Consider the following 144,179-nt stretch of genomic DNA (forward strand, 5'->3'; position numbering starts at 1 on the left):
AGCAATGGCGGCAAATAGCGCCAAATTCACACAGTTCACAATCACAGTCTATGGCACACAAGACCCGGGGATACCGGGCTCCGTAATCTTGTTCGTGACGCCAAATTGGGTCGCCCTCCCAGGGCTGTGGGGTCCTCGGTACCGGGCCGGTGTCAGGGGGATGTGTCACAGCAGCGGTGACCCGGTCATGGCCCTGGGCGCCCAAGCAATGGGGAGATGTAGTTAATGGTAGAATAGTTTGTGACGCCACCTGTGGTGTTTGGCAAGGGAGATGTTAAGCCGACGCTGCAGACAGATCCGCTGGGGCTGATGGTGTGGTGCAGCCAAGATGTAATAGCTCCCCACAGGTGAAGCTGTAGTCCCAGGGCAGTGTAGATGTAGTTGGCACGGGGATGTAGCAGTGCCGAAAGCGTAGGGAACAGACAAGACACAGTGGTTGTAGTTTCTGTACCTTTACTGAGTATATGCAGTCCAGAGTCCTGATTACAGATGGTATTGGGGCAGGTTAGCCTGGAAGCAGATCAGGATTCTCTCTCAGCAGAAAGGCTGTGCAGTCTCCTTCCTAGCACTTTGTAGTGTGAAGCACTCCAGTACTAAGTTACTCTGGAATGCCTCTCTTCAGATGTTCCTAGAACTTTACTTGTATGACAGACAGCTGTAGCCTCTCTCGGGGACTCCTCTCTTGTGTCCTGGCTCTCTAGTCAATTGCTGTTGTGCCTCCAAGTCTCTGATGGGAGCAGGGCATTTACAGCCTCCTACTCCTCTGGTATCTGTGGCAGGACCATCAGTATCCGTACCACCGTGGAGACCAGGCTCCAGTTCTGTGCGCTCTCAAGCTGAGGGAGCTCTCCTCCCAGAGCTCAACCTCCACCCCGCTCCACACGTGGACCTCCTCACACAATCTCCCCACTCCTTCCTGCTGACCCTCAGAGAGTACTCTGCTCCTCAATCCTGGTTCAGAGCTCCCCCCTGCTGGCTTGGAGTGGAACTGTGTTGCATGCATTAGGTTAACTGCTGGAGAGACCCATCACTGCTTCCAAGCCTGGCATTACCCTCCCCTGGAGGAAGGCAAAGCCAGTGTGGCAACCATATTCCTGGGGGCGCGAGACACGCCGGAGACAGAGAGACACGCAGGAGAGGGCAGGAGACAGAGAGACACGCAGGAGAGGGCAGGAGACAGAGAGACATGTGTGACAGACTCAGCTTCTGCTGAGCCCATCTTCCTTTTTAGAGTGGACCCTCTGGGCCGTGGCACCCACCCACCTAGGGCGAGCTGACCTAGTGAGAACCCACCCCCTGTACAGGGAGTGTCAGGGGCAAGACCAAGGGGGTGAGCCACCACGACTGCTGGGACCAGATGGCCGGCTCAGTGGACACTAGATGAGTGTCTGGCAACAGGACGAGCAAGAAGCAAGACAAGACGTAGGTGCAAGGTATCTTCATTAGGATAACTTTAGAATCACATTCAGTGTAAAAACGTGAGAACAAGCAAAACGTGCAAAGTGCGTGCGTGGGCACACCAAGGTCCATAGCATGGTACGTGCCAGGTGGCACACCTGGGTACAGGTAAAGGCACAATGGCATCGGACTCCGGACCGTTGGCAACGATCGACAGGATCAAGGCATCAGGCTGCGGACATCAGCTCCGGACATCAGGCCGCAGTCATCCAGCTTACGATCTCTGGCAGCGATCGGCAGGTTCCGGGCATCCGGCGGCAAACCTGGTTTCAGGCAAGGAGGCACGTCAGATATCCAGGCATGGTGCATGTTAGGGAACACGCCAAGGTCCAAGGCTAGGTGCAAGGCTAGGTGCGTGTGTAGGGGACACGCCAGGGTTCAAGACTAAGTGCATGTGTAGGGGACACACCAGGGTTCCCAAAACGAGACAGGGTGCGTGTGTAGAGACACGCCAAAGCACAAGGTAAGACAGAGTGCGTGTGTAGAGACACGCCAAGGCACAAGTTATCAAAGCAGAGTCCTGCACGTGCAAAGAGGCACGCCAGGGTCAGGCGAGGCAGAGTCCTGCGTGTGCAGACAAGCACGCCAGGGTCAGGTGAGGCAGAGTCCTGCACGTGCAGACAGGCACGCCAGGGTCAGGTGAGGCAGAGTCCTGCGCGTGCAGAGAGGCACACCAGGGTCAGGCGAGGCAGAGTCCTGCGCGTGCAGAGAGGCACGCCAGGGATAGGCGAGGCAGAGTCCTGCGCGTGCAGAGAGGCACGCCAGGGACATGCGAGGCAGAGTCCTGCGCGTGCAGAGAGGCACGCCAGGGACAGGCGAGGTAGAGTCCTGCGCGTGCAGAGAGGCACGCCAGGGACAGGCGAGGCAGAGTCCTGCGCGTCCAGAGAGGCACGCCAGGGACAGGCGAGGCAGAGTCCTGCGCGTCCAGAGAGGCACGCCAGGGACAGGCGAGGCAGAGTCCTGCGCGTGCAGAGCACGCCAGGGACAGGGTTCCAGGACAGGGTTAGGGCCTGTGCGTGCAAGAGGGCACGACAAGGGACATGGCAAAGCCTGCGCGTACTTTTACAGAAGCACGGGGAGGTATGCCATGGGCAGGCGAGGGCCTGCGCGTGCTTTAGAGAGCACGCAGAGCACAGTGCGGAAACAGCGTGAAGTGCAAGGGAGCACAGAGGGCACGGCTGGGGCACTGGCTAGCTGATCGGGCTGCGGCACTGACAGACGGGCAAGACTCCAGCGAACCCGGCTGAGGCATGGCAGGCGACACAGCTGTCACTGACCGACGAGCATGGCTGAGGCACAAGCAGGCGGGCACGGCTAGGGCGGGCACGGCTGAGGCACAAACAGGAGGCTAGGAAGGCCAGGCGCATGCAAAGGGCACACGAAGAAACAGAGCAAGGGAAGACAAGATGAGAAACAAGACAGAGCTTAGGCAGTGTACGGAACCAGGGATGGAAGCATAGGCAGAAACACGTAACAAGAACAGAGCAAGAACAGAGCTAGCAGCGGAGCGTAGGCCGAAGCCCAGAGCCGGGCCAAGGCAGAGCCTTGAGACTAGACATAGAAAAGAGCACGAAAGGAAAGAAAGGAGGGATGGTGCGTGTGCCCGGGAGCACTACAGAGCACCATAGGAGAGAGCGAGGCAGAGCAAGCAAAGACTGAGACCATAGGGAGGAACAAGGCAGAGCAAGGCAAGGTACAAAACAAGGCATAGCGAAAACAGGCAAGGAAGAGAATAACAGAAGGACTACAAGTCCAAGCAGGACAAGGACCAAAATGGCACAACGGACAAACATAAGACAAGGCACAGGACAAGAGATGGAATACGAGCACGGAGCGTGTGCAGGGATGCACGACAGAGCAGAGTGCAAGGGCACAGAATAGAGGGAGCGCCCCACAGACCAAGCAGCCATGCAGGGACACCACACAATACTCAGGCCCTGAGCATAGGAAGGGGCGGTCTAATATAGAGCACAGCAACTCCTCTTCCAGGTCAAGACCAGGGGAGAACTTCCTAGTTCAGATGCTCCAGGATCACAGAGCGCAGTCACATGATCAGGGTTTCAGACATGACGAGATGATCACCGAACCAGACAGTGCAGGATCCTAGGAAACATCACATGATCAAGGTTTCAGACATGACGAGATGATTGCAGAACCAGACAGTGCAGGATCTTAGAAAACGTCACATGATCAAGGTTTCAGACATGACGAGATGATTGCAGAACCAGACAGTGCAGGATCCTAGGAAAGACACATGATCAGGGGTTCTAGACATGACGACAAGATCACAGAAGGCAAAGCAGAAACGCAGGCATCTTGCAGCTCAGCAGACATGAGGTGAGTGTGCACACTGCTCTAGGGAACAAGCAGGATAGCAGACATGAGATGCGCGTGCACACCGCTCCAGGGTCATGAGGCAAAACAGACATGGCGGACATAACAGACATGGCGAGCATGACAACATGCAGGAGAGGACAGGAAATAGAGAGACATGCAGGAGAGAGCAGGAGAAAGAGAGACATGCAGGAGATAGAGAGACACGCGAGAGAGAGCAGGAGATAGAGAGATATGCAGGAGAGGGAAGGAGATAGAGAGTCATGCAGGAGAGAGCAGGAGATAGAGAGACATGCAGGAGAGAGCAGGAGATAGAGAGACACGCAGGAGAGAGCAGGAGATAGAGAGACACGCAGCAGAGAGCAGGAGATAGAGAGACGTGCAGGAGAGAGCAGGATATAGAGAGACGTGCAGGAGAGAGCAGGATATAGAGAGACACACAGGAGAGAGCAGGAGACAGAGAGACATGCAAGATAGAGCAGGAGATAGAGAGACACGCGAGAGAGAGCAGGAGATAGAGAGACATGCAGGAGAGGGCAGGAGATAGACATGCAGGAGATAGAGAGACATACAGGAGAGGGCAGGAGATAGAGAGACATGCAGGAGAGAGCAGGATATAGAGAGACACGCAGGAGACAGAGAGACATGCAAGAGAGAGCAGGTGATGTGGTTAACTTAATAGGAGCAACGGTAATTACCTTGGACGGGTCAATGATATGAGAAGGCTCTTCTTCAGTATCAGGTGACTGGAAAGATCTTGATAACGCATACGCTCTAACGTTTTTATCCCCGGGCCGAAAATGTAGTTCAAAGTCAAAGCAGGCGAAGAACAAAGACCACCTGGCTGGCCGAGGGCTGAGCCTCTGTGCGGACTGGATGTACGCCAGGTTCTTATGGTCTGTGAAGATTTTGAACGGATGTATGGCACCTTCCAATAAGTATCTCCATTCCTCCAAGGCCAATTTAATGGCCAATAGCTCTTTGTCGCCAATGGCGTAGTTCTGCTCAGTTGGGGAGAATACTTTAGAAAAGAAGCCACAGGTGACAAAGCATCCAGAAGAGATCTTCTGCAGAAGAACTGCACCGACCCTGGTAGAGGATGCGTCCACCTCGTTTACTAACCTCAGGACGATGAAGCACTGGAGCAGAGGCGAAGGATTGTTTCAAGGACTGGAAGGCATCTTCAGCCTCAGGGGGCCAAGCATTTGGATTAGCTCCTTTGCGGATAAGGGATGAGATAGGGCGAACCAACGAGGAAAAATGGGGAACGAACTGTCGGTAGTAGTTCGCAAAACCAAGGAAGCGTTGGATTGCCTTCACCCCATGGGGCCGTGGCCAGTCGAGAACAGCGGACACCTTCACCAGATCCATGCGTAGACCGGAGTCCAAGATAATGTACCCATGTACCCCAAGAATGGCAAGGACGTCTGCTTGAAGACACATTCTTCGAGCTTGGCGTAAAGGCGATTCTACATCAGGCGCTAGAGGACTTGGCGCATGTTCTTTCTGTGAACAGAGATCTGGAGAAAAAACGAGGATGTCGTCCAAATAGACTACCATACAGGAGTACAGCATATCTCGGAAGACGTCATTAACGAACTCCTGGAATAACGCTGGGGCATTGCAGAGGCCGGAGGGCATGACCAAGTACTCGTAGTGACTGTCTTGGGTGTTAAAGGCGGTCTTCCACTCATCACCGGAACAAATACGGATCAAGCTGTATGCTCCACAAAGATCCAGCTTGGTGAAAATTCGAGCTCCTCTAAGCCGGTCAAAGAGCTCCGGGATCAGTAGCAACAGGTACTTGTTCTTCACCATGATATCGTTCAGCCCTCGGTAATCTATGCAGGGACAGAGGGACCCCGTCCTTCTTTTTGACAAAGAAAAATCCCGCTCCTGCGGGTGAGGAGGACTTACGGATGAAACCTCTGGCAAGGTTCTCCTGGATATACTCAGACATCGCTTGGGTTTCAGCAGGAGATAGTGGGTATATTCTAACCCTGGGAGGAGTAGAACCAGGAACGAGGTCAATCGGACAATCTTATGGCCGATGGAGAGGCAGTCTCGGCCTCCTTTTTGTCGAAGACATCTGCAAAGGACCAGTAGGCCGACAGCAGACCTGTAGGTGCTGAGGACGGACAGGCAGAATTCATCGGATGGACGGGCAACAGGCACTTCGTCTGGCAGGACTGTCCCCAGCGGAATATATCGCCCGACCGCCAGTCCAGGGTTGGCTCATGAGTCCATAGCCAAGGGAGACCAAGAAGAAGCATGTGAGACATAGCCGACAAGACATAGCCGACAAGCTCCAATCTGCATCTCAATCTCTTCGGTGACCTGGGTAATGGTTACTTGCAAGGGTTTACCGTTGACCAAAACTATCAGCCGCGGAGTCTCCAGGGATCTGACAGGAATCCGGTATTTTTTAACCGCCTTGAGTCTGATAAAATTCCCAGCCGCGCCTGAATCTAAACCGGCCTCCTCAAAATAACGCTTGGTACCAAGATTCAGCAAAACAGACACGACCAGGGGAGGAGAGGTGTCACGTATACCTAAGGGGGCCTCTCCTACCAATCCTAGGTGGAGAAGTTTCCCGGCTTGTTGGGACAAGAGCGAAGGAAATGAGAGGGACTTCCACAGAAAAAGCAGAGACCTAGTGTAAGCCTCTCCTCGCGACGTCATTCAGCCATCTTGAAACGATCCACCTCCTTAGGCTCTGATACGGGGACCGCAGAAGAAGGCACGGGGAGCGATTTGAGAGGTCTGTGGGTGGTCGGAGGCGGACGGGGAGACCTTCTCTCTCTGGCTGCTTCACGGGTACGCTTTTGTAAGCGCAGATCAATGGATGTAGCCAGAGAGATCAGATCCTCTAAAGAGATGGGGTATCCCGACCTGCCAGTTCATCTTTGATCCGACTGGACAGGCCACGCCAAAAGGCCCCTACGAGGGCCTCATTGTTCCAACCGAGTTCGGAGGACAAGGTGCAAAAACGAATGGCATATTGTCCTACCGATAGAGTACCCTGATGGAGGTTAAAGAGTGACTCGGTGGTGGAAGCCAGACGACCCGGCTTGTCGAACACCTTGTGGAAGCTGTCCAAAAAGGTGGAGAGCTGAGAGACGAGTGGATCATTACGCTCCCAGAGGGGATTCACCCAAGCTAACGCCTCATCCTCTAAGTGGGAAACTATAAAGGCTATTTTAGCGCGATCGGTGGGGTAGTGCTGCGGCAAGAGCTCAAAATGTAACCGGCATTGGTTAAAAAATCCCCGACAAAATTTAGGGTCACCACTATATCGGGGTAGTTTGCATAAATGGGGCAACGGGTGCGGGGCCGAGGTTTGGGCAGAAGCGGAGGCAACAGATTGAAGGGAAAGATGGTTATCTACCGACGCCATATAGTTGAGAATATGGGCCTGGGTGTCGCGTTGCTGCGTGAGTTCTTGCTGGAGGCTAGCCAGCTGGGAAGCATTCCCAGGGTCAGAAGACTGTAAGGCTGATAAACAGGACTCCATGGACTTCAGAAACGACATGATCCTAGTCTGGTTTTCCCGAAGGAACAGCAGCTCCTTTTGGGCGGGAGCCGTGGTACCAGCGGGGTCCATGGCCTGATTATACTGTGACGACTCCTGGAGTGGACCCTCTGGGTGGTGGCACCAACCCTCCCAGGGCGAGCTGACCTAGTGAGGGCCACCCCCTCTACAGGGAGTGTCAGGGGCAAGCCCAAGGGGGTAAGGTACCACGACTGCTGGAACCAGGTGGCCAGCTCACAGGAGACACCAGTGTCTCTGCAGGAACGTGTAAAGCGTGGACACAGGGACACACAGGGTACAGGACGAGTTCACGGAAGTGCACTAGATACAGGATAGTGCGAGGCGGATACACGAGGGCACGTATGGCGTGTACATACTAGCATGCCCGGGATCGAGCAAAGCAGGGCGCGTGCAAAGAAGCACGCCTGAGTACAGTTAGACCGAGCATGCGCAGAGGAGCATGCCTGAGTGCAGGGCTAGGCAGAAGGTGTGCCAGGAGGCACAACAGAGCATAGAGCAGAGCGTGTGCCAAGGGGCACGACAGAACACAGTACAGGAACAGAGCGTGTGCCAGGAGGCACAATGGAGCACAAGGCAGAGTACAGAAACAGAGCGTGTACCAGGAGGCACAACGGAGCACAAGGCAGAGCACCTGAATACAGCGCACAGCCAGGCAAGGGCAAGGCAGACCAAGCCAGGAAGCACAACAATAATCAGGCACCTCCCATAGGAAGAGGTAGCCTGATATAGCACATGAGCTCAAGGACTTCCGGGTCAGGTCCTCCAATACCATAGAGAGGACATGACCAGAGGCAGAGAAGAGCGTGCGTGTGCACAAAGAACCTTGTGCAGGTGTAGGGTCTGAGCAGGTTCTCAGGACGCAGTGACGAGACACGAGACAGGGTATGGATGGTATAATCAACTTTTATAACTTGTAGCCGCTGGTGGCCATGCTGAACCAGTAAACAGAGGTAACAACAATTTGTCCTCGCAGGGACTCAAAACAATAAAACAATATCTTTATATTAACTGGGAGCAACCCTGCTAGTCCGGGTGTCGAACGACGGAGTATGACAAACTAGGGGACTTATTACTATAGGTCACTTATCCTTCCATGCGTCGCTCGAAGTCGCAGATGTGGCCGCTTAGAGGTCGCTGATGCCGTCGCCTCGACACCTTGGAGTCCCGGGAAGGTTTGGGCACAACAGGCCCTGGGGAACCTATGCCGGTGAGGCGCAACAGGCCCTGAAGAAACTGTGCCGGTGGGGCACAACAGGCCCTAAAGAAACGGTGCCAGTGGGGCACAACAGGCCCTGAAGAAACGGTGCCGTTGGGGCACAACAGGCCCTGAAGAAACTGTGCCGGTGGGGCACAACAGGCCCTGAAGAAACTGTGCCGATGGGGCGCAACAGGCCCTGAAGAAACGGTGCTGTTGGGCCGCAACAGGCCCTGAAGAAATTGTGCCGGTAGGGGCGCAACAGGCCCTGAAGAAACGGTGCTGATGGGGCGCAACAGGCGTCTCCTTGCGGCTCTCGTCTCACCGCGGAGTTATGACGCAGTCTCTAACTATAACCGTTCACCAACCTCTGCTCAGGGTCCCTTAGCAAACGGGACGGGGCCTCTACTGCCGCCGGTAGCGAGGTGGCGCCCCCTGGGCCGGTGATGACAGGGCCGCAGCTGTGGGAGAAGGCGGGGGGGCAGTGTCCTTACTGCGGTAAAGGAATGGCCTGTCGTCGCAGCCGTCACTGGTGGTTGCGGACTTGTCACAACAGGGCGGGAAACAGCGGGGGCGGCTGTATGCGACCGTATGAGGGGAGCGGCCGCCGGTGAAAGGCTCTCACGTGTCACTTGTCGGTGAGTGCGCAGCTTCCCTTCCACAGGCCCCTGTCGGTCTCTCCAAAACACACTGTCCGCTCCCTCGGTCCTCTCTCTCTCACACCGCTTCCTGTCTGACGTCCGACTCTCTTTCAACTGCCACTTCAGCGCGCCCCCTGCTCCCTTTAAGCTTGCCCCGCCCCGTTTCCCTGACAACTTCAGTCAAGTCTTTCCTTTTACTGTGGTCCCAGTATCGGTCCCTCAGGAACCCTGAAGGCGGTCCCCTGGGTACCTGCCCATTCCCTGTCTGGGAGTCCTCCCCACACTCCCCCACCCTGTAAGCTCGCCAGTCCTCGGGCGAGGGCCTTAGTCTATTGAGCTCGGTCTGTAGGGGTTTCAATGTTCGTTGCCATATGAATTGATCTTGCTTGTATCGTTCGGGGGGTTTGCCGGCTGTTGACCGCTCGGAGCGTCTAAGTTCAACTGGGGTAGAGTTGTCTGGGGTGGTGTACACCGGTGGGCTGGTTGGTGCGGGCGGGCTAATTGTGTCAGATTATTCATTACTGCGTGGAGGACCTCCGGGTTCTTGGAAACACTCCTCGTCGTCGTCCAGGTCCCAACATACGGAAGGCAGTTCGGATGTCGACGGGGTAGGCTCCGGTTGCTTCGGGTCGGAGGAAGTACATGGGCGTAACATATTACGATGCACAACACGAGTGGGCAGTGTTTCATCCTCCTCAGGTTATATTTCGTACACAGGTCCTTCCGGATGGATACGGCGTAGTACCCGATAAGGACTCTCTTCCCAACGCGACTCCAGTTTGTTCTGGGGGCGTTGATCCAGTACAAGCACCCAGTCCCCGCTTTGGAGCTGAGGAGGTGGAGTTGTATTCTTCCCTGGGTGCTCCCAGTTTTGGAGTTTGGTATGTACGATTCAGTGGAGAGTTTGCAGCCTGTGGCGATGATTTCGGACCCAGGATGACACTCCGGTCCAGGGCTGAGGCTCATCGGGGTCCAACTCCACCTCCATGATCCCTTTACCCTCTCATCCAAACAGCAGGGAATAAGGGGTATAGCCAGTAACTCGATGTACCCAGTTATTATAGACCCATACCAGTTCAGAAACCTATTCGGGCCAACGAGCCTTCTTGTCACTCTCCAGAGTACGCAGCATTTGAATCAATGTCCGATTAAATCGTTCACAAGCCCCATTTCCTTGCGGGTGATACGGTGTGGTCCGGGATTTGTCAATCCCATAGAGATGATGTAGTTCCTCCATAACTTTTCCCAAAAAACATGCTTCCTGGTCGGAATGTATATGTTGAGGACAGCCGTACACTTGTATAAAGTTTCTGCAAATTGCGGAGGCGGCCGACTCCGCGGTCTGGTCTCGAGTAGTGGTGACCACAGCGAACTTGGTGAAATGATCCACCATGACAAGGCAGTGTTTGTATCCCTGGAATGAGGGACCAATGGTCAGGTAATCAACCGTCAGGAGTTCAAGGGGTGCTGAAGTCACAATTGTCTGTGTTGCGGCGTGTTGAGCGGGCGGTTTGGCCAATTTACATAAGCGGCAAGTCCGGCAAACTTCGTCCACAACAGCCAGCAAGCGTGGGTGATAAGCTTTCTGTTGCAACTATTGCAAAGTCTTTTTAACTCCAAAGTGGGCCCCTTTTTCGTGAGCCTCTCGAGCCAGTTCGTGTAGTTGAGCTCCAGGCGTAACCACCTGCCAAACCGTCATTAAGGTTGTTTGTGATGTTATTTTACAGTACAATAGTCCCTTTCGGATAACCAACCTCTCCCATTGTCGCAGCATCAGCGACAGGTCCTGGGTCAAAGTTTGTCGTTGAGTATCAGTGGGCAATTGGCCAGCGGCGACCCACGTCCGGAGAAGTCCCACGTCCGGAGAAGTCCCACTTCGTCTTCTTGTTGTTGTATCCACTTATCCCGAGATTGTTCCAGTATGCCTCTGGGGGTCTCTGGGGTAGATACTTTTGGATTGACATTTGTGAGCACGGCAGCGGTGAAGGCGAACAGTATTTCTTCTCCTTCTAGTTCTTCGTCTCGATTCTGCCCCGGAGTTGTATGTCGAATCCTGGAGAGTACGTCAGCATGAACATTCTCAGCCCCTCTTTTGTAGATGATTTTATAATTGAACTTCGCTATCCGGGCCACCCATCGCTGTTCCAAAGCCCCCAATTTGGAATTTTCCAAATGAGCCAGCGGGTTGTTGTCCGTTCGCAGCACCACCTCGAAGCCCGCTAGGTACTCTGCAAATATCTCCGTTATGGCCCACACCACTGCGAGGAGCTCGAGCTTGAAGGAGCTGTAATTGTCAGAGTTAAGCTCGGAGTTATGGAGTGAGCGGCTTCCATATGAGATCACCCTCTCCTGGCCGTCTTGCACTTGTGACAACACAGCCCTCAGCCCGTGAAGACTCCCGTCAGTGTGTAGGATGAACGGTTGTGAGAAGTCCGCATAAGCTAACACTGGGGCATCCGAGAGCGCAGCCTTGAGGTCTAGGAAGGCCTCTTCCTGAGGGTGTTGCCACTGGATTCTTCGTCCATTGGCACCAGCGGGAGCCCCCTTTAGCAGGTCGAGCCGGGCTCGAGCTCGACGTGCAAAATTCTTTACAAAACGACGGTAATATCCGGCTAACCCCAGAAAAGCCCACACATCTTTTACCGTCTTGGGGGTAGGCCATTCCTGGATAGCAGCAACTTTCTCCCAGGATGACCTCACACCCTCTGCCGAAACGACATGACCCAGATACTCAATCTGGGAGCGAAATAGGTGGCATTTCTGGGGCTTAACCTACAACCCGTACTTTTGCAGCCGGCTAAGTACTTGCCCCAACCGCTTTAGTTGGTCCTCGAATGTGGCGGCATAGACGATATCGTCCAGGTAGATCAACGTGGCCTCAAAATTGAGATCTCCTAGACACCGCTCCATCAACCACTGAAAGGTCCAGGGGGCATTGGCCAGTCCAAACGGCATCCGATTAAACTCAAATAATCCCATGGGCAATATGAACGCCGTCTTGGCTCTATCTTCTTCTGACTTGGGCACCTGCCAGTACCCACTGGCTAAGACCTTGGTGGCGCTGGCTTCTCTTCTCTTTTTTTGTGCATTGGTATGTGGCTGACCACCACTGTTGCCGTGCGCGCTGGGTTGTGTTCGCCATTTTTTCTGTGTTCACTGTGATGGATCTAGGCTGCTGTGCACACATACACAGCAGCCCCACCCTGCCCCAAGCTTTATTTAATTGTGCACCTGTATCTGAACCTGCATTGCCCTTCATCTATGCTTGCTGGTCAGGCAATGTGTGGAGGCTAAACCTGACACATCTGCATTCAGACCTGGTTGGCCTTCATTCGCACTTGCCTTTTCTGGCATCATGGGAGCAATCCAGAAATGCTCAGGTACGGATTGCATTTAAAGTGGTCTTGCTTTTAATGTATCTAGGAGGCCGTAATGGCACAGTATTTATTAAAAACGTAGAGTAGGACCCCCCACATGAGATTGCCTTGGCGCGGCGGGGTGGCTCAATTGAATTGATCAATTTTTTTGCTAAATATCTCATTTTGAATACAGTTAGATGTTATGTGCAAATGCACTTTATGTTATGCGTTCTGACCTTGGCGGCGCTGGCTTCTCTTCTCTTTTTTTGTGCATTGGTATGTGGCTGACCACCACTGTTGCCGTGCGCGCTGGGTTGTGTTCGCCATTTTTTCTGTGTTCACTGTGATGGATCTAGGCTGCTGTGCACACATACACAGCAGCCCCACCCTGCCCCAAGCTTTATTTAATTGTGCACCTGTATCTGAACCTGCATTGCCCTTCATCTATGCTTGCTGGTCAGGCAATGTGTGGAGGCTAAACCTGACACGTCTGCATTCAGACCTGGTTGGCCTTCATCCGCACTTGCCTTTTCTGGCATCATGGGAGCGATCCAGAAATGCTCAGGTACGGATTGCATTTAAAGTGGTCTTGCTTTTAATGTATCTAGGAGGCCGTAATGGCACAGTATTTATTAAAAACGTAGAGTAGGACCCCCCACATGAGATTGCCTTGGCGCGGCGGGGTGGCTCAATTGAATTGATCAATTTTTTTGCTAAATATCTCATTTTGAATACAGTTAGATGTTATGTGCAAATGCACTTTATGTTATGCGTTCTGACCTTGGCGGCGCTGGCTTCTCTTCTCTTTTTTTACTGGCTAAGACCAGGGTCGAAAAGTATGTTGCCTTTTCCAAGGTGGACAAGGATTCTTCTATGCGGGGCAGTGGATATGAGTCTTTAATAGTGCAAGCATTCAGTTTCCGATAGTCCACACAGAACCGTAGTGTGCCATCTTTCTTCCGGACCAACACGATTGGAGCCACCCAGGGGCTTTGACTTTCTCATATCACCCCTTTTCGCAGCATCTGGGCCAGCAAAGTTTTTACTTCTTGATAGAGTTGTGGAGGAATCTGTCGATATCGTTCCCGGATAGGGCCGCTCCTGCTGTGGGAATTTCATGAGTAATGGCGGTGGTACACCCTAAATCTTCTTCATGACTAGCAAATACTTTGTGGTACTGTCCAAGCAATGTTTTTACCTGTGAGAGTTGGGTTGCAGTTAACCCAGAAAGCTCGGCCCGCATCTGCTCCAGAATATTTTGACCCTTCTCCTGAGCCGAGACTTCAGTGACCTGTAGGGTTCAAATCGTGACTTCCCATGGATCTTTGTGGTGTATTTGCAATTGAACCGCCGGGGCTGGCAGCACTTCCTCTAAGGGCCTTACTAGTTTGGCCAGTTCAGTCCGTGCTTTTAAAACGGTGTCTCGGTCTTCAAGGTTAATGCAGCGTACCAGGACGGTTCCTTTTTGCACGGTAGCCAGGGAACTGGCCACCAGTATGCCAGGAGGCAAGCGCTCCGAGTGACATGGCTCCACCTGCACCTCCACGCCCTCCAAAGGTATCGAGGCTCGAATTGGTAGGGCCACCACAGTCTGCCCAGGAGGTAATACAAGCAGGGGAGCCGCTGACGCGATGACCTTGCCTAGAGCCTTGCCTTCCCGGCAGTCCTGATGCACCTGCGCACCTCGCACCAGCTGTTGGAATACCTGTCCTTGAGCTGTGCGAGAACCCCACTGCTTCAGTATCTTTCGTGTGGGATCATTAAGCAACAGGTTGCCAAACTCTCGTAAAATATTCATGCCTAGGGTGACGGGGTGTCGTGGATCAGCTTCTCCTTGAGTCAGCACCACCCCTCTGCGACCAAGGTGTTTACCGCACGTCACCTGCACCCACACTACCCCAGCAACCAGGACCGACAGTTGGTTGGCGGCTATTAATCTGATCATGGGCCCCCAGAGGCCTTGCTGCCTCCGGAAAGTTTTGTTGAAAGTACGTTGTGGGCATAGTGGTTACTTGTGACCCCGTGTCCACCAGACACCGGACGGCCTGGCCCTCCACTTCTGCCCAAATCACCAGACACACTGCTACCAAATCTTCGGAACTTCCACCACCCCTAGTTGTGGTTTTCGTCTCCGAGCGGCGTCCCCCCAGCCCGGAGCCCTTTAGTTTAATGGCCGCCGGGGTGGGTATCTCCCATGCCGCGACACTCTCAGGCAAAGTGACCTGGTTCTCCACACTCATAACACCGGGCCGGCATAGACTGACCACCCCGCGGGGAGCGTGACCCCCAGGGGCCTGGAATAAAGCTAGGTCGTCCAGTCCCAGTTTCGGTTCTTCTCTATACTTCGGCCAACTCGCCCTTAATATTTTTCAATTCTCGCTTCATCTCCTCCACCCACTGAGGTTCCTCCACTGCGTTCGAGGAGGCCTCCACACCTCGGACCTTCCCCACGGGGACCGCCATCCCCTGTTCTTGCTCTCGAACCCGTGCCTGACTTCCCACTTCTGAAAAGTCTATTTGGGGGTTCATTCTGACCTGCTCCCGTAATGCCTGCTTTATTAGTGGCTCTCGCAGTCCAGTCACCAGTAGGTCACGTAGGGTAATGTCAACAGGTCCTACCCCTACCCCGTCTTTTCTTTCAAAAGTTGTATGCAATTCTTGGAGGACATTCATGTACTGAGTGATCGTCTCCCCTTCTGCCTGCATCCAACTAAACAGACGGGTACTCAACTCTCCCACATTAGTGGGATCCCCGTGGGTCTGTTCCACTATCTGTAACTTTTTCAAAAGTGTTGCGGCGCCCCGGTGGTTTCAACATCACTGACCTACGCACCTCCCCGTCTAGGGCCATGAGTGCCACTTCGGCTTCCAAGTCAGGGGTCATTGGGTGCATTCGAAAGAGCCCCCGCATCCGCTCTGTCCAGCTCCATAACATAGTATTAGAGCCGGAAAATCTAGGCAGATTGTTCAGCATGGCCCTCAATGAAATGCTGGTACGGGGACTATTGTGAGTTCATTCTCCCCTTCACCTTTGATGTCTGATGAACTCCCTCTGCTGGTGAAGAGAGGTAGTGAAATTGATTGGGATGGGAAGAATCTATCATCTGGACAGGCGGAGTGTGATTGGGCATCTGGAATTTCTGAGTGGATATAAGGCAGCCGACGCCCTGCAGGGCTGCTGGTGATCCTTTCTGCTCTGAGAGCTTGCATCCAGTTTAGTTCCTGTCTACTAAAAGCTAAGTTTTTGCCCTGCTATTATTCCATGAGATTTTGTCTGGTTTCCTTAGTGTTTGTATTCAGCCAGTCCTGGTTGGGACTGGCTGAATTCCATTTTTGTCTTTGATCAGTTGATCTCTTTGCTCTGTTTTCAGAATATACCTGAGTGCTGATATAGTGATTTTGAAGTCTAGCGACTTCAGGGCCTTTTTCCCTATCAGACGGTTGGGACATTTTTGGTAGGGTTTTTTGCGGATTGCAGCCAGCATCTTTTCTGTCCTGTCCTATCTGGTTAGTTGCGCCCCATCGTTTGCTCAGCCTGTCTTTGTGTTTTCATCTGTTTTCCACCGGCGGTACATGTTGGGGGATATTGCTTTGGGGTCTGCTCTGGGGCAGTTTAGATTTCCCCTTTCCTTCTTTAGGCTTATGTAGTTCTCCGGCTGTGATGAGGGGTCTAGGGCACCATAGGAACCCCCCACGGCTACTGTTAGTTGTGGTGTATAGGATCAGGGGTCTGCAATCAGATAGCTACCAACCTCTCCGGTTTTCTGGACTTAGCTTGTATTTTTGTTTTCTCCTCCTCCGGTGACTCATTCATAACAGGGGACCCTCATTAGTTGTAGAGTTTACAGCTCCGCCCTGATCTGGGCCACCACTGTCCGTGCTCGTAGACTGCATCCTGCCGACTACGCCAAGTGTAGGGTCTGAGCATGTTCTCAGGATGCATTGACGAGACACGAGACAGGGTATGGGTTGTATAATCAACTTTTATAACTTGGAGCCGCTAGTGGCCATGCTGAACCAGTAAACAGAGGTAACAATTTGTCCTCGCAGGGACTCAAAACAATATCTTTATATTAACTGGGAGCAACCCGGCTAGTCCGGGTGTCGAAAGATGGAGTATGACAATCTAGGGGACTTATTACTATAGGTCACTTATCCTTCCATGCGTCGCTCGAAGTCGCAGATGTGGCCGCTGATGCTGTCACCTCGACACCTCGGAGTCCCGGGAAGGTTTGGGCACAACAGGCCCTGGGGAACCTATGCCGGTGAGGTGCAAAAGACCCTGAAGAAATTGTGACGGTGGGGCGCAACAGGCCCTGAAGAAACTGTGACGGTGGGGCGCAACAGGCCCTGAAGAAACTGTACCGCTTCCTGTCTGACGTGCGGCTCTCTTTCAACTGCCACTTCAGCGCGCCCCCTGCTCTTTAAGCTGGCCCCGCCCCATTTCCCTGACAACTTCAGTCAAGTCTTTCCTTTCACTGGCCTCCCAGTATCGTTCCCTCAGTAATCCTGATGGCGGTCCCCTGACATGGAGCTAAGTACGAGAAGTGCGCGTGCGCACCCGACGGGACCCCTGGAGCTGCCGCGGCATCGGAAGATGTAACGTTGGGCCCAAGGCCACGCCTCCAGGTGAGAGCGACGTGACAGGCGGTGACAGTTACCTTCCAGGAGCTCCGCTCCACACGCTGTCAGTCCTGGCTTCCAGGGATCACTGTCCTGTGACTTGCTGTGCAACGTCCCACCCGACAGTTCAGACTCTTAGGAGGACGGTAGCTTCCCCAACACAGTAGTCGTCACAGGCTCTGCAGGTACACGGTCTCACCACGTGCTATTCATTAAGTCTGTCCACTTGCAGGACCTTCCAACACAGACCATGTGACCACACCACAGTCTCATTATATCGCCCATAACCACACCCACAGGTGAGGTACCGATCACATGGGCTGATCACGTAATAGTGACATCACTGCAGGTCCTCAACCTTAGGGAAAATTCAGGCCAAATATTAACCTGCTGGGAGAAATATATCTTCCAGACCTGTCATCACCTTTGCTCACCTGTAACCCCTCTGACCAGACCTGTCATCACCTCTGCTCACCTGTAGCCCCTTTGACCAGACCTGTCATCACCTGCTTCCCTGTAACCCCCTGACCAGACCTGTCATCTTTGCTCACCTGTAACCCGTCTGACCAGACCTGTCATCACCTCTGCTCACCTGTAACCCTCTGACCAGACCTGTCATCACCACTGCTCACCTGTAACCCCTCTGACAAGACCTATCACCTCTGCTCACCTGTAACCCCTCTGACCAGACCTGTCATCACCTCTGCTCAGACCTGTCATCACCACTGCTCACCTGTAACCTGACTAGACCTGTCATCACCACTGCTCACCTGTAACCCCTCTGACCAGACCTGCCATCACCTCTGCTCACCTGTAACCCTCTGACCAGACCTGTCATCACGACTGCTCAACTGCAACCTCTCCCCATGACCTGTCATCACCTCTGCTCACCTGTATCCCCTCTGACCAGACCTGTCATCACCTCTGCTCACCTGTAACCCTCTGACCAGACCTGTCATCACCACTGCTCACCTGTAACCCTCTGACCAGACCGGTCATCACCACTGCTCACCTGTAACCCATGACCAGACCTGTCATCACCTCTGCTCACCTGTAACCCCTCTGACCAGATCTGTCATCACCTCTGCTCACCTGTAACCCTCTGACCAGACCTGTCATCACCACTGCTCACCTGTAACCCTCTGACCAGACCTATCACCACTGCTCACCTGTAACCCGTGTGACCAGACCTGTCATCACCACTGCTCACCTGTAACCCGTGTAACCAGACCTGTCATCACCACTGCTCACCTGTAACCCGTGTGACCAGACCTGTCATCACCTCTGCTCACCTGTAACCCCTCTGACCAGACCTGTCATCACCTCTGCTCACCTGTAACCCTCTGACCAGACCTGTCATCACCACTGCTCACCTGTAACCCCTCTGACCAGACCTGTCATCACCTCTGCTCACCTGTAACCCCTCTGACCAGACCTGTCACCCTCTGACCAGACCTGTCATCACCACTGCTCACCTGTAACCCGTGTGACCAGACCTGTCATCACCACGGCTCACCTGTAACCCCTCTGACCAGACCTGTCATCACCTCTGCTCACCTGTAACCCTCTGACCAGACCTGTCATCACGACTGCTCACCTGTAACCCCTCTGACCAGACCTGTCATCACCTCTGCTCACCTGTAACCCTCTGACCAGACCTGTCATCACGACTGCTCACCTGTAACCCTCTGACCAGACCTGTCATCACCACTGCTCACCTGTAACCCGTGTGACCAGACCTGTCATCACCACGGCTCACCTGTAACCCCTCTGACCAGACCTGTCATCACCTCTGCTCACCTGTAACCCTGACCAGACCTGTCATCACCACTGCTCACCTGTAACCCGTGTGACCAGACCTGTCATCACCACTGCTCACCTGTAACCCGTGTGACCAGACCTGTCATCACCACTGCTCACCTGTAACCCGTGTGACCAGACCTGTCATCACCTCTGCTCACCTGTTACCCCTCTGACCAGACCTGTCATCACCTCTGCTCACCTGTAACCCTCTGACCAGACCTGTCATCACGACTGCTCACCTGTAACCCCTCTGACCAGACCTGTCATCACCTCTGCTCACCTGTAACCCCTCTGACCAGACCTGTCATCACCTCTGCTCACCTGTAACCCTCTGACCAGACCTGTCATCACCACTGCTCACCTGTAACCCGTGTGACCAGACCTGTCATCACCACGGCTCACCTGTAACCCCTCTGACCAGACCTGTCATCACCTCTGCTCACCTGTAACCCTCTGACCAGACCTGTCATCACGACTGCTCACCTGTAACCCTCTGACCAGACCTGTCATCACCACTGCTCACCTGTAACCCGTGTGACCAGACCTGTCATCACCACGGCTCACCTGTAACCCCTCTGACCAGACCTGTCATCACCTCTGCTCACCTGTAACCCTCTGACCAGACCTGTCATCACGACTGCTCACCTGTAACCCTCTGACCAGACCTGTCATCACCACTGCTCACCTGTAACCCCTCTGACCAGACCTGTCATCACGACTGCTCACCTGTAACCCTCTGACCAGACCTGTCATCACCACTGCTCACCTGTAACCTCTGACAAGACCTGTCATCACCTCTGCTCACCTGTAACCCCTCTGACCAGACCTGTCATCACCACTGCTCACCTGTAACCTGACTAGACCTGTCATCACCACTGCTCACCTGTAACCCTCTGACCAGACCTGTCATCACCACTGCTCAACTGCAACCTCTCCCCATGACCTGTCATCACCTCTGCTCACCTGTATCCCCTCTGACCAGACCTGTCATCACCTCTGCTCACCTGTAACCCTCTGACCAGACCTGTCATCACCACTGCTCACCTGTAACCCTCTGACCAGACCTGTCATCACCACTGCTCACCTGTAACCTGTGTGACCAGACCTGTCATCACCACTGCTCACCTGTAACCCCTCTGACCAGACCTGTCATCACCTCTGCTCACCTGTAACCCCTCTGACCAGACCTGTCATCACCTCTGCTCACCTGTAACCCTCTGACCAGACCTGTCATCACCACTGCTCACCTGTAACCCTCTGACCAGACCTGTCACCACTGCTCACCTGTAACCCGTGTGACCAGACCTGTCATCACCACTGCTCACCTGTAACCCCTCTGACCAGACCTGTCATCACCTCTGCTCACCTGTAACCCCTCTGACCAGACCTGTCATCACCTCTGCTCACCTGTAACCCTCTGACCAGACCTGTCATCACCACTGCTCACCTGTAACCCGTGTGACCAGACCTGTCATCACCACTGCTCACCTGTAACCCCTCTGACCAGACCTGTCATCACCTCTGCTCACCTGTAACCCTCTGACCAGACCTGTCATCATGACTGCTCACCTGTAACCCCTCTGACCAGACCTGTCATCACCTCTGCTCACCTGTAACCCCTCTGAACAGACCTGTCACCACTGCTCACCTGTAACCCCTCTGACCAGACCTGTCATCACCTCTGCTCACCTGTAACCCTCTGACCAGACCTGTCATCACCACTGCTCACCTGTAACCTCTCTGACCAGACCTGTCATCACCTCTGCTCACCTGTAACCCTCTGACCAGACCTGTCATCACCACTGCTCACCTGTAACCTGTGTGACCAGACCTGTCATCATCCTTGGGCTCAGTGTCTAGACATTATATTTCATGGAGACACAATGACGCCTGGGACCTCTCTGCTTTTTATGGCGGATAAAAGTGCGGTAAGGATAGGCAGCATTCAGGTGATATTAGGTGATAACCTTCTAGCTGGACCCACCTAGGACCCCGACCTCAGATAGAAGTGTCACAGGCCACATCTGGACCTCACTTTTCTCATCCACACTTGGTCCCGGACCTCGAACCACAGTGCTGTCTACAACGCGACATGGAATGAAGAGTAGTCCCCACATAGGACAGAACTAATAACCAGACACATTTATAAAGACTGTTTAATTGTAGACACTGTAAATGGAGCAAGAAAATAAATCCTCTGCCATGAAAAGTAAAATGTCTGCTCTGCAGGGCACCTCCCTGATATTGCTTCACACCTGAGAGAATGGCCTCATCTGCGCGGAGCCGCGGCGCTCAGCTCCCGTCCTCCTCGGAGACCTGCTCAGCGGGAATCAGCCACAGGTTGGCGCTCGGCTCCCGTACTCCTCGGAGTCCTGCTCAGCGGGAATCAGCTCCCGTCCTCCTCCTCCTCCTCGGAGACCTGCTCAGCGGGAATCAGCCGAAGGTGGTTGGCTCTCACGCTGGTGAGGGTGGGACAGACGCTCATGAGGTCGGACACCCCCTGCAGGGTGACCCCCGAACCGTCCACACTCAGCTGTACGATGGCCGCATGTCTCAGGAAGCGCAGACCTAGATAAGAGACAAGAACGGGAAGTCAGAGTCTATATGCAGGGAGCTAAACTGGAAGACAGCCATGAAGAAATTGAGTACACCCTCTGGAATGCTATAGCTTTATGTATCCGGACATATAACGGTGTAAGGTGCAAATTACACAGTGTCAGAAACTAGACCGAAATGGGGAAGCAGTGTAAAAGAATAAGTAAGGTGCAGTAAGTGAGGCGCAGTAAGTGAGGTGCAGTGAGGCACAGTAAGTGAGGCGCAGTGAGGCACAGTAAGTGAAGCGCAATAAGAGAGGCGCAGTAAGTGAGGCGCAGTAAGTGAAGCGCAATAAGAGGCGCAATAAGTTAGGCGCAGTAAGTGAGGTGCAGTAAGTGAGGCGCAGTGAGTGAGGTGCAGTAAGTGAGGCGCAGTAAGTGAAGCGCAATAAGTGAGGCGCAGTAAGTGAAGCGCAATAAGAGAGGCGCAATAAGTGAGGCGCAGTAAGTGAAGCGCAATAAGAGAGGCGCAGTGAGGCACAGTGAGGCGCAATAAGTGAGGCGCAGTAAGTGAGGCACATTGGTGTCCGTCGTCTGTGCACTCCAGAACTGGACTGAATGACGGCACTGCCGGTGACGCAGGAGGGTTGTGCTCCAATGTGATCTTATGACAGCTTCTGCTTGACCATGGCGGGATTAGTGGGCAGCGGTCCCATGACTGGTGGCACACATGCGGTGCCCCGTCCTAGAGATGTGCGCTCATTGTAGGGACAGCTCTTGTACACCTGGTCCCCTGATGGACCCTAATTATGGTTCCTTGGGGAGATCGCATCGGGCTTCTTTAACCCTTTATGCTTTTCGGTCTGCTGCGCTGTGACCTGGTGTCATTGATCCCGACGGCCCGCTCCTCCATGGCTTACACCTGTGTGACCTCGGATTATTTCTGTGGTGACATTTTCCAATCCTATACCGCTCTGGCAGAAATTAAGAGACCTCGTCCAAATGTTCCAGCAGAGTTGTGTCCGGCGACCACAGGAGATGGGATTCTGAAAACCGGACCTTTATTCAGCCATTATATTATAAAGGCCGAGATGTCTGGAAGAAGAAATCATCGCGCTCAGAGAAGACGTAACAACCCCGACACGTCTCCACACCCGGCGTCCCACCATGACTGACACACCCAACTCACCAGCCGATACAGGGAGCTCTGAACGAGGCTCGGCACAGAGCGGGTCTGATCGTCCCAGTGTGGGGTTTCTGGCGGTTCCATCTATCACACACTGCCCAAAATACACAAGACTCGCTTCCCCCCATTCAGACCTCTCACCTCTGGTACCGAACAATTAGGGGCCTGACTGGACCATTCCTTGCAGCCGCTAGTTCAGCAATTACCTGGACGTGTGAGGGACACGTTCATTTCTGATCTGTGACATATGTATTTTCGATATGAGTGTAATCTGGCAAAACATTGGATCACACTGTTGTTCTATAGGGGGCTGTGCACATGTCCAGGTGGGATCACACTGTTGTTCTATAGGGGGCTGTGCACATGTCCAGGTGGGATCACACTGTTGTTCTATAGGGGGCTGTGTACATGTCCAGGTGGGATCACACTGTTGTTCTATAGGGGGCTGTGCACATGTCCAGGTGGGATCACACTGTTGTTCTATAGGTGGCTGTGTACATGTCCAGGTGGGATCACACTGTTGTTCTATAGGGGGTTGTGCACATGTCCAGGTGGGATCACACTATTGTTCTATAGGAGGCTGTGCACATGTCCAGGTGGGATCACACTGTTGTTCTATAGGGGGCTGTGCACATGTCCAGGTGTGTGGGGTCCTTTTTTTTTTTCTCTCAAATCGAGTCTGTCCAAGGAAAACATCTCAGCATGCCCATTTTGAATCTGTGAATCAAATCACACTTGTCCATTCAAGTCAATGGGTCCTTAAAAAAAAAAAAAAAAAAAAAAAAAATCGCACTTCGATGACTGACTGGAAGGAGAAGATGAAGAAATAAAAAAACAATCGTCTCCACATTCGAGAAAATGGTATCAGATGAGAGCGAATCGGTCACTAGCCTTAGTTTGCCACTGGAGGAATCCCTGGAGCCAGGAAACAAAAGTGCAAAGTTTCATCATGTGGCTCAGTATTTTGATTTCCTAATACGGCCTATGATAACCCTTATCGCTTGGCCCCCAGAGTGGTCTAACTGGCATCTTGCTATCAGGGTCCCCCTAAATATCGTCCACACTTATGTATCATATGACAGAGAAGAAATAGATCAATAATGTTCTATAAGTGTGGGATCAGTAAGGAACATGTACAATGTATTTCTTTGGATGGTACAAGGTGAATTACGCACTTGTATCTTGTAAGTTCTGACTCCTCACCCGTATTAATGAGTTTAATGCCAGTTCGGGCTCGTGCAGATGACTGTATTTTCGATATGAGTGTAATCTGGCAAAACATTGGATCACACTGTTGTTCTATAGGGGGCTGTGCACATGTCCAGGTGGGATCACACTGTTGTTCTATAGGGGGCTGTGCACATGTCCAGGTGGGATCACAATGTTGTTCTATAGGGGGCTGTGCACATGTCCAGGTGTGTGGGGTCCTCACGTACAGAGGACGAATGGTGTTACCCATATAGAAAGACGGCGACACATAACCGCATAAACCACATGGGTCGTTTTGCAGGTGATAGAATCCTTAACAGCGTGGGACACTCCTCCAATACAGGGGTTACCCTAGCGACATTTTGAATGCGGCTAAAGGATAGGGTTAACCAGGTAGAAGATTACAATCGTGGTTCTGCCCATAAACCTGACAAAAGATTTGTTTTTTGTTTTAAATTTGGCCCTATGGACGGCATCGTACGATCTGCCATTCGTAGGAACGCGACAAGGATATTGTGGAGGTGGCAGCAAGAGGCCCCATTATTTCCAACAGGCGCAGTACCACTCTGGGTGACATAATAGTAAAAAAAAACGGATGGTGAAGCAACAAACTGATTGGCTAAGAAGGGTGTCCCGCGTGGCCATTATAAGTGTGGACATTGCCCTTTCTGCAATCACCATGATGTACGGTAAGTCCAGCGCGTCCTGTACTGGAGGAGTGTCCCACGCGGTCAAGGATTTTATCACCTGCAAAATGACCCATGTGGTTATGTGTCGCCGTCTTTCTATATGGGTACGACCATTCGTCCTCTGTACGTGAGGCTCAGAGAGCACGATAACTCGATCGGGCCAGGTAAGGGGTCCCACGTCTGATTAAACATGTCAGGGAAGGTCATGGAGGAAAGCCAGAGGTGCTTTCTTTTGCTGGCCTGGTGTCTCTTCCAGCGCAGGGAGGATATCTGCATAAGCTTCTGTTAAGAAGCGAGGCCATATGGATTATGCGCACCCGGGCGCAGGAATCCACCGGTTTCAATGAAACATTGGACATGGCTTTATTTTTGTAATAAGCCGCTTTTATTGTATTTGTTTTTTTGCATTTGTTTTTCAAAAGCATTTTAATGGTTCAGGGTAATTGCTGCCCGTGTGTTTAGGCACCGGGGGTGGGGTTTGGGTGAGTCCAGTCCCACTCTCCTGTGTGACCAGTAGAAGCGCTACTGCAGCGCCAAGCGGCGGTCGTCATCTCCACTCCTGCCCCCACCTTCCCTAGGCCGTTGTTTTAAAGTATCTGAATAAAGAATACTTTAACCGGTGAGTGCCGTCCGTTTTCCTTTCTGGTACAGCCGCTGTTAATACAGATGAGATTGATAGAGTCTGTCCTTAAGCCCCCGTCACACACAGCGATGTCACCAGCGAGATCGCTGTGACACTGACCAGCGACCGGCCCCCCTGCCGATTATCACTGATCGTCCTGGAATGGCCAGGAATATTTTTGATCGCTGGTCTCCCGCTGGCCAGCATGCATCGCTGCGTGTGACAGGCGGGAGACCAGCGATCAGCGAGCTGGTAACCAAGGTAAACATCAGGTTTCTAAGTGCCGCGCGCTGCTTAGAAACCCGATGTCTACCTTGGTTACCAGCTCCCTGCACCAGCGTGCTGGTATCTAAGGTACACAGCGTCGTCACTGGTGCTGATGGCTGGTGAGATCTGCCTGTGTGGCAGCTCACCAGCGATCACGTAGCGACTCACCAGCGATCCTGACAAGGTCATATCGTTGTCGGGATCGCCGGTGAGTCGCTATGTGTAACGGGGCCCTTACGTATCCATAACATCCGACCTGCTCACCGTCCTCTGCTTACTGTCAGTGAATGGAAACATTGATTCCTGAGGACGAACTGACGAGCAAGAAAATCACTATTAAAACACAACAATATGGAAGCACCCGATGCTCCGTGCTGAAGTCTGTGCCTCTCAGAGCTGTGGACTCCGCTCTACGTCCGTCCTATGGTCTTTAGTAAGCGGCCATCTCCTCACATGTAGTAATTAGCCAACCCTAAGAATCATTGCAGTGCTTTCAGATTTCGCGGTTGTACCCCATCAATTTTCGCCTGCACCTTCCCAGGGTCCATCTTAAACCCTTCAGATGACACAACGAACCCCAAGAACGATATTTCCTGAACATTTCTCCAATTTGGCAAACAGAATTTTCGCTGAGTTTTTGTAAAACAAATCGAAACGTGCTCGTAGTGAGAATCCAGATCAGGCGAAAAAATCAGACCGTCATCCAGATCTACCACAAGAAACCTCCAATAATATCCGAGAAAATGTCATTCATAAAGTTCTGAAAGACATCAGGTGCATTGGATAACCCAAAAGGCAAGACGAAGTTCTCAAATAAACCTTCCAACGTTAAAAACGCCTTTTTCCACTCATCCCCCTCCCGGACACGTATCAGATTATATGCCCTTCTAAGGTCAAGCTTAGAATACCATTTTGCCCCCGTAAGCTGATTATATAGGTGGGGAATAAGTGGAAGCGGGTAAGGACGGAGGCCACCATCTTTAGGGGAGGAGGATGCACGGATATGACCCTTCTGTAAACTATCACTTACATATTCTTTCATGGCGGTCAGCTCCGGTCCCCACAAATTATACAGGTGAGCTTTAGGTATTAGGAAAAAGATTTATAGCACAATCATAAGGACGATGGGCGGTGATATCTCAGCCTCTTTCTCTGAGAACAGACCTCCGAAGTCTTTCAGGTAAGCCGGCAGACTCTCCAGACTAGGCTGTAAACCACGGAGGAATGACTGAGAAGCTGCCTGCACAGGATTTATCATGAAAATAACCTGGTGTTTAACAGGGGAGTGCAGACTTTTTATATCCTCGGTATACCCACCACACGGAGAAAATGTGATCCTTATCTTGCAAGTGCTGATATCTGGAAAGCGTATACCATACATAAAGCTGAAGCTTTGTCTATACTCAGGAGCCCAGAACCAGCACAGGGCCCCTGCCCCGACACCACAGGGCCCCTGCCCCGACAGCACAGGGCCCCAGCCCCGACAGCACAGGGCCCCAGCCCCGACACCACAGGGCCCCAGCCCCGACAGCACAGGGCCCCTGCCCCGACAGCACAGGGCCCCTGCCCCGACAGCACAGGGCCCCTGCCCCGACAGCACAGGGCCCCTGCCCCGACAGCACAGAGCCCCTGCCCCGACAGCACAGGGCCCTTGCCCCGACAGCACAGGGCCCCTGCCCCGACAGCACAGGGCCCCTGCCCCGACAGCACAGGGCCCCTGCCCCGACAGCACAGGGCCCCTGCCCCGACAGCACAGGGCCCCTGCCCCGACAGTGCCACCTCCTCTCACACTCACCCTTGTTGGTGATGCGAGTGCGGCTCAGATTCACTTTCAAGAGATTTTTGCACTTCTGGACTCCGAGCTTCAAGACACTGTCACCAACCATGGTCTCCGATAATCCCAGGACCTATGAGGAAGAACACCGCAGATCAGTGAGGAAACATGACCAGCTGCGGCCCGTGTGCAGCACAACACCATCCGATCCCATTCCCCAATGTACTGGAGAGGTGCAGACTGCATCCCCAACTACAACCCCCATCATGCTGCACATCAGACTACTCTCTACTGTACAATGGAGGCGATCGCTTCATGGAGACCACCAAAATGAACCTGGAGGTGCAGGAGATGGGGGATGCACCCAGACACCCCTCTGCTGGTCACTTTAGTCCGATCCAGACTCAGCTGCTCCAAAAGCTTCAGCCCCCGCAGGTGAAGGAGTCCGGAGTCCGACACAGACGTGTTACACAGAAAGAGGACACGCAACCTGGAAAAGCAACAAAAGTGTACGTGAGAGTCCGTCACCGCTAACCACACCCACCACTGATAACACATGTATACGTGAGAGAGTCCGTCACCGCTAACCACACCCACCACTGATAACACATGTATACGTGAGAGAGTCCATCACCGCTAACCACACCCACCACTGATAACACATGTATACGTGAGAGAGTCCGTCACCGCTAACCACACCCACCACTGATAACACATGTATACGTGAGAGAGTCCATCACCGCTAACCACACCCAACACTGATAACACATATATACGTGAGAGTCCGTCACCGCTAACCACACCCAACACTGATAACACATGTATACGTGAGAGTCCGTCACCGCTAACCACACCCACCACTGATAACACATGTATACGTGAGAGAGTCCATCACCGCTAACCACACCCAACACTGATAACACATATATACGTGAGAGAGTCCGTCACCGCTAACCACACCCAACACTGATAACACATGTATACGTGAGAGTCCGTCACCGCTAACCACACCCACCACTGATAACACATGTATACGTGAGAGTCCGTCACCGCTAACCACACCCACCACTGATAACACATGTATACGTGAGAGGGTCCGTCATCGCTAACCACACCCAACACTGATAACACATGTATACGTGAGAGGGTCCGTCACCGCTAACCACACCCACCACTGATAACACATGTATACGTGAGAGGGTCCGTCACCGCTAACCACACCCACCACTGATAACACATGTATACGTGAGAGGGTAAGTCACCGCTAACCACACCCATCACTGATAACACGTGTACGTGAGAAAGTCCGTCACCGCTAGCCACACCCATCACTGATAACACATGTATACGTGAGAGGGTCCGTCATCGCTAACCACACCCATCACTGATAACATGTATACGTGAGAGTCCGTTACCGCTAACCACACCCACCACTGATAACATATGTATACGTGAGAGTCCGTCACTGCTAACCACACCCATCACTGATAACACAAGTGTATGTGAGAGAGTCCGTCACCGCTAACCACACCCACCACTGATAACACATGTATGCGTGAGAGTCCGTCACCGCTAACCACACCCACCACTGATAACACAAGTGTATGTGAGAGTCCGTCACCGCTAACCACAACCACCACTAACAAAGGTATGCGTGAGTCCATCACCGCTAACCACACCCACCACATGTTAGCGTGAGAGTCCGTCACCGCTAACCACACCCACCACTGATAACACATGTGTAAGTGAGAGGGTCTGTTCCCCCCTCACTTCTCACCCCTAGCAGCTTCTCCTTCCAGTCTCTCACCCTTCTGCTGGGGACCTGTGATGACAGAGTGCTCTCACCTCGTGAGCTGTGCGATATGCTGCACGCCTCGATCTGTGATCTGGGTGTGATCTGTGAGGTCTAATTCTAAGAGACCGCTGTGATGAGACAGATGTGATAGTCCGGCGTCTGACAGGCTGTGTCTCCCGGGAAGCAGTAGACGCAAGAGAGACAGACCTGTGACAGGACAGAAGCCCACTCAGGACACCAGGGAGAACAGTGCACACACGACCAAGAGAGAGATTACCCTGAGCCAGAGACCTCACCGAACCTCACTAACCAAAGAGTGATATTCACTGACTCACCCGACAGGAGCTCCAACACCCGGCTGGAGCTAAGAGACTGCACCCCCGATAGTGTGAGTGTGGAGAGCGCCGGAAGAGAAGAGACGGTCTGCAGCGACTGCTCAGTCACACGAGTGCTGTCTAAATGGAGTGTAGTCAATTGCTTCAGACCAGACAATGAGGAGATGTCTGACACCTAAGAGACAAAGTAAAGAGACAGATGAGTGTGCAACTCAGAGAACACACATAGAAAAAGGGGTCAGTGTACCCCACAAATGTGAGTGGACCATTGTAGGCCACCCTCACGGCCCCACCTGGGTGTGCTTCAAGCTCAGCACCCTAAGATCTGGGCAGCGCTCCACTAACACGATGAGGGTGCGCTCAGTGATCGCCGTCTGATTGACGCTCAGATGGGTGAGGGAGCAGCTCGTGTTCAGCAGGAAATCACATATCCCGCCATCGCTGACTTTAGTTTGATCCAGCACAAGATGAGACAAATGATTCAGACCTGCAGAGACACAGAAGCAAAAACCAGAAGTGATCAAAACACGGAGTAAGGAATGGGGGGAGGCAGACAAAGCCGAGCGATGGCAGAGAGAAATCAGACAAAGCCAAGAGATAGAGAGAAATCAGACAAAGTGGAGTGATGGCAGAGAGAAATCAGACAAAGCCAAGAGATGGCAGAGAGAAATCAGACAAAGTGGAGTGATGGCAGAGAGAAATCAGACAAAGCCAAGAGATGGCAGAGAGAAAGCAGACAAAGTGGAGTGATGGCAGAGAGAAATCAGACAAAGCCAAGAGATGGCAGAGAGAAAGCAGACAAAGTGGAGTGATGGCAGAGAGAAATCAGACAAAGCCAAGAGATGGCAGAGAGAAAGCAGACAAAGCCAAGAGATGGCAGAGAGAAAGCAGACAAAGCCAAGAGATGGCAGAGAGAAATCAGACAAAGTGGAGTGATGGCAGAGAGAAATCAGACAAAGCCGAGCGATGGCAGAGAGAAATCAGACAAAGCCGAGCGATGGCAGAGAGAAATCAGACAAAAGCCAAGAGATGGCTGAGAGAAATCAGACAAAGTGAAGCGATGGCAGAGAGAAATCAGACAAAGCCGAGCGATTAGAGAGAGAAATCAGACAAAAACCAAGAGATGGCAGAGAGAAATCATACAAAGTCGAGTGATGGCAGAGAGAAATCAGACAAAGCCGAGTGATGGCCGAGAGAAATCAGACAAAGCTGAGCGATGACAGAGAAAAATCAGACAAATACGAGTGATGGCAGAGAGAAATGAGACAAAGCCAAGCGATGGCAGAGAGAAATCAGACAAAGCCAAGAGATGGCAGAGAAAAATCAGACAAAGCCGAGCGATGACAGAAAAAAATCAGACAAATACGAGCGATGGCAGAGAAATGAGACAAAGCCAAGCGATGACAGAGAAAAATCAAACAAAGACAATCGATGGAAGAGAGAAATGAGACAAAGCCGAGAGATATCAGACAAAGCCGAGCAATGGCAGAGAGAAATCAGACAAATCCGAGCAATGGCAGAGAAAAATCAGACAAAGCCGAGCGATGGCTGAGAGAAATCAGACAAAGCCGAGCAATGGTAGAGAAAAATCAGACAAAGCCGAGCGATGGCCGAGAGAAATCAGACAAAGCCGAGCAATGGCAGAGAGAAATCAGACAAAGCCAAGAGATGGCAGAGAGAAATCAGACAAAGTGGAGTGATGGCAGAGAGAAATCAGACAAAGCCAAGAGATGGCAGAGAGAAAGCAGACAAAGTGGAGTGATGGCAGAGAGAAATCAGACAAAGCCAAGAGATGGCAGAGAGAAAGCAGACAAAGCCAAGAGATGGCAGAGAGAAAGCAGACAAAGCCAAGAGATGGCAGAGAGAAATCAGACAAAGTGGAGTGATGGCAGAGAGAAATCAGACAAAGCCGAGCGATGGCAGAGAGAAATCAGACAAAGCCGAGCGATGGCAGAGAGAAATCAGACAAAAGCCAAGAGATGGCTGAGAGAAATCAGACAAAGTGAAGCGATGGCAGAGAGAAATCAGACAAAGCCGAGCGATTAGAGAGAGAAATCAGACAAAAACCAAGAGATGGCAGAGAGAAATCATACAAAGTCGAGTGATGGCAGAGAGAAATCAGACAAAGCCGAGTGATGGCCGAGAGAAATCAGACAAAGCTGAGCGATGACAGAGAAAAATCAGACAAATACGAGTGATGGCAGAGAGAAATGAGACAAAGCCAAGCGATGGCAGAGAGAAATCAGACAAAGCCAAGAGATGGCAGAGAAAAATCAGACAAAGCCGAGCGATGACAGAAAAAAATCAGACAAATACGAGCGATGGCAGAGAAATGAGACAAAGCCAAGCGATGACAGAGAAAAATCAAACAAAGACAATCGATGGAAGAGAGAAATGAGACAAAGCCGAGAGATATCAGACAAAGCCGAGCAATGGCAGAGAGAAATCAGACAAATCCGAGCAATGGCAGAGAAAAATCAGACAAAGCCGAGCGATGGCTGAGAGAAATCAGACAAAGCCGAGCAATGGTAGAGAAAAATCAGACAAAGCCGAGCGATGGCCGAGAGAAATCAGACAAAGCCGAGCAATGGCAGAGAGAAATCAGACAAAGCCAAGAGATGGCAGAGAGAAATCAGACAAAGTGGAGTGATGGCAGAGAGAAATCAGACAAAGCCAAGAGATGGCAGAGAGAAATCAGACAAAGCTGAGCGATGGCAGAGAGAAATCAGACAAAGCTGAGCGATGGCAGAGAGAAATCAGACAAAAGGCAAGAGATGGCAGAGAGAAATCATACAAAGCCGAGTGATGGCAGAGAGAAATCAGACAAAGCCAAGAGATGGCAGAGAGAAAACAGACAAAGTCTAGAGGTGGCGGAGAAAAATCAGACAAAGTCAAGGGATGACAGAGAAAAATCAAAGACAAGCGATGGAAGAGAGAAATGAGACAAAGCCGAGCGATGGCAGAGAGATATCAGACAAAGCCGAGCGATGGCAGAGAGAAATCAGACAAATCCAAACAAAGGCAGAGAAAAATCAGACAAAGCCGAGCAATGGCACAGAGAAATCAGACAAAGCTGAGAGATGACAGAGAAAAATCAGACAAATACGAGTGATGGCAGAGAGAAATGAGACAAAGCCAAGCGATGGCAGAGAGAAATGAGACAAAGCCAAGAGATGGCAGAGGTGGCGGAGAAAAATCAGACAAAGACGAGCGATGGAAGAGAGAAATGAGACAAAAGCCGAGCGATGGCAGAGAGAAATCAGACAAATCCGAGCAATGGCAGAGAAAAATCAGACAAAGCCGAGCGATGGCCGAGAGAAATCAGACAAAGCCGAGCAATGGCAGAGAGGAATCAGACAAAGCCGAGCGATGACAGAGAAAAATCAGACAAATACGAGCGATGGCAGGAGAAATGAGACAAAGCCAATCGATGACAGAGAAAAATCAAACAAAGACAAGCGATGGAAGAGAGAAATGAGACAAAGCCGAGCGATGGCAGAGACATATCAGACAAAGCCGAGCAATGGCAGAGAGAAATCAGACAAATCCGAGCAACGGCAGAGAAAAATCAGACAAAGCCGAGCGATGGCCGAGAGAAATCAGACAAAGCCGAGCAATGGTAGAGAAAAATCAGACAAAGCCGAGTGATGGCCGAGAGAAATCAGACAAAGCCAAGCAATGGCAGAGAGAAATCAGACAAAGCCAAGAGATGGCAGAGAGAAATCAGACAAAGTGGAGTGATGGCAGAGACATATCAGACAAAGCCGAGCAATGGCAGAGAGAAATCAGACAAATCCGAGCAATGGCAGAGAAAAATCAGACAAAGCCGAGCGATGGCTGAGAGAAATCAGACAAAGCCGAGCAATGGTAGAGAAAAATCAGACAAAGCCGAGCGATGGCCGAGAGAAATCAGACAAAGCCGAGCAATGGCAGAGAGAAATCAGACAAAGCCAAGAGATGGCAGAGAGAAATCAGACAAAGTGGAGTGATGGCAGAGAGAAATCAGACAAAGCCAAGAGATGGCAGAGAGAAATCAGACAAAGTTGAGCGATGGCAGAGAGAAATCAGACAAAGCCAAGAGATGGCAGAGAGAAAGCAGACAAAGTCTAGAGGTGGCGGAGAAAAATCAGACAAAGCCAAGCGATGACAGAGAAAAATCAAAGACAAGCGATGGAAGAGAGAAATGAGACAAAGCCGAGCGATGGCAGAGAGATATCAGACAAAGCCGAGCGATGGCAGAGAGAAATCAGACAAATCCAAGCAAAGGTAGAGAAAAATCAGACAAAGCCAAGCGATGGCCGAGAGAAATCAGACAAAGCCGAGCAATGGCAGAGAGAAATCAGACAAAGCATAGAGATAATAAGCATAGTAAGGAAAAAAATCCCATCAGTAAGATATAATACTCCTTCAACAACAAAGGAAACATATATCAGGATTAAATCTAGGATATACATGTATACGAGGATAATCGCAAAATACTTTAATTACAGAGAAAAAAAGGCGATCAAACAAATCCAAGGAGACTAATTATATATGAAACATATAAACAAATCTTTATATTAAAAACAGGAAAATGGGACAGGGAAGTGAAGTCAGAAAATTGACCATGGCAGCACGCAGGCGACCAAGTGGGGCATGCAAGAGGTGCAGAGACCAAATGGAAATACAGGTACCAAAACAATAACTAAGATGACATAATTACAAAAACATAATGTACCGATTCCAAAGAGAGCAATTATATGGCCAAACAGGATATATATATATAGATATAAGCATTGTAGGCATTATAATAAGATGTTCAGTAAAAAATCTCATTACCTGTTTGGATAGTATAAGGCGGTCCACACCAATGCAACCCCCCCAACGCACGTTTCGGCAATGGCCTTTCTCAAGGGGTAACAGGAAGAGGGAAGTGAAGGATATTTAAGATAGAGTCGACCAGTCAAATTGAAAAATCAAGGCCATGTGATCATTCACCAATCAAACATGCATACAGAGATTCCTCCCAGTAATGGCGTCCGTTGTCATAGCAGCCCACCATAAAAACACCTCCAAAAGGTAGCAGAGGAACAAAGCTTTCCTTAGAAGTATAATAAAAGACACTATGTTGAAAGCAGAAATACTGCTATAATGAACCTGCATTATTAGCGTGTCACACACTGCGCAACGTCAAACCGAAGTGACGTGCTTGTAATCAGATGACGCATCAGTTGCGCGCCGCTCACTGAAAACCTCCACCAACAGTTCGGTAACATGACCGCCATCTCAGATCTAAAGCTCCTCCCCTACCTACGTCAACAACAACGGCGTGTCCGCTCATGATGACGCGCATGTCGCCCCGGTGACCATGACAACGGGCGGCGTCGGCATCAAGGAGATGCCAAGTAACGCCCGGCGTGAGGGAAACCGCGGCGCACGCGCGTACAGAGCAGGCGCCGGTTGTTCACCTGAAACAAAAGCAGATCAAATGAATTTGTGCGTAAAGGAAGTGGCCGTGGAAAACAGTGAGCATTACGCACAGATTAACACAGATGGATAACAGCCGTATCAATACAAAAAATTGAAAAATGGGCTAAAACTAGTAATACTTGTACATACAGTACAGCATATGCTACAATAAATAATACAGGTAGGTATTAATGCTTAGACCTCTTATGTACTACAATGGGAGAAATTAGTATATAGATATCACCTCATAAAACATGTCGGATAGCAAGACACAACAAAACATATAGTATATTGTAAAAATATGCATATTAATACAAATACATTGAAGGACCAACATGGTGAAGTACAATTACAAATCATTGTCTTGAAAACACTTCATAACCAATGATGGGATTTTGGAGAAAAGGTGAGACCTCTACTCAACAATGAGAGATCAGAATCAGTTAAGACATGAGAGCTTAAATTAATTACCTTATTGTTACTTTTGGTACGTTCAGGAGACCTGAACTTCATCCGCTTTTCTCCAAAATCCCATTTCAATGTATTTGTGGCTATCAAGGATCTACATCTATTTGCTAGATCCCTGATTTTTAAGAGACACTTCTTTGACCCTTGTCTGCAAAATCTTTTTCCCACAGAAGAGGAACAATTAGCCCTGCAGAATCTTGAAGATCTCTCCACTGAACATCAAACTGGAGAGGGAGGTAAGATTCCTCAATCTATTAGAATAAAATCTAAGAAATTCCCTCCTATATCGACGACGTGTGTAGCTGTTGACCTCTTTGTTCAGGTTGTTACTAAGGATTTTATGAACATCCCTGGTGGTCTAGGCAGGGATAATCTCAGTAGAGATGAGCGCAGGAGACTGGACGTCCTGAGGGGGCTTCCTGACGTTGTGTTTAAGCCAGCTGATAAAGGGGGTAACGTTGTAATATGGCCTAGGTCCCTCTACGAGAAGGAGGCACTCAGACAACTAAACAATCAGACATGTTACAAACGTTTGACGTTTAACCCCCTGGTGTCATTTGTGACTCAGTTAAATAAAATCCTCAATAGAGCAGTACAAAACAAGGTTATTACTAAGGAATTGGCTCTTGCAATGCTGGTACAGGAGCCTGCTATTGCAACGTTCTATCTATTGCCTAAAATACACAAGTGTCTGGAGGCCCCCCCTGGTCGTCCAATTATTTCCGGCTCGGGCAATTATTTAGAAAGAGTCAATCGGTGGATTGACTCTAAATTGCAACCCCTGGTGGAAAGTTTGCCTTCTTTCTTGCTTGATACGGGTGAATTTCTTAAGAGGGTGGATGGGCTTCATGTTGGGAGTGATAATATGCTGGTGACAGGAGACGTTGAGTCCCTGTATACTAGCATAAGACATGTAGATGGGTTGGCAGCCACTAGATATTTCCTGAACATGTCCAACTTACCTGCGGAGATTGCCTCCTTGGTTATCGAGTTGCTTGAGTTTTCGTTGACCCACAATTTCTTTACTTTTATGGGGTCCTTCTACCTACAGCTCCAGGGGACAGCAATAGAGGCTTCCTTTGCCCCATCTTATGCCAACCTGTTCCTGGGGCTGTGGGAGAGGGACCTCCCCCTGTCTGACCAATGTCAGTCGATGGACCGCATCCTCTTCTGGGTGCGGTACATCGACGACATATTTATGGTCTGGCAGGGGAATGAGAATCAATTATCTAAATTTATGGTGGGAATCAACTCGAATGATATGAATATTCATATCACACATCAACATGATGTGACCAAGGTGAGCTTTCTGGATGTCAATGTCTGGAGAGATTCTGACAATATACTCCAGACAGGAATATTCAGGAAAGAAACCTCCTCTAACATGTTGCTACATGCCTCCTCTGCTCACCCCAAATCCTTGATTGACTCTATTCCTGTAGGGCAGTTCCTGCGATTACGCAGGATCTGCTCTAATGATCAGGATTTTACATCTCAAGCTCAGGATCTCTCGGATAGGTTTCTCGAGAGAGGCTACAGTAGGAGATCCATTAAGAGAGCTTACAACCGTGCAAGATGGTCTACACGTCAGTCACTGCTATACAAAAAGAGGGAGATTAAGAATAACAACAACATTAGATTTATTACAAACTATCATGCTCAATTCGCAAGAATGAGAGGTTGTCTCCAAAGAGCCTAGCCAATACTCCAGACTGACCCTGTTCTTAATCCACTTATTCCGTCAAAACCAAGTGTCACCATTCGCCGTTCAATGAACCTTAAGGATTATTTAGTTTGCAGCCATTATCAACCCGAATCTAAACAAAGTTTTCTGAGTATGGGCTATCCTAGGTGTGGCTGTGCTCCTTGTGGTCGCTGTGTCGCCTGTCCCAACGTGGAGCGAACGGACACGTTCTTTAATTCTTCAGGAACTAGGACATTTAATATTCGTAATCGTATATTATGTACCTCACGGTATGTTATATATTTTGCGTTATGTCCGTGTAACCTGATATATATAGGCATGACCACACGGCAATTGAAGACACGTGTTCGTGAGCACGTGTTGGGCATACAGGCGGCAGCCGGCCATGAGGACCCGGCCACACTTAGGACAATACCTCGACACTTTAAATTAAAACATGATTGTGATGGATCGTTACTTCGAATTCGCGGTATTGATAGTCTCAACCCGGGAGTACGTGGTGGTAACCTAACTCAGAGACTATTGCAACGGGAGACAAGATGGATTTGGCTGCTAGATACTGTGCATCCAAAGGGATTGAACGAGGCTATTAGCTTTGCTCCATTTCTATAAATGATTTTTTGCTTGGCTATTTTTATTTATTTTTTTTTTATTTTTATTTGATCATGGGTAGCTTGCGGCGTATTTTTTGTTTTTAAGGTCTGGTTCTAATGTTTTCGTTTTTAAATTTTAGAGTCTTCCTTTGTCCATCCTTTATAAAGTTTTCCTGGCTTGACATTCCGGACGATTTATCTTCCTGTGTGATCTGATTTTTTCACCGGCATAACAACATGCGAAGAGGATGAATGTGGCTATCATTGGTTATGAAGTGTTTTCAAGACAATGATTTGTAATTGTACTTCACCATGTTGGTCCTTCAATGTATTTGTATTAATATGCATATTTTTACAATATACTATATGTTTTGTTGTGTCTTGCTATCCGACATGTTTTATGAGGTGATATCTATATACTAATTTCTCCCATTGTAGTACATAAGAGGTCTAAGCATTAATACCTACCTGTATTATTTATTGTAGCATATGCTGTACTGTATGTACAAGTATTACTAGTTTTAGCCCATTTTTCAATTTTTTGTATTGATACGGTTGTTATCCATCTGTGTTAATCTGTGCGTAATGCTCACTGTTTTCCACGGCCACTTCCTTTACGCACAAATTCATTTGATCTGCTTTTGTTTCAGGTGAACAACCGGCGCCTGCTCTGTACGCGCGTGCGCCGCGGTTTCCCTCACGCCGGGCGTTACTTGGCATCTCCTTGATGCCGACGCCGCCCGTTGTCATGGTCACCGGGGCGACATGCGCGTCATCATGAGCGGACACGCCGTTGTTGTTGACGTATGTAGGGGAGGAGCTTTAGATCTGAGATGGCGGTCGTGTGACCGAACTGTTGGTGGAGGTTTTCAGTGAGCGGCGCGCAACTGATGCGTCATCTGATTACAAGCACGTCACTTCGGTTTGACGTTGCGCAGTGTGTGACACGCTAATAATGCAGGTTCATTATAGCAGTATTTCTGCTTTCAACATAGTGTCTTTTATTATACTTCTAAGGAAAGCTTTGTTCCTCTGCTACCTTTTGGAGGTGTTTTTATGGTGGGCTGCTATGACAACGGACGCCATTACTGGGAGGAATCTCTGTATGCATGTTTGATTGGTGAATGATCACATGGCCTTGATTTTTCAATTTGACTGGTCGACTCTATCTTAAATATCCTTCACTTCCCTCTTCCTGTTACCCCTTGAGAAAGGCCATTGCCGAAACGTGCGTTGGGGGGGGGGGTTGCATTGGTGTGGACCGCCTTATACTATCCAAACAGGTAATGAGATTTTTTACTGAACATCTTATTATAATGCCTACAATGCTTATATCTATATATATATATATCCTGTTTGGCCATATAATTGCTCTATTTGGAATCGGTACATTATGTTTTTGTAATTATGTCATCTTAGTTATTGTTTTGGTACCTGTATTTCCATTTGGTCTCTGCACCTCTTGCATGCCCCACTTGGTCGCCTGCGTGCTGCCATGGTCAATTTTCTGACTTCACTTCCCTGTCCCATTTTCCTGTTTTTAATATAATAAAGATTTGTTTATATGTTTCATATATAATTAGTCTCCTTGGATTTGTTTGATCGCCTTTTTTTCTCTGTAATTAAAGCATAGAGATGGCAGAGAGAAATCAGACAAAGCCGAGCGATGGCAGAGAGAAATCAGACAAAGCCGAGCGATGGGAGAGAGAAATCAGACAAAACCGAGCAATGCCAGAGAGAAATCAGACAAAGCCGAGCAATGGCAGAGAAAAATCAAAGCCGAGCAATGCCAGAGAGAAATCAGACAAAGCCGAGCAATGGCAGAGAAAAATCAAAGCCAAGCGATGGCAGAGAGAAATCAGACAAAGCCGAACGGTGGCGGAGAAAAATCAGACAAAGCCAAGCGATGACAGAGAAAAATCAGACAAAGCCAAGCGATGACAGAAAAATCAGACAAAGCCAAGAGATGGCAGATAGAAATCAGACAAAGCCGAGCGATGGCAGTGAGAAATCAGACAAAGCCAAGCTATGGCAAAGAGAATTCAGACTAAGCCGAACAATGACAGATTACTAACCCAAGGGCTTGATGTCTGATAGACCCATCTCCGTTACTAACTACAGGGCTTCATGTCTGATAGACCCATCTTCATTACTAACCCCAGGGCTTGATGTCTGATACACATCTCCATTACTAACCCCAGGGTTTGATGTTTGATAGACCCAGCTCCATTACTAACCCCAGGGTTTAGGCTGTGTTCACACACTGGTTTTTCCCGTTGGATTTACAAAAAAATCTGCTCAAAAAAAGCTTAAAAGAAGCTTCCCATTCATTTTAATGCATTTTGCACTTTTTTTACATATTGATGCGCTTTTTTCCGTGAAAAAAACGCTTCGCGGTAAAAAAACGCAGCATGCTCATTAATTTCGTGGAAAATTCCGCATTTCTAGCTATTTTCTATGTGTCTGGGGACGCACGGAAAAAATGGCGCAAAAATCGAGGCAAAAACCCGCGTTTTCTGGGAAGGAGTCTCGTTTTTATGCAGAAATTTTCTGCATACATGTGCACATAGCCTTGAAGTCTGATAGACTTCTCTCCATTACTTACCCCAGGGCTTGATGTCTGACAGACCCCTCTCCATTACTAACCCCAGTGGTTTGGTGTCTGATAGACCCCTCTCCATTACTAACCCCAGGGCTTGATGTCTAATAGACCCATCTCCATTACTAACTACAGGGTTTGAAGTCTGATAGACCCCTCTTCATTACTAACCCCAGGGCTTGATGTCTGATAGACTTCTCTCCATTACTAACCCCAGGGGTTTGGTGTCTGATAGACTTCTCTCCATTACTAACCCAAGGGGTTTGGTGTCTGATAGACTTCTCTCCATTACTAACCCAAGAGGTTTGGTGTCTGATAGACTTCTCTCCATTACTAACCCCAGGGGTTTGGTGTCTGATAGACTTCTCTCCATTACTAACCCCAGGGCTTGATGTCTGATAGACATGTCTCCATTACTAACCCCAGGGCTTGATGTCTGATAGACACATCTCCATTACTAACCCCAGGGCTTGATGTCTGATAGACACATCTCCATTACTAACCCCAGGGCTTGATGTTTGATAGACCCATCTCCATTACTAACCCCAGGGTTTGAAGTCTGATAGACTTCTCTCCATTACTAACCCCAGGGCTTGATGTCTGATAGACCCCTCTCCATTACCAACCCCAGGGCTTGATGTCTGATAGACCCCTCTCCATTACCAACCCCAGGGGTTTGATGTCTGATAGACCCATCTCTATTACTGATCCCAGAGCGTGATAGAATCATAGAATGGTAGAGCTGGAAGGGACCTCCTGGGTCATTGTGTCCAACCCCCTTCTCAAAGCAGGATTCACTAAACTATCTCAGACAGAAGTCTGTCCAGCCTCTGTTTGAAGACTTCCATTGAAGGATAACTCACCACTTCTCGTGGCAGCCTGTTCCACTCATTGTTCACCCTGTCAAAAAGTTTTTCCTAATCTCTCTCTCCTCCCATTCAGCTTCATCCCATTGCTTCTAGTCTTTCCTTGTGCAAATGAGAATAAAGATGATCCTTCTACAATGTGACAGCCCTTGAGATATTTGTAGACAGCTATTAAGTCTCCTCTCAGTCTTCTCTTCTGCAAGCTAAACATTTCCAAATCCTGCAACCTTTCCTCATAAGACAGGGTTTGCAGACCGGTCACCATTCTGGTCGCTCTTTTCTGAACTTGCTCCAGTTTGTTGATGTCTTTTTTAAAATGTGGCGCCCAAAACTGGACACAGTATTCCAGATGAGGTCTGACCAAAGAGGAGTAGAGGGCAATAATGACTTCACGTGATCTAGACTGTATGCTTCTGTTAATACATCCAAGAATTGTATTTGCCTTTTTTGCTGCTGCATCACACTGTTGACTCATATTCAGTCTGTGATCTATTAGTATGCCCAAGTCTTTTTCACAGGTGCTGTTGCTTAGCCCTATTCCTCCCATTCTGTATATGCTTTTTTCATTTTTATTGCCCAGATGTAGTACTTTGCATTTTTCCCTTAAAAACCATTCTGTTAGTTGCTGCCCACTGCTCGAGTTTATTTATATCTTTTTGAATCCTCTCTTTCTTTTCTCTAGTATTAGCTATCCCTAGCTTTGTGTCATCAGCAAATTTAATCAGTTTACCCTCAATTCCTTGCTGAAGTCAAGATATACTATATCTACAGCATTTCCCTGAACCACCCAATCAGTGATTCTGTCATAGAAGGAAATTAAGTTAGTCTTGTGAAGTACAGTATTCAGATGTACGGGACATCTTGTTCTCCAGGATCCATTTTTGCGCTTGTGACGCCATTTTGTTATTTATGAGTTAAATTTTGTAATTAAGTGAAAGTTCGCAGCTGTTATGAAACCAGACTGTCCCAGTCTGAGCAAGATATGAGATATGAAACCCTGAAGACTGAGCTATTGTTCTATTCTCTACTTCACATAGCTAGGGACATGCTCCAATTTTCTTGCAATACTATTGGTTTATAAAGCGTATGTGTCACGACGATGTTATTGGTAGCTATGTACTTTGCATAATTAAGCAAAATACTATAAAAAGGTGACAAAATAAACGGGCTTAGTGATCTGCCTTGATCCTCCCATACAGAGACCCCCGTCTGTCTGGTCATTCCAGTTGCTAGCAACGCCCCGTGGATTAATTTGGAAATCACTTGGTCAACCATGAAGGGTTAATTTAGCCCTCCCTCAAAAGCTACCTCAACAGTTTGGCTGCCCAACATGGGGCCTCCGAATAGGGACGCCTCTGCCCCCGGAGGACAACAAGACAAAGGACCCTCGGAGCCGACACAGGTGCTGGAAAATTGGGACTGATCATCCCCCCACGACAACCACGGTAAGTTGGCAGTTATACTGTTCAGACTGACCGTTGGTGTGGTTTTCCTGTGCTTGTTTCTGCAAAGAGAATCTGAGGTTTGTCCCCGATGGTGGGGTGATTCATGGGTGGAATCATATAGAGGTGCAGTCCCGTTGGGGGCCCAGTGTTCGAACCGTACCTCATAAGGACACCCCGGATTGACCAGTGATTGTGGCTCTCATTATAGTCAAAATATCCTGAAATCCTGATCATTGTTAGTATCGGGCGTGGTGAGGTGATCGAAGATTGGGTAGGATACGTAACTCAGGTGTATATATATATATATATATATATATATATATATATATATAACCAGAGGTGTCTGGAGGGATAGTCTGAGACGCCCTCCTCCTTTCACTGAGTACCGCGTTGAATTTTGGGCTTCCCAGAGGGGGATTATTGACCCTGTGGAACAGAGACTGATATGGCCGCTCCAGTACTGTGCACAACTGAAGTAAGGATATTTAGCTCTAAATGAGAGAATTCGTGGAAGGAAAAGAAGAATTTCGTGGCTTGGCACATGAATTGTGTGACGAAGGTGTTAGGAAGAACAGAGGAAGTGAATTCTGATGGTTTCTGTTACTGCTATGTTAAAGATGGAAAATTGTCTATTATGACAGGGACTGGATGTTTTGTGGTTCAAGGAAGTGACTGTAGTGTGAGAAAGTGATTGGTTAAGAAGGAACTCAGATTGAGACTAATGTGTCAGGCAGACAAATAGTTTCAGTCCCTGCTATGCCTAATATTGCTAGTGGTTATGAGTATCCACCCCCTTTACCCCATCCCAAATAGACACCCTTTGCAATCAATTACCCGATCCAGAGACTTCCCCCATGGCTTTCTACATGCAAATAGCAGCAAATCGAGAGTAATGTGCCAACTCCGGATGATGCATTAAAAGTAGGGGAAAAAAAAAGTTTCCAAAAGAAATGAACCTGCTCTGTATCAGCAGAGGAAAGAAGAAAAAAGAAAGGGAAAGCTAGTAGCTGCAGCTGCTTCAGTACCCCCTCCCATCTCAGGCCACACCATATCCCCCTTTGCCCCCACCGCAGCTGCGAACACACGGCTCGTTCTATATCAGCACACACAAATTCAGCTCCCTACTCCAATATCTGTTTCAATCCTATGACTGGAAACCCTGCTCCTCAGCTCCTCCCTGCTAATTCTTGTCTACAATGCTGGCGCTGAGCCCGACTTGGACACTTTCAGAGAGATTGTCATACCCTCGCTGTTTTAATTGGAGTAGATGGCAGACCCAATAAACCTACTCTTACAAAACCCATCCCTGTGGGACCCTTCCCCGAGGATACTGCTCAGTTTGTAATCTCTCCCACATGTCCAGTAAAATTACTGGGGGCAGATTTATTATCACAGTTCTACTATCTAAACTTTGGTCAAAAGGGCCAAATGATATAGGGAAAATGCCTGTAGAACCAGTAAAAGTGTTTCTCAAACCTGGTGCCCCTTTTCCCAAATTCCATCAATATCCTTTGAAACATGATCAGGAGCGGGGCCTTCAGGAACAAATACAAACGTTACTTGATAACGGTGCTCTGGTACCCTGTGTTTCTCTATGTAATACGCCCTTGTTTCCCGTTAAGAAAAAGACCCCACCTGGCCAGCCCCCTATGTACCGGCTGGTACAAGATGTACGGGCAGTCAGTGCAGCTACTGTTCTGGAAACTGCAGTGGTGCCTAATCCACATACTCTTTTGTCCAAAATACCCCAGGATGCTGCTTGGTGCACAGTTATTGATCTTACCAATGCCTTCTTTAGCATTCCGTTACACCCAGATTGCCAGTTTCTGTTTGCATTCACTCATCAGGGGCGACGGATAACATGGACAGTTATGCCACAAGGGGCCCAAAACAGTCCCAACCAGTTTGCAAAAACATGGGCGAGTGTCTCTTGCCCTGGCAGTTAGATCACCCCCAGGTCACGCTGCTTCAGTAAGTGGATGATCTTTTGTTGTGTGCACAGACGGAGCAGGAAGCCATTGCTGCCACTGTCAGCCTCCACAAGCATCTGGCAGCACTGAACTGTCGGGTTTCGGCCTCGGGACTTCAGTTCTGCCTTGGTCAAGTGATATTCTTGGGTCACTGTTTCCTTCAAGGTGTCAGACACCTCACAGAAGGAAGAAAAATGGCCATCAGCTCCCTTCCTTTCCCACAAGATGAAACTGAACTCCAGCGCTTTCTTGGACTATGCACTTATTGTTGTCAGTGGATACCGGATGCATCCCGCATAATGCAACCCCTTTACAACGCCTTGAAAGACGGTATAATGAATTATAAGGGAAGATGGCAGTGATGAGGATTATCTCCAACATGATAGTTCCCAACTTCTGATAGAAGAAACAGCTACTCCACTAAATGTCAGTGAGAATCCACTCCCAAATCCCGATCTGGTGTTATACACGGATGGTTCAAGATATGCTGATGAGTTTGGTAGATTCCACACGGGATACGCTGTTACCACAGAGGACACTGTATTGCACACAACTGCACTCCCGCCATCACAGTCAGCACAAGCAGAACTCCAGGCTCTGTCTACTGCATGTACTTTGGCCAAGAACAGATGGGCTAATATATACACGGACTCACGGTATGCATTTGGTATTGCCCACGATTTTGGGGCTCTATGGGCCAATCGAGGGTTTATTACTACTGCCGGAACCCCAGTGAAAAATGCTGAAGCTGTTAGAACCCTCATGGACTTGATCAAATTACCTGCTCAGGTGGCTATTATCAAAGTTAAGGCGCACGGTCCTAGGACCAGTCCATAGACTGTTGGCAACACATTTGCGGATATGAAAGCAAAAGCCGCCGCTCTTTTACCCGTTGAACCAACCATACCAATTATGGTGACCATACGCTCTCAGCGTAAACAGTTACAAGAAGCACTGACCCTACAAGAACCTGATGATCTACAACAGACTGAAGTTTTCTGTCGGACCCCGCGAGACTGCTTAATGACGATGCAGAGAATGTCTCCAAAGGAAAAGGTGAAGCAATGGAAGACTGATGGGGCACGAATGGATAATGGTCTCTGGAAAAAGGACCAACTCGTGTGTCTCCCTAAGCGGATGTACCCTGCTATTGCCATATGGGCACATGGACCTACACATCGAGGAAAGAATCAGGCCCTCGCACTGGTGCACAAATTCTACTGGGCCCCGGGAATTTCCACAGTTTTGACAGCGCTCAACCGTGCCTGCAATATCTGTCAGACTTGTAATCCAAATATAGTATACTATAGGAACAGAAAAATAGGGTCTTATCTGGGTTAATATTAAAAGATACAGTTGTGGCCAAAAGTATTAACACCCCTGCAATTCTGTCAGATAATACTCAGTTTCTTCCTGAAAATTATTGCAAACACAAATTCTTTGGTATTATTATCTTCATTTAATTTGTCTGAAATGAAAAAACACAAAAAGAATTGTCCTAAAGCCAAATTGGATATAATTCCACACCAAACATAAAAAAGAGGGTGGACAAAAGTATTGGCACTGTTCGAAAAATCATGTGATGCTTCTCTAAATTGTGTAATTAACAGCCCCTGTAACTTACCTGTGGCACCTAACAGGTGTTGGCAATAACTAAATCACACTTGCAGCCAGTTGACATGGATTAAAGTTGACTCAACCTCTGTCCTGTGTCCTTGTGTGTACCACATTGAGCATGGAGAAAAGAAAGAAGACCAAAGAACTGTCTGAGGACTTGAGAAACCAAATTGTGAGGAAGCATGAGCAATCTCAAGGCTACAAGTCCATCTCCAAAGACCTGAATGTTCCTGTGTCTACCGTGCGCAGTGTCACCAAGAAGTGTAAAGCCCATGGCACTGTGGCTAACCTCCCTAGATGTGGACGGAAAAGAAAAATTGACAAGAGATTTCAACGCAAGATTGTGCGGATGTTGGATAAAGAACCTCGACTAACATCCAAACAAGATCAAGCTGCCCTGCAGTCCGAGGGTACAACAGTGTCAACCCGTACTATCCGTCGGCGTCTGAATGAAAAGGGACTGTATGGTAGGAGACCCAGGAAGACCCCACTTCTTACCCCGAGACATAAAAAAACCAGGCTGGACTTTGCCAAAACTTACCTGAAAAAGCCTAAAACGTTTTGGAAGAATGTTCTCTGGTCAGATGAGACAAAAGTAGAGCTTTTTGGGCAAAGGCATCAGCATAGAGTTTACAGGAGAAAGAAAGAGGCAATCAAAGAAAAGAACACGGTCCCTACAGTCAAACATGGCGGAGGTTCCCTTATGTTTTGTGGTTTCTTTGCTGCCTCTGGCACTGGACTGCTTGACTGTGTGCATCGCATTACGAAGTCTGAAGACTACTAACAAATTTTGCATCATAATGTAGGGCCCAGTGTGAGAAAGCTGGGTCTCCCTCAGAGGTCATGGGTCTTCCAGCAGGACAATGACCCAAAACACACTTCAAAAAGCACTAGAAAATGGTTTGAGAGAAAGCACTGGAGACTTCTGAGGTGGCCAGCAATGAGTCCAGACCTGAATCCCATAGAACACCTGTGGAGAGATCTAAAAATGGCAGTTTGGAGAAAGCACCCTTCAAATATCAGAGACCTAGAGCAGTTTGCCAAAGAAGAATGGTCTAAAATTCCAGCAGAGCATTGTAAGAAACTCATTGATGGTTACCGGAAGTGGTTGGTCGCAGTTATTTTGGCTAAAGGTTGTGCAACCAAGTATTAGGCTGAGGGTGCCAATACTTTTGTCTGGCCCATTTTTGGAGTTTTGTGTGAAATGAGCAATGTTTTGCTTAATTCTCTTTTGTGTTTTTTCATTTTAGACAAATTAAATGAAGATAATAATACCAAAGAATTTGTGTTTGCTATCATTTTCAGGAAGAAACTGAATATTATCTGACAGAATTGCAGGGGTGTCAATACTTTTAGCCACAACTGTATATAAGAAATCCACTCACCTGTTGTAGGAGAGATCAGGCATATAAGATTAGTAGTCAGCTGCTGCACGTCCAAAGGTCAAACAAGTGACCGCTAATACAACAATTCTTATGTTTGTCATCCCCTGAGGAAGAAGTAGCTCTTACTTCGAAACGCGTTGGGAATAAATGATTGATCTTCTATTATAATTGGAATCCTGTATTTTGTCAAGCAGCGCATGGAAGTCCAAAAATAAGTTCCATAAGAATTGAAGACTTGTAATCCCGGTCAACTTCAACGTGTGCCCCCGAAGCATCTTGCTAAGCCCGACTATCCTTTCCAAAGGCTCCAGGTGGACCATATCACATTGCCTAAGTCTGGAAGGTACGAATACTGTTTGGTTGTTGTTGACATGTTCTCTAGTTGGCCGGAAGCATTCCCCGTAACCAAGATGACTGCAAAAACTACAGCAAAGAAACTGGTGATGGAAGTTATATGCAGATATGGGGTTCCAGAAGTTGTTGAAAGTGATCAAGGTCCGGCCTTTTCTTCTCATGTGTACCAAGAAGTTCTGACAATGCTTGGATCCACTGTAGCCCTCCATACTCCGTACCACCCACAATCCAGTGGGAAAGTTGAGAGGCTGAACGGCACACTGAGGGGACAATTGACCAAAATGATGCAGGAGACTACGGCTCCATGGCCAGAGCTCCTACCCATTGTACTATACCACATTCGTACTACCCCTATTGCAAAACATGGCCTGTCCCCATATGAGATATTGTTTGGTACTAGGCCCCCAGTTCCAAACTTCCAGCCTCAGCAGTTATCAGAAGAGACTGACCGTGCTGTTCAATGTGTTATTCAGCTTAGTAAAGATCTTGCTAACACCCATGTTCTAGTTTCTTCTTCTCTTCCAGATTCAGCAGAAACCGACACCTGTTATAACCTGAAGCCTGGTGATTTGGTAGTCGTGAAGAGGCATGTCAGGAAGCACGGACTAGAACCCTTGTTGACTGTCTCTATCAAGTTCTCCTCATCACCCAACAAGCCAATAGCAAATGAAGGGGCATAATGTTTTGTTTTTTCCCATTTTCCATTTTATTATTGGTAGAAGTTAAAAGTTAGAAGATATTCAATGACTCAGAGATCAATACGATAAACACAATGATCGTACTAAGGACAGTTGTTGGTCAGACACCTTCTCCTTTCTCAATCCAGCCAATTGGTTTAAGGGAATTGGGGGCTGGATAGCTGGGATCTTACAAAGCTTGTTACACATTGCTGCCTGTATCCTTGTAGTATATGTGATACTAAAACTTGTTCTTTGGTGTATTTCTGTATGTATTAGGAAAGTCTGCACTAAGACAGCTAATGATGATACCAAAGGTGTCGTTGCCTCTGCTCTTCTCTGCACCGATCTCAAAAGGTTACTTGATGAAGATGTTGAAGCCAAGCACATGGCTACCTACAAAAGATCGCCACCACCGTCATCAAAAATTGTTATTCGTGAATTGCAGTATACAGGGGGGACGGGTGCGCCGCGACAGCCATGACTGATAACACGGCATCAGCCATGTGAAGACCAGTACCCCACGAGCTTATGGCTTGGGATAGCACCTCTGATACTGCATATTAGTTAACAAAATGTATCTAGGGGGGATTGTGAAGTACAGTATTCAGATGTACGGGACATCTTGTTCTCCAGGATCCATTTTTTGCTTGCAGCGCCATTTTGTTGTTTATGAGTTAAATTTTGTAATTAAATGAAAGTTCGCAGCTGTTATGAAACCAGACTGTCCCAGTCCGAGCAAGATATGACATGAAACCCTGAAGAATGTGCTATTGTTCTATTCTCTACGTCACGTAGCTAGGGACATGTTCCGATTTTCTTGCAATACTATTGGTTTATAAAGCGAATGTGTCACGACGATGTTATTGGTAGCTATGTACTTTGCATAATTAAGCAAAATACTATAAAAAGGTGACAAAATAAACGGGCTTAGTGATCTGCCTTGATCCTCCCATACAGAGACCCCCGTCTCTGTCTGGTCATTCCAGTTGCTAGCAACGCCCCGTGGATTAATTTGGAAATCATTTGGTCAACCGAGAAGGGTTAATTTAGCCCTCCCTCAAAAGCTACCTCAACAGTCTGACATGACTTATTAGTTACAAACCCATGCTGATTCTGTTTAATCACTTCATTCATATCCAGGTACTGACATACATGTTGTTTAATAATTTGTTCAAAGATCTTTCCTGGTATAGAAGTCAGACTCACCGGCCTATAGTTGCCTGGGTCCACCTTCTTCCCCTTTTTGAAGATAGGAACAACATTTGCTTCTCTCCAGTCTTCTGGGACTTCTCCTGTTCTCCAAGATTATGGAGAGAGGTTCAAAAATTTATTCTGCTATCTCCTTCAGTACTCTGGGGTATAATTCATCTGGACCTGGAGACTTGAATTCATTTAGGTTAGCTAAGTGTTTCCTCACTATCTTTCTGTTTATAGATATCCTGGATTCTTCTATTCTCTTAATAGGACAGTGAAGAACAGTTGATGTTACATTTCCTTTCTGAGAGAAAACAGATGCAAAATAGGAATTTAAAAGTTCGGCCTTCTCAACATCCTGTCTTACCATTTCATCATTTTCATCCTGTAAAAATCCTATAGCATCTTTGACTTTTCTTTTACTTTTGACATATCCCCAAAATCCTTTATTATTGCTTTTGACGTCTCTTGCAAGCCTCAATTCATTTTCAGCTTTAGATAATCTGATTTGTGCACTGCAGGTTCTGCAGACAGCATTATATTCTTCTTTAGATATACCTCCCTCTTTCCATTTCATAAACATTTCTTTCTTCCTTTTTAGCATGTGCTTAAGTTCTGTGTTCATCCATCCTGGTTTCCTTAAATGCTTCCTATTCTTCCCTCTTTTCGGAATTGTTAACCATCGTGCTTAGAGAATTTCATTTTTCAAGATTTCCCATCCTTCCTGGACATTTTTGTCTTTAAGGATATCCAGCCATTGGATTCCTCCAATTCTCTTTCTGAGACCCTTAAAATCTGCCTTTCTGAAATCTAACCTTAACGTCTGAGTCTTCACAGGTCTTCCTCCTCTAGTTATCCAAAATTCTAAAATGGCATGGTCGCTACCTCCTAGGGTCCCAGCCACTTTTACCTCCTCAACCATTTCCTCCCTGTTTATAAGGATTAGATCCAAGGTAGCAGTTCCCCTTGTTTTCTCCCCTACCTTTTGGAAGATAAAGTTGTCAGCAAGAGAGGATAAGAATTTCCTTGACCTGTTAGTTTTGCCTGAGAAAGATTCCCAACAAATCTCTGGATAGTTGAAATCTCCCATGACAACTATGTCATATTTTTTGGAGAACTCGGCCATTTGATGCATAAAGAGTTCATCCATATCTTCAGCTTGCACAGGCGGCCTGTAGTAAATGCCTACAATGGTGTCCTTTCCATTGTTCTGTCCTTGTATTCTTACCCAAACAGTTTCCACAGAACTCCCAGTCTCTGAAGCTTGGATCTCTGTGCAGTGTGATAAAACACTCCGGGATCGCCTTTGCTGGGGTCAAAGGTCACGTGCATTCAGCATGAAACTCAGGCGCAGAGCTGGGATTCAGGGGTAACTGACCCTGAGTCAGGTTTATTAACGGTGAAAGCAATGCAAAAAGGAAATAAAACATAAAACAAATCCTTGCCTGTCCGGCACTAACTAAACAATGGACAACCTAACTACCAACTGGCGGCTTCTCCCGTCCAGCCAAACCACAGTTGCAGTGGGCACTGCTTCCACTCACGTGTGTCTCTCACACAGACAGGCTCTCTGTGTCCCCAGGCTGAGACACTCACACAACCACCTTGCATCCTTTTATATCCACCTCCCATTATTCATTAGCAAGCAGGTGCGATACTGACCAGACTAGGCCACATAGGAAAGGAATCTGGGCGAGATATACCTGCCCTCATCCACTATTCCCACATGATTCTCACATATCCCCCCCCTCTGCTCAGACCTCTCCGGTCGAGCAATGACACCCGCCAAACAGTGCACTCGGGACAGGGCATCTGCATTTCCCATCTGTACCCCTGGGCGGTGCTCCACCGTAAAAGTGTAGGCCTGCAGGGCAAGGAACCACCGGGTCACCCGGCTATTCCGTTCCTTGTTCAAGTGCATCCACTTGAGAGGGGCATGGTCAGTGATCAGCCTGAACTTTCGGCCCACCAGGTAATATTTGAGGGCCTCTAGAGCCCACTTAATGGCGAGGCACTCTTTTTCTATGACTGCATACCTTTGCTCGTGTTTATTCAGCTTCCTGCTGAGATAGAGGACTGGGTGTTCCACTCCGTCCCTCACTTGTGAGAGTACTGCCCCGATACCGGTATCAGAGGCATCCGTTTGTACCACAAACTCGCTGCGGAAGTCCGGAGTCACCAGTACGGGCTGAGAGCAAAGTGCCCGTTTTAGGCTATGGAAGGCTTCTTCAGCCGCTAAACTCCATTTAATCATGACGGAGTCTTTCCCTTTTGTAAGATCCGTCAGGGGGGTAGCGATGGCTGCAAAATTGGGTATGAACCGGCGATAATAGCCGGCGATCCCCAGAAAGGCTTGCACCTGCTTCTTGTTGACAGGTTGTGGCCAGTCCTGAACCGCCTGAATCTTATCAACCTGGGGTTTAACAACACCCCTCCCAATTACATACCCCAAATACCGGGCTTCTTCTAGCCCGATGTGACATTTCTTGGGGTTCGCGGTTAGACCTGCCTCCCACAGGTCGTCAATCACAGCTTGTACTTTCTGGAGATGAGTCTCCCAGTCCAAGCTGTAAATGACAATGTCATCCAAATAGGCCGAAGCGTACCGCCTATGTGGCCTCAAGACTCGATCCATCAGTCTCTGGAAGGTCGCCGGTGCCCCGTGCAGTCCAAACGGCATATACACATACTGAAATAAACCTTCCGGCGTAGCAAATGCCGTCTTTTCTCTGGCCGCCTCAGCCAGAGGGATCTGCCAATACCCCTTTGTTAGATCTAGGGTTGTAATATACCAGGCTTTTCCTAACCGATCTATTAACTCGTCGACCCGGGGCATGGGATAGGCATCAAATTTTGAGACCGCATTCAGTTTCCTGAAGTCATTGCAGAACCGGATGGTGCCGTCCGGTTTAGGAATTAGCACAATCGGGCTGGACCAAGCACTGTGCGATTCCTCAATGACACCTAACTCTAACATTGCCTTCACTTCTCGGGAAACGGCTTCGCGGCGCGCTTCCGGGATTCGGTAGGGCTTTACGTGAACTGTGACACCAGGTTCTGTTACGATGTCATGTTTCATTAGCGTAGTCTGCCCGGGTTTTTCCTGAGAAAAACTTTTGGTTGTGAAGTAGAAACTGCCTGACCTCAGTCTTTTGCCGCTCCGAGAGAGTCTCTGCAACCCGTACCTCCGGTACGGTATGCGAGCAGACAGGACGGGCCAGCTCCGCTGTCAAGGCAGACCGATCCTTCCAGGGCTTTATCAGATTTACATGATAAATCTGTTCAGGTTTCCGTTTACCTGCCTGGTATCATTTGTAGTTTACTTCACCAACTCTTTCCTTGATCTCAAAGGGGCCCTGCCACTTTGCTAGGAATTTACTGTCCACCGTGGGGACCAGGATCAACACCCTATCTCCGGGTGCAAACGTACGGATCTTGGCGCCCCTATCATAGATTCTTTTTTGGGCTCCTTGAGCCTGTATCATGTGTTCCTTGACGATAGGCATAACAGCCGCAATACGGTCCTGCATTTGTGTGACGTGATCTATCACTGTTTTAAATGGAGTGACCTGACCCTCCCAGGTTTCTTTTGCAAAGTCTAACAGTCCGCGAGGACGTCGGGCGTACAATAACTCGAAAGGCGAGAATCCCGTGGAAGACTGGGGTACTTCCCTGATGGCAAAAAGCAAATACGGAAGTAAATAGTCCCAGTTCTTCCCATCCTTGTCTATCACCTTTCTCAGCATCTGCTTCAGAGTTTTATTGAACCGTTCGACCAACCCGTCTGTTTGAGGGTGATACACGGATGTGCGTAACAGTTCGATTTGTAACAACCGGCAGAGCTCCTTCATTATCCTGGACATAAAGGGGGTCCCCTGGTCAGTGAGTATCTGTTTTGGTATACCGACCCGACTAAACACATGCACCAGCTCCTTGGCAATCGTCTTGGTGGCCGTGTTACGCAAAGGGATGGCCTCCGGGTAACGAGTGGCATAATCCAAGATGACCAGGATATGTTGGTGTCCACGTGCAGACCGTGGAAGGGGCCCAACTAAATCCATCCCAATCCTCTCAAACGGGACTTCAATAATAGGTAGGGGTACCAAAGGGCTACAGAACCGGGGCTTAGGTGCAGAGGCTTGGCAGTCAGGACAAGACTCGCAATATACACGAATATCGTGATTCATGCCTGGCCAAACAAAACAGTGTAATATCCTTTCGGTTTTCTGGACTCCCAGGTGACCTCCCATCACACACGTTACAGAAAATTTGTCTGATGGTCCAGTCGGGGCTGACACCAGACTGGCCTTCACCAGAGTCACCACACTTCCCGAGTCTAACAATGCCACCACATTTTTGCCATCAACAGTTAAATCAGACAAGTGTTTTTCCACATCCTTTTGACCGGCATTCACACTCACTACCCGTGCAACCATAGACATGTGGTTTTTAGAGTCTGTGACGTCGCACTGCATGGGTTCAGTAGTGACCGGACAGTTCGCAACAATGTGTCCCATTTCTTGGCAGCGGAAACACCTAACGGGCCCCTTGCTTAGACCATAGTTCGTTACTCTCGGCCTCGCAGTGCGGGCAGTCCCGTTTTCCTCCCCCACTGTCTTAGGGATTTTTCCATCTCCCCTGCTCCCTGGAACAGTCTTACCGGTTCCACGTGGAGACGATGAAGAACGAGGTGGAGTAGCGTCGTCTTGGAGTCCTTCCGCCACGGAGTAACGTTCAACCAGATCCACCAGTTGATCTGCCGTCGTAGGATTTCCATGGCTTACCCACTTCCTCAGGGCTGGCGGTAGAGCTCTCAGGTACTTGTCCATGACGACTCTCTGGATTATCTCTGGCGCTGTCAACACCTCGGGTTGTAGCCACTTCTTCGTCACGTGGATCAGGTCGAACATCTGTGACCGTGGTGGTTTAACCGGCTGATAAGTCCATTGATGCACTCTCTGTGCACGGACAGCGGTCGTCACTCCCAGCCGGGCCAAGATCTCGGCTTTCAATTTGTCAAAGTCCTGCGCGGCTTCAGGCTCTAAGTCATAATAAGCCTTTTGGGCCTCACCGGAAAGAAACGGGGCAATCAGGCCGGCCCATCGTGCCTTCGGCCATTTTTCTCACACCGCTGTCCGTTCAAACGTAGTCAGGTATGCCTCGACGTCATCTTCTGTCGTCATCTTCTGCCAGTACCGACTCACGTGAATCACTCTCTACTCGGCTTCCAGGTTAAGCTCAGGTAAGCTTGCCAAGCGCTGCGCCACCTGCTGGAGAAGCGAACGATCGGTAGCTGTCATGTCCACCAACTCCTTCAGCTGGGCCATCATCACCTGATTAGCTTCTTGCTGGACGGCGGTGGACTGTACCAGCGCTTTCACCACGTCCTCCATGCTCATGCTTGCAACGTGATGCCCGCATTCTCCACCACAATGTGATAAAACACTCCGGGATCGCCTTTGCTGGGGAAAAGGTCACGTGCATTGAGCATGAAACTCAGGCGCAGAGCTGGGATTCGGGGGTAACTGACCCTGAGTCAGGTTTATTAACGGTGAAAGCAATGCAAAAGGAAATAAAACAAATCCTTGCCTGTCCGGCACTAACTAAACAATGGACAACCTAACTACCAACTGGCGGGCTTCTCCCGTCCAGCCAAACCACAGTTGCAGTGGGCACTGCTTCCACTCACGTGTGTCTCTCACACAGACAGGCTCTCTGTGTCCCCAGGCTGAGACACTCACACAACCACCTGGCATCCTTTTATATCCACCTCCCATTATTCATTAGCAAGCAGGAGCGATACTGACCAGACTAGGCCACATACAGTGCCTACAAGTAGTATTCAACCCCCTGCAGATTTAGCAGGTTTGATAAGATGCAAATAAGTTAGAGCCTTCAAACTTCAAACAAGAGCAGGATTTATTAACAGATGCATAAATCTTAAAAAAACAAAAAATTATGTGGCTCAGTTAAATTTTAATACATTTTAAACATAAAAGTGTGGGTCAATTATTATTCAACCCCTAGGTTTAATATTTTGTGGAATAGCTCTTGTTTGCAATTACAGCTAATAATCGTCTTTTATAAGACCTGATTAGGCCGGCACAGGTCTCTGGAGATATCTTGGCCCACTCCTCCATGCAGATCTTCTCCAAGTTATCTAGGTTCTTTGGGTGTCTCATGTGCACTTTAATCTTGAGCTCCTTCCACAAGTTTTCAATTGGGTTAAGGTCAGGAGACTGACTAGGCCACTGCAACACCTTGATTTTTTCCCTCTCGAACCAGGCCTTGGTTTTCTTGGCTGTGTGCTTTGGGTCGTTGTCTTGTTGGAAGATGAAATGACGACCCATCTTAAGATTCTTGATGGAGGAGCGGAGGTTCTTGGTCAAAATCTCCAGGTAGGCCGTGCTATCCATCTTCCCATGGATGCGGACCAGATGGCCAGGCCCCTTGGCTGAGAAACAGCCCCACAGCATGATGCTGCCACCACCTTGCTTGACTGTAGGGATGGTATTCTTGGGGTCGTATGCAGTGCCATCCAGTCTCCAAACGTCACATGTGTGGTTGGCACCAAAGATCTCGATCTTGGTCTCATCAGACCAGAGAACCTTGAACCAGTCTGTCTCAGAGTCCTCCAAGTGATCATGAGCAAACTGTAGACGAGCCTTGACATGACGCTTTGAAAGTAAAGGTACCTTACGGGCTCGTCTGGAACGGAGACCATTGCGGTGGAGTACGTTACTTATGGTATTGACTGAAACCAATGTCCCCACTGCCATGAGATCTTCCCGGAGCTCCTTCCTTGTTGTCCTTGGGTTAGCCTTGACTCTTCGGACAAGCCTGGCCTCGGCACGGGAGGAAACTTTCAAAGGCTGTCCAGGCCGTGGAAGGCTAACAGTAGTTCCATAAGCCTTCCACTTCCGGATGATGCTCCCAACAGTGGAGACAGGTAGGCCCAACTTCTTGGAAAGGGTTTTGTACCCCTTGCCAGCCTTGTGACCCTCCACGATCTTGTCTCTGATGGCCTTGGAATGCTCCTTTGTCTTTCCCATGTTGACCATGTATGAGTGCTGTTCACAAGTTTGGGGAGGGTCTTAAATAGTCAGAAAAGGCTGGAAAAAGAGATAATTAATCCAAACATGTGAAGCTCATTGTTCTTTGTGCCTGAAATACTTCCTAATACTTTAGGGGAACCAAACAGAATTCTGGTGGTTTGAGGGGTTGAATAATAAATGACCCTCTGAATAAACTTTTCACAATTTAAAAAAAAATTAAACAAAGAAATAACATTATTTTTTGCTGCAGTGCATTTCACACTTCCAGGCTGATCTACAGTCCAAATGTCACAATGCCAAGTTAATTCCGAATGTGTAAACCTGCTAAATCTGCAGGGGGTTGAATACTACTTGTAGGCACTGTAGGAAAGGAATCTGGGCGAGATATACCTGCCCTCATCCACTATTCCCACATGATTCTCACAGCAGATATACGCGTTTCTAACATACAATGCGACACCCCCTCCTCGTTTATCAAGTCTGTTTCTTGCAAATAAGTTGTATCCTTCTAGTCTTGTATTCCAATCATGTGTATTGTCCCACCAAGTTTCAGTGATTCCAATGACATCATATTTCTGTTCCTGTGTTAGTAGTTCCAATTCTCCTTGTTTGTTGCCCATGCTTTGTGCATTAGTATAGAAACATTTTAGTTTGTGATTTGTTTCTCTTTCTCTAATATTCCTTTACACCGTTCCGCGTGCGGTAAAATTGATAAGGCAGCTTTATTCTTCGGGTCAGTACGGTTACAGCGATACCTCATTTATATAGTTTATGTTTTGGCGCTTTTATACAATAAAAAACATTTTATAGAAAAAATAATCACTCTATTCTGCGAGCTATAACTTTTTTATTTTTTCCCTAATGACGCTGTGTGGCGGCTCGTTTTTTGCAAGACAAGATGACGCTTTCAGCGGTACCATGGTTATTTATATACGTCTTTTTAATCGCGTGTTATTCTACTTATTGTTCGGCAGTATGATGGTAAAGCATTGTTTTTTCCCTTGCTTTTTATATTTTTTTATGGTGTTCACTAAAGGGGTTAGGGCGGGTCGCTGTGGACGCGGCGATACTAGATATGTGTACTTATATTGTTAAGATTTTTTTTCAATTCAAATATTTATTTAGTGATAGAACATAGATTGATTTTTTATTATTGTTCTTAATATTTTTTTTGTAATATTTTTACAATTCTTATTTTTTTTTTACTTTATTCTTAATTTTTCACTTTGTCCCACTCTGGGACAATCATTTTTTGCAGGCTGATCGCTTGTATAGTATGGGGCTGCAGCAGCATCTGTATGCCATAGAAGCTGTCAGCGCTGCACTGCGCATGATCAGCAAGTTTCCAAGCTCTGATGACCCGGATGTCGTCATGATGACACCATGGCAAAGATTGGGATAGTAATCTGCTTACCCCACAAAAAAGTCCATCTCTGCATTGCGTGGTGGGATGATACGACCGCTCAGCCATGAATCCAGGACACACTGAGCTGAGCTTAGGGCGCAGCTTCAGTGACGAGATAGAGGTTACCGCCGGTCACAGCCAGCTGATTCTACGCTTCGTTCAGTGTGAGCCGGCTGACGAACTGCGGTGACGTTCATGACGTCAAGAATTTTCTCCCAGTGCTAGCGGTTATCTCATTGAGGTCAACGGAGTTCATCTGGCTGCTCACACTGAACTGAGCGTGGGAACAGCAGCTTCTGTGACCGCCGGTAACCTCTATGCACTGTCATGAGTTCAGTGTTCCCTGCTCCCTGCCGACTCCCGATCCCTTCCCGTCTCTCACCCCCTGATGGTTCCCACTCTACCGCCAGGTGCAGTAGGTCTACAGGTTCCTCATCATTACAGGAAGCCATCAGCAATGTTTTACCCACTATGATCCCTACTGTTACTTTCCTCTGTATCCATGTGGACGGATATCCCATAATAACCTCTAACATACGGCAGCATGCGGTCTGGGATGTCACTGATGCTCAGGGTGGAGGTCCTTGTGTGTCGCCGAATGGTTGTAAAGCTGTGTGTAATGACAGTGTGGTCACCTCGTAGGTGCAGCAGACAGTTCTCCGTCAAGTTACGGCAGCTGCTAAGGTTCAGGTTCTGTATCTTCTGCAGATGCTTCAGCTCACATAGGCCGTGATCTGTGGGGAAACAAGGAGCCATCAGCATGAGCCTAGTGAGATGTGAGGGGTAGGGATCAGTGAGGAAGCAGAGGCCGTCCCCCTATGATGGGAGATGTAGGGATCAGTGTGGAAAGACCAGCAAACCCCCAATGATGGGAGGTGTAGGGATCAGAGAGGAAGCAGAGTTCATCCCCCTACGATGGGAGGTGTAGGGATCAGTGAGGAAGCAGAGGTCGTCCCCCTATGATGGGAGGTGTAGGGATCAGTGAGGAAGCAGAGGTCGTCCCCCTATGATGGGAGATGTAGGGATCAGTAAGGAAGCAGAGGCCGTCCCCCTATGATGGGAGATGTAGGGATCAGTGTGGAAAGACCAGCAAACCCCCAATGATGGGAGGTGTAGGGATCAGAGAGGAAGCAGAGTTCATCCCCCTACGATGGGAGGTGTAGGGATCAGTGAGGAAGCAGAGGTCGTCCCCCTATGATGGGAGGTGTAGGGATCAGTGAGGAAGCAGAGGTCGTCCCCCTATGATGGGAGATGTAGGGATCAGTAAGGAAGCAGAGGCCGTCCCCTATGATGGGAGATGTAGGGATCAGTGAGGAAACAGAGGCCGTCCCCCTACGATGGGAGGTGTAGGGATCAGCTGGTACCTGTGATAAGACTGGAGGAGCTGAGGCTCAGGCGGCGGAGGCCCGGGAATCCTCGCAGCTGTCGGACAAGGTCGTTGGTGCAGTACGGGTAGCAGTTCAGCACAATCCTGCGGATGGAGCAGCCAGAGAAAAGCTCCAGGGTCTTTGGACGCAGAATCCGCTCCTTAATCATGTGATCGATGATCATCTCCGCCAGATCTGGGGTGAGACCAGACAGAGAGCCGGGGTACTGCAAGCTGGGGGCTACGGAGAGAGGCGGTGTCACGGTACAGAACATGTGTGCAACACATCCCACCACACCCTGGCAAACACACCGCCATATCCCACCATACCTGGCACACCAACACACCGCCACATCCCACCACAACCCGGCACACAGCACACACACCACCACAACCCGGCACACAGCACACACACCTCCACATCTCGGCACACAGCACACACCGCCAGATCCCACCACAACCCGGCACACACCGCCAGATCCCACCACACTCTGACACACAGCACACACACCGCCACATCCCACCACACCCTGGCAAACACACCACCATATCCCACCATACCCGGCACACAGCACACACCGCCACATCCCACCACACAGCACACACACCGCCACATCCCACCACAACCCGGCACACAGCGCACACACCGCCACATCCCACCACAACCCGGCACACAGCACACACACCTCCACATCTCGGCACACAGCACACACCGCCAGATCCCACAACCCGGCACACAGCACACACCGCCACATCCCACCACACTCTGACACACAGCACACACACCGTCACATCCCACCACACTCTGACACACAGCACACACACCATCACATCCCACCACACTCTGACACACAGCACACACACCATCACATCCCACCACACTCTGACACACAGCACACACACCGCCACATCCCACCACAACCCGGCACACAGCACACACACAGCCACATCCCACCACACTCTGACACACAGCACACACACCGTCACATCCCACCACACTTTGACACACACCACCACAACCTGGCACACAGCACACACACCGTCACATCCCACCACACCCTGGCAAACACACCACCATATCCCACCATACCCGGCACACAGCACACACCGCCACATCCCACCACACAGCACACACACCGCCACATCCCACCACAACCCGGCACACAGCACACACACCTCCACATCACGGCACACAGCACACACACCGTCACATCCCACCATAACCCGGCACACAGCACACACACCGCCACATCCCACCACACTCTGACACACAGCACACACACCACCACATCCCTGCACACACACCGCCATATCCCACCACACAGCACACACACCGCCATATCCCACCACACACTGCCATATCCCACACACACCGTCACATCCCACCACACTACGACACACAGCACACACACCGCCACAACCCGGGACAGAGCACACACACCGCCACCACCCGGCACACAGCACACACACCACCACCCGGCACACAGCACACACACAGCCACGTTCCACAACACAGCACACACACCGCCATATCCCACCACACCCTGGAAAACACACTGCCATATCCGGCACACAGCACACACACCGTCACATCCCACCACACTACGACACACAGCACACACACCGCCACAACCCGGCACACAGCACACACACCACCACACCCTGGCACACAGCACACACACAGCCACGTTCCACCACACAGCCACGTTCCACCACACCTTGGCACACAGCACACACACCGCCACATCCCACCACACCCTGGAACACAGCACACACACAGCCACATCCCACCACACCTTGGCACACATCACACACACCGCCACATCCCTGCACACACACCGCCACATCCCACCACACCCTGGCACACAGCACACACACTGCCACATGCCTCATCCCACCACACAGCACACACACATCCCACCACACCCTGGCACACATCACACACACCGCCACATCCCTGCACACAGCACACACCACCACATCCCACCACACAGCACACACACCGCCACATCCCACCACACTCTGGCACACATCACACACACCACAACCCGGCACACAGCACACACACCGTCACAGCACTATGTACATCTATGCTGTGGCACACATGTTGATGTGGGGGTCTGCGTTTCCCCACCACGTTACATTGGTGGCTCTGGCGCAGGAATTGTGGGACACGGGATCCATATTGGGCAAGATGATACGTAAGAACCCCGCAATCCTCCGTGGCCCCAGACCAGTGTCAGTCTGAAGTGGTGTCACTGGTGGTGCAGACTTATGGCGCACAGTGAAGACAACATAGGACTTGCCGGTGATGATGGGCAGCACCCGCCGGAGCGTCAGGCTTCTCAGCGAGGGGGCAGCCGATGTTCTGCAGATTTTGGGCGGCTCCGGCCTCTCCACACTCTCCTGTCGCATCTCAGCGGCCGCCCGCGCCATGACACGTGGAGGATGGGGAGAAGAGTCACCGTCAGGCTGCTGTGCTGACCTAAGAACACACAAGATACTGGGTATCTGGGTCACCGTGACACACGGAAAGAGGCGCCTATGCCCCCGCCCAGAAGTCACAGTCCTCCCCAAAACAGACAAGTTTGGCTGTTTGTCCCACAATACAGCGCCCTGCTACACCATGCACCACCCCGCTATACCCTCCTGCCATACCATGCACCACCCCACTACACCGAGCACCATCCCGTCATACCACGCACCGCCACACCAAGCGATGCCCCACCATACCATGCACCGCCTCGCTATACTGCGCACCGCCCCCTACCACATACTGCCACGCCATACCGCGCACCTTCCCGCTATACTGCATATCGCCCCTCTGTACCACGCATCGCCCCGCTATACCATGGACCTCCCAGGATATCACACTTACCGGAGTCTGACGCCGTTCTCTGGCCAGTGGTGGGATCTAGCGCTCACATGATGATCGGGGGACGCATCATGGACTCCTGCAGCCGGTGAAGAGATAAAAAGTGAGGGGCTTCTGTGCACGAACCCTCCTGACAGCACGACAACCCTCATCCTCCTCCATCACTAACCACCTCTGTCCATCATCCAGACAGGCCACATCCAGCAATTTACACAACTCGCTAATCACCGAGAACTGCGCTGATAAAAGACAGCCAGACATGAACGGCCTCTACGTCTACCTGCAGTCTGCTTCTACCTGCACACAGCCCCCGCCTCTACCTGCACACAGCCCCCGCCTCTACCTGCACAGCCCCCCGCCTCTACCTGCACAGCCCCCCGCCTCTACCTGCACAGCCCCCCGCCTCTACCTGCACATAGCCCCCGCCTCTACCTGCACACAGCCCCCGCCTCTACCTGCACAGCCCCCCGCCTTTACCTGCACACAGCCCCCGCCTCTACCTGCACACAGCCCCCGCCTCTACCTGCACACAGCCCCCGCCTCTACAAGCACACAGCCCCCGCCTCTACAAGCACACAGCCCCCGCCTCTACAAGCACACAGCCCCCGCCTCTACCTGCACAAAGCCCCCACCTCTACCTGCACACAGCCCCCGCCTCTACCTGCACCTCTGCAAGCACACAGCCCCCGCCTCTACCTGCACACGGCCCCCGCCTCTACCTGCACACGGCCCCCGCCTCTACCTGCACACGGCCCCCGCCTCTACCTGCACACGGCCCCCGCCTCTACCTGCACACGGCCCCCGCCTCTACCTGCACACGGCCCCCGCCTCTACCTGCACACGGCCCCCGCCTCTACCTGCACACGGCCCCCGCCTCTACCTGCACACGGCCCCTCGCCTCTACCTGCACACGGCCCCCGCCTCTACCTGCACACAGCCCCCGCCTCTACCTGCACACAGCCCCCGCCTCTACCTGCACACGGCCCCCGCCTCTACTTGCACACAGCCCCCGCCTCTACCTGCACACGGCCCCTCGCCTCTACCTGCACACGGTCCCCGCCTCTACCTGCACACAGCCCCCGCCTTGCCCATGTGTAGACTGTAAGCTCCTGCGGCAGTCTCCTGTGTTTACAGCTGATACTTATATTAGCCCCCCACTCTGGAGATATTACGCACCGTCTGGTCCCGCATCATCTGCTGCTCCCATGTCCACGGCTTCATTTTCCTCCTGATGAGCCAAGCGGTGTCCACGCCCTGAGGATGATGAGGGTAGTAGTTACCAGAGAGAAAGACATCACCCATAACAGTGTCCACATGATACACAGCACACTTCCTACGTTATATACAGCTGTATGCCAGATATACTTCTCCCCATATGCTAGCTATATATATATATACACACACACACACACACACTCCCCCTATACATCATATATACTTCTGCATATATACAAAAAGTGAAACTCATATTGTTGTGCTCAAAAGTTTACAGAATTTTTCCTTTCTTGCCCTTTTTTCAGAGAATATGAATGATAACACCAAACCTTTTCCTCCACTCATGGTCAGTGGTTGGGTGAAGCCATTTATTGTCAGATTGCTGTGTTTTCTCTTTATAAATCATAATGACAACCCAAAACATCCAAATGACCCCGATCAAAAGTTCACATGCCCGATTTCTTAATACCATGTATTGCCCCCTCTAACATCAATGACAGCTTGAAGTCTTTTGTGGTAGTTGTGGATGAGGTTCTTTATTTTATCAGATAGTAAAGCTGCCCACTCTTCTTGGCAAAAAGCCTCCAGTTCCTGTAAATTCCTCGGCTGTCTAGCACGAACTGCGCGCTTGAGATCTCCCCAGAGAGGCTCAATGATACTGAGGTCAGGAGACTGAGATGGCCACTCCAGAACCTTCACTTTGTTCTGCTGTAGTCAATGACAGGTTGCCTTGTTTTTTGGATCATTGTCATGTTGGAATGTCCAAGCACGCCCCATGCGCAGCTTCCGCGTTGATTGCAAATTTGCCTCCAGTATTTGCCGATAACGTGCTGCACTCATCTATTTTTCAACTGGAGGAATGTGGACTCGCACTCTGGGGTCCAGACGAGATTGCGGGCATTGCCAACACTGGAGGTGGCACCCGGTAGGCCGGTTGTCTGAGTGGATTGGCTACCCCTGTGTTGACAAGATGCTGGACCAAGGGGGTTCGACCAGGCTGACTTGTGAACAGGGAGCCATATGTTCTACGTAGTTCTGTTAATTGTTGCTTCTGTGATGGACCAAGCTTCTACCCCAACGGGACATCCGCTATCCCATTCCTCTTTTGGATTCCACCAATAAGTCCAGGATCTGGTTCAGATCTGGGTCATCTAAAGGGGGACAACAAACTGCTAGGTTGATAACTTCCCTTTCCTCAAAAGCTTTTAAGCTGTTAACATGATAGGTCCGTTCACGAACACCCATTCAATCCAAAGCCACAGTGTAGTCAATCTCCCCGCATTTCCTGGTGATGGTGAACGGACCTGCCCACATGGCTTGCAGCTTGTTTTTGGGTACTGGTATTAGTACTAGAACCTTCTGTCCACAGGTAAATTCTCGCACTCCGGCAGTACGGTTGTAACACTGTCGTTGCCTTTCCTGAGCTATTTCTAAATTCCCATGGGCTAAGGCCATGAGGTACCTCATTTTCTCTCTAAACTTTTGGACATACTCCAGAATGGGAACCTCTTCTGTGGGAAAAGTGCCCTCCCAACTCTCTCTTACTAGCGCTTACGGCCCTCATACGTTTCGTTTCAGCCATAGAGCAATTCAAAAGGAGAGAACCCGGTAGAATCCTGCGGCACCTCCCAGTAGGCGAACAGGAGCAGCTGCAGGTTTTTCTCCCAGTCCCCTCCCTCGGACTCCACATACCGGCTAATGAGCTGCTTGAGCCTTCCATTGAAGCGCTCACACAATCCATTAGTTTCGGGGTGGTACGCATGGGGCGGACTCCATGTTTTTGCCCCCTTCCTGAGTTTCTATTCTTTTGCATGTGTCACACTTAAATGTCTCCGATTACCAAAGAAATGTAAACAAAGATAATACAAGTAATCACAAAATGCAGATTATAAATGAAGGTCTTTATTATTAAGGGAAATAGAAATCCAAACCTACAGGGCCCTGTGTGAGAAAGTGAGTGCCCCCTAAACTTAACTGGTTGAGCCGCCCTTAGCAGCAACTGCAATCAAACGTTTGCAATAATAGGTAATGAGTCTTTTACAACGCTCTGGAGGAATTTGGGCAGCTCATCTGTGCACAATTGTAATTCGGCCACATTGGAGGTTTCTGAGCATGAACCGCCTTTTTAAGGTCATGTCACAGCATCTCAATCGGATTAAGGTCAGGACTTTGACTAGGCCACTCCAAAGTTGAGCCATTCAGAGGAGGATTTGTTGGTGTGTTTTGGATCATTGTCCTGTGCATAACCCAAGTGCACTTCAGCTTGAGGTCACGAACAGACGACCGCACATTCTCCTTCAGGATTTTTTGCCAGACAGCAGAATTCATGGTTCCATTTACCACAGCAAGTCTTCCAGGTCATGAGGCAGCAAAACAGCACCAGACCATCACACTACCACCACCATATTTTACTGTTGGTATGATGTTCCTTTTCTGAAATGCTGTTACTTCTACTCCTGATGTAATGGGATATACACCTTTCAAAAAAGATCGACTTTTGTCTCATCAATCCACATAGTATTTCCCCAAAACTCTTGGGGATCATAAAGATGTTTTCTGGCAAAACTGAGGGAAGCCTTTACCTTATTGCTCCGCAGTGGTTTTCGTCTTGGCACTCTGCCATACAGGACATTTTTGCCCAGTAATGAACACTGATCTTAAAAGAGGAAAGTGAGGCCTGCAGTTCTTTGAATGTTGTTGTGAGGTCTTTTGTGGGCTCTGAATTTCCAGCTACTCCTGGAAAGGTTCCTCACTGTTCCATGATTTCGCCTTTTGTGAATAATGGCTCTCACTGTGGTTCGCTGGAGACCCAAATAACATTTTCCAGACTGATAGATCTCAATTACTTTGGTTCTCATTTATTCCTTAATTTCTTTGGATCGCGGCATGATGCCTGGCTTTTGAAGATCTTTTGGTCTACTTTGTCAGGCAGATCCTATTTAAAGGATTTCTTGATTGAGAATAGGTGGGCAGTAATCAGACCTGGGTGTGGCTAGGGAATGAACTCAGCTTCCAAAATATGTGACAAATCACAGTTACTTTATGTTTTAAAAGGGGGAGCAATCACTTTCACACAGGGCCCTGTAGGTTTGGATTTCTTTTTCCCTTAATAAGACATTCATTTCTAAACTGCACTTACTATTGTTATCTTTCTTAATATTTATATTTGTTTGGTGATCTGAAACACAAGTGTGAAAATTATGCAAAAGAATAGGAATCAGAAAGGGGCAAACACTTTGGGCCAAACCCCCAAGTACATTATATACACCCCCTCCGTACATTATATACACCCCCCATAGGTTATATACACCCCCCTCCATGTTATTTACACACCCCTCTGTATATTATCTACACCTCCTCTGTAAATTATATACAACTCCCTCCATACGCTATATACACCCCCCTCTATATGTTATATACACACCTGTCAAGCACAGGGTAGGACAAACTAAGTGTAACACAAAGGGATAAGGGGAAGGGGTCCCCCGACACTAGGGAAACGGGGAGTGGAGACCCTAGGAAGATCTAACGTCACCCTGTCTTCCCTAAAAGACCCTAAATAGGTTCCACTCCTATCACTGAGCAGGATACCTAGTCCCTAGCAGTAAGCCCTGCTTAAGGAAGGAAGGGGTGAAAGCTGGTCCAACCCAGTAACTATATATGACAGCTAGGATATCCAAAACAAGGGGAAACTTAGCTTGAGTAGACTCAGAGAGAAACACTGTCGTCCTTCAAACTCCAAAGAGGATACTAGCCGACAGCTGCAGCTCCAAGCCTCAACAGGGAAGTGCAAATAAAAAGAACACCCAGATCCAGGTGACACCATTAAGGCCGAGGGAGCTGATCACTAGTCTGCAGGGCCAACTGCTGAGACCTTCTGCAGCCAGATGCAGTGCGACTGTCTGCAGCCTCTGACACACCCATGAAAGTCTGTCACACTAAGCGATATCGCTTGCAATATCGCTATAACTAGTGACGTTATAGCGATATTGCTAGCGACATCGCTGTGTCTGATACTTACCAGCGACCCGCTCCCCCGCTGGTTATCGCTGATCGTGCGAGAACGTCCAGGACTGTTTCTCGTCGTCAGCTTCCTGCGGTGCTTCCTGTGGAGAGACGAGCGTGGAGCCGGGCGGGAGGACGCAGGATCGCCTGGTGTGACAGGTAAGTAGCGATCCCCGTCCCCTGTGATGTCGCTGGTGAGATCTACCTGTGTGGCAGCTCATTAGCGACCACTTAGCGATGTACCAGCGATCCTGACCGCGTCATATCGCTGGTCGGGATCACTGGTGCATCGCTAAGTGTGACAGTACCTTAACAGTGGCCTAGACACTCAGGACCTAGCTTCTCAGGATAAGAGGAGTCAAATGAACAAACCAGCCTGGGAGCATTCACCTCTGATGCAGAGATCCACAACCTTTCCTCTGGGCAATAACCCTTCAAGTGCACCAAGAATTGTAGTGAGTAACGTTGGAGACGAGAATCTACAATCCTCAAAATATGAAACTCCAGATTTCCATCAACCATTATTGGGGCGGCTGTAGGGGTGAGGACTCAAGAGGTTCCATATACAGTGGGTAAGGAAAGTCTTCAGACCCCTTTAAATTTTTCACTCTTTGATTCATTGCAGCCATTTGGTAAATTCAAAAAAAGTTCATTTTTTCCTCATTACTGTACACTCTGCACCCCATCTTGACTGGAAAAAACAGAAATGTAGAAATTTTTGCAAATTTATTAAAAAAGAAAAACTGAAATCTCACATGGTCATAAGTATTCAGCCCCTTTGCTCACACACTTATATGTAAGTCACCTGCTGTCCATTTCCTTGTGATCCTCCTTGAGATGGTTCTACTCCTTCATTGGAGTCCAGCTGTGTGTAATTACACTGACAGGACTTGATTTGTAAAGGCGCACACCTGTCTATATAAGACCTCACAGCTCACAGTGCATGTCAGACCAAATGAGAATCATGAGGCCAAAGGAACTGGCCAAGGAGCTCAGAGACAGAATTGTGGCAAGGCACAGATCTGGCCAAGGTTACATAAGAATTTCTGCGGTACTCAAGGTTCCTAAGAGCACAGAGGCCTCCATGATCCTTACATGGAAGATGTTTGGGACCACCAGAAGTCTTCCTAGACCTGGCTGTCCAACCAAACTGAACAATCGTGGGAGAAGAGTCTTGGTGAGAGAGGTAAAGAAGAACCCCAAAATCACTGTGGCTGAGCTCCACAGATGCAGTAAGGAGAAGGGAGAAAGCTCCACAAACTCATCTATCACTGCAGCCCTCCACCAGTAAGGACTATATGGCAGAGTGGCCAGACACAAGACAGCCCGTATAGAGTTTGCTAAAAAAAAAAACCCATAAAGGACTCCCAGACTATGAGAAATAAGATTCTCCGGTCTGATGAGATGAAGATAGAACTTTTTGGTGATAATTCTAAGCGGTATGTGTAGAGGAAACCAGGCACTGCTCATCACCTGCCCAATACAATCCCAACAGTGAAACATGGTGGTGGCAGCATCATGCTATGGGGGTGTTTTTCTGCTGCAGGGCCAGGACGACTGGTTGCAAGTGAAGGAAACATGAACGTGGTCAAGTACAGAGATATCCTGGATGAAAACCTCTTCCAGAGTGCTCTGGACCTCAGACTTGGCCGAAGGTTCACCTTCCAACAAGGCAATGACCCTAAGCACACAGCTAAAATAACAAAGGAGTGGCTTCAGAACAACTCTGTGACCATTCTTGACTGGCCCAGCCAGAGCCCTGACCTAAACCAAATCTCTGGCCGGCCGCGACCAATCAGCGACGCGGGATTTCCGTTACAGACCGACAGAATTAGACGATCATATAGTAGATGTCTCTGTATAAACAGACTCAGAGACAGAGAGACTGGAATAGAGTAACACAGCCGGACACTCTGCAAAACACCCAACGGACGAGACAAAGGACTGCAGCCAATTCATCATGGCACCATCACGAGGAGCAGGGATCTATCATTCTATAGGATAAATCCTGGGGGATTTCAGCTCTGGTTGGAACGATACAGATCTGCTCCATTGACCAATGGTGAACCATGAATACGTTTGGAGAAAGCCAGGATTGGGGGCCGCTGGTCACCTGGCTCCATGGAGATGTTCGGGTACGCCTGGTGGTGACTCTTGTGTCAACTGGCTTTGGACCTTGTATGGATTCTATGGACTGTCATCTCCTCACGCTTGTCGTTACCTCCTCTCTGTGTGTGTCTACCACAGGTGGGGTAGCGACCCTGGGAGCTCTGACGTAACATCTGCCATTATCCCAGCGGGTCAGCGGAAGGGTGAGACTCTGTAATGTGATGTGCGCCATCCTGGGTACTGTGCTGGGACTGTTCTATGTGTTATCTGCCTGTTTTGTGGCTCAATAAATTATTGCCCACCTTGTTTTACCCTCACCCTGTGTTGTCCGAGTAGTGTTATGCCCACGGTAACGGGAGAGCGGGCATTAGGCGGGACGATCCCTGGTCCATGCGGTTCCAGCTAGCAGACCTGGGCGCCCGCCGACCCACCGTTTCCCCACACACAACCTCCATGTTATAAACATCCCTAATACGTTATATACACCCTCCGCCTTACATTATATACACCCCCACATACGTTATACACACCCCCAGATACTTTATATACACACCCCAGCTGTGCGGCTTTGCAGGTTCTGCCACCATGTGGATGTTGGGGGTCACTGCCTGGGCTGGAGAGCGGAGGACGGGCAACAGCTTGTCTCTCTGCATCATCAACTGGGCTGCGTCATACACAGGGGGCTCCGAGGAGGAATTGAGGGGCTCCGGGGTGGTGTGGGCCCCGGGGTGCACACAGAGGGTGGCGCTGGGGGTCAGTCCCAGCTCCTGGAGGCTGCGGGACAGATCCTCGTCTGTGAAGCGTCTGCTGGGAAACGTCTGTAACAATCTGCCGGGAGTCGGAAGCAGCGAGCACACATGATCGTACACGGCCTGCAGCCGCGAGTCACCGGCCAGCGACAGCCGCACACACTGACCGGACGGCAGGCGCACCTGCAAGAGAGCAGGCAGACAGTTATAGAGCGGAGGAGGGGAGGCGACAACTGACACCCGTCACAGACGACACTCGACACAGACGACAACCGAGACAGACGATGCAAGACACCCGTCACAGCAAAGGCGACACCCGACACAGGTGACAACCGGCCGAGCACCACCAGCGACCGCAGACACTGACTAACTGTAAGGGAGAATACAAGCGGGGAAGGGAACACGACAACCAACACATCACATCTGACAACCGGAAAATCGTAAATGACAATAGGATAAAAGACACCGGGGCCCCACACAACCTCTATAGGGCCCCACAGGCCGCGGGGGCTCTCACCGTCAGAGTGCAATGATCATGGGCCGTGGTGCAGATGGCCGGGTCTTCTTGGCTCTCCAGCCTCTCACTCGCTGTTGCAATTTTCTTCTTGTCATGTTGCATCCGCCGATCCTCAGCGATCCGCTGTAGCACTAGATCCCGATCCTGAGGAGATCATATGATGAGACCCCCTGAAAAAGATCCCTATCCCCTACCAGTCACATAATGGGAAGTGGAGCATGTTCATCATCACCGGGGGCGAGAAGGAGAGCGCTCTAAATCAGCAGGGGGCATGGAGAAGTGGAGAGCGCTCTAAATCAGCAGGGGGCATGGAGAAGTGGAGAGCGCTCTACACCAGCAGGGGGCATGTAGAAGTGGAGAGCGCTTTACACCAGCAGGGGGCATGGAGGAGTGGAGAGCGCTCTAAATCAGCAGGGGGCATGGAGAAGTGGAGAGCGCTCTACACCTGCAGGGGGCATGGAGAAGTGGAGAGCGCTCTACACCAGCAGGGGGCATGGAGAAGTGGAGAGCGCTCTACACCAGCAGGGGGCATGGAGGAGTGGAGAGCGCTCTACACCAGCAGGGGGCATGGAGAAGTGGAGAGCGCTCTACACCAGCAGGGGGCATGGAGAAGTGGAGAGCGCTCTACACCAGCAGGGGGCATGGAGTAGTGGAGAGCGCTCTACACCAGCAGGGGGCATGGAGCAGTGGAGAGCGCTCTACACCAGCAGGGGGCATGGAGAAGTGGAGAGCGCTCTACACCAGCAGGGGGCATGGAGAAGTGGAGAGCGCTCTACACCAGCAGGGGGCATGGAGAAGTAAGTGGAGAGCACTCTACACCAGCAGGGGGCATGGAGAAGTGGAGAGCACTCTACACCAGCAGGGGGCGTGGAGAAGTGGAGAGCACTCTACACCAGCAGGGGGCGTGGAGAAGTGGAGCGCACATTCTACATGAGCAGGGGGCGCGGAGAAGTGGAGGGTGCTCGACATCAGCAGGGGGCATGGAGGAATGGAGCACACTCTACAACACTAGAGGGTGCAGTGGAGTGCAGTGCAATCTACAGCACTAGGGGGTGCGGAGGAGTGGAGAGGACTCTACATCAGCAGGGGGCATGGAGGAATGAAGCACACTACACCAATAGGGGGCGCACTCTACACCAGCAGGAGGCGCAGAGGAGGACTGTACTCTACGCCTCTACGGTGTATGGAGGAATGGAGCACGCTCTACATCAGCAGAGGGCATGGAGGAATGAAGCACACTGTACACCACTAGGGGGAGCGGAGAAGTGGAGCGCATTCTACACCTCTACGGAGCATGGAGAAATGGAGCATGCTCTACACCAGCAGGGGGCGTGGAGGAGTGGAGCATGCTCTACACCTCTAGGGTGCAAGGAGGAGTGGAGGGCACCCTACATCAGCAGAGGGCATGGAGCACTTTCTACACAACTAGGGGGCATGGAAGAATGGAGTACACTCTACATCACTTGGAGTCGCGGAGGAGTGGAGCGCACTCTACATCAGCAGATGGTATAGAGGAGTGGAGCGCGCTCTACATCAGCAGAGGGTATGGAGGAGTCGAGCACACTCTACATTAGCAGAGGGTATGGAGGAGTGGAGCGCGCACTACATCAGCAGAGGGTATAGAGGAGTGGAGCGTGCTCTACATCAGCAGAGGGTATGGAGTGGAGAGCGCTCTACATCAGCAGAGGGTATGGAGGAGTGGAGCGAGCTCTACATCAGCAGAGGGTATGGAGGAGTGGAGCGAGCTCTACATCAGCAGAGGGTATGGAGGAGTGGAGCGCGGTCTACATCAGCAGAGGGTGTGGAGGAGTGGAGCGCGCTCTACATCAGCAGAGGGTATGGAGGAGTGGAGCGAGCTCTACATCAGCAGAGGGTATGGAGGAGTGGAGCGCGCTCTACATCAGCAGAGGGTATGGAGGAGTGGAGCGCGCTCTACATCAGCAGAGGGTATGGAGGAGTGGAGCGAGCTCTACATCAGCAGAGGGTATGGAGGAGTGGAGCGCGCTCTACATCAGCAGAGGGTATGGAGGAGTGGAGCGCGCGCTACATCACTAGGGGGCGCGCAGGAGTGGAGCACACTACAGGGTGGGCCATTTATATGGATACACCTAAATAAAATTGGAATGGTTGGTGATATCAACTTCCTGTTTGTGGCACATTAGTATATGGGAGGGGGGAAACTTTTCAAGATGGGGGGTGGTGACCATGGTGGCCATGTTGAAGTCGGCCATTTTGGATCCAACTTTATTTTTTCCAATGGGAAGAGGGTCATGTGACACATCAGACTTATTGAGAATTTCACAAGAGAAACACTGGTGTGCTCGGTTTTAATGTAACTTTATTTTTTCATGAGTTATTTGCAAGTTTATGACCACTTATAAAATGTGTTCAGAGTGCTGCCCATTGTGTTGGATTGTCAGTGCAGCCCTCTTCTTCCACTCCTGACACACTGATGGCAACACCGCAGAAGGAATGCCAGCACAGGCTTCCAGTATCCGTTGTTTCAGATGCTTTACATCTCGTATCTTCACAGCAGTGACCAGAAAAATGCCCACAGGAAAACAGTAGCGAGTTATAGGTGAGATGCTCTGCAGGACGGGGGATAGTATACAGGTATAGGTGAGATGCGCTGCAGGACGGGGGATAGTATACAGGTATAGGTGAGATGCTCTGCAGGACAGGGGAGATAGTATACAGGTATAGGTGAGATGCTCTGCAGGACAGGGGGATAGTATACAGGTATAGGTGAGATGCTCTGCAGGACAGGGGGCATAGTATACAGGTATAGGTGAGATGCTCTGCAGGACAGGGGGATAGTATACAGGTATAGGTGAGATGCTCTGCAGGACAGGGGGATAGTATACAGGTATAGGAGAGATGCTCTGCAGGACGGGGGGATAGTATACAGGTATAGGTGAGATGCTCTGCAGGACGGGGGATAGTATACAGGTATAGGTGAGATGCTCTGCAGGACAGGGGGATAGCATACAGGTGAGATGCTCTGCAGGGCAGGAGAATAATATAGAATTCTAGGTGCGATGCTCTGCTGGACTGGGGGATAGTATACAGGTATAGGTGAGATGCTCTGCAGGACGGGGGGATAGTATACAGGTATAGGTGAGATGCTCTGCAGGACGGGGGGATAGTATACAGGTATAGGTGAGATGCTCTGCAGGATGGGGGGATAGTATACAGGTATAGGTGAGATGCTCTGCAGGATGGGAGATAGTATACAGGTATAGGTGAGATGCTCTGCAGGGCAGGAGAATAATATAGAATTCTAGGTGTGATGCTTTGCTGGACTGGGGGATAGTATACAGTTATTGGTGCTATGCTCTGCAGCACATTGGCTTCGGCTTTTTGAGGGCAGGAGTCCTGACAATGTTCTGTTGGGTCTTGATCTACGCTGTCAGCCTTTGGTTTGAGAATTGTCTCTGAAGAGCGATGCAGTCGGCGTCTCCAAGTCACCGCTGCGCTGATAGGATGAGATACAAGATATTCAGACTCCAGTAAATCCTCCCTGTGTTGTTCCTCTGGTAGAAAACTAGATGAACTTACAATACACGTTTATTGGAAAGAAATTAACACATCTGGGGAGAGATCTATTAAAGAACATGCTCTAACCAAAGCCCAATTGTCCGGCACCGCAGGAACGCCATGGTCACCGCAGGAACGCCAATGTCACCGCAGGGACGCCACGGTCACCGCAGGGACGCCACGGTCACCGCAGGGACGCCACTGTCACCGCAGGGACGCCACTGTCACCGCAGGAACGCCACTGTCACCGCAGGAACGCCATTGTCACCGCAGGAACGCCACTGTCACCGCAGGAACGCCACTGTCACCGCAGGAACGCCACTGTCACCGCAGGAACGCCATTGTCACCGCAGGAACGCCATTGTCACCGCAGGAACGCCATTGTCACCGCAGGAACGCCACTGTCACCGCAGGAACGCCATTGTCACCGCAGGAACGCCATGGTCACTGGGGTTGTACCAAAAGGAATGACAGGATTGCCAATTGGAAACAATGGGGGTGGGGAAGCGCTGGAAGGAACATGTGAGATAATGTCAGCAAGGAGAGCCCGGTGACTTCCATGGGCTCCAGTGACATACAATGCAGCACAGCACAGGCAGCACAGAACATGCAGAATGGATTTCACCCCAGGTCTCTGGGCCCGGCTGACTGCTCCGGGCTCTACAGGTCCGGGTCACTCGTACCTCGCCCCAGAGGACAGATTCTGTTCTTACGAGCTGTCAGTCCACGCTCAGTGTGGGGTGTATGGGCTAGAGACCCTGATTCCAATCCATTCTGCATTTTCTGTCATCCCCTGCCTGCCTACACCTGCAGTATATGTGTATGATACACATCTACGTAGGATCCGTCACTCTCACTCTTGGTAGTCAGAAGTGGACAGGGAAGGAAGTGCAGGCGCCAGATTCACTGCCTCTGAAATCAATAGGAGAGCGGCGCTGCTCTGCCACTGCCGGCTCCTCTGCTGGTCAGTGACATCACTATGGAGGCACACCGGTCAGTGGGGGCTCTTGTCTGCTGGCCTGGCTGTCTTTCGAGAGCCCACAAAAACCAGGGCTCATCCCACTGAACGCCCGCACTCGATCCCCACGGGTAGAACACCACTCAGACAACACAGGGTGCGGGGAACACACATTGGTAAGACTACTGGTTCACCAACAGAAAAAAACACAGAGGTGCAACGACTGTGGTCGCAGCGATGAAGGCCACGAGCAGGCACGGGCGTACAGATGCCGGCTTCTGCTGGATCTCCGTCCTCACTGAAGACGCAGATCCAGATGACATGCATGGTGTTGCAGAGACCCGTCGGGTCCCTGCACTGCGATACATGCTGCACTGCGACACATGCAGTGGCTGTGAGCTGACTTCAGAGGTGCAGCCACAGGGAGCGGCGCATGACAATGGCGCACACTCCGATGTCAGCTGCCGGGCTGTGTGGTGGATACAAAAGACACTGGGTGACGTGGGAGCAGAGGAAAGGGGAGAATGTTTTTGTTTTTAATTATGCATTAGGGGCAGAACGGGGACACATACACTAGGATTGGGGACCATGTAAACCAGGATGGGGACATATATACCAGGAAGTGGACATATATACCAGGACGGAGACCATGTGGACCGTACATACCAGAATGGGGACATATATACAAGAATACGGACATATTCACCAGGACGGAGACCATGTGGACCGTACATACCAGGATGGGGACCATATATACAAGAATGCGGACATATTCACCAGGACGGAGACCATGTGGACCGTACATACCAGAATGGGGACATATATACAAGAATGTGGACATATTCACCAGGACGGAGACCATGTGGACCGTACATACCAGGATGGGGACATATATACAAGAATGCGGACATATTCACCAGGACGGAGACCATGTGGACCGTACATACCAGGATGGGACATATATACCAGGAAGTGGGGATATATACCAGGACGGAGACCATGTGGACTGTACATACCAGGATGGGGACCATATATACCAGGATGCGGACATATTCACCAGGACGGAGACCATGTGGACCGTACATACCAGGATGGGGACATATTCACCAAGATGATGGGCATATATACCAGGATGGAGACCATTTGGACCATACATACCAGGATGGGGACCATATATATCAGGATGGGGACCATATATACCAGGATGATGGGCATATATACCAGGATGGAGACCATTTGGACCATACATACCAGGATGGGGACCATATATACCAGGAAGTGGGGATATTCACCAGGACGGAGACCATGTGGACCGTACATACCAGGATGGGGACATATATACCAGGAAGTGGGCATATTCACCAGGACGGAGACCATGTGGACCGTACATACCAGGATGGGGACCATATATACCAGGATGCGGACATATTCACCAGGATGGAGACCATGTGGACCGTACATACCAGGATGGGGACATATATACCAGGAAGTGGGCTTATATACCAGGACAGAGACCATGTGGACCGTACATACCAGGATGGGGACCATATATACCAGGATGGGGACCATATATACCAGGATGCGGACATATTCACCAGGATGGAGACCATGTGGACCGTACATACCAGGATGGGGACATATATACCAGGAAGTGGGCATGTTCACCAGGATGGGGACCATATATACCAGCATTGGGACATATACTGTATACCAGGATGCGGACATATTCACCAAGATGATGGGCATATATACCAGGATGGAGACCATTTGGACCATACATACCAGGATGGGGACCATACATACCAGGATGGGGACCATATATACCAGGATGGGGACCATATATACCAGGATGGGGACATATTCACCAGGATGGGGACATATTCACCAGGATGATGGGCATATACACCAGGATGATGGGCATATACACCAGGATGATGGGCATATACACCAGGATGGGGGACATTTGGACCATACATACCAGGATGGGGACCATATATACCAGGATGGAGACCATATATACCAGGATGCGGACATATTCACCAGGATGATGGGCATATATACCAGGATGGAGACCATTTGGACCATACATACCAGGATGGGGACATATTCACCAGGATGGGTATATATACCAGGATGGGGGACATTTCACTACATAATGAAAGGGGCAATTCAGAAGTCTTTATAGAATTTAGAACACTACAGGGGCCCATACATCGGATCAACGTGTTTGTGTGTGTGGGGGGGGGGGGGGCAGGTCCATCGAACTACAGTTACACTACTGCAAAAACATACATTCTCAGCAAGTATACAAGGTGGTCCAAGTGACAGAATTTCACCTTTCTGCTGTGCCTTCTGGGCTTCCAGGAACAACTATCTCTGCCAGCAGCTCCCTGCTTTTGGTGGGCTCCCACGTATTAGATGTGACCTGCAGCCCCATGTAACTCCACAGATAACACAGGGATACTTCTGTGAGTACTGATAGCAGTGATGGATCCTCTGGATCCCACTGCTGCTGGTTCTGCATGTGCGGCTGGTTTGGGCTGGTGGGAGGCGTAAGGCAGAATCAGTAGAGATGAGAGCAGACTAGATCTATGTATTGCTGATAATGACAGACTGCTACAAGCACAGATCTTCATTTTTGCAGTTTTGCACTGGGTCAGCGGTAAATCACAAGTTAATCACATATCATGTGATCATCCTCACCGTGCACCTCAAAAATCATAGATCTTAAACTTTGTGATGCTGCAATTGGCAATTTTCCTGTGGGCATTTTTCAGGGAACCCTTCACAGCATAGACAATCGCCCTCAGCTGACCCCAAAGATAAAAGTCTAAGGGGGTCAGATCGGGAGGCCTTGGTGGCCACTCCGCTGGCCCACGACATAGTAACATAGTTATTAAGGTTGAAGGGAGACTTTAAGTCCATCTAGTTCAACCCATATCCTATCCTAACTTGCCCTAACATGTTGATCCAGAGGAAGGCAAAAAAAAACCCCACGTGGCAACAGGAAGCTTCTCATTGGGGAAAAAAATTCCTTCCCGACTCCACATACGGCAACCAGACTAGCTCCCTGGATCAACGCAATATTAAGGAGACTAGTGTATATACCCTGTAATATTATACTTTTCAAGAAAGGCGTCCAGTCCCTTCTTACATGTTAGTAGGGAATCACTCATTACAACATCATACGGCAGAGAGTTCCATAGTCTCACTGCTCTTACAGTAAAGAATCCGCGTCTGCGAGTATGCTTAAACCTTCTTTCCTCCAGACGTAGAGGATGCCCCCTTGTCCCTGTCACAGGTCTAAGAGTAAAAAGATCATTAGAAAGGTCTTTGTACTGTCCCCACATATATTTATACATTGTAATAAGATCACCCCTAAGCCTTTGATTCTCCAAACTAAATAACCCCAAGTGTAATAACCTGTCTTGGTATTGCAGACCCCCTAGTTCCCCTAATAACCTTGGTCGCTCTTCTCTGCACCCGCTCCAGTTCAGCTATGTCTTTCTTATACACTGGAGACCAGAACTGTACACAGTATTCTAAGTGTGGTCGCACTAGTGACTTATATAGAGGTAAAATTATGTTCTCCTCATGAGCATCTATGCCTCTTTTAATGCATCCCATTATTTTATTTGCCTTTGCAGCAGCTGCCTGACACTGGCCACTAAATGTGAGTTTGTCGTCCACCCATACACCCAGGTCTTTTACAGTGACAGTTTTGCCAGTGTTTTACAATTAAGCACATAATTATACATCTTGTTCGTTCTACCCAAGTGCATGACCTTACATTTATCCCCATTAAAGCTCATTTGCCATTTATCAGCCCAAGCTTCTAGTTTACATAAATCCTCCTGTAATATAAAATTGTCCTCCTCTGTATTGATTACCTTGCTGAGATTAGTGTCATCTGCAAATATTGAAATTCTACTCTCTATGCCCCCTACAAGGTCATTAATAAATATGTTAAAAAGAAGCGGGCCCAATACTGACCCCTGTGGTGCCCCACTGCTAACCGTGACCCAGTCTGAGTGTGCTCCATTAATAACCACTCGTTTCCTATCCCTGAGCCAGCTCTTAACCCACCTACACATATTTTCCCCTATCCCCACTGCTCTCATTTTATGTATCAGCCTTTTGTGTGGCACCGTATCAACAGCTTTTGAAAAGTCCATGTACACCACGTCCACTGCATTCCCTTGGTCCAGTCTGGAACTTACCTCTTCATAAAAGCTTATCAGATTAGTCTGACAGGAACGGTCCCTTGTAAACCCATGTTGATATTGGGTCATGAGGTTATTCTTCTCCAGATACTCTAGTATAGTATCTCTTAGAAAACCCTCCAGGATTTTACCCACAGTTGAGGTTAAGCTCACTGCCTATTATTTCCAAGTTCAGTTTTTGTCCCCTTTTTGAATATTGGCACCACATTTGCTATACACCAGTCCTGTGGTGCAGACCCTGTTATTATGGAATCTTTAAAGATTAAGAATAATGGTCTATCTATGACTGTGCTTAATTCCTGCAGTACTCGGGGGTGTATCCCATCCGGGCCCGGGGATTTGTAAATCTTAGTGATTTTTAGACGCCGCCGTACTTCCTGCTGGGTTAAGCAGGTGACATTTAGGCTATGGGCCCACGTAGCGTTTTAAAAAGCACACTGAAAACCGGACTCCTTCCCAGAAATCGCATGTTTTTCCTGCGCGATTTCACCGCGATTCTGTTCGCGATTTTCTCAAGCACTTTCCAAGTGATTTGAAGCATCGCTTGGAAAGTGATTGACAGGTTGGTCACACTCGTCAGACATAGAGTTTGACAAGTGTGAGCAGCTTTTTACTATTGAGGCGGCCTATGCAGCATCAGTAGTAAAAGATAGAATGTAAAAAATAATAATAAAAAAAATAAAAAAATCGGGGTATATTTACCTTCCGGCGTCCCGCGCTGCCATCCCGGGCCTCAGCGTTCCCAGCGATGCCTTGCGAGACCTGTGATGACGTTGGTCTCGCGTTGCTATAGTGATCTCAGGAGACCGCTAGAGTCACGCGAGACTACGTCATCACAGGACCGTGCCGCAAGGCATTACTGGGAACGCTGAGGCCGGGAATGCAGCGCGGGATGTCGGAAGGTAAATATACCCCGATTTTTTATTCTTTTTTTTACAGGGGTATGGTACCCAGGGCCTGGAGGACAGTCTCCTCTCCTCCACACCGTGGGTACCAACCGCACATGAGATGCTTATCTTCCCGCATGGTGGGCATAGCCACATGCGGGAAGCGGTTCTCATGCATTCCTATGGGTGCGGAATCGCGGCAATTCTTTGCGATTCCTCACAAAAGAATGAGCATGCTGCGATTTTTTCCGCGATGCGATTCCGCCGCGGAAAAAAGCGCAGCATTAGCACAGCATGTGCGGAATGCCATAGGAATGCATGGGGGGCGTTCTGTACACGATTTTTAAATGTCTTCGCGCCAAAAACGCTTAAAAATCGCATCGTGGGCACACAGCCTTACTGGAGAATTTTTATCCCTGATCATGTTATCCATCATGGGATTTTCCTGTGTAAATCCTGTTGATAAAGTCATTTAGCATATTGGCTTTTTCCTCATCCACCATCTCACCCAGACTATTATTAAGGGGCCAACACTATCATTTTTTAGTTTCTTACTATTTATGTAGTATAGAATATTTTGGGATTATTTTTCCTTTCTCTGGCAATGAGTCTCTCTGTCTCAATCTTTGCTGTCTTGATTTGCTTTTTACAGAATGTATGTAATCTTCTGTAGTTAATGCCTCCTCACTCCCTACTTGCTGTAATTCTCTAAATGCTTTCTTTTTGTCCCTTATTGCGCCCCTTACAGCTCTATTTAGCCATAGTGGTTTCCTCCTATTTCTCGCATGTTTATTCCCATACGGTATATATTGTGCACAGCTCCTATTCAGGAAGATAATAAACGTCTCCCATTGTCTTTGTGTATTTTTATGTCTCAGGATATCGTCCCAGTTAATTGCACCAAGATCATCTCTCGTCCGTTGGAAATTTGCCTTCCTGAAGTTTCGTGTCCTTGTAACCCCTCTACTACACATCTTATTACAGGATACATGAAAACGTATTATCCTGTGACCACTATCCCCCCAGTGACCCCCAACCCTTATATCTGATCTGCGGTCTGGCCTGTGGGGTAATATTAGGTCTAGCAGTGCCCCCCCTCTTGTTGGGTCCTGGACCAGTGGTGAAAGGTGATTGTCTCTCATAGTGGTCAGACACCTATCACCTTTGCTGAACTGCAGGTTTCGGTTCCCCAATGTATTTCAGGGTAGTTGAAGTCCCCCATAATAATGACTTCTCCTTGAGTCGCTGCTTCATCTATTTGCTTTATGAGGATATTCTCTGTAGCTTCCATTATTTTTGGAGACTTATAACAAACCCCTATCAGTAATTTATTATTTCCCCCCCCCCTTATCTCCCCCCACAGGGACTCTACATTCTCATTAGAGTCATATATATTATCACGCAGGATGGGTTGTAAGGATGATTTTACATATAAACACACGCCTCCCCCTCGCTTATTTGTACGGTCATTTCTGAACAGACTATAGCCCTGTAAATTATCCCCCGGTCACGGCTCTCGTCCGGCCATGTCTCAGATATCCCCACCATGGCAGAATTATGTTCCAACAACATTAGCTCCAATTCCTCCATCTTGTTGGCGAGGCTTCTGGCATTAGTGTACATGCACTTTATGTATCTCTCTGTACCTCTATTCTTTCTGAAATTATTACCTGTTCTAACCCCACCCCCCCATGCCACCCCCACCCCCAATGTCATTATTTGTGCCCAGGTCTCTAGCTGCACTATCTTCCCCTCCTATAAAAGGAATACCCTCCCCCCCCCGTCCCTAGGATACACACTCCTCCAACCTTCTAGCCATTTTCTCCCCCAGCACAGCTGCTCCCTCCCCATTGAGGTGCAGCCCGTCCCTAGCGTAGAACCTGTAGCCAACTGAGAAGTCGGCCCAGTTCTGCAGGAACCCAAACCCTCCTTCCTACACCAATTCCTGAGCCACTTATTAACCTCCCTAATCTCCCGTTGCCTCTCTGGCGTGGCACGTGGTACAGGAAGTATTTCCGAAAATACCACCTTGGAGGTCCTTGCTTTAAGCTTGTAGCCTAATTCCCTGAAATCATCTTTAAGGACCTTCCACCTACCTCTATCTTTGTCATTTGTGCGATGTGTCAGACTCGAGCGCCAGGTAGGCAGCACACCGTTCGACGATCCCTGTCTTTGTGACAGATTGCCCTGTTCCCCTAATAATTGAGTCTCCCACTACCAGCACCTGTCTGGCCTGCCCTGCTCTCCTATTTCCCCCCTTACTGGAGAAGACACTCCTCCGGCTTTCAGAGGACATGCCTTGCTGCAGCAGTGCTACTCCAGTACTGACACTCCCCTCATCCGCCAACTTAGCAAACTTATTGGGGTGTGCCAGATCAGGACTAGCCCCCCTGGTGCTCTTCCCTCTACCCCGCCTTCTGTCACCCAGCTGGCTGCCTCACTGTCCTGCAGCTCCAACCTAGCATCCCCCCCCTCATCTATCCCAGTGAGCGTCTGCTCAGTGAGCAGAAGACTCCTTTCCATATTGTCTATGGATCTCAGTGTTGCCAGCTGCACATTTAGATCCAGTATCTGGGCTTCCAAATGCACAACGTGCTCACATCTCGCACAGCAGTATGCACCCTCCACCGGCTGGTCAAGGATTTCATACATGCGGCAAGACGTGCACTGGATGGCATTGTCAACAGTGGAGCACATCCTAATGGGGACTGCACCAGACAATAAGATAAGCAAAAATAAATAAAAAGTATTAATAATATATAACAGCCATTCAGTAAGACCACCCTTGGAAACTCCCTGAATCCAAAGTCACTGAATCTCAAGTCACACACTTACCACAGTTACGCTCAGGTCACACTCAGCTCGGCAGGGTGGATAAAAATCTTGATTTTTTTAAAAAAATCAAAAAAATCAGATTTTTTTGATTTAAATCAGATTTTTTAATCAAGTTGTACACAAGCAAAACTTTGTCTTTTTGCAAATCTAATTGTTTTACACAAATAAAAATATTAAAACAGTTGATTATGAAACCTAATAATTTTTATTTGCACTATTAAACACTCAGAATTGAACTACAGAGAGTAAGTACATGTGCACCTTTATTTTTTAAGGTGCAGCCAGTCACAGTGTGCACATGTCCTCCCCCCGCAGCTCTCTTACCTCCGATGTCAGCGCTGCGGGGATCCGTGGCTTCGTTCTGCCCGTCCGCGAGCGCGCCTCCATTCATTTCAATGGAGCGTGCGGCCCGCTGACGTCACGCCGCTGGATCACTGCGAGTAGGCCGCAACCGGAGGACGGGAGGCGGACGGTCAAAACGAAGCCACGGATCTCAGCGCTGCGGGGATCGGAGGTAAGAGCGCTGCTGGGGGAGGACATGTGCACCTTAAAAAAATAAAGGTGCACATGTCCTTTAGCGTTAATTTTCTGTGAAATATTGCCTTAACATAAATTTAAATTCTATACTCCAGAACTACCAGTGCTAGAAATTTTTCTTTTCATAGACTTTAACCATCCCAGTAAAATGTCTGTTAAAAAAATAGGTTGTAAATTAATTGCCAGACTTACCACTAGTACTAGGCTCCTGGTGCATAAGAAGCTGTGGGGGTTCATTGACATTAGTTGTATCACTATCAACATCTTCATTTCCCTTCTGGTTGCAGTTTTCATAATGTGATTTCAAACGGCAAACAAGTCCTTGGATATCCTTTTGACAGTATTTGCACTTTGCTCTTGCACCTTTCTTTCCAAGATCTGCTGCTGGCATCTCAACAAAATGAACCCAAATAGGGTCTCTCTTACGACCTGCTGCCATGGCTCACACAGATCACTTATGAAGTTTGATTGTTACTACAGCCTGAGCCAAGCACTGCTGATGTTACTACAGCCTGAGCCAAGTACTGCTGACTATCCAACAAGTTTGGGCATGTCAACTGAATGCAGGGAAAAAGAAACTAAACCAAAACTGAAACCAAGCTAGAAGTGTGGAATTAAAGGGGCAGTATGAACAAAATGTGGAGGCTATTAATAGTTTATACAATTAAGACATGCTGCTTTTAAACACCTACCTATTGCCATATAGTAAAACAAAAAAGATTTTTACTTACTTTGGGGTCCCCCCCTCACCCTGGCGTTAGATCGTTGCCCCTAGTTTCGTCCGTGTAACTATGGGCGCACATGCACACTGCTCTCACTTCTCATTTTAATCGTGATTTATATTAAAAAAAAACCTTTTGATTTAAATCAGTGATTTAAATCATGATTAAAATCATGATTTAAATCGATCCGATTTAAATAGAAAAAAATCTTTTGATTTAAATCGTGATTTAAATCGGCGTGATTTAAATCAATCCACCCTGCAGCTCGGTCACACTCGCTCAGGCAGAAGATTTAAAAAGACTTTTTATTTTTTTTCCCTTTTACCAGCACACCACCTTGCTGCTCAATGCACTTCCAAAAGGACCAATCCACTGTCCAGGATAGAGTTCCTGTAGGAATGCTCGGACCTGACCCCCATAATTGATGGTGTGGTATATGGGGTACAAAGATAGTGGGGCCATTCTTCATCAATGGGAACCTCAATGCCACTGGATATCTGACATTACTCCATGATGATGTGTCGCCCCCTTTAGGCACTGACGGTGGTGAGTTCCCTGAGCTTCTCCAGCAAGATGATGCACCACCACATCATGGGTGTCAGGTCCGAGCGGTCCTACAAGGAGTCTGACCCCCCTTAGGCTGGCATTCCTTCTGCGGTGTTGCCATCAGTGTGTCAGGAGTGGGAGAAGAGGGCTGCACTGACAATCCAACACAATGGGCAGCACTCTGAACACATTTTATAAGTGGTCATAAACTTGTAAATAACTCATGAAAGAATAAAGTTACATTACAACCGAGCACACCATGGTTTATCTTGTGAAATTCTCAATAAATCTGATGTGTCACATGACCCTCTTCCCATTCAAAAAATAAACTTGGATCCAAAATGACTGACTTCAACATGGCCACCATGGTCACCACCCATCTTGAAAAGTTTCCCCCCTCCCATATACTAATGTGCCACAAACAGGAAGTTGATATCACCAACCATTCCCATTATATTTAGGTGTATCCATATAAATGGCCCACCCTGTATACAACACCAGGGGGCACAAAGGAGTGGTGCGCACTCTACACCACTAGGGGGCACAGAATAAAGTACACTCTACACCACTAGGGGTGCGCGGAGTAGTGTACACTCTACGCCACTAGGGGTGCGCGGAGTAGTGTACACTCTACGCCACTAGGGGTGCGCGGAGTAGTGTACACTCTACGCCACTAGGGGGCACAGAATAAAGTACGCTCTACGCCACTAGGGGTCGCGGAGTAGTGTACACTCTACGCCACTAGGGGTCGCGGAGTAGTGTACACTCTACGCCACTAGGGGTCGCGGAGTAGTGTACACTCTACGCCACTAGGGGTCGCGGAGTAGTGTACACTCTACGCCACTAGGGGTCGCGGAGTAGTGTACACTCTACGCCACTAGGGGTCGCGGAGTAGTGTACACTCTACGCCACTAGGGGTCGCGGAGTAGTGTACACTCTACGCCACTAGGGGTCGCGGAGTAGTGTACACTCTACGCCACTAGGGGTCGCGGAGTAGTGTACACTCTACGCCACTAGGGGTCGCGGAGTAGTGTACACTCTACGCCACTAGGGGTCGCGGAGTAGTGTACACTCTACGCCACTAGGGGTCGCGGAGTAGTGTACACTCTACGCCACTAGGGGTCGCGGAGTAGTGTACACTCTACGCCACTAGGGGTCGCGGAGTAGTGTACACTCTACGCCACTAGGGGTCGCGGAGTAGTGTACACTCTACGCCACTAGGGGTCGCGGAGTAGTGTACACTCTACGCCACTAGGGGTCGCGGAGTAGTGTACACTCTACGCCACTAGGGGTCGCGGAGTAGTGTACACTCTACGCCACTAGGGGTCGCGGAGTAGTGTACACTCTACGCCACTAGGGGTCGCGGAGTAGTGTACACTCTACGCCACTAGGGGTCGCGGAGTAGTGTACACTCTACGCCACTAGGGGTCGCGGAGTAGTGTACACTCTACGCCACTAGGGGTCGCGGAGTAGTGTACACTCTACGCCACTAGGGGTCGCGGAGTAGTGTACACTCTACGCCACTAGGGGTCGCGGAGTAGTGTACACTCTACGCCACTAGGGGTCGCGGAGTAGTGTACACTCTACGCCACTAGGGGTCGCGGAGTAGAGTACACTCTACGCCACTAGGGGTCGCGGAGTAGAGTACACTCTACGCCACTAGGGGTCGCGGAGTAGTGTACACGCTACGCCACTAGGGGTCGCGGAGTAGTGTACACGCTACGCCACTAGGGGTCGCGGAGTAGAGTACACGCTACGCCACTAGGGGTCGCGGAGTAGTGTACACTCTACGCCACTAGGGGTCGCGGAGTAGTGTACACTCTACGCCACTAGGGGTCGCGGAGTAGTGTACACTCTACGCCACTAGGGGTCGCGGAGTAGTGTACACTCTACGCCACTAGGGGTCGCGGAGTAGTGTACACTCTACGCCACTAGGGGTCGCGGAGTAGTGTACACTCTACGCCACTAGGGGTCGCGGAGTAGTGTACACTCTACGCCACTAGGGGTCGCGGAGTAGTGTACACTCTACGCCACTAGGGGTCGCGGAGTAGAGTACACTCTACGCCACTAGGGGGCGCGGAGTAGAGTACACGCTACGCCACTAGGGGGCGCGGAGTAGAGTACACGCTACGCCACTAGGGGTCGCGGAGTAGAGTACACGCTACGCCACTAGGGGTCGCGGAGTAGAGTACACGCTACGCCACTAGGGGTCGCGGAGTAGAGTACACGCTACGCCACTAGGGGTCGCGGAGTAGAGTACACGCTACGCCACTAGGGGTCGCGGAGTAGTGTACACGCTACGCCACTAGGGGTCGCGGAGTAGTGTACACTCTACGCCACTAGGGGTCGCGGAGTAGTGTACACGCTACGCCACTAGGGGTCGCGGAGTAGTGTACACTCTACGCCACTAGGGGTCGCGGAGTAGTGTACACTCTACGCCACTAGGGGTCGCGGAGTAGTGTACACTCTACGCCACTAGGGGTCGCGGAGTAGTGTACACTCTACGCCACTAGGGGTCGCGGAGTAGTGTACACTCTACGCCACTAGGGGTCGCGGAGTAGTGTACACTCTACGCCACTAGGGGTCGCGGAGTAGTGTACACTCTACGCCACTAGGGGTCGCGGAGTAGTGTACACTCTACGCCACTAGGGGTCGCGGAGTAGTGTACACTCTACGCCACTAGGGGTCGCGGAGTAGTGTACACTCTACGCCACTAGGGGTCGCGGAGTAGTGTACACTCTACGCCACTCGGGGTCGCGGAGTAGTGTACACTCTACGCCACTAGGGGGCGCGGAGTAGAGTACGGAGTAGAGTACACTCTACGCCACTAGGGGGCGCGGAGTAGAGTACACTCTACGCCACTAGGGGGCGCGGAGTAGAGTACACTCTACGCCACTAGGGGGCGCGGAGTAGAGTACACTCTACGCCACTAGGGGGCGCGGAGTAGAGTACACTCTACGCCACTAGGGGGCGCGGAGTAGAGTACACTCTACGCCACTAGGGGGCGCGGAGTAGTGTACACTCTACGCCACTAGGGGTCGCGGAGTAGTGTACACTCTACGCCACTAGGGGTCGCGGAGTAGTGTACACTCTACGCCACTAGGGGTCGCGGAGTAGTGTACACTCTACGCCACTAGGGGTCGCGGAGTAGTGTACACTCTACGCCACTAGGGGTCGCGGAGTAGTGTACACTCTACGCCACTCGGGGTCGCGGAGTAGTGTACACTCTACGCCACTAGGGGGCGCGGAGTAGAGTACGGAGTAGAGTACACTCTACGCCACTAGGGGGCGCGGAGTAGAGTACACTCTACGCCACTAGGGGGCGCGGAGTAGAGTACACTCTACGCCACTAGGGGGCGCGGAGTAGAGTACACTCTACGCCACTAGGGGGCGCGGAGTAGAGTACACTCTACGCCACTAGGGGGCGCGGAGTAGAGTACACTCTACGCCACTAGGGGGCGCGGAGTAGAGTACACTCTACGCCACTAGGGGGCGCGGAGTAGAGTACACTCTACGCCACTAGGGGGCGCGGAGTAGAGTACACTCTACGCCACTAGGGGGCGCGGAGTAGAGTACACTCTACGCCACTAGGGGGCGCGGAGTAGAGTACACTCTATAACACTAGGGGGTGTGGAGGAGTGGAGCGCGCACTCTGCATCAGCAGGGGAGACAGAGGAGCAAACACATTTTGGCCCAACGGGGGTCTTCAGGGACAGGTTAAGTTATTCATGAGGCTCTTTATGGCAAGTCTCTCACCTTCTTCTTGGTACGTTTCTCCTCCATGACCTCTCGTGCCAGGATGGCGCTGTGCCGCTCCTCATACTCCCTCCGCTGCTCCGGGTGCCGAGAACTGGGCAGCGGGTGCAGCTCCGGGGATGATGGGGATCCTGAAGGAGATGAAGCACTCATGTCAGCAGGGATCACAGAGATGAGCGGTGGGAGAGGGGTCAGCTCTCAACCTCCCAACGGCCAACCCCACCGACCGGATCACCAAGCAATGCAGGGGATCCTGGGGGTCTCTGCTCCTGGGGGCGGTCGTCCTGGGGTCTAACCTGAGGAGGACGATTCCTGGGACAACTCTCTTCCCAATTGCAGGGGGGGATTGAAGGCGGACACAGCCATGGCTCCTGGCTCTATGACTCCCTGGGTGAGGAGCGTCCCTCGGGGCAGACCCCCATGCAGAATCCTGTAATAGAAGACACCCTGGTAATGACCCCACAGGGGGCGGAAAAATCTCCATCATAAGACCGGACATTCACTATTACCCCACTCCCCGCGCCCGCCACTCACCAGTCCGCTGCATCCTGCACCTGGTAACATCCGGCCCGGAGAGCGGCCCGCACCTGCGACTCATCGAAGCCCATCTCATACAGCGCCAGGAGGAGCTCACCGACCGTCTGCAGGAAGAAACCGCGTCACTGCCCTACCCCCGCAGAGCGGACCCCCCCCAAGCATGCCCCACGGTCAACACGGAAAAATATACATGGGATATACACTGGGGTCACCGCAGGACAGGCTCACATGTTCTGGATTACAGGAAGCCTCATAAACCGGGGTCATCCGCAGGGAAGAAAGTCACGTTCTGGATTACAGGACGCCCCATAAACCATGGTCATCCGCAGGGAAGAAAGTCATGTTCTGGATTACAGGACGGCCCATAAACCGTGGTCATCCGCAGGAAAGAAAGTCATGTTCTGGATTACAGGACGCCCCATAAACCGTGGTCATCCGCAGGGAAGAAAGTCATGTTCTGGATTACAGGACGCCCCATAAACCGTGGTCATCCGCAGGGAAGAAAGTCATGTTCTGGATTACAGGACGCCCTATACACCAGGGTCATGTGAAATTTCTGTCTAATTTTGGGGGACATAGCACTTCCAGCTGTGATGACCTCTGACCCCTGTACCATAGCTGGGAGGAACAGGGTTAAATCCCAATTCTGCAGTGTTTGATAAGAAGGAAGTAGGTTGATTGTGAAGTGACGGCCGCGGGTTATCTGGGGAGTGACGGCCGCGGGTTATCTGGGGAGGGACGGCCGCGGGTTACCTGGGGAGGGACGGCCGCGGGTTACCTGGGGAGGGACGGCCGCGGGTTACCTGGGGAGGGACGGCCGCGGGTTACCTGGGGAGGGACGGCCGCGGGTTATCTGGGGAGGGACGGCCGCGGGTTATCTGGGGAGGGACGGCCGTGTGTGAGCTGCCAGGGTCTATTCTGTTTAGTTCTCACCGCACAGATTCGGAAGTTTGTTCTGCTGTTGGGCAACTTGTGGGAAGCAATAAAAGCTGCATGTGTTCAGAGCAAACACCACATTGCCTGTGTGAACGCTGCCTTATGCCTACCAAAGCGAGTGAACCACACCCAACTGACCCCGCACTCTCACCCCAGGTCCTGCAGGCGCCTCCATCTCCAGAAGAGCGGTCTCTAGGAAAAAATAAAACAATTACAGGTCTCAGTACAGGACATGGCGGTCGCTCACACATGCAGGGAGGTCTCTCCTCTTTGAGATTGCTCTTATATGACTGTCTCTACACCGATCACATCTACCAACATTATCTCCTGTTCCACACTCTCTAGTGGTCTCTCTTCTGCCATCTCTCTCACTCTCTCCTGTCGTCTCTCTCTCCCTCCTGCCGTCTCTCACACTCTCTCCCGCCGTCTCTCCCTCTCTCCCGTTGTCTCTCTCTCCCTCCTACCGTCTCTCTCGCTCTCTCCCACCGTCTCACTCTCTTTTGCCGTCTCTCGCTCTCTCCCTGCCGTCTCACGCTCTCTCCCTGCCGTCGCTCGCTCTCTCCCGCCGTCTCTCCCTCTCTCCCGCCGTCTCTCCCTCTCTCCTGCCGTCACTCGTTCTCTCCCGCCGTCTAGCGCTCTCTCCCGCCGTCTCTCGCTCTCTCTCCCGCCGTCTCTCGCTCTCTCTCCCGCCGTCTCTCGCTCTCTCTCCCGCCGTCTCTCGCTCTCTCTCCCGCCGTCTCTCGCTCTCTCTCCCGCCGTCTCTCGCTCTCTCTCCCGCCGTCTCTCGCTCTCTCTCCCGCCGTCTCTCGCTCTCTGCCGCCGTCTCTCGCTCTCTGCCGCCGTCTCTCGCTCTCTCCCGCCGTCTCTCGCTCTCTCCCGCCGTCTCTCGCTCTCTGCCGCCGTCTCTCGCTCTCTCTCGCCGTCTCTCGCTCTCTCCCGCCGTCTCTCGCTCTCTGCCGCCGTCTCTCGCTCTCTCTCCCGCCGTCTCTCGCTCTCTCTCCCGCCGTCTCTCGCTCTCTCTCCCGCCGTCTCTCGCTCTCTGCCGCCGTCTCTCGCTCTCTCCCGCCGTCTCTCGCTCTCTCCCGCCGTCTCTCGCTCTCTCTCGCCGTCTCTCGCTCTCTCCCGCCGTCTCTCGCTCTCTCTCCCGCCGTCTCTCGCTCTCTCTCCCGCCGTCTCTCGCTCTCTGCCGCCTCTCGCTCTCTCCCGCCGTCTCTCGCTCTCTCCCGCCGTCTCTCGCTCTCTCTCGCCGTCTCTCGCTCTCTCCCGCCGTCTCTCGCTGTCTCTCACTCTCTCCTGCCGTCTCTCACTCTCTCCCGCCGTCTCTCGCCGTCTCTCGCTCTCTCTCCCGCCGTTTCTCGCTCTCTGCCGCCGTCTCTCGCTCTCTCCCGCCGTCTCTCGCTCTCTCCCGCCGTCTCTCGCTCTCTCCCGCCGTCTCTCGCTCTCTCTCGCCGTCTCTCGCTCTCTCTCGCCGTCTCTCGCTCTCTCCTGCCGTCTCTCGCTCTCTCCTGCCGTCTAGCGCTCTCTGCCGCCGTCTAGCGCTCTCTGCCGCCGTCTAGCGCTCTCTCCCGCCGTCTAGCGCTCTCTCCCGCCGTCTCTCCCTCTCTCCCGCCGTCTCTCCCTCTCTCCCGCCGTCTCTCGCTCTCTCTCCCGCCGTCTCTCGCTCTCTCTCCCGCCGTCTCTCGCTCTCTCTCCCGCCGTCTAGCGCTCTCTCCCGCCGTCTCTCGCTCTCTCTCCCGCCGTCTCTCCCTCTCTCCCGCCGTCTCTCGCTCTCTCTCCCGCCGTCTCTCGCTCTCTCTCCCGCCGTCTCTCGCTCTCTCTCCCGCCGTCTCTCGCTCTCTCCCGCCGTCTCTCGCTCTCTCCCGCCGTCTCTCGCTCTCTCCCGCCGTCTCTCGCTCTCTCTCGCCGTCTCTCCCGCCGTCTCTCGCTCTCTCCCGCCGTCTCTCGCTCTCTCCCGCCGTCTCTCGCTCTCTCCCGCCGTCTCTCGCTCTCTCCCGCCGTCTCTCGCTCTCTCCCGCCGTCTCTCGCTCTCTCTCCCGCCGTCTCTCGCTCTCTCTCCCGCCGTCTCTCGCTCTCTCTCCCGCCGTCTCTCGCTCTCTCCCGCCGTCTCTCGCTCTCTCTCCCGCCGTCTCTCGCTCTCTCTCCCGCCGTCTCTCGCTCTCTCTCCCGCCGCCTCTCGCTCTCTGCCGCCTCTCGCTCTCTCCCGCCGTCTCTCGCTCTCTCCCGCCGTCTCTCGCTCTCTCTCCCGCCGTCTCTCGCTCTCTGCCGCCGTCTCTCGCTCTCTCCCGCCGTCTCTCGCTCTCTCCCGCCGTCTCTCGCTCTCTCTCGCCGTCTCTCGCTCTCTCCCGCCGTCTCTCGCTCTCTCTCCCGCCGTCTCTCGCTCTCTCTCCCGCCGTCTCTCGCTCTCTGCCGCCTCTCGCTCTCTCCCGCCGTCTCTCGCTCTCTCCCGCCGTCTCTCGCTCTCTCTCGCCGTCTCTCGCTCTCTCCCGCCGTCTCTCGCTGTCTCTCACTCTCTCCTGCCGTCTCTCACTCTCTCCCGCCGTCTCTCGCCGTCTCTCGCTCTCTCTCCCGCCGTTTCTCGCTCTCTGCCGCCGTCTCTCGCTCTCTCCCGCCGTCTCTCGCTCTCTCCCGCCGTCTCTCGCTCTCTCCCGCCGTCTCTCGCTCTCTCTCGCCGTCTCTCGCTCTCTCTCGCCGTCTCTCGCTCTCTCCTGCCGTCTCTCGCTCTCTCCTGCCGTCTCTCGCTCTCTGCCGCCGTCTAGCGCTCTCTGCCGCCGTCTAGCGCTCTCTCCCGCCGTCTAGCGCTCTCTCCCGCCGTCTCTCCCTCTCTCCCGCCGTCTCTCCCTCTCTCCCGCCGTCTCTCGCTCTCTCTCCCGCCGTCTCTCGCTCTCTCTCCCGCCGTCTCTCGCTCTCTCTCCCGCCGTCTAGCGCTCTCTCCCGCCGTCTCTCGCTCTCTCTCCCGCCGTCTCTCCCTCTCTCCCGCCGTCTCTCGCTCTCTCTCCCGCCGTCTCTCGCTCTCTCTCCCGCCGTCTCTCGCTCTCTCCCGCCGTCTCTCGCTCTCTCCCGCCGTCTCTCGCTCTCTCCCGCCGTCTCTCGCTCTCTCCCGCCGTCTCTCGCTCTCTCTCGCCGTCTCTCCCGCCGTCTCTCGCTCTCTCCCGCCGTCTCTCGCTCTCTCTCCCGCCGTCTCTCGCTCTCTCCCGCCGTCTCTCGCTCTCTCCCGCCGTCTCTCGCTCTCTCTCCCGCCGTCTCTCGCTCTCTCTCCCGCCGTCTCTCGCTCTCTCTCCCGCCGTCTCTCGCTCTCTCTCCCGCCGTCTCTCGCTCTCTCTCCCGCCGTCTCTCGCTCTCTCTCCCGCCGTCTCTCGCTTTCTCCCGCCGTCTCTCGCTCTCTCTCCCGCCGTCTCTCGCTCTCTCTCCCGCCGTCTCTCGCTCTCTCTCCCGCCGCCTCTCGCTCTCTGCCGCCTCTCGCTCTCTCCCGCCGTCTCTCGCTCTCTCCCGCCGTCTCTCGCTCTCTCTCGCCGTCTCTCGCTCTCTCCCGCCGTCTCTCGCTGTCTCTCACTCTCTCCTGCCGTCTCTCACTCTCTCCCGCCGTCTCTCGCTCTCTCCCGCCGTCTCTCGCTCTCTCTCCCGCCGTTTCTCGCTCTCTGCCGCCGTCTCTCGCTCTCTCCCGCCGTCTCTCGCTCTCTCCCGCCGTCTCTCACTCTCTCCCGCCGTCTCTCACTCTCTCTCGCCGTCTCTCGCTCTCTCTCGCCGTCTCTCGCTCTCTCCTGCCGTCTCTCGCTCTCTCCCGCCGTCTAGCGCTCTCTCCCGCCGTCTAGCGCTCTCTCCCGCCGTCTCTCCCTCTCTCCCGCCGTCTCTCCCTCTCTCCCGCCGTCTCTCGCTCTCTCTCCCGCCGTCTCTCGCTCTCTCTCCCGCCGTCTCTCGCTCTCTCTCCCGCCGTCTAGCGCTCTCTCCCGCCGTCTCTCGCTCTCTCTCCCGCCGTCTCTCCCTCTCTCCCGCCGTCTCTCGCTCTCTCTCCCGCCGTCTCTCGCTCTCTCTCCCGCCGTCTCTCGCTCTCTCTCCCGCCGTCTCTCGCTCTCTCCCGCCGTCTCTCGCTCTCTCCCGCCGTCTCTCGCTCTCTCTCGCCGTCTCTCTCGCCGTCTCTCGCTCTCTGCCGCCGTCTCTCGCTCTCTCCCGCCGTCTCTCGCTCTCTCCCGCCGTCTCTCGCTCTCTGCCGCCGTCTCTCGCTCTCTGCCGCCGTCTCTCGCTCTCTCTCCCGCCGTCTCTCGCTCTCTCTCCCGCCGTCTCTCGCTCTCTCTCCCGCCGTCTCTCGCTCTCTGCCGCCGTCTCTCGCTCTCTCTCGCCGTCTCTCGCTCTCTGCCGCCGTCTCTCGCTCTCTCTCCCGCCGTCTCTCGCTCTCTCTCGCCGTCTCTCGCTCTCTCTCGCCGTCTCTCGCTCTCTGCCGCCGTCTCTCGCTCTCTCTCCCGCGTCTCTCGCTCTCTCTCCCGCCGTCTCTCGCTCTCTCTCCCGCCGTCTCTCGCTCTCTCCCGCCGTCTCTCGCTCTCTGCCGCCGTCTCTCGCTCTCTCTCGCCGTCTCTCGCTCTCTCTCGCCGTCTCTCGCTCTCTCTCGCCGTCTCTCGCTCTCTCCTGCCGTCTCTCGCTCTCTGCCGCCGTCTCTCGCTCTCTGCCGCCGTCTAGCGCTCTCTCCCGCCGTCTCTCCCTCTCTCCCGCCGTCTCTCCCTCTCTCCCGCCGTCTCTCGCGCTCTCTGCCGCCGTCTCTCGCTCTCTCTCGCCGTCTCTCGCTCTCTCTCGCCGTCTCTCGCTCTCTCTCGCCGTCTCTCGCTCTCTCCCGCCGTCTCTCGCTCTCTCCCGCCGTCTCTCGCTCTCTCCCGCCGTCTCTCGCTCTCTCTCGCCGTCTCTCGCTCTCTCCCGCCGTCTCTCGCTCTCTCCCGCCGTCTCTCGCTCTCTCCCGCCGTCTCTCGCTCTCTCCCGCCGTCTCTCGCTCTCTCTCCCGCCGTCTCTCGCTCTCTCTCCCGCCGTCTCTCGCCGTCTCTCGCTCTCTCCCGCCGTCTCTCGCTGTCTCTCACTCTCTCCTGCCGTCTCTCACTCTCTCCCGCCGTCTCTCGCTCTCTCCCTTCGTCTCTCGCTCTCTCTCCCGCCGTTTCTCGCTCTCTGCCGCCGTCTCTCGCTCTCTGCCGCCGTCTCTCGCTCTCTCCCGCCGTCTCTCGCTCTCTCCCGCCGTCTCTCGCTCTCTCTCGCCGTCTCTCGCTCTCTCCCGCCGTCTCTCGCTCTCTCTCGCCGTCTCTCGCTCTCTCCTGCCGTCTCTCGCTCTCTCCTGCCGTCTCTCGCTCTCTCCCGCCGTCTCTCGCTCTCTCCCGCCGTCTCTCGCTCTCTCCCGCCGTCTCTCGCTCTCTCCCGCCGTCTCTCGCTCTCTCCCGCCGTCTCTCGCTCTCTTCTGCCGTCTCTCGCTCTCTCTCCCGCCGTCTCTCGCTCTCTCCTGCCGTCTCTCGCTCTCTCTCCCGCCGTCTCTCGCTCTCTTCTGCCGTCTCTCGCTCTCTCCCGCCGTCTCTCGCTCTCTCCTGCCGTCTCTCACTCTCTGCTGCCGTCTCTCGCTCTCTCTCGCCGTCTCTCGCTCTCTCCCGCCGTCTCTCGCTCTCTCTCCCGCCGTTTCTCGCTCTCTGCCGCCGTCTCTCGCTCTCTCCCGCCGTCTCTCGCTCTCTCCCGCCGTCTCTCGCTCTCTCCCGCCGTCTCTCGCTCTCTCTCGCCGTCTCTCGCTCTCTCCTGCCGTCTCTCGCTCTCTCCCGCCGTCTCTCGCTCTCTCCTGCCGTCTCTCACTCTCTGCTGCCGTCTCTCGCTCTCTTCTGCCGTCTCTCTGGTTCTCTCTTCCTCCCTCGTCAGAACAATCACTTTTCTGCGTAGCTGAGACGAACTGCTCGCTGATTGGCAGAGAGCTTTGTCTATCACAGCGTCCCGTGCACTGATTGGTGGATGCCCTTATACACCCACCCACTCACAGATACAATAGGTGAAGTATCGGGATTGCTCCGCCCCTGCCTGCAGTGTCAGTGTTTACCTCGCTTATCAGCCAATAGAACAGGATAATTCTAACTTCTCGTCTTTGATTGGATATTAGATGTTTGATGGACAGACAATAGCTCCACCCAGATCAGTACCGTGCACACAAACGCTGCTCTGTCACTTCGTTTGGTCGCAAACATATGACGTCAGTGCCAGGGTTGACTGTGTCCAGTGGTCACACCGCGCCCCCTGCTGGCGCGTGTGCAGAATGCAGGACCGAGAAATGTCTGTGCCGAGTCGCAGTGTAGACCAGGGGCCGCTGGGGGCGATCACAAGGCCGAGGCCCCAGAGCTGCAGTCGCCAACCTTTACCCAACTGATGTCTGGCCGCTGCATTGAAGCAGCACAGAGAACAGGCTTTACAGACAAGCCGGGACATTATTATTACCGCGCCATTTATTCCATGGCGCTTTACATGTGAAAAGGGGAAACATAGACAAGTACAATAATCGTGTGTAAGACGAGGGACAGACAAGTACAGGAGGAGAGAGGACCCTGCCCGCGAGGGCTCACAGTCTACAGGGATGAGAGAGGACCCTGCCCGCGAGGGCTCACAGTCTACAGGGATGAGAGAGGACCCTGCCCGCGAGGGCTCACAGTCGACAGGGATGAGAGAGGACCCTGCCCGCGAGGGCTCACAGTCTACAGGGATGAGAGAGGACCCTGCCCGCGAGGGCTCACAGTCTACAGGGAGGAGAGAGGACCCTGCCCGCGAGGGCTCACAGTCTACAGGGAGGAGAGAGGACCCTGCCCGCGAGGGCTCACAGTCTACAGGGGAGGAGAGAGGACCCTGCCCGCGAGGGCTCACAGTCTACAGGGAGGAGAGAGGACCCTGCCCGCGAGGGCTCACAGTCTACAGGGAGGAGAGAGGACCCTGCCCGCGAGGGCTCACAGTCTACAGGGAGGAGAGAGGACCCTGCCCGCGAGGGCTCACAGTCTACAGGGAGGAGAGAGGACCCTGCCCGCGAGGGCTCACAGTCTACAGGGATGAGAGAGGACCCTGCCCGCGAGGGCTCACAGTCTACAGGGATGAGAGAGGACCCTGCCCGCGAGGGCTCACAGTCTACAGGGAGGAGAGAGGACCCTGCCCGCGAGGGCTCACAGTCTACAGGGATGAGAGAGGACCCTGCCCGCGAGGGCTCACAATCTACAGGGATGAGAGAGGACCCTGCCCGCGAGGGCTCACAATCTACAGGGATGAGAGAGGACCCTGCCCGCGAGGGATCACAGTCTACAGGGAGGAGAGAGGACCCTGCCCGCGAGGGCTCACAGTCTACAGGGAGGAGAGAGAACCCTGCCCGCGAGGGCTCACAGTCTACAGGGATGAGAGAGGACCCTGCCCGCGAGGGCTCACAGTCTACAGGGATGAGAGAGGACCCTGCCCGCGAGGGCTCACAGTCTACAGGGAGGAGAGAGGACCCTGCCCGCGAGGGCTCACAGTCTACAGGGATGAGAGAGGACCCTGCCCGCGAGGGCTCACAGTCTACAGGGATGAGAGAGGACCCTGCCCGCGAGGGCTCACAGTCTACAGGGATGAGAGAGGACCCTGCCCGCGAGGGCTCACAGTCTACAAGGGATGAGAGAGGACCCTGCCCGCGAGGGCTCACAGTCTACAAGGGATGAGAGAGGACCCTGCCCGCGAGGGCTCACAGTCTACAGGGATGAGAGAGGACCCTGCCCGCGAGGGCTCACAGTCTACAAGGGATGAGAGAGGACCCTGCCCGCGAGGGCTCACAGTCTACAGGGATGAGAGAGGACCCTGCCCGCGAGGACTCACAGTCTACAGGGATGAGAGAGGACCCAGCCCGCGAGGGCTCACAGTCTACAGGGATGAGAGAGGACCCTGCCCGCGAGGGCTCACAGTCTACAAGGGATGAGAGAGGACCCTGCCCGCGAGGGCTCACAGTCTACAGGGATGAGAGAGGACCCTGCCCGCGAGGGCTCACAGTCTACAAGGGATGGGTGAGGATACGGTAGGTGAGGGTAGAGCTGGTCGTGCAGCGGTTTGGTCGATCGGTGGTCACTGCAGGTTATAGGCTTGTCGGAAGAGGTGGGTCTTCAGGCTCTTTTTGAAGGTTTCGATGGTAGGTGAGAGTCTGATATGTTGTGGTAGAGTTCCAGAGTAGGGGTGATGCGCGAGAGAAATCTTGTATGTGATTGTGGGAAGAGGAGATAAGAGGGGAGTAGAGAAGGAGATCTTGTGAGGATCGGAGGTTGCGTGCGGGAAAGTACCGGGAGACGAGGTCACAGATGTATGGAGGAGACAGGTTGTGGATGGCTTTGTATGTCATGGTTAGGGTTTTGTACTGGAGTCTCTGGGCAATGGGGAGCCAGTGAAGGGATTGACAGAGGGGAGAAGCTGGGGAATAGCGGGGGGACAGGTGGATTAGTCGGGCAGCAGAGTTTAGAATAGATTGGAGGGGTGCGAGAGTGTTCGAGGGGAGGCCACAGAGCAGGAGGTTGCAGTAGTCAAGGCGGGAGATGAGGGCATGGACTAGGATTTTTGCAGATTCTTGGTTGAGGAATGAACGGATTCGTGAAATATTTTCGAGTTGAAGTCGGCAGGAAGTGGAAAGGGTTTGGATATGTGGTTTGAAGGAGAGATCAGTGTCAAGGATTACCCCGAGGCAGCGAGCTTGTGGGACTGGGGAGAGTGAGCAGCCATTTACTGTAATTGATAGGTTCGTTGGGGGGGTCACGTGAGATGGGGGAAAGATGATAAATTCTGTTTTGTCCATGTTGAGTTTCAGAAATCTAGCGGAGAAGAAGGATGAAATAGTGGACAGACATTGAGGGATTCTGGTTAGTAGGGAGGTGATATCTGGTCCAGAGATGTAGATCTGTGTGTCATCAGCATAGAGATGATACTGAAAGCCATGAGATTCTATGAGCTGTCCCAGGCCAAAGGTGTAAATGGAGAAGAGCAGGGGTCCTAGGACTGAACCTCGCGGGACTTCGACAGGGGGCGCAGTGAGGAGGTGGTGTGCGAGTGGGAGACGCTGAATGTCCGGTCTGCTATGTATGACGAGATCCAGGATAGGGCCAAGTCTGTGATGACATAGCTATATAAATAGAACAGAGCTTGCTGCATAGGTATGGGAGCAGAGCCAAGCTTTCTGCCTACACAAATACTGTAACAGAAGCAAGCTGACTACATAGACACGAGAAGGATGGAGTACTACTGTCATGAACAACTGGTGGGGTGTAGTTGCTCCCAGTTAGTCAGGGGATTTATTATATCCCACTTTCCAGTTCCGGTTTGGAACTTGCAGCTCTCTGGCACCCCTCTTACCCCACGTCAGTCAGGGAACTACACCTAGGATAAGTGGTCACCACAAAAGCTGCCTTGCTGTGTACTGGCTATTGGACACGATGCAGTGAGGGCGGTAAGTATATCCCCAGTTTCAGGCGGGAAATACCCATAGAAACTTCACTGCCAGAGTCTCCCCAAAGCTCAAAACACTTTGCTGCCACCAGCTCCTGATGTTATGATTAATATCGGGTCAGGAACCGACCCAATCAGTAGCGTTGACTTTGTTCGAAGGTCGTGGCAATAAGTTATTAGAGCAAGGAAAACAAAGCTAGTGAATATTATAACTTTTACTCCAAAAAGAAATAGGCAGTGTTTACAAAAATATAAAAAGATGTTACAAATGAGACAATCTACAGTATATACAAACGATTGCAAAATAAAGATGGATTAAAAGAAGAACTTACATGTTTCCATTACTGGCAAGCCATGTGGAGATGGTTGGCGGGGTGAGGGAATCCATCCCAATTCATCAGGTCCAATTGCACAGCCTCTTGTGGCTCGTTCCCCTGGCAAAAGACACCCTCCTAAATCGGCCTCATAATTTTATACCCTCTGTTCATGACCTCACTTGAGTGGGCAGAGCTATGGAATGTACTCCCCTTTTCAGAAGTTACCAAAACCTTATTAATTCCATATCTCTGGCGGAAAAGCTCGTAGAGCGACGGCGGGACTATCATCATTCTTGTTCTGAAATTAGTTTTCTGTTAAGTCCAAACATGAAGTGGATGCATGACCTCATTAGGCGGAAATCCATTTCAAGGATTCTGCTGGTGCTGGAGCTTACAAAACACACTGGGTGGTGGTTCCACTGATGTAGATGCCGAAAATGTGAGTTTCACACCATTATGAATAATTGGTGACATTATATTTGATCTTTAATAACCCAGTCTTAGACAAAGAACGACCCATGTGCTTGGGACTGATTTCAACCAGTTTGGGCGTCATAAAACTACTCTCACGTTACAGTTGTGTAGCAGGGGAAAGGGAGGGAACTGGGATCACACACGCATTCCCGAGGGAGGGGAAGGAGGAAGGTAGAGAAAAGAGAACTGCAGCTTGCACAAATAGGGGGGGAAAGCTGTAAAGGGGGATCGTAGCTGCAGCATGGAAGTCACATGCCATGAAAATGTAATAGAGCTGTGTATGCATGCATATTCATGACACCTTCCCCTTTTGGACTGATCTACGGAGGCAGGACCTCTCGGTACTCCTCTATGCGCTCCTCGGCAGGCTCGCTCCAGAGGGACAACCCGTCGGCATCGCCATGCTCGCTGCCCTTTTTGTGTTTAACGGTAAAGTCATACTGTTGGAGGGCAAGGCTCCAACGCAGCAACCTTCCGTTGGTACCAGACATGGTGTGCAGCCAGTTCAGGGGGTTGTGGTCGGTCATCACGGTGAAGGTGCGTCCGCACAGGTAGGTGTTGTGAGTTCATTCTCTAGTTCACCAGTTGTGAGTTCTCCTTCCAGACTCCCTCTGGTGGTAACAGGAGGTAGTGAGGCTGATTTGATCGGTGGAGATCTGCCACCTGAGAATGAGGATGACGATTGGACCTCAGGAGTCTCAGATTGGATTTAAGACAGCTGACGCCCTATTCAGTTGCTGATGATTCCTTCTGGCTTGTCAGCTCTTGGTTTTCAGCTCTGTTCCAGTCATCTAAAGCTAAGTTTTTCTGCTAATGTTTAACCTTGATTTTGTTAGTCTATTCAGTGTTACGTGCTACAGAACCACTCAGCACCCAGAATATGTTGTGCAGTTATATGTATGTATAATAGGTTCTATGTGAGATGCATGTCCCTAATGCATCAGCCCACAGGCTGCGCCCCTGGGCAGAGGGGACACGATATTCTCCTTTTGTCCGCCCTCCCCCCACCTTTGTAATTTCCACAGTAAACATCGGCAGGCTCTAGCCACCTGCGACTTTTGTAATGCATGTCTGGCCTGCCGCTTTTCTATTGGCCGGCCCTCTGTATCTGTGTGATATATTCTGTGTCCTGTGAGTAAAGTGTTGTCAGACTGGAAATACATGGAGAAGCAGTGATCTTTTATATGCGCCCATGTAACCAAGGAATTCCAGCTAGCGTCATTCATTCAGACTCCAGCCAACGCAGAGCGGACCTCCGAAAACACAGGGTGGTACTGAAAGAGGTACCCCAGCTTGGGTAGGCCCCGTTACACTGGTGGCAGACAGCGGGATTTGATACCCCTTCTACAGGAGGAAAGGAATGAATGGAAAATAACTACCAGAAGTTAAAGAGGACAACATTAAAAGATCTGGTGGAAGCCCGAGGGTTGATCGCCAGCAACAAAACAAAAGCGGATTTGATAGCAGCCATCATGGAACACGACAGTGCAGCGCCCCCCGATGTGAATGTGGAGGAGACCGAATTCCAGAGGGAGGTAAAGAACAGACTGGCATTCTATGGCACAAACCCTGCAGTAGAGATCATACGAAAGGTGATGGCTGATGTGCTTACTGATCTGAAGGAAAAGATGGCCGAGCGGACCAGGATAGAGCTAGCCAAGATGGAGATGGCAGAGCGGACCAAAGTGGAGCTGGCCAAGATGGAGAGGGCAGAGCGGAGAGAGGAGAGTCAGCGAGCAGGGGGATCTCTGGCCTTCGACCAGGTACCTTCAACAGTAAGCCACAAAAAGATCCAGTATAATGCCTTCCGACAGTTGGGGAGGCAGAGGAAGACATTGATGGCTTTCTGCAGGACTTTGAGCGGCAGTGTGCCCTTCATCAAGTGAAGCCGGAGGAACGGGTTCATATTCTGGCCAGCAAGCTGACAGGCCGGGCAGCGGACACCTATCGCATGGTACCTGATGAGGACTGTATGGACTATGAGCGGATCAAAGAAGTGATCTTGGCCCAGTATGCGCTGACACCAGAGGCATATCGCCAAAAGTTCCGCGGACTTATAAAACGCGTAACCGATACCCACGCTGAATGGGCCTGTAAATTACGGCGGTCACTGCTACAGTGGGTACAAGGGAGCCAAGCAACCACTAAGGAGGACATCCTCCAGCTCTTCCTGTTAGAACAATTCTTTAATGGACTAAACCCCGAGACACAGGAATGGCTTCGGGACAGGCGGCCAACGACTCTTGAGGAAGCCGCTCGTCTGGCCGATGAACATCATGATGCCAGGAGGCCGCAGTTGTCCGGATCAAAGGTGGTCACTAGGGGCCCACCCATGGACCTGGAGGGCCCCAAACCACCAAAAATTGTAGGGGGACCAGCTAGAAACTCGGCCTACCACAGTCCCCCTGGGGCGCGATGCCACACCTGTCATCAGCTGGGCCACCTGCAAAGACAATGTCCCAACCGGACTCAGCATACCCAGTGGCCAAAGGCGGGAACAGCTACCTTCAGCCGGGCTGCTGTATACTGCTACCAAGGCGAAGCTGACCCGGCATTGGGGGCTACGACTAACCAAGGGGTGGAAGAGATGGAGGAAGAGCTGCATGAAGTAGACCCCGTGCAGGCATCCCGGGCAGATAATCGACAACAGCATCAACAGGTCGTGTGGGTTAATGGGAAACGTATGCAGGGACTAAGAGATTCTGGGGCAACTTTGACCCTTGTGAAGCCTCATCTCGTCCGGGACCAAGAGAAGACGGACCGGCAGTGGCAGTCCGTGTAGCAGGGGGAGCTATACATCGACTGCCCACTGCCAGGATTCAACTGAACTGGGGAGTCGGGGATGGCCTTGTTGAGGTCGGCTTGATGGAAGATTTGCCTGCAGACGTCTTGCTGGGAAATGACTTGGGGCCCATGTTGTCTGCATTCTCGGTGGCCCCTCTGGCTGAGACCTATCCTGTGACCACCCGGAGACAAGCTCGAGCTGCGGAGGCGGAATCACACTCAGAGGAGGCTCAGGTAAGACATCCCAGCCCTACACGTATTCCCATAGCCAGACACATTTCTTGGGCCACCCCAGATGAATTTAAGAGGGAGTTACTTGAGGATCCTTCATTAGAGGGATATCGTGGGAAGGCACGGGAGGGGAGAGGAGTACTGGAAGGGGAACAGTTTGCATGGAAGCAGGGACTCCTCTACCGGATCACAGAGCAGCACCACACAGGGACGAGCCCCATTATAAAACGACAGCTGGTAGTTCCCAAGAAGTATAGGCAGGAGTTACTGCGAATCTCTCATGATATACCCTTGGCCGGGCACTTCGGCGTCAGTCGCACCAGGCATCATCTGACACAAAACTTCTTTTGGCCGGGGGTAACCTATGATGTTCGTCAGTACTGCCAGACCTGTGACAGTTATCAGCGCATTGGCAAGAGGGGGGATCGATGCAAGGCCAAATTACGCCCCCTCCCCATTGTGGAGGAACCATTTAGCCGAGTAGCGGTCGATCTGATAGGGCCGTTAGCCAAACCCAGTCCGTCCGGGAAAAGGTATATATTGACAGTGGTAGATTATGCCACACGGTATCCAGACTATGAAAAAGGAGGATGATTGACCTCATGGAGATCAACATCTGACACTGCAGAGACACCATCACGTGTTTCTCAATGCAGTGATTCTAGAGCACTGCCCCCATCCCTTATGGGAAATATGTAAAACATGCAAAAACAGAAGCCGCGGAGACACCATCACATGTTTCTCAATGCAAGCAATGACTAGCCAGGTCTTTCACCGGGAAGGAACAACCACGGGAAGGGCAGTCTCCAATGAAGGAAACCACCTATGCCAAAACATGGTATCCATCCACAGACAGCTGTTTCGGGGTATTGCCCCTCATCAGTGTGGAGTAGGAAACTGGCTAGTAGGAGCAATGCCTAGTAGAAGACTATGAAAAAGGAGGATGATTGACCTCATGGAGATCAACATCCGACACTGCGGAGACACCATCACGTGTTTCTCAACGCAGTGATTCTAGAGCAATGCCCCATCCCTTATGGGAAATAGGTAAAACATGCAAAAACAGAAGCCGCGGAGACACCATCACATGTTTCTCAACGCAAGCAATGACTGGCCAGGTCTTTCATTCAGGCTATACCCCGAAACAGCTGTCTGTGGATGGATACCATGTTTTGGCATAGGTGGTTTCCTTCATTGGAGACTGCCCTTCCCGTGGTTGTTCCTTCCCGGTGAAAGACCTGGCTGGTCATTGCTTGCGTTGAGAAACATGTGATGGTGTCTCCGCGGCTTCTGTTTTTGCATGTTTTACATATTTCCCATAAGGGATGGGGGCAGTGCTCTAGAATCACTGCGTTGAGAAACACGTGATGGTGTCTCCGCAGTGTCGGATGTTGATCTCCATGAGGTCAATCATCCTCCTTTTTCATAGTCTTCTACTAGGCATTGCTCCTACTAGCCAGTTTCCTACTCCACACTGATGAGGGGCAATACCCCGAAACAGCTGTCTGTGGATGGATACCATGTTTTGGCATAGGTGGTTTCCTTCATTGGAGACTGCCCTTCCCGTGGTTGTTCCTTCCCGGTGAAAGACCTGGCTAGTCATTGCTTGCGTTGAGAAACATGTGATGGTGTCTCCGCGGCTTCTGTTTTTGCATGTTTTACACGGTATCCAGAGGCGGTTGCGTTACCTAACATACTGGCAGAGACGGTGGCAGCCGCCCTGCTCCAGGTTTTCTCATGGGTTGGATTTCCCCGGGAGATTATCTCGGACCAGGGTACCCAATTTACAGCAGAGGTGACCAACCAACTGTGGAAGCTGTGCGGCGTAAAGTCCATTAGAAGCGCCCCGTACCACCCGCAAACCAATGGGTTGTGTGAACGCTTTAACGGGACATTAAAACAGCTCATTGGGACTTTTACCAGGACCTACAGGGACTGGGAGAAATTCTTGCCACACCTCCTGTTTGCCTATCGGGAGGTGCCCCAAGAATCCACGGGGTTCTCCCCGTTCGAGCTGGTATACGGGAGACGGGTAAGGGGACCTCTAGACTTAGTGCTGGAACACTGGGAAGGGGAGGGCCTCATTGAAGGGGTACCTATTGTACCCTATGTGCTGGAATTCCGGGACCGCCTGCAGGAGATGACCCAGGTTGTACGTGAGAACCTGCAGGCGACACAGCGGCGCCAGCGCATATGGTACGATCGGAGGGCCAGAAAGCGCACTTTGGAAATAGGACAGAAGGTCCTGGTGTTAGAGCTCACTAAGCAGAATAAGTTTCAAGCTGCATGGCAGGGGCCCTACCAGGTAGTGGGGAAAATAGCCGACACAACCTATAATGTCGCCGATTGTGACGACCCCAGGGTTATCCGCATGTTCCACGTGAATATGCTGAAGCCCTACCGGGAGCGCCCTGAAGAGGTAGTGGCCATCTGTGCACCTGAAGCAGAGGATTTAGCCGGACTTCCCTTGCCGGATGTCTTAGGGGAAAGGACTCAGTTTAAAACATGGGACCAGGTACACTTGGGTGAGGACCTAGACCCCCCGGGAGAGACAGCAGGCGGAGGCGTTGTTGAGGCTGCGACAGAGGATGTTTTCAGAGAGACCGGGGTACACTCACCTTGCACGACACAAGGTTGAGACCCAGGATCAGACCCCCCTACGACAAAACCCCTTCCGCGTCCCTGAGTCTGTACGAGAGGGGATGCGACAAGAGATACAAGAGATGCTGCGTTTAGGGGTCATTGAAGAGTCAGATAGTCCCTGGGCATCCCCCGTAGTGTTAGTGCCCAAGAAGGATGGGACTACATGGTTTTGTGTAGACTATCGTAAGCTCAATGAGAAAACAGTGACGGATGCATATCCCATGCCGCGTGTGAATGAGTTGTTAGACCAGCTGGCGGGGGCAAAGTATTTGACCACCATCGATCTATGCAAAGGCTACTGGCAGATTCCCCTTAGTCTTGACGCTATTCCCAAGTCGGCATTTGTCACCCCGTTCGGCTTATTCCAGTTTAGAGTTATGCCATTCGGGATGAAGAATGCCCCAGCGACGTTCCAAAGGCTGGCTGACCGGCTTCTGGATGGTCTCCAGGACTATGCTTGTGCCTACCTGAACGACATCGCCATCTACAGTGCGACATGGGAAGAGCATCTAAATCACCTAGAGACAGTATTGGACAGGATCCACCAGGCCGGAATCACCCTGAACCCAAACAAGTGTCACGTGGGCAAAGCAGAGGTTCAGTATTTAGGGCATTGGGTGGGGAGTGGGAAACAGCGTCCAGAACCAGCCAAGATTGAGGCCATAGCCAAATGGCCCATCCCACGCACTAAAACCCAGGTCATGGCGTTTCTAGGGACAGCGGGGTATTACAGGAAATTCGTTCCCAATTACAGCAGCGTAGCCAAGCCCCTCACTGATCTGACCCGTAAGAACCAACCCCGCCAGGTAACCTGGACCTCAGAGTGTGAGGAAGCCTTCCGCCAACTAAAGGACGCCCTCACCAATACCCCTGTATTGGCCGCACCCGATCCAACTAAACGTTTCCTGGTTCACACAGACGCTTCTATGTTTGGATTGGGGGCAGTACTGAGCCAAGTCGGGCCGGACGGCCAAGAACACCCGGTAGCTTACCTGAGTCGGAAACTACTGCCCCGTGAAGTAAGCTATGCGGCCATCGAGAAGGAGTGCCTGGCGGTAGTATGGGCACTCAAGAAGTTGCAACCATATTTGTATGGACAACAGTTTTCCCTCCTAACGGACCATAATCCCCTAGTCTGGCTTAATCGGGTCTCCGGAGACAACGCCAGATTGCTGCGGTGGAGGTTAGCCCTACAGCCTCTGGACTTCACCATCCACCACAGACCCGGCAAACAAAACGGTAACGCCGATGGACTAAGTCGACAAACGGAACTTGTACCAACCCCATAAACTTCGGTCATCCCCAAACCGATCCGTTGAGGATCAGACTGTGTTTGCCGATCGCGTCGCTGAAAAGGGGAGCCATGTTACAGAACCACTCAGCACCCAGAATATGTTGTGCAGTTATATGTATATATAATAGGTTCCATGTGAGATGCATGTCCCTAATGCATCAGCCCACAGGCTGCATCCCTGGGCAGAGGGGACACGATATTCTCCTTTTGTCCGCCCTCCCCCCACCTTTGTAATTCCCACAGTAAACATCGTCAGGCTCCGGCCACCTGTGGCTTTTGTAATGCATGTCTGGCCTGCCGCTTTTCTATTGGCCTGCCCTCTGTATCTGTGTGATATATTCTGTGTCCTGTGAGTAAAGTGTTGTCAGACTGGAAATACGTGGAGAAGCAGTGATCTTTTATATGCGCCCATGTAACCAAGGAATTCCAGCCAGCGTCATTCATTCAGACTCCAGCCAACGCAGAGCGGACCTCCGAAAACATGGGGTGGTACTGAAAGAGGTACCCCAGCATGGGTAGACCCTGTTACATTCAGTTTTTTTGTGGTCAGCCAGCCCCGGCTGGGGTCTGTGCTGAATTTCCACTCTTATTTATCAGTATTTTGCCAATTGGCTTTTTGTCCCTTACTAGTTTGGTCTCTTTTTGCTCTGTCTCAGAATATTCCAGAGTGCTGATATAGTGGGAGAAGTCTAGTGACTTCAGGGTTAATTTTGCTATCAGAAGTGTTGGACATTATTTTTGTAGGGTTTTTTGCAGGTTGCAGACAGTGTCTTTCCTTTCCTGTCTAGTTAGTTTGGGCCCCATCGTTTGCTCAGCCTATTTTCCTGCCTGTGTTTGTGCCTTCATCTTGTTTCACCATCAATACATGTGTGGGGGCTATCTATTCCTTTGGGGTCTGCTCTGGGGCAGTTAGTTTTCCCCTTTTCATGCTTCAGGCTTATTTAGTCCTCCGGCTGTGATGAAGCGTCTAGGAACATCGTAGGAACGCTCCACGGCTGCTGCTAGTTGTGTGGTAGGATCAGGGATCTGCAATCTGCATATTTACCAACCTCTCTGGTTTTCTGTGACTTAGCTTGTTTTGCTTTTTTTTTCCTCGGTGACCCATTCATATCAGGTAGGGCTGCAAAAATTGCAGGGCCCAAACCATGGCCAGGCACTCCTCTATGGTGGAATAGGCCACTTCCCTTGGCAGAAGCTTCCGGCTCAGGTACAATACGGGGTGCTCTTGGTTCTCCGAGTCGACCTGGCTAAGCACAGCATCGAGGCCAAATTCGCGGGCGTTGGGCTATACTAGGAACGGTCGAATGCTGTCGAGGGCCCTAAGCACAGGAGAACTGCTCAGGGCTGTTTTCAAAGCCTGGAAAGCCACTTCACAACCGTCTGTGCAGTCGACTGTTTCGGGTAGCTTCTTCCTGGTGAGGTCCGTCAAGGGCTTTGCAAGGCTGCTATAGTTCTGTACAAAGTAGTACCCTGCAGTGCCCAGGAAGGATATCACCTATTTCTTGGTTCTGGGGGTGGGCCAGGACGCGATCACGTCCACTTTCCCAGGCTCTGGCCTCAGAGAATTTCCGCCTACCTGGTGCCCCAGGTAGTGGACCTCGCTCATGCCCATCTGGCACTTTCCTGGCTTGATGGTCAGGCCTTCTTGGTGGATGCGTCCGAGCACTTCCTGGAGATGCTGAAGGTGTTCCTCCCAGGTGGAACTGAAGACGGCAATGTCATCCAGGTACACTACCGGGCACATCTCCAGTTCCTGAAGCAGGTGGTTGACCATCCGCTGGCATGTGGCAGGGGCATTCTTCATGCCGAACGGCATTCCCGTGGACTCGTACAATTCAACTAATGTCCTAAATATAGGGGCACTTCATAACAATAACACAACTAATCCCACAAAAGAATTGTAGGAAGAAGAAGAGATCCCAAATAAAAAAAAACAATTTTATTGATTCAAAATTAAAAACACATAAAAAAGCAAAATGCCGTAGGGGACACCATAATATACATACACAGGCAATATAACAAATAGGAGACCAAGGTATATTGGGAAAATTATTAATCCATAATCCACATATTAAGATATATAATATATCAGTTTAAACGGTATCAATACCATATCTCCCAATGATTAAAATTAATAATAAATAGTGTGCACAGACATCATTAATTCAAACCCCAACAGTCTCCGACCAATAATAATCCCCCTATATAAGGTGAAGTTTAACAAAAATTATAAACACAATAATTATATGTCCCCCACCTCCCTCTGAAATCATAATGATAACCAGAGCTAGTGGAGTCAATACAAAAGCCGCTCCACAATAGAAGACGGCATATAACCAATGCAAGATAGAAAAAAACCGCGATACTTCACACAAGCATGTAATCAAAAGGAGGATATAATTACCTAAATAACAGTAGTGATGTGCGTGGTGTGTGTTTTTAATTTTGAATCAATAAAATTGTTTTTTTATGATTTGGGATCTCTTCTTCTTCCTACAATTCTTTTGTGGGATTAGTTGTGTTCGTGGACTCGTACAGTCTGAAGGGGGTGATAAAGGCGGACTTTTCCTGCTCCTCGGGGCTCAGGGGAATCTGCCAATATCCCTGACTCAAATCCATAATGGATAGGTATTGCGTGCCAGCTAACCGCTCAAGCAGCTCCTCGATATGCGTGGCTTACCCCCTTTCCAGCTGGCGGCGCCTGGCTTCCACACCTTTGGTTTACGGTTGGCCTCAAAGGTGTCGGCGATCTGCACTGCTTTATCAGTGTCTTTTGACTCCCGGTCCATCACCTCACCTGAGCAGAGATGTAGGAACTGGTCTTTTACCATCGGGTCCCTCAGCTGCTCAAAGGTGGTCACTGACAGTCCTTGGAGCCACTGGTCAAAGTGGGTCCTGAGTCCATGTACCACATCGCTGTAGCGTGGGCCACGTTGGAGGTTCTGGAACTTTTTGGGTAAACCTCAGGAGTTAGCTGGTACTTCTTTATCAGGGCCTGCTTGATGGCCTCATAGTCTCCATATTGAGCTGGCAGGAGAGAAGCAAACACCTCCAGAGCTTTTCCTTTGAGCCCTGGGGTCAAATAGCCCATTGGCTCTCAGGCAGCTGGTACTGTCTGCAGGCTTTCTCAAATGTCCGCAGAAAAGTGTCCAAGTCCCGTCCTTTTCCATCACAGGAAAGTGCTCTGGCCGGGGTTTAGGGGACTGAGCGTTGCTAGGCTCACTGCTACGCATGGTAGATGGTACTGCCCTGATTTGAGCCATCCACAGTTCATGGTCCCTCTGAACTTGGTCCTTGGCTCGGGCCTCCCGCTCAGCTTGGTGCTCAGAATTGCAGGACCAGCTGCAGACGTCTCTCTGAGTCCTCTGTGAAGCATTGTTGCAGAGCCAGCTGCAGGCGGGGGTCAAAGCTACCCTGGTTGCAAGTAGGGCCGGCCTGCCCCAGTTGGACCTCTGATTCAGTAATGTCCATACTTCGGCTGGCCCCAGCCTCCCCTGTGCACGGTCCTGACTGTTAGACGTTGGGTTCCTGCAGCTGCACAGCGGGAATCCAGAGCCTTGCATTCAGCGGTCTCCCATTCTCCATCGACCGCAGAGGAGCCTGCTCAGCAGCCCCGTCGTTCCCGACGCTCTGCTCAGACCACCTCTGTGGGTCTGGCTGTTGCTGCCACCTCTGGGCCAGCAGTAGCAATGCAGGCTGCTCAGCAGCAAGCCACTCCAGAGGCTAAGTCCTTCCATCACTCCACTGAGCATGCTCACGAGACGATCTCCCTCTGGAGATCGGGAGTCACATGCACAGGTCCTTCTCCAGATCTGATTGGTCTATCTCAGGGATCTGGAAGCTTACGGAAGGTCCCGGCTATAAAAGGTTCGCATGGCCGCTCGGCCATGCGCTAGTATAGACACTAGTTGCTACCTGTGTGAATGTTGACGGATGTATGGACTTGAAAATGACTCATTAAGATTCCCCTCCCTCTGATATTACGTGTGTGGATAGGGAACTAGTGATAGAGTCAGTGCCAGTCAGTGGCAAGCTACAGGCCACAGTGCATATCATCCACGGTACTAGCGTCCGACAGTATGCCTGCTACCGGGCATTGTCGTACAGCGGCAGTGTCTGTCGCCGCGCTGCAGTCAGCAGTACTTATTGGCGTCACCACACGCACGGTAGATCTAGAGGGACGCTAACCCTGTGTCTTGGTCCCGAGTCCTGTGACCATATACTGTGCGTGCATTCCGCTGAGTCCTGTGACGTCAACAGGCTCGGTCTTTGTATTTAACGCCTCAGCGTCTCTGTGAAGTAACAGAGACCGCCCAGCGCACACTGGGTGACGTTCAACCCGCGTGCGTTATACCGCCATATTGTGCGTCTGCCATTACGTAGCAGCAGCGTAACACCTCTGCATGGTGGACCCCGGGCGGCGAACGCACTTACTATTTATTATTTAGTGTGTTCCGCCGTCCCTAACACTGACCCGCTTCCAGTTGCACCAGTTCCGCGACCATTTGGTCCTTGGTTTTTCCTGTGGAGTTAAGCTGTTTCAGCATACTCAGGGCAATAAGAGTGACCTTGGACTGCTGCTTATAAAAGGCCTCTCCCAGCTTAACCATGGTTGCCAAATAAAAGGACAGAAAAACGAACAAGAGGGGTAAGGGGTAATCGCTATACACACTGTATCGTCTCAGGACTAATAAACACTGAGTTTCGTTCTCCAAAACTTTTGTGCAGGGTCCTCGCAAGAACCGTGCAAGTTTTTAGTGAGAGGAATGATTGCTCAAACCAGATCACTAATGCTCGATGATCCCACCGGTGCCACCAATATGTCATGAACCGGCGGTGTGTAGTTGCCCCCAGTTCGTCAGGGATTTATTATATCCCACTTTCCAGTTCAGGTTTGGAACTTGCAGCTCTCTGGTGTCCCCCTTACCCTCAGGTCAGTCAGGGAACTACACCTAGGATAAGTAGTCTCCAGAAAGGCTGCCTTGCCGTGTACTGGCTATTGGGCGCTCTGCAGTGAGGGCGGTATGTATATTCCCAGTGAAGCAAAAAAAGAAGAAATATGCAGCACTCACCAATGTAGCTGAAAAACTGTGCGTCTTTATTTCACATATTTTCCATCAAATGTGAGGACATGCAGGACGTGGAGGAATGCTAGGGGAGGGAGGTGCCGGACAACGGCCGTTTCGCGATTACTTGCTTCTACGGGTCCAGGTGAGGGGATTAGCTAAAGGTCATTCCCTATATAGGATCACAGACCTTACTAATTAACATACATAACAAGTTGTGAAACAAACATTTACAAAAAAATATATAGTTATACAATATACAGAGTGCAAGATACTAGTAAAGAATAAATCCATGTCGATTTACAAGATAATCTGTATTTTTACAATATCATAGGAAGATTATAATCTAAATAACTTTACATACAATTTTTTATATAACATTTTTTATAAAAATACTGATAGATCGATCCGGTCATTTAGTCCCAAAGGACCTTGTGCGTTGGCTTTCAGGATCCATTTTGCTTCTTGTTGCAGTAAAGCTTTGTCATGGTTGCCTCCTTGAGGTGGAAAATTGTCCTTTTCAATCCTTGCAAAACTCCACATTTCTGGGTTCGCTTTCTGCACATCTTGAATATGCTTAATTAATCGCAGTGAGCCCTTTCCTGATGTAATAGATCTATAGTGTTCACCAAAACGTATCGTAAGTGGTCTTATAGTTTTTCCAATATAAAAATAACCACATGGACAGAGAATAATATAAACCACGAATTTAGTTTGGCAAGAAATGTAGTTTTGTACCTTATGTTCCATAGAGCCGAAATGTATAGAATTCCCTGTCAGATGAAGATGACAGTATCTGCAGTGACCACATTTATAATTTCCTTTTATTGATAAATCTCGGAGCCAATTTTTTTTGAGGGGGACGAAGTCTATGATGTACTAATAAATCCCCTATATTATCTGCCCTTTTGTATGCAAATTGAGGAACTAATTGACCATCTGTGTGTGAGGTTTTTTCTGCATCCATGAGACGCCAGTGTTTCCTCACTGCTGCTTGTATTGCTCTATCCATTGCACTATGATTGAAACAAAAATTAAATGTTTTTGTAGGTTCGACTACACTATTTAATTTTTTAGTCCTTTCCTTTAATAAATCCATCTGAGAAAATTGTTTTACCCTTTCATATGCTTCATTGAATAAAGTCATAGGGTATCCCCTTTGCAAAAAACGTTTCAGCTCAGAAATTTGTTCTTTAAAAATGGTTTCATCATTATTCAGTTTTCTTACTCTTAGCATTTGAATGTATGGAAGTCCCTTTTTAGTGTGTAATGGGTGAGCGCTCTTAGAATGTAAGTAATTATTTGTTGCGGTTTCTTTTCTAAACACTTCTGTTTTTAAAGAGCCATTTTTTATTTTAAATTTGACATCAAGAAAATCTATTGTGTTTCCCCCAAATGAAAATGTGAAGCGCATGTTGTCACTGTTCACATTGTTCAGGTATTGTACAAAATCTGCAAATTCTTCCTGAGAACCGCCCCAGATAATAAAAATATCATCCACAAAGCGAAAATATGCTTGTAAATGTCTTAAGTGTGGATTTAGGGCTGTTTTTATATAAAACTCTTCAAATCGGGCTAGGAATAAATTTGCATAAACACAAGAGACTGGCGTGCCCATTGCTGTGCCCACCCTTTGTACGACACAAGAGACTGGCGTGCCCATTGCTGTGCCCACCCTTTGTATGAAACAAGAGACTGGCGTGCCCATTGCTGTGCCCACTCTTTGTATGACACAAGAGACTGGCGTGCCCATTGCTGTGCCCACCCTTTGTACAATACAAGAGACTGGCGTGCCCATTGCTGTGCCCACTCTTTGTATGACACAAGAGACTGGCGTGCCCATTGCTGTGCCCACCCTTTGTACGACACAAAAGACTGGCGTGCCCATTGCTGTGCCCACCCTTTGTACGACACAAGAGACTGGTGTGCCCATTGCTGTGCCCACCCCTTGTATGACACAAGAGACTGGCGTGCCCATTGCTGTGCCCACTCTTTGTATGACACGAGACTGGCGTGCCCATTGCTGTGCCCACCCTTTGTATGACACAAGAGACTGGTGTGCCCATTGCTGTGCCCACCCTTTGTATGACACAAGAGACTGGCGTGCCCATTGCTGTGCCCACTCTTTGTATGACACGAGACTGGCGTGCCCATTGCTGTGCCCACTCTTTGTATGACACGAGACTGACGTGCCCATTGCTGTGCCCACCCTTTGTATGACACAAGAGACTGGCGTGCCCATTGCTGTGCCCACCCTTTGTATGACACAAGAGACTGGCGTGCCCATTGCTGTGCCCACCCTTTGTATGACACAAGAGACTGGCGTGCCCATTGCTGTGCCCACCCTTTGTATGACACAAGAGACTGGCGTGCCCATTGCTGTGCCCACCCTTTGTATATACCACTTATCCAGAAATTTGAAGGCATTATGTGTCAAAACATAATCGAGTGACTCGATAATAAAGGAAATAAAATCCTGTGATTTGTTTGTGTAAAATCTCCTTTATTGCTGCTATGCCTTTATCATGGGGGATGCGGGTATATAGACTCAACATCAATAGATGCGAGGGAGAAATGTGGTTGCCAATGAAAATCTTTCAATTTTTTCAATAAATCTCCTGAGTCTTTTACAAAGGATGGCACAGCTTTTAGTAAAGGTTTTAGTAGCCAGTCTAAGTATTGTGAAAGTGGTTCAGCCAAAGAGTTTTCCCCTGAAATTATAGGGCGACCCGGAGGCTCTTTTAAAGACTTGTGCACTTTTGGCACACTATACCAATAGGGAATTTCTGGGTATTCTGGAAGGAGTTTTTCTGCTCTCTTTTTTGATAATATCCCCAATTGAACATACTTTCTTAAAAGAGATCTTAATTTGTCCTTATATTTATGCACAGGGTTGTCATTTAGCATACAGTAGGTATTACTATTATTCAAGGGATTTAGGGTATCTTGTCTATAGTATGTCTTATCCAAAAGAACCACATTCCCTCCTTTATCAGATCTCCTGAACACAGTATCACTCCATCCCTTCATTTCTTGCAAAGCTTTCATCTCAGATGCTCTCAAATTTTTTTCTGACATGGGATAGAGTAAAGCTTCTACATCCTTGATGACCATATCATGGAAAAGATCGATACTGTTCCCAGGAGATATAGGAGGCATGAAACTTGATTTTATTCCTTCTTTAAAAGGTATTGGTATTTCTTCGTTGGAATTAACTGACTCCAGGGAGAAATCTGGTTCAGTTATACTCATTAACATTTCAACATCACATTTCAACATCACTTTAATAGCATATGAAAGGGTAAAACAATTTTCTCAGATGGATTTATTAAAGGAAAGGACTAAAAAATTAAATAGTGTAGTCGAACCTACAAAAACATTTAATTTTTGTTTCAAACATAGCGCAATGGATAGAGCAATACAAGCAGCAGTGAGGAAACACTGGCGTCTCATGGATGCAGAAACAACCCTACACACAGATGGTAAATTAGTTCCTCAATTTAATAATAATAAATAAACCTGATAGAAACTTGCGCTGATTAGATGTGTCTTGGTTAAATAAAGATATCTTATGAAGAAATCTATTACCTTTACTGAAGCTAAAAACTGGCGAGGCAGGGAAAAGGGTCTTCAGAATGCAGGGTGGATTTCCAGGTCCTTTCCCAATGATACTCCCCGACACAGGTATATAAAAAGTTACTGGAGCTAAAGGGTGCTACCTCCTAGCATGCCGCCGTCCCGGCCGGTGACTGGCGCGCAGCTGGAGGTGTATATCGGCAGGCTGTAAAAGTACCAGCCGCCGCTTGCAAAAGCAGGCCTGCAAGGTCCGAAAAAGCTGAAGGACCTTGCGTGACGTCACAGTCACGTGATAGATCACGTGACAGGCAAGAAAGCCCTATGGGGCGCTGATGGGGCCAGAAAGCAATGGCAAATCCTACGCGTTGCGGAATTCACTGATTCCTTCTTCAGGGATGGCCCCCTAGAGCAAGAGGAACCCTTATATAGCCTCCAGTATATAGCAATGGAGCATTATACTATGCATTAAAAGCAAATGGCTCAATCTCGCTATTTAAACCGTTTGGGATCAGAGTATTCAATTCAAATATCCATTTACTTTCTACCCTGGACATCTGATGGATAAAATTACCTTTCCTGATACTTCTTTTAACTATTTGAATCCCAGTCACTTTAGTGTCCCTTAGGGAGCTCCCATGATGTGTAAGATAATGATTAGAGAGGGGGTGACCTGTGAATTTCTTACAAATATTCCGTAAATGTTCCCCAATTCTGACATTTAGGGGACGTATCGTTCGACCTATATATAATTTATCACATGGACATGTGATACAATATATCACCCCCTTCGTGTCACAGGTGATAAAATCACGAATCTGAATCTCCATGGATTTATTTATAATAGAGAATTGTTTCTTACTGCCTAATTTTCTGCAAGATACACATTTTTTGCAGGGAAAAAAAACCTTTTAATTGCTGTTGTGAATGAGAATTGGGGCCTTTTTTAGATATTGAAATAGAAGGGGCTACCAGGTTACCTAAATTATTTGCCCTTCTAAAGACAAACCTAGGGCGGGCTGGTAGAACTTCCCCTATGATTTTATCATTCTTCAAAATACCCCAGTGTTTATTTACAATTTTTCTGAGAATTTGACTATTTGAATTATACTGGGTGATGATAGGAATCTCGTCTATACTAATATTTTCTTTATTTTTTATTTTATGTCTGAGGAATTGTTCCCTTGGTATATGTCCAATATATTCCCTGGTTGCTAGCAGGGATTGGGTATCATAACCTTTTTGACAAAATGTTTTCATTAGAGTTTCAGCCTCAGTTAAATAGTCCTGTGACTTGGAACAATTTCTATGAGCCCGTATGAATTGGCTCTTTGGAATATTAAGAAGCCAACTTGGGAGATGACAGCTTTCTAGCGAAATATAATTGTTTGAATCAGTGGGTTTGTGAAATAGTTGTGTCTGAATGGTGTTGTCCTCAATAAAGATTTTTAAGTCTAAAAAGTTAATCTCCGTGAGACTAGTAGTTGCGGTAAATTTTAAAAAATAACAATTTTTATTCAATTCATCAATAAAATCTGTTAAAAGAGTAGGCCCACCAGACCAAATAAAAATAATATCATCTATGAAGCGGTGCCAGAGTACCAGATTCGCGCGCAGGCTGCCCTCGGGAAAGATGGTTTCATGTTCCCACTTGCCAACATACAAATTTGCATAACTGGGCGCGAATCTGGTATTTGCTGCTTTGTGTTCTGTGGGCTGTACGCTTTAGCGCCATTGGTATATACATATATTTATTGTAGTTCCTCAATTTGCATACAAAAGGGCAGATAATATAGGGGATTTATTAGTACATCATAGACTTCGCCCCCCTCAAAAAAAATTGGCTACGAGATTTATCAATAAAAGGAAATTATAAATGTGGTCACTGCAGATACTGTCATCTTCATCTGACAGGGAATTCTATACATTTCGGCTCTATGGAACATAAGGTACAAAACTACATTTCTTGCCAAACTAAATTCGTGGTTTATTTTATTTTTTGTCCATGTGGTTATTTTTATATTGGAAAAACTATAAGACCACTTACAATACGTTTTGGTGAACACTATAGATCTATTACATCAGGAACGGGCTCACTGCGATTAATTAAACATATTCAAGATGTGCAGAAAGCGAACCCAGAAATGTTGAGTTTTGCAGGGATTGAAAAGGTCAATTTTCCACCTCAAGGAGGCAACCATGACAAAGCTTTACTGCAACAAGAAGCAAAATGGATCCTGAAAGCCAACGCACAAGGTCCTTTGGGACTAAATGACCGGATCGATCTATCAGTATTTTTATAAAAAATGTTATATAAAAAATTGTATGTAAAGTTATTTAGATTATAATCTTCCTATGATATTGTAAAAATACAGATTATCTTGTAAATCGACATGGATTTATTCTTTACTAGTATCTTGCACTCTGTATATTGTATAACTATATATTTTTTTGTAAATGTTTGTTTCACAACTTGTTATGTATGTTAATTAGTAAGGTCTGTGATCCTATATAGGGAGTGACCTTTAGCTAATCCCCTCACCTGGACCCGTAGAAGCGAGTAATCGCGAAACGGCCGTTGTCCGGCACCTCCCTCCCCTAGCATTCCTCCACGTCCTGCATGTCCACACATTTGATGGAAAATATGTGAAATAAAGACGCACAGTTTTTCAGCTACATTGGTGAGTGCTGCATATTTCTTCTTTTTTTGCTTCACATTGAAATATTCATGTTTTTTCATGCAAGCACCTCCATTTTTTGTCTGAATCGTATGCCGCAATACTTCAGATAAACAGCTCCGTCTGGTAATGTGGTGATTTGTGTGCCCTAGTATGCCATTCATCTGTTTGCTCTTTGCTGGGATCATTCAACTTGTATATTCCCAGTCCCAGGAATGAAATACACATGTAAAACCTCTGTTGCGTCCCTGCCAGAATCTACCGAATACCCCAGAACACACTTTGCTGCCACCAACTCCTACCGGTAGTTCTGATATTAGAATCAATATCGAGTCAGGAGCCAACCCAACAGTAAGGCTGGGTTCACACGTAGCGGAACTCTCGCGGAAATTACAGCTAGAATTCTGGAATTCCATTCCACGGGAAAATGGCATTTTAAATTCCCGTGATTTTCCTGCGGAAAAACTAGCATTTTGCAAGCGTATTTAGCTTGCAGAATTGCTAGCGTTTTCCAAGCGATCTGTAGCATCGCTTGGAGAACTGATTGACAGGTTGGTCACACTCGTCAAACATAGTGTTTGACGAGTGTGACCAACTTTCTACTATTGAGGCCGCATATGTGGCATCGATAGTCAAAGATAGAATGTAAAGAATAATAATAAAAAAAATATATTGTTATTCTCACCTTCCGGCGTCCCGCGCAGCCTTTCCGCCTCTCTCCATGCTTCCGGTCCCAGTAATCCTTTGTGACAATTACTGCGATGACGCCCGTTCTCGCGGGATCGCAACGTCTCGCGGTCATTTGCAATGACGTCGCGCGAATGACCGCGAGACTTCGCGATCCCGCGAGAACGGACGTCATCGCTCTGTCGGGGTAGCTATTTAGGAAGGGCTAAATTAACCCTTCACAGTTGAGCCAGTGATTTCCAAATTAATCCACAGAGTGTTGCTAGCAACTCAAATGACCACACGGAGACGGGGGTCTCTGTACGAGAGGATCGAGACAGATCACCAAGCCCCTTTACTTTAGTCACTTCTTTTATAAAATTTTGCTTAATTATGCAAAGTTCTCAACTGCCAATAGCATCATTTCACTTTATAAGCCAATAATATTGCAACAAAACCGGAAACTACATATATGTCGGTATCCAAATAGAAAGTAGTATAATGGCATATTCTTCAGAGTTTTACACCCCCGGTTCCCTTATCTTGCAACTGATGGGAACAGTCTGGTTTCATGACAGTTTGAACTTTTACCTAATTACAAAATTTATCTTACAGCAACAAAAACGGAGAAACGAAACCTTCAGGAAAAATGGAGATGTGAATCTTCAGCTCTGATTTAAGTATTAACCCTTCACATTACCCCCTAGATAAATTTTGTTAACACATATGCAGCATCAGAGGTGCTATCTCAAGCTAACAGCTTGAGGGGTACTGGTCTTCACATGACTGATGCCGTGTTACCAGTCATGGCTGCCGCGGCACACCCGTCCCCCCTGTATACTGCAGTTCACGAAAAACAATTTTTGATGACGGTGGTGGAGATCTTTTGTAGGTAGCCATGTGCTTGGCTTCAACATCTTCATCAAGTAACCTTTTGAGATCGGTGCAGAGAAGAGCAGGAGCAACGACACCTTTGATATCATCAATAGCTGGCTTAGTGCAGAATTTCCTAATACATACAGGGATATGTTGTGCGTTCATTTTCCCCTTCACCGTCGATGTCTGATGAACTCCCTCTTCTGGTGAAGGAAGGTAGTGAGGCTGATTACCAAACACCTGATCTGGTAGATGATGACTGGGTAACAGGAAATTCTGACTGGATATAAGGCAGCCGACGCCCTTCTGAGTCGCTGGTGATTTCTCTGCTGGATTCTTGGAGACCAGTCTGATTCCTGCTTCCCAAAGATAAGTTTTTGCTCTGCTTCTGAACTTATTAGTTTTGTTTTGTTTACCTAGTTTTTTGGAGTTCAGCCATCCCCGGCCAAGGGTGTGCTGAGTTCCATTTTTGTCTCTGATCAGTTTGTCTCTTTGCTCTGTCTTCAGAATTTACCTGAGTGCTGATATAGTCTTTTTGAAGTCCTAGCGACTTCAGGGCCTGTTTTTCCTATCAGACGGTTGGGACATATTTTGGTAGGGTTTTTTGCGGATTGCAGACAGCAGCTTTTCTATCCTGTCCTTTTTAGTTAGCTTGGGCCCCATCGTTTGCTCAGCCTATCTTTCTATCTGTGTTAGTGTTTTCATCTTGCTTCACTGTCATTATATGTTGGGGGCTGCCTATTGCTTTGGGGTCTGCTCTTGGGCAGTTTAGATTTCCCCTTTCTTTCTTTAGGCCTATTTAGTTCTCCGGCTGTGATCGAGGGGTCTAGGGCATCGTAGGAACCCCCCACGGCTACTGTTAGTTGTTGTGGATAGGATCAGGGGTCTGCAATTCGATACCTCTCCGGTTTTCTGGACTTAGCTTGTATTTTTGCTTTTTCCTCCTTCGGTGACTCATTCATAACAGAATCACCAGCCATACCGCAGATTCTAGGGTACTCAATAGCAGGAAAGAATTGTAAAAAAAAAAAAAAAAAAAAAAAAGAGTTTGTCAGAATTTTTTTTTTGTGTATATTTTTTCCTCTATTTCTCTGAGGCCATAGGAGGAATTTTTTCTCAATGGAGATTAAGCAATTGTCTGATCATGTGGAGCAGCTCACTGCTGAAGTGCGAGGAATTTCTGCCAATCTTGCTCATTCACATGCTGCTGAACCAAAGATCCCTACTCCTGATGTGTTTTTTGGGGATCGGTCTAAATTCTTGAATTTTAAGAATAATTGTAAATTATTTTTTGCCTTGAAGCCTAACTCGTCGGGGAGCTCCGCGCAGCAGGTTAAAATTGTCATCTCTTTGCTGCGCGGCGATCCCCAGGATTGGGCGTTTTCTTTGAAACCTGATGATCCTATTCTTACTAATGTGAACGCATTTTTTCAAGCCTTGGGGTTGTTGTATGATGAACCTAATGCTATTGATCAGGCTGAAAAGGCCCTGTTGGCATTGAGCCAGGGTCAGGATTCTGCAGAGTTGTACTGTCAAAAATTCCAAAAGTGGGCGGTCCTTACTACCTGGAATGATGGTGCCTTGGCAGCTCTCTTTCGGAAGGGTTTGTCAGAAACCGTAAAAGATACTATGTTGGGATTTCCTGTTCCCTCTGGTCTTGACGATTCCATGTCATTAGCCATTCAGGTTGATCGGCGTTTGCGTGAACGCAAAACCGCACGAGAGGTGTTGCCACTTGTTGAACAAATGTCTGAACCTATGCAATGTGATAGAGTTTTGTCTAGGGCGCAACGTCAGGACTTCAGAAGGCGTAATAAGCTGTATTTCTTCTGTGGTGATGCCTCGCATATTATTTCTGTCTGCCCTAAACGAGAGAAACGTTTTGCACACACATTTGCTGTGGGTGGTGTTCAACCTAAGTTTCTTCTGGCTATTACTCTGATCTGCTCCCTGTCCACATTTTCCGCTAAGGCTTTTGTGGATTCGGGAGCAGCTCTGAACCTGATGGACTTGCATTTTGCTAAATGTTGTGGGTTTACTATGACACCTCTGCGGACGCCTATCCCTTTAGCGAAGAATAAACCTCAGTTTTGGACCCAGGTGGTAATGCGGGTCGCCCCAGACCATCAAGAAAATTGCAGATTTTTGGTGTTGCATAACTTGCATGATATCATCGTTCTGGGGTTTTGTAAAATAACGCATATCCTGTAAAATACTCAGGACTAGTTACCAGATAAAAATATAGTGGTTTATTTGGATTCTTCCATCAAAGAAAGGTTATTACAGAAAAACAGGTGAATAAAAATAAGTGAAAGAGATATTGTCCATTGTTCATAGCAAAGCAGCATGTATTCTTCTTTCTCTCCGGGATCTCACATGGCAAATGGCGTCTGTCTCTCAGTTCGGCTTCTTCGTAATAAAGTAACATACCAGCTGTTGAGTTATGTCATCTTACGTCTGTGTCTCATGATGGTGAGGGAAGAAGACAGCCCCCTCTACAGTTAGCCATGAATTATATACGTCTCTTGAAACACGTGATCTCGGTATATATGGAGTTTGACATTTACCTCAAGGCTAAACTTAAATATGTAGTGAGCTGACATTTCTACCATGAGCCAAGCTTAAAAATAGCCTATGTCATGTAAGCTAAAGCATTCTACAGAACTGGGTGTAATAAGAAATATTTAACGAATTATTAATATTTAACAATTCCCCCTTTTGAGGGAGACAGACATTAATTGGAACCCTCAAATATAACAAGATCTTCTTTCTTCTTTTCTTCTTCTTTGACAAAATAATTTAATATCAATCATAATAATAATATCAGATTACCGTTATAAGTACTCAATGACACAATTGATGTGAATTCATGTTATGGTAAGCCGTGAACAATATTCATATAAAATATGTATAATTATACTTCCCTAAGTCTAAATTGAAGCATCTCAGGTCCAGTCATCATCTGATGTCATCTGGTCTTCATTTTGATGTCTTCTGTCCTCTTCTTGGTTCTTTTAAAAATACAGTTTTGTTATAGCATATAGATGTTGTAGAAATCGTGTCGTGTATCAAATCAAAGTCCATAAATTCAAATGTTAATACGAAAACAAAGTCTATGCAGCTTTAATATCTGTGCAGTGTCATCTTTAAAAACCTGGGCTTACATTGGCTCGCCTTGGATATTCTGGAATCCTCCATCGGCACTGGTCTTTGAACAGGTGTGACGTCTTTGGTCAGCAAAGCAAGGGTTAAAATGACTCTTCCTTGCTAAACATAGCACCATAACCAGTCCTTTTCCTAATGCACAGGACATATGTCAGGGTTGTAGCTTCCTGATAATTACCTTCATTGTTCACCAGCTTTCATGGAAGCTTTTCAGGTGATTGAAAACCTCTGGAACTTGATAAGAACGTGATAACACAGTTCACATCAGCATCATAGGATCATCGTCCTCTGGTTGTCAGGTTAGACACTTTAATCGTGACCATCAGTGGTGGATTCTGCACTTGTGACTGTCAGTGGTGGATACTGCACTTGTGACTGTCGGTGGTGGATACTGCACTTGTGACTGTCGGTGGTGGATACTGCACTTGTAATTAACACAGTCTATACTCAGAAATCATAGCTTTGTTACCTTCTGGGACTTCTGGATCGCGGCATTCTTCTTCTTGCAACTGATAAGAATCAATGAAGTTTAGAAATGTGAAAAGTCTTTATTAACATAATTTCAGTATCTTGCTTGAAGTCTTCATTCCCTATTCTATACCAAATCTGGTAATTTTCCTATCCTATAATATCACAGCGTACCATAGCAATCAGTAATATCCATATAATTATTATCAGAATTTGTACCGTATATGGATTTCAATATTTGAAATAATAAACCAATAATAAGTGATAATACATTATTATCCATTTTTTTCATGTGATAGAACATTTTTTTATGTCATAGGTGTAATTACCTTTTTCAACCCATAGGTGTCACTGTGTTTTATGTAACCAGTGTTATCATCTTTATTAATAAGGAATATATTCATTATACTAATAATATGTAGGAATGTAAAGCCATGAACCAAAATAAGAATATATGAGTGAGCGAATGAATAAAAGAATTGTTGCATATAACTCAGAAGTGAAACATTTCCTTAGTAATAGAACCATATAATTGCTATATTTAATGAAGCAATATTCTCAGTAGATATTACTTTACTAAATATTGGTGAAAGAATTAAAAATAATGAAAAATAAGAATAAAAATAAAAATAAGAATAAAGCCTTTATGTTGATGCAGAGTAGTTATGTCTTCAGTAACATATACCCTTAATATTTCCATGATCTGGATTATTTCATAATTGTCATAAACTTGTGTTACCAAAATATTCAAATTATGCAACTTTGCATGTAATTCCTCTTAGTGTAAAGAAATGACTCTTTATAATACTTGTTATTATACCCAATACTTATACCATTGTACCTTATTAATATTTTTTCCTATTAAAATGTGTGAAGAAGAGGTATTAATCAAATGTGATGATGTAGTCAGGATCAAAAACATATTTTTCCCCCTTAATACCAAAAAATATTGTTCTATGAAATAATTCATTTATCAAAACCAAAATTAAAAATAATTAATGTATAAATTATGTGAATTTATACTTGCTTATACCATTATTTGTCTGAAGATGTGTAACCATCAAAATTAATTTGAATATCATAAAATTATCCTTTGGAAAAATTAATTTGCATAAACCATTTTGATGTGCGATTGCACTTTGCACTTATCCACAATTAACTAAATCAAGAAATAATAATTACTATAGAAATATAGAAATATATGTTGTATAGATAATATTTCATTATATATCCTAATATTCTAATAATTTAACTGATCTGCATATTTCTCCTAAAGATAAAAGCTTTGGGGTTTTTTTGTTTTTTTTTCCTTTCTCTCATGCATTCAGGATCCTGAGGCCTCACAAACGTATCACATTACTCGCTCAGCAGCTGCTCATACACTCAGTCACTGTCACTCAGACTGTGTCACATAAACCAAATACCTCACATACGAAGGTGTGATGAATACACGTATTTTAACCCAAATTATCCTAATTATCAATGCATTGTAAACTATTTCAATTTAGTCTTAATATTTCTTTGAATATTCCTCCACATGACATAAATATATGTTGTATAGCTATACTTGACATTTAGGCCTGGAAAAAAATTCCATTGGTTTGCAAAAGTTGAGACCCCCTTAAAAATTCTTTCCCTAAGGAACAGGGACATAGTATACTGGTCTGGTATACTTATTATTAGAACAAGGTACAAATTTCACCTGCTGTGGTTGTCATTCAAGCCATGCAGCAGAAAAGCACACACACAAGACATTTTTTTTTTAAAAAGCAATTAGTTATTTCCTTTTAAGGGTTAGATATAAAATCATGCAATTATTGCAACTTCCTGTGTAAATAAAGGCATAAATCCTTGGAATAGAATTTTTCCCGATTAAGTCCTGCTTTGAAATGAAAATTCTAAGGAAACATAAAAAATAAGGTTAATATCATATTCATATTCTAAATATTATTACTGATGTAGATTTTAATTTTCATTAAAAAATACAGTTCTACTATTTCTACTTCTACAAACACTCTATATATACTGTATGACTATGTATATATCCACAAACCATAAAACTACAGGATTATACTCTATAAAATAATTACATATAACTCACTAATTGTATAACACTGTTACACAAAATATATATATATATAATTACTTTTTCTAGCCAATTCCTAAACCCATACTTATTTCTCTGCAAAAAATATCCTGAAAGGTTCTTGCCATTTTAAAGCTGATAGATTCTTGGAGCAGAGTATTCAGTTTACAGGCCATGATGTCACTCACCACCTGTTTCTGTCTGTTAAATTCGGCCATCTTTGTTACAGAAAGAAAATCAGAACTCATCATTTTTCTTAATTCCATTTGTGTCTTTTCGGTGTTCTTTTGCATCATTCCATATGGCTTATAACAAACATGTGATCTCCTTTGTACTTCATATATTTGGGGAAAACTCATTTTAGAAGGTTTTGCTAATACCGGCTTCTGATAAGATTTTACTCTGCCTGTCTTCACAAAATTAGCACAATTTACTTTCCTTTCACGATTCTCGTGTTTTCTGGCAAAATCAAGGGATTGCGCACATTCAAACAAAGAATCTTTTTGTGACGCAATAACACGAGATGCAGGATTTAGAAACCAAAATTTGCTTACAAAACTCCTTATGAGGGACGGTGTTTTGACATTCTCACTCAGCATTCTATACAAACGTTCATATATGGACATGAACGTAAAAATACATTCCTTCCGACCAATCCTTAATTTTTGAAGAATATCAATATCTGGATGATTTTCATTTGATGAACAAAAAATGAGAATTTTTAATCTGTCCTTATCAGTTAAATTCTCATGTGTTTCACCAGATAACTTTAAAGACAATCTCCTAGCAAAATTTACAGGGATCCACATTTTGAACAACTGATTCTTCTCCTCGTTAGATAAATCAAATTTATCAGAACAACTTTCAAAGATCTCAGAGTTCCTACAAACATCTATTTTGTTGTCATAAGCAGGAATTATTTGGCATATCTTTATCAAATTCTTCCTCACGCTACTTCGGATTTGGGCCTGTGAGTCTTCTATTTTTAGTGGTACGTCTTTCCCTTGTACGTCCTCTACGTCAGTTCTGAAGTCTCCTCCTACTTCTCCATCTTGTTCCACGTCTGCAAGGTCACCTTCAATGGCTGCTACAGACACTTGATTACAGTCAATCTCCCTAACTTTACAGCCAATCTCGAGAACATCACAACAATCATTTTTGGATTTCTCTGACACAGATCTATGAAATATATCTACCATCTGTAGAATATTTTTTAATCTCTCTCTTTCTCTATTGAAAAACTTAGAATCTAACCTTTGATTCTCGAGTTCACACTCGGCATATAAACTTAACCATAAAACTTCTGAATTAGAATTGTCTACAGACTTAAATTTCAATCTACTCTGCTTAGCATAAGAATTAATTACATCCATTTCTCTTACCTTGAAATTTCTCAGCTTGTTCCTTTGATAGACAACGCTGGGCTCTTGTCTTGGTTTCAGCACGTCTGGCACTTTGGCACTTGTAGTACTTCTCAATCTATCTGGCAATTCTTACTTCTAGGTTCTGTGTGATTCTTGTAAGTAGTGGAATTCCCGATAACTTGCACATATGATTTGACGTTAGCAAAGTCCAATCCCCCTTGTGTGCAAGTTGAGGGAAATCCGCAAAAAAGTACAAAAATTCAGATCTGGCTGGCTCTCCAATGTAAAATAACGCATATCCTGTAAAATACTCAGGACTAGTTACCAGATAAAAATATAGTGGTTTATTTGGATTCTTCCATCAAAGAAAGGTTATTACAGAAAAACAGGTGAATAAAAATAAGTGAAAGAGATATTGTCCATTGTTCATAGCAAAGCAGCATGTATTCTTCTTTCTCTCCGGGATCTCACATGGCAAATGGCGTCTGTCTCTCAGTTCGGCTTCTTCGTAATAAAGTAACATACCAGCTGTTGAGTTATGTCATCTTACGTCTGTGTCTCATGATGGTGAGGGAAGAAGACAGCCCCCTCTACAGTTAGCCATGAATTATATACGTCTCTTGAAACACGTGATCTCGGTATATATGGAGTTTGACATTTACCTCAAGGCTAAACTTAAATATGTAGTGAGCTGACATTTCTACCATGAGCCAAGCTTAAAAATAGCCTATGTCATGTAAGCTAAAGCATTCTACAGAACTGGGTGTAATAAGAAATATTTAACGAATTATTAATATTTAACAGGTTTCCCTGGTTGCAAATCCATAATCCAGTTTTGGATTGGAAATCTGTGTCTGTGGTGAGTTGGGGTTGTAGGTGTGCCCTTAGTGATGCTCCTGTTTTCTCCACCTCTCCCCAGTCGCATGATGTTCCTGACTATTTGGCTGATTTTTATGATGTATTTAGTGAGAATGAGTCTGCGTCTTTGCCTCCTCATAGGAGTTATGACTGTGCAATTGAGCTGAGCCCTGGGTGTAAATTTCCCAAGGGTCGACTTTTCAATTTATCTGTACCCGAACACGAGGCTATGCGATCCTATATTAAGGAGTCGTTGGAGAAGGGTCATATTAGACCATCCTCTTCACCCTTAGGTGCTGGGTTTTTTTTCGTGGCTAAGAAAGATGGTTCATTAAGGCCTTGTATTGACTATCGTGCCCTCAACAAAATTACTGTTAAATATCAGTATCCGTTACCCCTGATTTCTGATCTATTCTCCAGAGTTAAAGGTGCTTGCTGGTTTACAAAGCTTGACCTCAGGGGGGCGTATAATCTTATTCGCATTAAGCAGGGGGATGAATGGAAGACGGCGTTTAATACTCTGGAGGGACATTTTGAGTACCTGGTGATGCCTTTTGGGCTCACTAATGCCCCTTCTGTCTTCCAGTGCTTCATGAATGATATTTTCCGAGACTTGGTGGATAAATTTTTGATCATCTATCTGGATGATATTTTGATCTTTTCCAAGGATTGGGACTCTCATGTGGAACATGTTCGGACTGTGTTCCGGATTTTGAGGGAGAATTCCCTGTATGTCAAGGGATCGAAATGCCTTTTTGGTGTACAGAGGATTTCGTTTTTGGGATTTATTTTGTCTCCGTCAACTATTGAAATGGACCCGGCCAAGGTACAGGCCATTTATGATTGGGTTCAGCCCACTTCTTTGAAGGCTCTCCAGAAATTTTTGGGTTTTGCTAATTTTTATCGTAAATTTATAGCTAATTTTTCTGGTATTGCCAAACCATTGACTGATTTGACTAAAAAGGGTGCTGATGTGCTGAATTGGTCTCCAGAGGCTGTTTCTTCCTTTCAGGAGCTGAAGCGAAGGTTCACTTCTGCTCCGGTTTTGCGGCAACCTGATGTCTCACTCCCGTTTCAAGTAGAGGTGGACGCTTCTGAGATTGGTGCAGGAGCTGTTTTGTCCCAAAAAGATCCTGTAACATCTAAAATGAATCCCTGAGCTTTATTTTCCCGAAAGTTCTCCCCATCCGAACATAACTATGATGTGGGGAATCGGGAACTGTTAGCCATGAAATGGACATTTGAGGAGTGGAGACATTGGTTGGAGGGAGCTAAACATCAAGTCGTGGTCCTTACTGACCACAATAATAATAATAATAATAATTTTTATTTATATAGCGCCAACATATTCCGCAGCACTTTACAATTAAGCGGGGACATGTACAGACAATAAATTCAATACAAGTTAAGACAATTCAAACAATGACATTAGGAGTGAGGTCCCTGCTCGCAAGCTTACAATCTACAAGGAAATGGGGGGACACAGTAGGTGAGAAATGCTTGTTAATTCAGGTCTGGCAATTATAATAGGGATTTTCATATAAAGCTGCATGATCCGGTCATCAGCCCGTGTGTTTAAGCGCAATAGACAAGTATCAAGTGCAGTTATCATGTGCATGAAGGGTGTGGAGACAGATGAATAGTAGGGTGCAGATTCAGAATAATATTTGGAAGGAGGGAACAGGGCAAAGTTAGCTTGCTGAGTAGTTGATGTGATAGGCTTCTTTGAAGAGATGGGTTTTCAAAGCGCGCTTGAATAGGTCAGGGCTAGGTATCAGTCTGATCGTCTGGGGAAGTGCATTCCAGAGAGCTGGAGCAGCACGAGAGAAGTCTTGGAGACGGAGGTGCGAAGTTCGGATTACGGGGGATGTTAGTCTTAGGTCATTTGTAGAACGGAGGGCACGTGTAGGGCGATAGACAGAGATGAGAGAGGAGATATAAGGCGGTGCAAAACAGTGGAGAGCTTTGTGGGTGAGAGAGATGAGTTTATACTGGACCCTGTAGCGAATAGGTAGCCAGTGTAATGACTGGCACAAGATGGAGGCATCGGTGAAGCGGCTGGACAGAAATATGACCCTGGCTGCCGCATTCAAGATGGATTGGAGAGGAGAAAGTTTGGTAAGAGGGAGACCGATCAGAAGAGAGTTGCAGTAGTCCAGACGAGAATGAATAAGAGCGACAGTAAGAGTCTTAGCAGTTTCAAAGGTGAGAAAAGGTCGGATTCTGGAGATGTTTTTAAGATGCAGGTGACAAGAGCGACTGAGTGATCGGATGTACGGAGTAAAGGAAAGTTCAGTGTCGAATATGACCCCAAGACAGCGGGCATGCTGCTTGGGAGTTATGGTTGAACCCTCCAGGGTTATTTCGATGTTAGGTAGAGTGAGGTTAGTAGAGGGGAGAAACACAAGAAGTTCAGTTTTAGAGAGATTTAGTTTCAGATAGAGGGAGGACATGATGCTAGAGACAGCAGACAGACAATCCTTGGTATTTTGAATTAGGGTAGGGGTGATGTCAGGGGAAGAAGTGTATAATTGGGTGTCATCAGCATAGAGATGATACTGGAACCCAAATCTGCTGATTGTTTGTCCAATAGGGGCAGTGTATAAAGAGAAGAGGAGGGGGCCTAGGACTGAGCCCTGCGGGACCCCGATAGTAAGGGGACGAGAAGAGGAAGAGGAGCCGGAAAAAGATACAGTGAAGGAGCGGTCAGAGAGGTAGGAGGAGAACCAGGAGAGGGCTGTGTCCTTGAGGCCTATAGAGCGGAGCATAGTGAGGAGGAGCTGGTGATCCACAGTGTCAAATGCGGCAGAGAGATCCAGGAGAATCAGCAGGGAGCAATGACCTTTCGATTTAGCTGTTATTAAATCATTAGAGACTTTAGTGAGGGCAGTTTCAGTAGAGTGTAAAGAGCGGAAACCAGATTGTAAGGGGTCGAGAAGAGAGTTATCCGAGAGATAGCGGATTAGACGGGAGTGGACCAGGCGTTCCAGGAGTTTAGAGATGAAGGGAAGGTTAGAGACAGGTCTGTAGTTAGCAGTGCAGTTCTGGTCCAGGGATGGCTTTTTAAGTAAAGGGGTTATGATGGCATGTTTAAATGAGGAGGGAAATATACCTGAAGAAAGAGAGAGGTTAAATATTTTAGTCAGGTGAGTGGTGACCACTGGTGAGAGAGACTGCAGGAGCTGTGAAGGAATAGGGTCACTGTTGCAGGTTGTAGGCCGAGCAGAAGCGAGGAGCTTGGAAACTTCTTCTTCTGAAACAGGCTCAAAGATGTCTAGTGAGCTTGAGGTGCGGCAGGGAAGGGGATCCAGGCACTGAGGAGATAGGGCTGAGATATCCTGATGGATGTGGTTGATTTTTTCTAGGAAATAAGTGGCCAGATCCTCACCGCTGAGGTTGGTGATGGGGGCCTGTACTTTAGGTTTCAGGAGGGAGTTTAAGGTTTCAAAAAGTCGTCTTGGGTTGTTGGATAGTGAGGTGATGAGGGTGGTGAAGTAGGATTGTTTGGCCAGATGAAGGGCAGAGTTATAGGTTTTGAGCATGAACTTATAGTGGATGAAGTCTTCTGCTAAGAGAGATTTTCTCCACTGCCGCTCTGCACACCTCGAGCAGCGCTGAAGAGAGCGTGTTTGCGTTGTGTGCCAGGGCTGCTTTTGTCTGTGTCGGGTCTTTCTGCGTATAGAAGGTGCTGCTTCATCTAGGGCATTCTTCAGTGTATTATTGAAGTGTGACAATGCTATGTCTGGACAGGAGAGGGTGGAGATGGGGGCTAAAGATGTGTGGAGATTGTCCCTAAGCTGTTGGGTATTAATGGTACGTGTATTCCGATAAGTGTGGTAAGTGGGGGTGTCCCGGGTGAGGAGACAATTCTTGACAGAGAAGGAAAGAAGGTTGTGGTCCGAGAGCGGGAGAGGTGAATTAGTAAAGTTGTGCAGCGAGCCGGGACGGGAGAAAACCAGGTCCAGAGTATTCCCGTCCTCATGTGTAGGAGAATTAGTAAACTGTGAGAGGCCGAATGAAGAAGTTAGAGAAAGAAGATGAGAGGCAGACTGGGAGAGCGGATCATTGATGGGGATGTTAAAGTCTCCCATGATGAGGGTGGGGATGTCACAGGACAGAAAGTGAGTAAGCCAGGTGGTGAAGTGGTCTAGAAACTGGCGGGAGGAGCCTGGAGGGCGATAAACGACCGCCACTCGTAAGGAGAAGGGCTTAAAGAGTCTGACGGCGTGGACTTCAAAGGAAGGAAATGTAAGTGATGGAACCGGGGGGATGACCTGGAAAGCACATTGTGATGAAAGGAGCAAACCAACACCTCCACCCTGTCTGTTCTCAGGTCTGGGGGTATGTGAAAATTTCAGCCCACCAAACGAGAGAGCGGCAGCAGCGGTGGTGTCTGAATGCTGGATCCAGGTTTCTGTAATAGCCAGAAGGTTAAGGGAATTAGAGAGAAAAAGATCGTGAATGTAAGTCAGTTTGTTACACACAGACCGTGCATTCCAGAGAGCACATTGGAAAGTGAGAGGAGAAGGCATGCACTGAATGTTAATAAGATTAGCAGGGTTTCTATATGCAGCTGGAGGAGAGTAACGTATGCTGGTGGAGGGAGGCCCAGGGTTGGGGGAGATGTCACCTGCAACTATTAAAAGGAGAAAAAACAGAAAAAACAGGTGGTGGGATGATTTGTATGAACGTTTTGAGTGCTGCATGGAGGTTTTGGATGGTTTGGTGTGGGTAAGAAATGTCAATAGAGCCTCAGAGTTAAACATGGGAGAGGGGAAAAGGGAGGGGTGGATATGCAGAGAGTGCACAGAATGTGTAAAAGGGCAGGCGAGTTGTTAAAAAGCAGAAGTGAAGACAAATAAGCAGCAGGTTGATATGATCAATGCATATTTAGTACAACTGACCAAGAAGCAAGCGTGCATGAAAAACTTATGCACCTTACCTGTCTCCTGCCCAACTGCATTGTCTAACTGCAAAACACTTTATCCTGTTGCACTTAATCTGTTGCACGCGTAAGCCCGCACGCGTGCTATCCCAGCCAGAGCTAAATATATATGAAATGAAATGTCTGCTAGCTTCAGCCACCAAAAGGCCACAATCAGTAATTAACCAATTAGCACAAGGCCAGAGCAGGCATTACTATGCAGGGTAAATAACTAACGCTGGACAAGGCCATCAAACTGAGAAAGGGAAAAAAAAACCCACACCTTTCTACACTTCAAAGCAGAAACCAAATAGATAAAAAATAAAGACCCACCACAGGAGTGATGGAATGAAATACCATAAAAATATCTGGCACTATATGATGCAGTTCACACTTGTCAGACAGCACACATGGATGATGGAATGAAATACCATAAAAATATCTGGCACTATATGATGCAGTTCACACTTGTCAGACAGCACACATGGATGATGGAATGAAATACCATAAAAATATCTGGCACTATATGATGCAGTTCACACTTGTCAGACAGCACACATGGATGATGGAATGAAATACCATAAAAATATCTGGCACTATATGATGCAGTTCACACTTGTCAGACAGCACACATGGATGATGGAATGAAATACCATAAAAATATCTGGCACTATATGATGCAGTTCACACTTGTCAGACAGCACACATGGATGATGGAATGAAATACCATAAAAATATCTGGCACTATATGATGCAGTTCACACTTGTCAGACAGCACACATGGATGATGGAATGAAATACCATAAAAATATCTGGCACTATATGATGCAGTTCACACTTGTCAGACAGCACACATGGATGATGGAATGAAATACCTGTGTGAAGAAGAGAAGAGAGGAACATCAGCTTCAATGCATTGTCTAACTGCAAAACACTTTATCCTGTTGCACTTAATCTGTTGCACAAGACCACAAGAATTTGATTTACCTGGAGTCGGCCAAACGATTGAATCCTAGACAGGTTAGGTGGGCCTTGTTTTTCACACGTTTTGATTTTGTCGTCTCTTTTCTTCCGGGCACTAAGAATGTCAAGGCAGACGCCCTCTCTAGGAGTTTCTTTGCTGATTCTCCTGTTGTGACCAAGCCTGCTACCATCTTAGGTGAGGGGGTAGTTCTTTCTGCCATCTCGCCCGATTTGAGATGTGCTCTGGAAGAGTTTCAGGAGGACAAACCTGAGCCTTGTCCCATTGGAAAATTGTATGTTCCTGACCAGTGGAGGAAGAGAGTGATGTCTGAAGTTCATTGCTCTGCATTGGCTGGTCATCCAGGTATTTTTGGTACTAGAGATTTGGTGAGTCGGTCTTTTTGGTGGCCCGCCTCTCGGTCTAAACCTTTTTCTCGCTCTAGTGGGTTGTTGATGCCTTTGCCGGTGCCCAGGAGGCCATGGACCCATATTTCAATGGATTTTATCTCTGATATGCCTGCCTCTCAGAGAATGACTGTTATTTTTTGGGTGATTTGTGATAGATTCTCTAAGATGGTCCATCTTGTACCACTCCCTAAGTTGCCATCTTCCTCAGAGTTGGTTCCCTTGTTTTTGCAACAGGTGGTTCGCTTGCACGGGATTCCTGAGAACATTGTATCTGACAGAGGAGTTCAGTTTGTGTCTAGATTTTGGAGGACTTTCTGTTCCAAGCTGGGAATTCAGTTGTCCTTCTCCTCTGCGTTTCACCCTCAGACCAATGGGCAGACGGAGAGAACAAACCAGACTTTGGAGTCGTATTTGAGATGTTTTATTTCTGCTGATCAGGATGATTGGGTTTCATTTTTGCCCTTGGCCGAATTTGTTTTAATAATAGAGCTAGTTCTGCCACTTTGATGTCACCTTTTTTTTGTAACTTTAGGTTTCATGCTCGATTCTCTTCAGGGCAGGTGGAGCCTTCTGCCTGCCCAGGTGTTGACACTGTGGTGGAGAGAATGCACCAGATCTGGGACCAAGTGGTGGATAAGTTGTCTCTCTCCCAGGAAAAGGCCCAGCGGTTTTCCAACCGGCATAGGACCATTGGTCCACAGTTTAAGCTGGGTGATATGGTTTGGTTGTCATCAAAGAATATCGCTATGAAGGTGGCTTCTCCAAAGTTTAAACCTAGATTTATTGGACCTTACAAGATTTTGGAGATTCTTAATCCAGTCTCTTTTCGATTGGCTCTTCCTGTTACATTTAAGATCCATAACGTGTTTCATAAGTCTCTGTTAAAGAGGTTTGTTGAGCCAGTAGTTTCTGTGGTGGCACCTCCTGACCCGGTATTGGTTGACGGTAATGTGGAATATGAGGTTGAGAAGATACTGGATTCTCACCTGGCTAGACGGAGACTCCAGTATTTGTTTAAATGGAAGGGTTATGGCCAGGAGGATAATTCTTGGGTCCCTGCATCCGATATTCATGCCGAAAGATTGGTTCGTGCCTTTCATCGGGCCCATCCTGATCGCCCTGGTGGCGTGCATGAGGGTTTGGTGACCTCCTCAAGGGGGAGGTACTGTTGTGAGTTCATTTTCCCCTTCACCGTCGATGTCTGATGAACTCCCTCTTCTGGTGAAGGAAGGTAGTGAGGCTGATTACCAAACACCTGATCTGGTAGATGATGACTGGGTAACAGGAAATTCTGACTGGATATAAGGCAGCCGACGCCCTTCTGAGTCGCTGGTGATTTCTCTGCTGGATTCTTGGAGACCAGTCTGATTCCTGCTTCCCAAAGATAAGTTTTTGCTCTGCTTTTGAACTTATTAGTTTTGTTTTGTTTACCTTGTTTTTTGGAGTTCAGCCATCCCCGGTCGGGGGTGTTGCTGAGTTCCATTTTTGTCTCTGATCAGTTTGTCTCTTTGCTCTGTCTTCAGAATTTACCTGAGTGCTGATATAGTCTTTTTGAAGTCCTAGCGACTTCAGGGCCTGTTTTTCCTATCAGACGGTTGGGACATATTTTGGTAGGGTTTTTTGCGGATTGCAGACAGCAGCTTTTCTATCCTGTCCTTTTTAGTTAGCTTGGGCCCCATCGTTTGCTTAACCTATCTTTCTATCTGTGTCAGTGTTTTCATCTTGCTTCACCGTCATTATATGTTGGGGGCTGCCTATTGCTTTGGGGTCTGCTCTGGGGCACTTCAGATTTCCCCTTTCTTTCTTTAGGCCTATTTAGTTCTCCGGCTGTGATCGAGGGGTCTAGGGCATCGTAGGAACCCCCCACGGCTACTGTTAGTTGTTGTGGATAGGATCAGGGGTCTGCAATCCGATAGCTACCAACCTCTCCGGTTTTCTGGACTTAGCTTGTATTTTTGTTTTTTCCTCCTTCGGTGACTCATTCATAACAGGGATACACCAAAGAACAAGTTTTGGTGTCACATATACAACAAGGATACAGGCAGCAATGTGTAACAAGCTTTGTAAGATTCCAGCTACCCAGCCCCCAATTCCCTTAAACCAATTGGCTGGATTGAGAAAGGAGAAGGTGTCTGACCACCAACTGTCCTTAGTACGATCATTGTCTTTATCGTATTGATCTGAGTCTTTGAATATCTTCTAACTTTTAACTTCTACCAATAATATGAAAAATGCGAAAAACCAAAACATTATGCCCTTTTATTTGCTATTGGCTTGTTGGATGATGAGGAGAACTTGATAGGGACCATCATACAAGGGTTCTAGTCCGTGCTTCCTGACATACCTCTTCACGACTACCAAATCACCAGGCTTCAGGTTATGACAGGTGTCGGTTTCTGCTGAATCTGGAAAAGAAGAGGAAACTAGAACATGGGTGTTAGCAAGATTTTTACTAAGCTGAATAACATATTGAACAGCACAGTCAGTCTCTTCTGATAACTGCTGAGGCTGGAAATTTGCAACTGGGAGCCTAGTACCAAACAATATCTCGTATTGGGACAGGCCATGTTTTGCAATAGGGGTAGTTCGAATGTGGTATAACACAATGGGTAGGAGCTCTGGCCATGGAGCCGTAGTCTCCTGCATCATTTTGGTCAATTGTCCCTCAGTGTGCCGTTCAGCCTCTTAACTTCCCCACTGGATTGTGGGTGGTACGGAGTATGGAGGGCTACAGTGGATCCAAGCATTGTCAGAACTTCTTGGTACACATGAGAAGAAAAGGCCGGGCCTTGATCACTTTCAACAACTTCTGGAACCCCATATCTGCATATAACTTCCATCACCAGTTTCTTCGCTGTGGTTTTTGCAGTCATGTTGGTAACAGGGAATGCTTCCGGCCACCTGGAGATCCGGGGCCCAGTAGAATTTTTGCACCAGTGCGAGGGCCTGATTCTTTCCTCGATATGTAGGTCCATGTGCCCATGTGGCAATAGCAGGGTACATCCGCTCAGGGAGACACACGAGTTGGTCTTTTTTCCAGAGACCATTATCCATACATGCCCCATCAGTCTTCCATTGCTTCACCTCTTCCTTTGGAGACATTCTCTGCATCGTCATTAAGCGGTCTCGCGGGGTCCGACAGAAAACTTCAGTCTGTTGTAGATCATCAGGTTCTTGTAGGGTCAGTGCTTCTTGTAACTGTTTACGCTGAGAGCGTGTGGTCACCATAGTTGGTATGGTTGGTTCAACGGGTAAGAGAGCGGCGGCTTCTGCTTGCATATCCGCAAATGTGTTGCCAACAGTCTATGGACTGGTCCTAGGACCGTGCGCCTTAACTTTGATAATGGCCACCTGAGCAGGTAATTTGATCGAGTCCATGAGGGATCTAACAGCTTCAGCATTTTTCACAGGGGTTCTGGCAGTAGTAATAAACCCTCGATTGGCCCATAGAGCCCCAAAATCATGAGCAACACCAAATGCATACCGTGAGGCCGTGTATATATCAGCCCGTCTGTTCTTGGCCAAAGTACATGCAGTAGACAGAGCCTGGAGTTCTGCTTCTTGTGCTGACTGAGGGCAGGAGTGCAGCTGCGTGCACTACAGTGTCCTCTGTGGTAACAGCATATCCCGTGTGGAGTCTACCAAACTCATCGGCATATCTTGAACCGTCCGTGTATAACACCAGATCGGGATTTGGGAGTGGATTCTCACTGGCATTTGGAGGAGTAGCTGTTTCTTCAGTCAGAAGTTGGGAACAATCATGTTGGAGATAATCCTCATCACTGCCATCTTTCCTTATAGTTCATTATACCGTCTTTCAAGGCGTTGTAAAGGGGTTGCATTATGCGGGATGCATCCGGTATCCACTGACAACAATAAGTGCATAAGAAAGCGCTGGAGTTCAGTTTCATCTTTTGGGAAAGGAAGGGAGCTGACAGCTATTTTTATTTCTTCTGCGAGGTGTCTGGCACCCTGAAGGAGACAGTGACCCAAGAATATCACTTGACCAAGGCAGAACCGAAGTCCCGAGGCCGAAACCCGACAGTTCAGTGCTGCCAGATACTTAAGGAGGCTAACAATGGCAGCAATGGCAAAAGACACCTGCTCATATTTTTTTTTGCAAACTGGTTGGGACTGTTTTGAGCCCCTTGTAGCATCTGTGGGAAAGGCATGAAAAATACAGATTTCCTCACTGTCTTCATCTACATAGGGATTATATAATATAAGAACCATCTGACCATCATCTTGGAATTGTATTCTGGAGCTGATCTGTGATAATAAATCTGCCCCTAGTAAATTTACTGGACATATGGGAGAGATTACAAACTGAATAGTAACCTCGGAGAAGGGTTTTATGGGGTTTATAAAAGTATATTAATTGGGTCTGCCATCTACCCCGATTAAAACAGCGAGAGTATGACAATCTCTCTGAAAGTGTCCGAATCGGGCACAGCGCCAAAATTTCTGACGAGAATTAGCAGGGTTCCCAGTCATAGGATTGGAAGAGATATTGGAGTGCGGGAGCTGGAGTTTGAGGGGGAGCTGTGTGTTCACAGCTGCAGCGGGGGCGATGGGAGGGGGCTGGAGCAGCTACGGCTGCTACCTTATTTTTTTTTTCTCTCTCTCTGCTGAACAGAGCGGGTTAAAGTCTTCTGAAAACTTTTTATTACTTTCAATGCAATGTCCGGAGTGGAATTCTCAACATCAGGTCTAACTGAAATTATTGCCTCTTGCAATTCGGGTCTGCGGCCGGACATCAAAGCTGCCACAAAAAGATGTGTATGGTGTTATGATTGAGTCACCGTAGGAGGCAGACACAAAAATAGAAGCTACGTCCAGAAAACCAGAGAAGTTGGCAACTATCAGATTGCAGACCCCTGAACCTATCAACACAACTAGCAGTAGCCGTGGGGGGTTCCTACGATGCCCTAGACCCCTCGATCACAGCCGGAGTGCTAAATAGCCTAAAGACAGAAAAGGAAATCTAAACTGCCCCAGAGCAGACCCCAAAGTAAAAGGCAGCCCCCAACATATAATGACGGTGAAGCAAGATGAAAAAACACTCACACAGATAGAAAGATTGGCTGAGCAAACGATGGGGCCCAAGCTAGCTAAACAGAACAGGAAAGGAAGGTTGCTGTCTGCAATCTGCCAAAACCCTATCAAAGACATAAGCCAACAAGCTGATATGAAAAAGACCCTGAAGCAGCTAGGCTTCAAAAACTAAATCAGCACTCAGGTATTTTCAGAAGACAGAGCTAAAGGAATTCAGCATACCCCAGCAGGCAATGGCAGAAATCCAGAAAAACAAAGCAAAACAAAGTCTAAGCACAAATGCAAAAGGCCGAGCAGAAAACTTAGCTTTAGAGGAGCAGGAATTCAGACTGGTCTCCAAGGATCCCACAGAGAAATCACCCGCAGGGCAGAAGGGCGTCGGCAGCCTTATATCCAGTCAGTAACTCCACTCAGCCAGTCATCATCATCAGACTCAGGTGTTTGATAATCAGGCTCACTACCTTTCTTTACCAGAAGAGGGAGTTCCTCGGGCCTCAGTAGTGAAGGGGAAAATGAACTCACAACAGTATGGGCTTCATTTTACAGTGAGAATCCCAGATCTCTAAATACCACCATAAGACACCCATAGAACTTCTCAGCGGTCTCCCCCTTGGCCTGTGTGACATCTGTGAGAGAGAGAGCTTGGTCCGCTAATTTATCTTGTGCCCAAACCTTTAAAGCATTGCAGAAATCAACACCACTCTCATAGGTTCCCCCATCCAGATCCACATTATACATTATGCCACCCTCAATAATTGGAAAATACCCCTCCCCAGCTTTTACTCGAAGTATGTGTAATAGATCGCTTCGGGGAGTGGAATAAATCTCTCGATTTGCTGCCATTTGCCTGTAGAAAGCAATGGGGGAAGTCTCTGGATCGGTTAATTGATTGCAAAGGGTGTCTATTTGGGATGGGGTGAAGGGAGTGTACTCATAACCACTAGCAATATTAGACATAGCGGGGACTAAGGCTAATGATAATAGGTACCGTCAGCGTCTCCCGGTCTCCTTGTACAATTATCATCTAGCAGGGAGACCTCTTTTTTCAAATCATCACTTTTAACTATTTGTCTGCCTGACACATTAGTATCAATCTTAGTTCCTTCTTAACCAATCACTTTCTCACACCACAGTCACTTTCTTGAACCACAATACATCCAGTCCTTGCCATAATAATAGACATTTTTTCCTTCTTCAACATAGCAGTAACAGAAACAATCAGAATTCACTTCCTCTGTTCTTCCTAACACCTTCGTCACACAATTCATGTGCCAAGCCTCAAAATTCTTCTTTTCCTTCCACGGATTCTCTCATTTAGAGCTAAATATCCTTACTTCAGTTGTGCACAGATCTGGAGTGGCCATATCAGTCTGTTCCACTGGGTCAATAATCCCCCTCTGGTATTACCCAAAATTCGCGGTACTCAGTGAAAGGAGGAGGGTGTCTCAGACTAGCCCTCCGGACACCTCTGGTTATACAGTATATATATCTATCTATATATACCTGAGTTACGTATCCTACCCAATCTTCGATCACCTCACCACTCCTGACTCTAACAGTGAATTCAGAATTTCAGGATATTTTGACTATAAAGAGAGCCACAATCACTGGTCAATTTGGGGTGTCCATCCCTTATGAGGTACGGTTCGAGCACTTGGCCCCCAACGGGACTGCACCGCTATATGATTCCACCCATGAATCACCCCACCACGAGGACAAACCTCAGATCCTCTTTGCAGCAACAAGCACAGGAAAACCACACCAACGGTCAGTCTGAACAGTATAACTGCCAACTTACCGTGGTTGTTGTGGGGGATGATCAGTCCCAATTTTCCAGCACCTGTGTCCGCTCCGAGGGTCCTTTGTCTTGTTGTCCTCCGGGGTGTGAGAATCATGTGGGAATAGTGGATGAGGGCAGGTATATCTCGCCCAGATTCCTTTCCTATGTGGCCTAGTCTGGTCAGTATCGCACCTGCTTACTAATGGATAATGGGAGGTGGATATAAAAGGATGCAAGGTGGTTGTGTGAGTGTCTCAGCCTGGGAACACAGAGAGCCTGTCTGTGTGAGAGACACACGTGAGTGGAAGCAGTGCCCACTGCAACTGTGGTTTGGCTGGATGGGAGAAGCCCGCCAGTTGGTAGTTAGGTTGTCCATTGTTTAGTTAGTGCCGGACAGGCAAGGATTTGTTTTATGTTTTATTTCCTTTTGCATTGCTTTCACCGTTAATAAACCTGACCCAGGGTCAGTTATACACGAATCCCAGCTCTGCGCCTGAGTTTCATGCTGAATGCACGTGACCTTTGACCCCAGCAAAGGCTATCCCGGAGTGTTTTATCACATTGTGGTGGAGAACGCGGGCATCACGTTGCAAGCATGAGCATGGAGGACGTGGTGAAAGCGCTGGTACAGTCCACCGCCGTCCAGCAAGAAGCTAATCGGGTGATGATGGCCCAGTTGAAGGAGTTGGTGGACATGACAGTTACCGATCGTTCGCTTCTCCAGCAGGTGGCGCAGCGCTTGGCAAGCTTACCTGAGCTTAACCTGGAAGCCGAGTCGAGAGTGATTCACGTGAGTCGGTACTGGCAGAAAATGACGACCGAAGATGACGTCGAGGCATACCTGACCACGTTTGAACGGACGGCGGTGAGAGAAAAATGGCCGAAGGCACGATGGGCCGGCCTGATTGCCCCGTTTCTTTCCGGTGAGGCCCAAAAGGCTTATTATGACTTAGAGCCTGAAGCCGCGCAGGACTTTGACAAACTGAAAGCCGAGATCTTGGCCCGGCTGGGAGTGACGACCGCTGTCTGTGCACAGAGAGTGTATCAATGGACTTATCAGCCGGATAAACCACCGCGGTCCCAGATGTTCGACCTGATCCACGTGACGAAGAAGTGGCTACAACCCGAGGTGTTGACAGCGCCAGAGATAATCCAGAGAGTCGTCATGGACAAGTACCTGAGAGCTCTACCGCCAGCCCTGAGGAAGTGGGTAAGCCATGGAAATCCTACGACGGCACATCAACTGGTGGATCTGGTTGAACGTTACTCCGTGGCGGAAGGACTCCGAGACGACGCTACCCCACCTCGTTCTTCATCATCTCCACGTGGAACCGGTAAGACTGTTCCAGGGAGTAGGGGAGATGGAAAAATCCCTAAGACAGTGGGGGAGGAAAACGGGACTGCCCGCACTGCGTTCCGAGAGTAATGAACTATGGTCTAAGCAAGGGGCCCGTTAGGTGTTTCCGCTGCCAAGAGATGGGACATATTGCTGCGAACTGTCCGGTCACTACTGAACCCATGCAGTGCGACGTCACAGACTCTAAAAACCGCATGTCTATGGTTGCACGGGTAGTGAGTGTGAATGCCGGTCAAAAGGATGTGGAAAAACACTTGTGTGATTTAACTGTTGATGGCAAAAATGTGGTGGCATTGTTAGACTCGGGAAGTGTGGTGACTCTGGTGAAGGCCAGTCTGGTGTCAGCCCCGACTGGACCATCAGACAAATTTTCTGTAACGTGTGTGCATGGAGACACCTGTTCGTACCTCACCACGGTCATATGCATTACTACTTCCTATGGGTCTGTGCAACATAAAGTGGGACTCGTCCCGGCGTAATTGCATGATGTTATCCTGGGCCGGGATTTTCCCCACTTCTGGCAATTGTGGGAGAATCAGTTGATGCCCTCGGGTAATAGTGTACATGATTCTTCTCCCAGGGAGCGTGTGGGTCCCGAACCCCTGGAAGAGGTCTCCCCGGAAGACTCGGGGGAAGAGTCTGCGGGAAATGACCTGCAGTTCCCGTTTTCAGTCATGGCGGGTGATAATGAGGAGACCGGGGAAGAGGAGGAGGCTGACAGCCGTCCACCTCCCCGTTTGCCAGATTTAGAAGTTCAGAAAGATGACTTCCAAAGCGAGCAAATAAAGGATCCTACCCTCTCTCAGGCTAGGACAAATGTAAAAGTGATAAATGGGGTACCCGTAGAACCTGGCTCTAGGCTGGCATATCCTTACATGGTTCTGGAGAATGATTTACTCTATCAGATAGAGAAAAAGGGGGAAGATACGGTGCAACTATTAGTCGTGCCAAAACCCTACCGGCGGCAGGTGCTGGACCTGGCCCACGGACATGTGATGGGAGGTCACCTGGCAGTCCAGAAAACCACCGAAAGGATATTACACTGTTTTGATTGGCCAGGCATGCATCATGATATTCGTGTATATTGCGAGTCTTGTCCTGACTGCCAAGCCTCTGCACCTAAGCCCCGGTTCTGTAGCCCTTTGGTACCCCTACCTATTATTGAAGTCCCGTTTGAGAGGATTGGGATGGATTTAGTTGGGCCCCTTCCACGGTCTGCACGTGGACACCAACATATCCTGGTCAT

The 144,179-nt window shown here is 49.2% G+C and overlaps 1 protein-coding gene across 6 annotated transcripts; it reads right to left on the reverse strand.

Annotated features, from left to right (window-relative positions):
* Positions 1-21,108: 21,108 nt before the first annotated feature.
* On the reverse strand, positions 21,109-96,450 carry LOC141054860 (uncharacterized). Of its 6 annotated transcripts, none has more exons than XM_073551736.1 (18): positions 96,277-96,450; positions 90,623-90,663; positions 89,533-89,639; positions 89,295-89,428; positions 88,999-89,129; positions 70,998-71,141; positions 70,285-70,663; positions 63,579-63,656; positions 62,406-62,481; positions 61,834-62,012; positions 59,526-59,768; positions 58,797-58,895; positions 29,671-29,864; positions 29,378-29,552; positions 29,093-29,249; positions 27,584-27,737; positions 27,269-27,380; positions 21,109-21,534 (listed from the first exon to the last, which is right to left on the reverse strand). In XM_073551736.1, the coding sequence occupies exons 2-18, from the start codon at positions 90,644-90,646 to the stop codon at positions 21,353-21,355; spliced, it is 2,568 nt and encodes an 855-aa protein (XP_073407837.1). In that variant the 5' UTR covers positions 90,647-90,663; positions 96,277-96,450; the 3' UTR covers positions 21,109-21,352. The 6 variants fall into 6 exon arrangements, with proteins under 6 accessions (XP_073407837.1, XP_073407842.1, XP_073407838.1 ...); XM_073551741.1 differs by lacking the exon at positions 96,277-96,450 and adding an exon at positions 96,035-96,250; XM_073551737.1 differs by lacking the exon at positions 96,277-96,450 and adding an exon at positions 91,951-91,976.
* Positions 96,451-144,179: the final 47,729 nt, after the last annotated feature.

This window comes from Dendrobates tinctorius, unplaced genomic scaffold, assembly GCF_039654945.1.
Source record: "Dendrobates tinctorius isolate UK_male_01 unplaced genomic scaffold, ASM3965494v1 ptg000179l, whole genome shotgun sequence".
Lineage (NCBI taxonomy): Eukaryota > Metazoa > Chordata > Amphibia > Anura > Dendrobatidae > Dendrobates > Dendrobates tinctorius.

What these genes read in the sequence shown, in the direction of transcription:
- LOC141054860 (XM_073551736.1), bottom strand. Translation starts at nt 90,646, where the DNA reads ATGGAGGCGCCTGCAGGACCTGGG. An exon ending in AGATGATGCGGGACCAGACG is followed by an intron (nt 62,482 to 63,578) that starts GTGCGTAATATC and finishes CACCGGCTGCAG; the next exon opens with GAGTCCATGATGCGTCCCCC. An exon ending in CACTCGCATCACCAACAAGG is followed by an intron (nt 21,535 to 27,268) that starts GTGAGTGTGAGA and finishes TCTCTTATCTAG; the next exon opens with GTCTGCGCTTCCTGAGACAT.